The sequence below is a fragment of the Ammodytes marinus genome (assembly GCF_949987685.1).
Source record: "Ammodytes marinus genome assembly, chromosome: 18".
Classification (NCBI taxonomy): domain Eukaryota; kingdom Metazoa; phylum Chordata; class Actinopteri; order Uranoscopiformes; family Ammodytidae; genus Ammodytes; species Ammodytes marinus.
In genome coordinates, this window is record NC_137222.1 from 12291964 (window position 1) to 12430686 (window position 138723).

General features: G+C 41.0%; 16 protein-coding genes across 24 annotated transcripts in view; 11 read left to right on the plus strand and 5 right to left on the minus strand.

Moving 5' to 3' along the window:
• Positions 1–5322: 5322 nt before the first annotated feature.
• LOC307265467 (coronin-1C-A-like) lies at positions 5323–15084 on the plus strand. Of its 2 annotated transcripts, none has more exons than XM_080047213.1 (11): positions 5323–5576; positions 8946–9145; positions 10998–11120; positions 11448–11577; positions 11781–11962; positions 12085–12204; positions 12676–12780; positions 12874–13019; positions 13422–13479; positions 13599–13844; positions 14345–15084. In XM_080047213.1, the coding sequence occupies exons 2-11, from the start codon at positions 8948–8950 to the stop codon at positions 14465–14467; spliced, it is 1431 nt and encodes a 476-aa protein (XP_079903339.1). In that variant the 5' UTR covers positions 5323–5576; positions 8946–8947; the 3' UTR covers positions 14468–15084. The 2 variants fall into 2 exon arrangements, with proteins under 2 accessions (XP_079903339.1, XP_079903340.1); XM_080047214.1 differs by having other exon boundaries at positions 14348–15084.
• Positions 15085–21988: 6904 nt separating this feature from the next.
• tmem119b (transmembrane protein 119b) lies at positions 21989–24467 on the plus strand. 2 transcript variants are annotated; one of them, XM_080046216.1, is made up of 2 exons: positions 21989–22100; positions 23239–24467. In XM_080046216.1, the coding sequence occupies exon 2, from the start codon at positions 23256–23258 to the stop codon at positions 24120–24122; it is 867 nt and encodes a 288-aa protein (XP_079902342.1). In that variant the 5' UTR covers positions 21989–22100; positions 23239–23255; the 3' UTR covers positions 24123–24467. The 2 variants fall into 2 exon arrangements, with proteins under 2 accessions (XP_079902342.1, XP_079902343.1); XM_080046217.1 differs by lacking the exon at positions 21989–22100 and adding an exon at positions 22132–22324.
• A 133-nt stretch (positions 24468–24600) lies between these two features.
• Positions 24601–27531, minus strand: iscub (iron-sulfur cluster assembly enzyme b). Its single transcript, XM_080046218.1, has 5 exons — positions 27375–27531; positions 25869–25982; positions 25471–25581; positions 25255–25333; positions 24601–25170 (listed from the first exon to the last, which is right to left on the minus strand). The coding sequence occupies exons 1-5, from the start codon at positions 27486–27488 to the stop codon at positions 25079–25081; spliced, it is 510 nt and encodes a 169-aa protein (XP_079902344.1). The 5' UTR covers positions 27489–27531; the 3' UTR covers positions 24601–25078.
• Positions 27532–30331: 2800 nt separating this feature from the next.
• LOC307265267 (chemerin-like receptor 1) lies at positions 30332–31727 on the plus strand. Its single transcript, XM_080046924.1, has 2 exons — positions 30332–30344; positions 30454–31727. Exon 2 carries the CDS (start codon positions 30461–30463, stop codon positions 31472–31474), a length of 1014 nt encoding a protein of 337 aa, XP_079903050.1. The 5' UTR covers positions 30332–30344; positions 30454–30460; the 3' UTR covers positions 31475–31727.
• Positions 31728–32337: 610 nt separating this feature from the next.
• rnf185 (ring finger protein 185) lies at positions 32338–37093 on the plus strand. Its single transcript, XM_080046313.1, has 6 exons — positions 32338–32936; positions 33310–33328; positions 33464–33576; positions 33714–33768; positions 35711–35828; positions 35930–37093. The coding sequence occupies exons 1-6, from the start codon at positions 32755–32757 to the stop codon at positions 36025–36027; spliced, it is 585 nt and encodes a 194-aa protein (XP_079902439.1). The 5' UTR covers positions 32338–32754; the 3' UTR covers positions 36028–37093.
• A 22-nt stretch (positions 37094–37115) lies between these two features.
• On the minus strand, positions 37116–39579 carry LOC307264802 (uncharacterized protein). The gene is made up of 2 exons (XM_080046311.1): positions 39442–39579; positions 37116–37825 (listed from the first exon to the last, which is right to left on the minus strand). The coding sequence occupies exons 1-2, from the start codon at positions 39569–39571 to the stop codon at positions 37119–37121; spliced, it is 837 nt and encodes a 278-aa protein (XP_079902437.1). The 5' UTR covers positions 39572–39579; the 3' UTR covers positions 37116–37118.
• Positions 39580–41881: 2302 nt separating this feature from the next.
• On the plus strand, positions 41882–42884 carry LOC307265180 (uncharacterized protein; the record flags this gene model as incomplete). The annotated part of the gene is made up of 3 exons (XM_080046797.1): positions 41882–42125; positions 42238–42473; positions 42807–42884. The coding sequence occupies 3 exons, from the start codon at positions 41882–41884 to the stop codon at positions 42882–42884; spliced, it is 558 nt and encodes a 185-aa protein (XP_079902923.1).
• A 1065-nt stretch (positions 42885–43949) lies between these two features.
• Positions 43950–50609, plus strand: ess2 (ess-2 splicing factor homolog). The gene is made up of 10 exons (XM_080046796.1): positions 43950–44332; positions 44917–45085; positions 48074–48157; positions 48298–48464; positions 48685–48802; positions 48947–49077; positions 49331–49433; positions 49566–49675; positions 49784–49899; positions 50090–50609. The coding sequence occupies exons 1-10, from the start codon at positions 44180–44182 to the stop codon at positions 50370–50372; spliced, it is 1434 nt and encodes a 477-aa protein (XP_079902922.1). The 5' UTR covers positions 43950–44179; the 3' UTR covers positions 50373–50609.
• A 1100-nt stretch (positions 50610–51709) lies between these two features.
• Positions 51710–71120, plus strand: dgcr2 (DiGeorge syndrome critical region gene 2). 3 transcript variants are annotated; one of them, XM_080047165.1, is made up of 11 exons: positions 51710–52048; positions 57723–57755; positions 59174–59296; positions 65089–65175; positions 65279–65489; positions 66317–66393; positions 66485–66667; positions 66753–66956; positions 67560–67712; positions 68061–68297; positions 68751–71120. In XM_080047165.1, exons 1-11 carry the CDS (start codon positions 51967–51969, stop codon positions 68975–68977), a joined length of 1617 nt encoding a protein of 538 aa, XP_079903291.1. In that variant the 5' UTR covers positions 51710–51966; the 3' UTR covers positions 68978–71120. The 3 variants fall into 3 exon arrangements, with proteins under 3 accessions (XP_079903291.1, XP_079903292.1, XP_079903293.1); XM_080047166.1 differs by lacking the exon at positions 57723–57755; XM_080047167.1 differs by lacking the exon at positions 57723–57755 and having other exon boundaries at positions 51953–52048; positions 59179–59296.
• Positions 71121–72360: 1240 nt separating this feature from the next.
• car15 (carbonic anhydrase 15) lies at positions 72361–76042 on the plus strand (the record flags this gene model as incomplete). Its single annotated transcript, XM_080047037.1, has 8 exons — positions 72361–72412; positions 72522–72551; positions 73318–73497; positions 74138–74283; positions 74400–74492; positions 75003–75069; positions 75158–75318; positions 75818–76042. 8 exons carry the CDS (start codon positions 72361–72363, stop codon positions 76040–76042), a joined length of 954 nt encoding a protein of 317 aa, XP_079903163.1.
• A 1745-nt stretch (positions 76043–77787) lies between these two features.
• On the minus strand, positions 77788–96086 carry setd1ba (SET domain containing 1B, histone lysine methyltransferase a). 4 transcript variants are annotated; one of them, XM_080047043.1, is made up of 19 exons: positions 95932–96086; positions 95263–95379; positions 92732–92883; positions 92354–92452; positions 91768–92038; positions 90736–90857; positions 88988–90106; positions 86621–87370; positions 85809–85982; positions 85612–85699; positions 85285–85496; positions 85091–85163; positions 84616–84990; positions 82802–84088; positions 82069–82235; positions 81818–81943; positions 81540–81659; positions 80319–80456; positions 77788–80217 (listed from the first exon to the last, which is right to left on the minus strand). In XM_080047043.1, the coding sequence occupies exons 3-19, from the start codon at positions 92867–92869 to the stop codon at positions 80044–80046; spliced, it is 5433 nt and encodes a 1810-aa protein (XP_079903169.1). In that variant the 5' UTR covers positions 92870–92883; positions 95263–95379; positions 95932–96086; the 3' UTR covers positions 77788–80043. The 4 variants fall into 4 exon arrangements, with proteins under 4 accessions (XP_079903169.1, XP_079903168.1, XP_079903170.1 ...); XM_080047042.1 differs by having other exon boundaries at positions 95832–96086; XM_080047044.1 differs by lacking the exon at positions 95932–96086 and having other exon boundaries at positions 95263–95412.
• Positions 96087–99203: 3117 nt separating this feature from the next.
• On the plus strand, positions 99204–102869 carry rhof (ras homolog family member F). Its single transcript, XM_080047046.1, has 5 exons — positions 99204–99829; positions 100041–100128; positions 100885–100994; positions 101367–101501; positions 101723–102869. The coding sequence occupies exons 1-5, from the start codon at positions 99695–99697 to the stop codon at positions 101885–101887; spliced, it is 633 nt and encodes a 210-aa protein (XP_079903172.1). The 5' UTR covers positions 99204–99694; the 3' UTR covers positions 101888–102869.
• A 298-nt stretch (positions 102870–103167) lies between these two features.
• Positions 103168–110609, minus strand: tmem120b (transmembrane protein 120B). Its single transcript, XM_080047045.1, has 12 exons — positions 110454–110609; positions 109019–109137; positions 108773–108889; positions 108608–108667; positions 108391–108486; positions 108200–108289; positions 107969–108034; positions 107748–107809; positions 105491–105583; positions 105220–105284; positions 104867–104935; positions 103168–104547 (listed from the first exon to the last, which is right to left on the minus strand). Exons 1-12 carry the CDS (start codon positions 110514–110516, stop codon positions 104431–104433), a joined length of 1017 nt encoding a protein of 338 aa, XP_079903171.1. The 5' UTR covers positions 110517–110609; the 3' UTR covers positions 103168–104430.
• Positions 110610–112165: 1556 nt separating this feature from the next.
• Positions 112166–113344, plus strand: morn3 (MORN repeat containing 3; the record flags this gene model as incomplete). The annotated part of the gene is made up of 5 exons (XM_080046615.1): positions 112166–112322; positions 112440–112597; positions 112683–112842; positions 112947–113131; positions 113279–113344. Exons 1-5 carry the CDS (start codon positions 112178–112180, stop codon positions 113342–113344), a joined length of 714 nt encoding a protein of 237 aa, XP_079902741.1. The 5' UTR covers positions 112166–112177.
• Positions 113345–114616: 1272 nt separating this feature from the next.
• orai1b (ORAI calcium release-activated calcium modulator 1b) lies at positions 114617–115894 on the minus strand. The gene is made up of 2 exons (XM_080046668.1): positions 115689–115894; positions 114617–115553 (listed from the first exon to the last, which is right to left on the minus strand). Exons 1-2 carry the CDS (start codon positions 115800–115802, stop codon positions 114996–114998), a joined length of 672 nt encoding a protein of 223 aa, XP_079902794.1. The 5' UTR covers positions 115803–115894; the 3' UTR covers positions 114617–114995.
• A 604-nt stretch (positions 115895–116498) lies between these two features.
• The window catches only part of kdm2bb (lysine (K)-specific demethylase 2Bb), a 27564-nt gene continuing 5339 nt past the window's right edge, over positions 116499–138723 (plus strand). For both annotated transcript variants that reach the window (XM_080047260.1, XM_080047261.1), the window contains exons 1-18: positions 116499–116631; positions 117245–117389; positions 117518–117596; positions 117750–117796; positions 119866–120044; positions 121678–121784; positions 123609–123702; positions 124155–124308; positions 124469–124584; positions 125198–125324; positions 125818–126209; positions 126304–126390; positions 131640–131870; positions 134118–134261; positions 134371–134457; positions 134594–134920; positions 135577–136691; positions 137159–137322. In XM_080047260.1, the coding sequence (XP_079903386.1) occupies positions 116584–116631; positions 117245–117389; positions 117518–117596; positions 117750–117796; positions 119866–120044; positions 121678–121784; positions 123609–123702; positions 124155–124308; positions 124469–124584; positions 125198–125324; positions 125818–126209; positions 126304–126390; positions 131640–131870; positions 134118–134261; positions 134371–134457; positions 134594–134920; positions 135577–136691; positions 137159–137322 (3643 nt within the window). In that variant the 5' untranslated portion in view covers positions 116499–116583. The remainder of the gene's footprint in view (positions 116632–117244; positions 117390–117517; positions 117597–117749; positions 117797–119865; positions 120045–121677; positions 121785–123608; positions 123703–124154; positions 124309–124468; positions 124585–125197; positions 125325–125817; positions 126210–126303; positions 126391–131639; positions 131871–134117; positions 134262–134370; positions 134458–134593; positions 134921–135576; positions 136692–137158; positions 137323–138723) is intronic.

The window sequence follows — 138723 nt, forward strand, 5'->3', positions numbered from 1 at the left end:
GACAGGCAGCAGGTGTCGGCTAAAAGGAGCCAGTCGTGTTGGAGCTGCCCACACTGAGACAACTGGACGGGGAAAGGCAGAGAGGGAGCATAACATGAATGACCACAGCACTGCCGATTTGGAGCCATGCTTTGAAAAGGGAGAGCTTTGTTTAAGAGAATCAGAAAAGCAAGATAAGGAAAGCAACCACTCAGGATGTAGTGCACAAAGAGTGGGAGCAGATCAGTCGCGTCTGAGCCGGTTTGCTGGTGCTGTCTCCAAGAGGGCTAAAGCAGGTACTGTTAGTTTATTTACCAAGCAAGAGGACAAGGCCTTGTGCAGGGAGGCCAACTCTCAAGCCACAAAGTACCCTAGCTCTGAAATACCACTATTGCAAGACAATCCTTCATTTTCATTGGAACACTGCAATTTGATCCCTTGCCCTTCCCTTCCAAGCAATGAATGTGGTGATGGAAAGATACAGATTGCAGGCTTAAAGAGGGAGAGCGAGCTTGTTTGTTTCTCTGCTGTCATCACCCCTCCACCTGTAACTCATCTGTTGCCCAAGAGAGAACCATCAATGGAAACACAACTCAGTACAAGTTTGGTAAATTCACAGATGGCGCCAGACCCCACACCCGTCTCAAGTGATTCTGAAGAAAAGTCTCTGCCACAAGAAAAGCCCAAAGTTAAAGGTCCACCACCGCCTGTCCCCAAAAAACCTAAAAACGCACTTATAAGACTCAAAACTGCACAATTAATGTCTACCAATGTGCAAAGAAGAAGCAAAGATCGACTGCGTTCTGAGGAGAGGGTCAGGAGGAGACACACTTTTGACTTTAACAAATTTATTACAAGCAACACTCCATCTGATCAGGACATGTGCCTGCTGTGGGATGACAGTGGCACGTACACGGTGCCAGCCAACATACGACCGCTGTCGGTTGACCTCAGCCCTTGGGAACAGCTTTCTCCCGGACTCATGGATGAACAGTATGGGGATATGATCGACTTTGAATACTGTTCGCGCATGGAAAAACTGTCTCCAGAGGAAGAGATGCAAAACCTGGACATGTTACAGAGAAGAGAGTTCCTGGAGAGACGATCAAGATTTAAAAGTTCACCTCCTCCTGTTTTGCAAAAGTCTCAAAATCCTTTTGCGTCCACAGAAACTCTACACATACCTGAGGTCACACCAGACAATGAAATCCAAAGACCAAAACCTGCTTGTCGAGGGAAAAGAAAAGTCTACCCTGAGCTCCTTTCCGAAAGAGTCAGTACAGAGGTCCGCAATGACAACCGTGGTAACTATGGTAACCGTAAAGAAGAAACTGATTCCAACAGTTCCACGGATGCACGATATGGCAGCGAGGTGGGTTCATACAAGCCTGTGGCGGAAATGATCAAAGAAAAAAATCAAATGCAGAGACATCAGGGCCGGGTCAAACCTGAAGGCCCCAAAGCTCAGGTTCGAGTGGCAGAGCAGAGTCCAAGTGTGAAAGTATCCCAAATGAAGAACGCCTTTGATGTCCCAAAGAAATCCAGAGAAAGACCACCAGAACCTGAACCATCTCAAAAGAAAGGTAAGGACTCGGAACTGTTGATGGTTAGTACATCTGTTATGTCCTTTTTTTTAATCAACCCAATGTTTAATCAAGGCATTCATAATTTTTGTGGCATGCAGTGTAGAAATTAGGATGAGGGATACCCTCATCCTAATTCTCTACACTGCATACCACAAAAATGTCATGTGAACAACTCTTATGGTTTACTTAAAACACTTCTCTAGGTAATGATAAACGGTTGTATTAAGAAGTGAAAAATTTACATTTTTAAGAAACAAAGTTGTGGTTTTGATTTTAAGACTTCTGATTTTTTTAAATTTCTAACTCCTTATAATTTATTTTTATTATTTTGTATGTTATCATGATGTGTGGTGTGTCTAGGATGACTTGTTGTGACAAACCCATAAAGACTTTTCACCCAAAAGTTCAGTTACCCTCACCTTTCAGCAGCTTTTTAGCCTCTCAACTGCCCAGAACCAAACAACAGACAGACGAAGTCCGCCACTAGCTCCATAGTGAAACATTTATCAGCTGAAGAGACAGATATTTCCGTTGGGAGTAAGTCGGAGCAAATCACAGCTGAAAGGAGATGAATATTGGACTTAGATTCATCAAATGGCTTAAACACAACTCTAAATTAATGTTGATTGTGCTCTGTTATTTGCCAAAACAGAAGATGTTTGTCAAAGCCTCTGGTTCATTAAAAGCAGTTGATGTATTCATGCTCTGCCAGTAAAGCAACGGATGTAATTCTTGTTATGTTACGCAACATTTAAACCTAATTCGATCAAGAGTCTTGTGTTTCCTGTATGTTTGGTAGAATAATTCAATATGAAACAAAACAGGGTTTTCCCAAACAACTTTTTTCAACCTGTGATTCAGAAGCAATTACATGATCGTTGAAGACAAAAACTTTAATTTTTTTTTAAAGATCTCCTATTATAGGGGAGAGTGGCCTAAATTGTGCAACTTTTCACTCAAAGTGACTTTAAAGTAAGGCCTTGACAGTAAAGTCTCCAACTCAAATATTATATATTTCAGGGTGTTGTGCATCCCTGGCAATAAAAACTTTGGATCTGGAATAAACTGTTGAAGAAATATAGCTTTCGGAAAAAAAGTTGTCTTGAAGCACAACTTGCCCCCGGTGTGGTGTAAGTTGTGCGGTTGGAGAGAATACCATGGGGTGAATTGTGCCATTGATATATATCTCATAAACTGTAATGCAAGACAAATCCATTAGTCAATCACTTATTTAAGGTGTATTTAAAGTAAATAGTTGACAAAGATTGAAGGTCAATTTTATTAAACAAGGCCTAGCAGATCTATTGGTTTTACCTGCAAAGCTCACAATGACAAAGTCACCATCATCATCTTTCTGGCCATCTGAACTCTCATCAGTGGTGTCGTTAAGTGGAATTGAGATGTCACTCTCTTCTGAGCTACTGTAGACAATCACTTTCTTTTGGTGACCAGCGTATACAGCCATGCCACTGGCACAACTCTCAGAAATGTACTTTGCACTAGTTGCTCCGTGCTTGTGGAACCAACTGCCACCTGACAAATGTGATTCCCCTACATTTCTGCCTTTAAATCAAGGCTCAAAACCCATATGTACACCCTGGTGTTTCCTCCCCATTAACTATCTTACCTCTGCACTACTATCTGTGTTTATGTGGATGTATGGGCTTTACGTCTTTTATTTTGGTTATTGTTATCTTATCTTCATTGTTTACCTACTGAATGCACTATGTACAGCACTTTGGACAGTGCAAACTGTCATAAATGTGCTTTTATAAATACATTTTACTTACTTACTTACTTACTTACTTACTTACTTACTTACTTACTTATAACTCACCCAGGCCCTTTGGCACAAATCACCCCATATCCCAGAAATTTGGATAATAAGCATGATGCAGCAATTTAGGGCTGATATCGTGCTAACTGTATAGACTCAAAATGTAGCATACCAAAGCACTAAAACATGTGTCAAATGTGTTCAAACTTGTCTATAATTGTTCAGACACAATAATCAAAAAACCTTGATCATGGAAATTTTACTTTGGCAAAACACAGTTTTTTGAGCTTAAATGTGCTTATATCTTATTCCTTGTGTCTCCCTGCTTTACAGGATGAGTCAAATGGATGGCTCTTCTTAAATATGTGGTCACATTTCCAATTTCTTCCACGGTTTTCTAGAAACAAGGGGTGGCACAACTTCCAAAATGCACAACTAAGGCCACTCTCCCCTACTACTTTTCTGGTCTTAATTTCTTGTTAAAAACTGCTATAGAGCAACCTGACACGAATCACATCACAAAAAACCATGTAGATTTTCGGGAAACTCTTCCTCTCATCTGAGCGAGCACAGCAGTCTGCTCTACACTCGGCTTTGTGCTGCTCCGCCCCCTCCCCCCCGCCCCCCCTCCTGCAAACCCCACTCCGTTGTGATTGGTTACCTTCCTTCCGGAACACTTTCAGCAGCGCGCAGGGAGATTTGAGAGCAGGAAGGTGGGGGCATGGTCGAAGCTTGCCTGAGCAGCATTACCATACATGGAAACATCCGCTTTCGTGACGACAAGAATATCCGGAAATTCTGAACCGATTTGAACACGTGATTTCTCGACCGGCTGCCTAGTGTTTAGTGCTCTGCACAGCCACCCCAGACGGTCAGCAGGGAATACGTCTAAATACGTCATTATTTGATAAGATAGTATGGTTAAACATGACTATAAATCATTATAACAACGTTATAGGTCATAAAAGTCAAAAAGTATCATAGGTCCTCTTTAATCTCCCTGTCCTTCACGTGATCACTCTTACCAATAACATTGCAGGGTGTGTGTGTGTGTGTGTGTGTGTGTGTGTGTGTGTGTGTAAATGAGATTGATAATTCCTGTTTACCTCAAAACCCGTGGCAGACTTGAAACCTGGCCGTTGTGTTCCCTCGCCTTTTTTCGGTGCAAACCCCTTGACCTTTTAGAAATGAGCAGGTTCTCGTTCTACATCTCCCATCACCAGCATTTAGACAAATCTGCAATTAGGGAAGTGGTTTCAAGTTAGATTAGGAGATAACTCAATAATTAGGCCTACCTGTATTTCATAACTATGAATCAACGCATTTATTAAAAAAGTTCTCCACAAACTAGGAGTCTCAAATAAGCGACTAATAGTTTTACAAATAAATATTCCAACTGAAAGTCCATTTACAAGCCTGACTTTTATGTAGGCCTAGGCCTAGATAGGGAAAAAATATTTCAAATTTGAACAATGAACTGGTTTTCAAAGCCATTTTCAGATTCTGCAGATCTTGTTGATAGTCAAAATTCTTTTAACATTTTGCAGTTCATAAGGAGAGCTGCATGATCCGAATAATCTATAGGCTACAGTTGCGAGTTCAAAGCATAGGTTCAAAGACCAATTTTCTTTATGGGGGTGTTCTTTTTTGTTTGGAGATGGAGAGTAGCCTACATGCTGGGGTGGGTGGGACAGGGGGAGGGGACCATGATACAAAAAAATGCTGCTAGTGACTAAAATCCACATTTTTGCGTGGCTGGATAAAGATTCATTCATTCATTCAGCAGGTCCACTTCAAAATACACGAGGAGGATGAAGTGAGGAGCCCAGTTTTTATCTTGCAGGCAGCCCCAACCCCATTCATAGTCTTGGGAAATAAAATCTGACTTTTCATTTGCGCATGTGCCGTAGTCGGTCATGAACGGATCCTATTGAATATAATAACGGTGAGAGTAGACGACTTCTAGTCTTTTGCAGGTGAGAAGCGGACAGGAGATGCTCCAACTGGCATCCTGAAATAGCCTACCACTAATACAAAACACTCCCACCCGGCCACATATTCATAGTCAGGAGGGGAAATAAGAGAACAGCGGCTGAGCTTCTTTTTTTCCTTCTTTTTTTGGAGACAAGGGATAGCGTAACGTCCTGCAGGATAAGGGCGCGCCTAAACTACCAGATTCATGTGTTGTGATTGATTACCCCCGTGCTTACGAAAATCTTGCATAGATTTGAGAGGTAAGAAAGCCCAAAAAGTGTATTTTGCATGGTTCATTTTTGCATGCGATGTGTAGGTCAGGGATGAGCAGCATCCCTTTAGCTCGCTGGATGCTTTTGAGAAATGGGAGCAGCCAAAAAAAGCTGGGGTGGAAATATCTGCACTTGCGTCAGCTGGCGGCGGGGCGCCGCAGCTAACGGTTAGCAGCTAGGCTAGCTCAGGCGGTTTGATGTGAATCACACGGCCATGCTGGTGGAGCAGTTAATACAAAAATGACAATGCACTCAGTGGCCAGCTTTCGTATGGACATATTACGTGAATAATTATGCTACACGTTAAACTAAACTATACGGGACGTTTTAAGCAAAATGTGATAGAACAAAAACACGTCCCTGCTGGGTTGTCGTGTCCTTGTTTGTGGCGTTTCTGTGTCGGCGGCTGTAGAGACTTGAGCAGCCTCGGCACAGTGCAGCGGAACACAGACTACTAATAGCCATTTTTAGCATAATCATTACTTTTTCTTATCGTACCTTATTTTAATATGAAACATTAAAATATACCGCGTGCTTTGTGTGAATTTTTCGTTTCTTTCAAGTGATAGTCACATCTGCAGAGCAACGTTATCACCACAATATAAATCTGCATCCTCTGTCCTTCCCCTTGTTTAGCAACCACCGCTAGCTTACCTCTAGCCAAAGCTTGTCCCACACCGTAAACGACTCGGTTTGAAATCACCGACTACATAGTTTAAAAAACCACAGCCGAGTCTCGTATTCGTCTTGATATTTTGGTTTGTAGTTGGCTTCTCGTTTCAGTGGGGAGGATGGGGACACACTAAGCTAACGTTAGCCATTCACCATTGTTTAATGTTAGCATGGTGCAGCTGTTTCCACCTCCACTAATAGCAGTTGCTATTCAGCACTATGGTGTTATTCTCAGCTTAGACTAAGTTGAGGGTAAAGTGATTGCATGTTGTCGTGCCCACACATGTATTTGCGTTGTCCAGACACAAACAGTCAGTGAAATAACATGGGAGGCCAGACTCAGCTTCTGACCACATCTTTATTAACACAAGAGAGGCCATCTATTCCTCTTTCCAGCACTCTTGTACATTAATCTAATAGCATTTGTTTTGTACCTGCTGAAACGAGGCCTAACACTGAGTGGCCACCATCATGATGCCCATTATAAAAATGGCCCCCTGTGTGTTTTGTCACAGAGCAGCAAGCTGTGATGTATGGCATCAACTAAAAGCCTGCAGGCATGGAAGCAGTTCAGTTTGTCAGATGGATGTTTTGAGTGAGATGAGCTGTTCTTGAATGGAACCCTGACTATGGCTGAGGGAACATGTTGTTCTGGTCTGCTGTAAACTGTAGTCCTGTGCGGTCCAGGCATTATGCAGCCCTGCACCGACATGAGCACTGTTTGCTCTGTGGGCTTTGAATCAACAATAGCCAGAGCAAGTATTTGATTCATAAGAATGGTGCATCTGTTAATTTTTCTGCCTATTTCAGTCTCAGTTTTGAAAAAATAAAAGTCATTGTGCACACTGGTATGCTTTGTGTAATTCATGGGAACAGGATAGCCTACTATCATCACCTATGAGATTTTTAAGTGGCTTTATGTTTATCCAAAAAGATTATGTTGTAAAATGTCATATCATATTTATATATATATATATATATATATATATATATATATATATATATATATAGATATATAGATATCACATTGGAGTGTATGGGCAGTTTCGATTTTGGAGTTAAAGGTAGAGGTCAGTGTTTCTGGAGAAATCTTGTCAATTTAGTTTTTTGTAAAAAACTGAATTTCTTCTCACAATCTTCTATCTGTCCATACTGTGTGTACGCAAAAGGAAACAGTGTTAATACAAAGCATAGGCTCTGTAAACAGCATGTTATTGATATTCACTGATTTTTACATATTTTGACAACTAGCTTCCTCCAGAATTGCTGACTACATCTTTAAAGGGTTAGTGCCATTTGTTTTGTTGCATCAGACTCTTTAAAAAAATGAAAACACCATACATTTGTGTAAATACTTATTTATTTCCATAGTCTACACATTGGCCCTGTGAAAAGAATCTTGAAGTATGTACACTACATATTAGTGACAATCAATCACAATTTTTTTTTAGCCTCTACTAAACATCATTGTAATCACTGAAAATAAGGAAAAGCTAAGCATTTGCAAAGAAAACAATGTTCATCCAAAGGTTCAGCTATTAATTTTCATAATTCTGAGTGGACTCAATGTGAACAGGCAGGTGCTTTAGGGTGATGATGAAGGACTTCATCAAAAATCCTGCGGTGGCTCGGTGTGTCGCTTCAGACTGGCAGCTTAATTACTCCCCTGAGAAACTATTTTTCCCACATAATTACACAAGTGAAGCATGTCACCATCAGGATGAAAAATCTCCCTCAGGTAGGCTATTAAACAACAGAGTTCGGGTTTTTTTCTTTTTGAATATTCCCATTGTTTTGGGCTTTCATGTTTTGGCTGAAGATCAGCTCTAACTAAGCTTTGTGAGTACGATGTTTCCTCCTTGATGAATGTCTTCTCTTGTTTCTGGAGGCAGAATTTAGACTCGTACAAGAACCAGGAGTTGAACATGCTCGAGGCCGTGCTAGTGAGAATATGATCATTAAATGCGGATCAATAGAGATCATCACAGGCATTGCGGAGTGTGGTTAAAAATAAGATAACACTCTAGATATATTTTAATAACGTCATACTTTTTTGCTGCATCCATTTGAGCAACCCTAAAATATGCAGTCCACCCTGAAGCCTACCTGCACTAGTTAAACAAATGTACTGTATGTCTTCCCCAATTTCATGGAATGCAAACTCTCTTCCTACCTAAACTGATCATTTTAATGAATTAAACATTAATCCTTTGATTCAAAACGGAGTGTAACCAAACTTAACTTCTTGTTCTGCCTGTGATTTCATGATGTCCTTTTTAATTTCAGACATGTATAGTCCGCAGAAATTATTATGATATTTGGTAAGATTCTGATAAACAATATTTTACAGTTGCTTGAATTCTGCTAACTTATAATGACGAGGTAAACGTGTCTGGAAAAAGAATGTGGTTTATAGACAGATGATCTGAAATGTTTGCCAGCAGGTATAGCTGATTTATTTCCTCTTATGCATGCACAGGAACAAAGTCATACAGACTGTGCTGGCAGTTAACCAAACCGACCCCACGCTTTTGGCACGCTCTGTGATGGCTCAGTGTCTGCGGGGATACGGACGCCTTCTGTAGTCTTTATTCATGTTATTATGTTTTATGTCAGAATGAACCTTTAACTGACCCACCCCCCCCCCCCCCCTTCACTTTGCTGGGCTCTTGGTTCTCTCTGCAGATATGTTGCGGCGAGTGGTGCGACAGAGCAAGTTCCGCCATGTCTTCGGTCAGGCGGTGAGGAACGACCAGAGCTACGATGACATCCGCGTGTCCAGAGTCACATGGGACAGCTCCTTCTGTGCCGTCAACCCCAAATTTGTCGCCATCATCATAGACGCCAGCGGGGGAGGAGCCTTTCTCGTCCTCCCTCTACAAAGGGTAAGCAACGCGGGGGTTTTAAAACCCTCGTCTCCATCGAGGGTTTTAAAAGATCTTTCGACCGTCCGTTACAGATGAGCAGTGAGGTCGTTGTATGCACAACATATCAAAAAATTAAAGATGGAGTCAGCGATGCCTCTTGTCAAAATCACCTTTTGTCTATATCAGTGAATCTTCCCACGATCCGCTACCTGTCCGTACTCTGTGCGGACTGAACAAAAGAATCCAGTGTTCATACACAGCATAGGCTCTGTAAACTGGCATGTTGCTAGCTACAGTGGGCCGGCTTTGTACGCATACGTGTTTACAGAGCCTAGGCTGTGTATTAACACTGCATACACACAGTACAGACAGGTAACTGATGGTGAGGAAATATTAACAGATTTTGACAAAAGGGGATTTTGACAACAAGTGTTCTCCAGAATATTCACTTCACCGTTAAAAGGTAATATGAAATATCCCTTGTTTACATGTGATGTACTGTATATAACACACAGTTCAGCTGACAAGTATAAATCTTAGCAACATGATTTTAAGGCAGTAGTATTCAGAAATTTTGAAACGATGGTGGATATGTACATTTAAAATTACTATTTCTATTAATTGAAAATCCAAATGATGGTTTTTATACTGAAAATACATTTAAATCAAACTAAAATATATACCTACCACACCATAATTCAATTGGTCTGTCTCTTTACTATGTCTTTGGGCAAATATGGGCTATATAATGGCATTTATTTTGTGAATCTATAGGTTGTGCATTCTTGAATACAACTTGAATACTGTGTGTGTGTGTGTGTGTGTGTGTGTGTGTGTGTGTGTGTGTGTGTGTGTGTGTGTGTGTGTGTGTGTGTGTGTGTGTGTGTGTGTGTGTGTGTGTGTGTGTGTGTGTGTGTGTGTGTGCGCACACACACCTCTGAAAACTGCAGATATTTGTGTCCTCGCGGGCTCTGAACAGAGCGGACAATGTTTCTCCTCCTGTTGCTCCCGACATCAACTATCACCAGCGGCAGTTGATTTTATATACTATCTATGCCCCCGACACAGACGTGACCGTTAGCAGTTTAAAACATGGCATGGGCTAGCGTGCTGTTATGTTTGGCTGCGCGCAACTACAGATCCTGGGTCAGTCACAACGTTAGACTGACTGTAGTACAGAGCCGGTGGGATGCACGGTGCGGATCATTCTGCACATGCGTTAATTGCGATAAAAAAATGAACGCGTTAATTCCAGAAATTAATCACCCTGCGTTAACGCGATAATTTTAACAGCCCTAATTATAACATAGGAAATCAATCCTATAGGTTTGTTCTCAGTCAGCAGAGCTTTAAACTAGGCTGCTGTGACCCCATCCTAACACCCCTGGGGCTCATCATATCTATAGTACACACCATAGATAATCAATCTTTAAATCTGCCTGGTAGTAAAGGCATCCAATGTTTATCCTGTTAACTGAATACACATATGATACTCACAGAGGGAATGGTGGGCTGTGCCATTATTTAAAACCATTGGGTATGTTGACTTATATTAACTGTATAATGTCCTGCATTCAGGAGAAGCTGCTCAAATCCTTGGGATATTCAGGTAAAAAATCGTGAGCCCAGCATAAGGACAGATAATGTTGCAACGTGATGGTCATAGAAGAGCAAATAGCTGTGGTATAAGTCTTACAAAGGACTGAATATGACTTCACCAGAATACAGTAGAGATAAATCAGCCCAGTCCGTCACTCATTTTCATATCTCCCTGACAGATATGGGCTCACAGAACGTTATCATTGCTCCTGTGCAGCTCACGCTCTTTAAGCCCTACAGGTATGTAACAAAGTCTCCTTTTGTCTCACAGACCGGCCGAATCGACAAGACCTATCCTAGTGTATGCGGTCACACAGGCCCGGTGTTGGACGTGGACTGGTGTCCTCATAATGACCAAGTCATCGCCAGTGGCTCGGAGGACTGCACGGTCATGGTGAGGAGGACATGGTTCATCTCTAAAAGAAGGAGCTCATAAGCTTTGAGTTTGGAGAAGCAGTTATTGCTTAGTTCCATTCATGGCTGTAGTGTTTGCTAGGTAGTGTCTTTTAAGTAAGAGCTCTGCTGGGCTTTTCCTGAGCATTTGTAACACTGGCAAACATGCCATGTCTAGTTGGAGGAAGTAAAGCTGCCTTGTTGTAGTTGTACTGAATCTGAATATCATTGGTTACAATCTACTAGTATTTTAGTGGAGAGATTTTCTCTTTTCTTATTTTTCTGTATCTGGTATGTAAATGTTTTGTTTATTTATTTCCTAATTCAGGTTTGGCAGATCCCTGAGAACGGGCTGGAGAACCCCCTCTCAGAGCCCGTTGTGGTGTTGGAGGGCCACTCCAAGAGGGTTGGCATTGTGTCCTGGCATCCCACCGCTCGCAACATTCTCCTAAGTGCAGGTAAACCCTTTGACTGAGGCCTGCACCCCGGTCCCTTTTCAAACTGATACATATATTTAGGGTAATTGTCTCCCATTTGTCACACTGTGCACAGCTGAACTCCAAACGTGACCAGTTGTGTGATGTTAAAGTCCTTAAAATAAACTTGGGACACAGTCAGGCGGCGTGTGCGTGTGTGTAGTCAAAGCATATGTCCATTTTAGGGTGTGACAACCAGATCATCATTTGGAATGTGGGCACGGGAGAGGCCGTGATCTGCCTCGAGGACATGCACCCCGATGTGATCTTTAGTGTCAGCTGGAACCGCAATGGCAGCCTGCTGTGCACCGCCTGCAAGGACAAGAAGGTGCGCGTCATCGACCCCCGCAAAAACAAGGTTGTCATGGTAAGTGGAAAAGGGGGGGGGGGATTTGGAACGAGGATGCTTCTCTCGTGTGGATTAATCTTTATACCCAGATTTTACAAACATGGCTGCCTAGTCTGACAAGTGTGTGTCTGTGTTTTCAGGAGAAGGACAAAGCCCACGAGGGAGCTCGACCAATGAGAGCCATCTTCTTGTCGGACGGAAACATTTTCACCACTGGATTTAGCCGCATGAGCGAGCGCCAGCTAGCCCTGTGGAAAGCTGTACGTCACCGCAGTGAAGCTCAGTTAATCCTTTACACTCATCACATATAGACCGCCATCTGTGTGACACCTTTTACAAAGTGACGCTCCTGCCATTTTGTTAAGTCTAAATATTGTCAGGGGTTTACATCAGTTTCCTCCCTGATGCCTGAAAGAATTGTTGTTGTTTTTTTCCTCCCCAAAAATGTTTTTCATTACACTTCAGCTCCAGTTGGGGGCGTTAAACTCAAAGGGTAACATTAATGCAGTGATTTAATTTATCCCTCCCTATCTAAATAGCTGGAGTCTATTTTTATTTGTGGCCAGACTACTATTTTTTATTGTTCATTTTTGGCGATAGATGACACAGATGTGTTGTGAGTAGGAGTAACTAATGCAGACAATTATTGGAAATAATGGGCAGTTAATCAAACAATTTAAAGGACTTTCACGCTTAAGTTTCACTCCAAATACTGAACTCTGTGTTTCCAGGATAACATGGATGAGCCGATAAACGTTCAAGAGATGGACTCCAGTAACGGTGTTCTGCTGCCGTTCTATGACCCCGACACCAGCATAGTCTACCTGTGTGGAAAGGTGAGCAGCCTGGGAAAATAAATGTCTGTTAAGCCTCTACTATCCTAATATTTGGCTTCACAAAAGTTGTGACATGTGTCCGCGTGTTCCCAGGGTGACAGCAGCATTCGGTACTTTGAGATCACTGATGAAGCACCGTATGTTCACTACCTCAGCACCTTTTCCACCAAGGAGCCCCAGAGAGGCATGGGATACATGCCCAAAAGAGGCCTGGACGTCAACAAATGTGAAATCGCAAGGTATCACAGCGATGTCGTTTTTTTTGCTCTGTTGGTTTGTGCTCCTTACCTAGCTAACATCTAGATTATGGCTCATCAATTAGGATTATTATTGGATTTTCTGAAAAATACCCAGATTTCAAAGATCAAAGTTCTTCCTTCATCGAATTCATCTAAAACCCTTTTCCTTAATACATTCTTTAGTGTCTAAAATGTTATAAACTTTTAGCTCCATTTTTAAGAAAATTGAATGAACAGATATATCAAACAAATTTATAAGCTTCATCAGTTTATTAACTATTACTTTTACGTCTATTAACGTTGCTATGTCTGTTAATATTACTATTAATGTTGTTCACGTAGTGTCTGTTTTTAATTTAGATAATTATAATACCAATTATATTGTATTAATTCTTTCTGTAGGTTTTACAAATTACATGAGAGAAAATGTGAACCAATCATCATGACAGTGCCACGCAAGGTAAGTCTAATGTTTTATATCAAAAAGGAATATGCTCTCTTTCAATGCTAGACCTTTTCCTATCTACCATCTCCATCTCATTCTGACATTTAGTGTGTCCTCTTTCCCCCCCTGCCCAGTCGGATCTGTTCCAGGATGACCTGTATCCCAACACGGCCGGCCCAGACCCAGCCCTGGAGGCAGAGCAGTGGTTCGCTGGGAAGAACGGAGGCCCCATCCTGATCTCACTCAAAGATGGCTACGTCTCCACCAAGAGCCGCGACCTCAAGGTGGTCAAGACCAACGTCCTGGAGGGCAAGCCAGCCACCAAAGCAGAAAGCACCCCCATGACTGTCCAAAAGCACGCTCCTCCACAGCCCTCAGTAGTGAGTGTCGTGATCATATTGAAAAATACAGTGTTTTTATACTCAAATGAGTTTTCCTCTTACTGTAGATTATTTGTTTATTGTAACTAGGCTCTTTAAACAGATTATTATTATTGCTGTTTCTAAATTTTATATATAGAGTGTGGCACTTCAAACTCGCACACATCATTTTCGCTCACATTTGCACTCTCCCGTTCACAGTAATTATTATGGTTGGAACAATTCATCAAAGTTACAGATCAGCACATACTTGAGTATTTAGGTCAGTATTCAGTGGAACGGCAAAGGAAAATGTTAAGTGCTGGAGGGTTCCGTTGCCTGTAAAATCCCCGCTCATTGTGCCAGGATATAAAAAAAAACATAATTTGTTTTGAAGTAAATGAGATTTAGCAGTCATCGCCCACAAAAGTCTTCTTTAATCAGCTTTGGAAATCTTTAGCAGCCTCTTAAGGGTCAAGGAACTTGGTCGAGCTGATGTTATTTCTATTTTTTGTTTTAAGCAGAAAATGGAAGACAAACTGGAAGAGGTACTCCGAGAGTTCAAGTCACTCAGGGACCGCGTCATCCTCCAAGACCGTCGGATCGCCAGACTGGAAGATCAGGTTTCCAAGGTTGCCATGTGAGACGTGAACGACCCCCTTCCCCAGGACCGTTCGGTTTTGCTGTTTTTTGGAGAGAAACGAACGGACGGGGGGGTCAGGCACGCCCAAAATTCTCCAGATTCGGCTTCACTGCGCTTGGCGTCGCTTCCCCCCTCCCCGCGATGAGACCAAGCCTACATTCCAAGTTAAACTTTTATTTTTCCTCATCAGGTTCCACACTTGTTCCCCGCAACAAACACACCGAAAAAAGGAAAAACTGTCGCAGCTCATGTACACATTTGAAGAAAAGACATTTTTTTGTTGAAGGAAAAGTCTTACTTTTTTTTTTCTTGAATTTGTGGTAAAACATTCTCATGTGAAGTTTGTACTTACTACTCCAAACCTGTATGTAGCATCAGTATTTCCATTGTTATTTCCTTGTGTTGCCAAATATGAAGCGTGTGCGGTTTCATGCACTGCTTTTGCATTACTTTTCCCTCCTGTTGTACATTCCAGTCCCAACCGGGTAGATTGATTTAGTCAAGCTGGATTTTTTTTTTTTTTTTTAGCTGTTGAACTTCCACAAGTTTGCTCATTGATAACCATCAGATTTATGAATGTGGAAAGATTCCTCAATTGTTCTTTTAGTTCCTGTTCTTCTGGGCTTGAAATCTAAAATTTGGTTTTATTCGGGGAGGGAGGGAGGGGTCTCTCTGGTATAAATGTCGTGCAAAATGTTGTGGTGCCTCTTGTCACTGTTTAGGGTCAAACTGAAGTCGCTCTCTCCAGTGCATATTTGGTGTTGGGAAGGGACCACTCACCCAGCTTGTGTTTCACTGAACCCCTGACAAACAGTTCTGTGCACATAATAAAGATTTTACACATGAAAAGCTACTGACTTTCTTTACTTTTTTTATGTTCCTCAGTCCAAAACCTCCAACACAGCCTAGAAATCCTCCTCAATCAGCTGTTACCTCTTTTCTTGCCTGATGGTGGTGCTGCAGCCATGTTCAAAATGGTGATGGACAGCCTTCGCTCCTCTGCTGTTTTAATTTTAATGTATTTTTTCCAATTGAAATTAGACTTTTATTTTTTTTAATTCTTACTTTTTTACATTAATGTAATTTCCTCTTCACATTCTCAGATGAAAATATGTCTTAGCATTGGTTTCTGTTTGGGAAATATGCAGATAAAGTGAGAGTCAGTGGTGGAAAATCCAGAGTCCAGGTGTTTTTTTTTTCTTGGCCTGAAAACAGTCACATTTAGTGGCATTATGAGACCTACAGATTGTTACGTTTAAAGACACCCAGCACGTATCAATTTCAAAGATCAAACTGCACTTAGGGTCATATTCCTAGATATGAGGATGTGACAGTTTTTAAAGTATTCACTACCGTGTGTGTGTGTGTGAACAACATGGAAATGTTCCAAACACTCCAAATAATACCCAAACATTTTTATCTGTGTGATGCTTATTTTCTAAACCTCAAGATTGTAACCACATCTCAGTATGACAGGAAGTGACGGTTATGATTTCAACACAAGCAGAACATTTCTTGTTTCCTCTCAGATGTACACACAGTGCAGCTTTGTTTATTTAAAGCAAGGGTGACGAATCAGACATTTAACCGCCACACTTCAAATCAATCCCTAATTGATTTCAATGCTTTTCATATGGTGTTATTTTATGTCCACAATGTCCTGTAAGGAATCTTTCGTCCTTGTTGTCCACTATCAGTGCCTGGAAGTTGCTTAGTTACCGCTTCTTACCCACATGACACATTGATGACAATCTTAGTCAAAAGTACTTCCTCCTACTTCATTTGAAGCAGTCAAGCAGTCAGACCATCAGGACATGCAAAGTGAACGTGCTCTCCTACACTTTTCATCTGTGAGGTAGATTCACATTATTTACTAATGAGAATGAACAGATAGAAGATCTTAAAATATGTTGTGCTTTTGATCAATTTTACTTCCTCATTGATATGAACGGGTGTGTGCACTTTAGGGGAAGTGTCTGTCTGTAACTTGCTTTTCTGAAAATGTTACATAGTTTTTTTGTGTGTGTGAACATTTCCTGTTTTTTTCTATCAAGCAGCTCCACTGTCAGCATGGTAGTGCTCCGATAAGAGGCTGAAATGAGCTGAAACTTTTATCAGGTTCTTATCCTCAAGTCCATCCCATGCTTCACTAGCAGCAAGGTAAGAATCTGGACAAATGTCAATCTATTTTTCTTTTCTCTGTGTGAAGGATTTTTTCCCACAACAGTGGTTGAATTATCTACACTGTATACTTCCTTGTTGTATTTCTTGAATTTGAAAACATTTCGGAGAGTGATTTCAGGAAACTTTCAGAATTACTGTGAATATGTTGCAATGTCTGTGGTAAAAGGGCCATGACTGTCATCAAAAGGTGTCACTGGCAGACACTTTTAAATCTTTCCGTTTCATTTCAGAAAACAACGATGATGATGATGCAACTCGGCAGCATAAAGACGTATCTGTCTCTGCTGTGGGGGATATCTGTTTTGTTTTCTATGGAGTCTGTTAGTGATTCCATCCCAGAAACCAGCAGCATAAACTCAACTGCTAAACTCGATAAGACTACCCAGCAGCCGGGCATTGCACATGTAGATGGTGATGAAACGGTGACCTGGCAAACAGCTGTAGAGACCACTGTGCCGCCCACAGTCAAAACAGAAGTGCCAACCGTCACAGACAGAAGTGACATTTCTGCTGATTTGGTCGTACTAACCACTGTTGAAGCAACTACTAGAAGCTCGAGCCAACAGTGGCCTCATTCCTCCACAGCAGGGACCACAGCTACTGTGGGGGAAGCCCAACCTCTCAACAGCACAACTATCTCAGAAAAAGCCAAACCTACAGGGGACCAGCTACATCAGCAATCACCCACCACTTCTACTGGCATGACTGCTTTAGCAACACTTCCTTCAACAGCCTCTGCAGCATCTTCAGCCTCGGCGGCTGTGTCTACGCCCCAGCCTAAGTCCACATCCACCACTGAGACTAAAGTTACCTCCAAGTTATCTTCCTCTACATATCCTGCTGATTCTACTGTGGCTCTAGTCTCCACCCAGAATAACCTCAGCAGTCCCTCAGCTTCTACTACAACCACAATGGCAGCGATGTCCACCTCCCTGGCAACGCCTAAGTTTGAGCCCACCTCTTCTACTGTAACAGTGAGTGAGCCATCCACCATCACCAGCAGCACTGAGCTGTCACCCACCACACTTGATTCTTCGACAACAGCCCCTATCTCCACATCAGAGTTTACTAACACCACAGGGTCGCAATCAACTGCTGAGCCTCCCGCCAACTCAATAGATAAGGTTATCACCACCACCACCTTCTCCACCAGCCCTGCAGCGACCTCCATCCCTGGTGTGACCAAGAGGTCACTGATCCCGTCCAACAAATCAACCCCAGAACCTCAGCAGGTCTCAACAAGCCCGTCCAGCACCACAGAGGTCCAACCCTGCTCTACCCGGGGCGTTGTGAAGAACTGCCTCATCGCCATAGCCTCCCTGGCAGGGTTGTCCACCTTCTTCATGGTCTGTACCATAGTTCTTTGCACCAAGCTGTCAACGAGGAAGTACAATGTCAGGAGACCACAGCCGGCCACAGAGATGATGTGCATCTCTTCCCTGCTGCCCGAAAGGAGTCACAGCTACACTAGACAACGAAACCCAGTGACCAACGGAGTCCTGGTGATGCACGCCGCTGAAGACAGCGACGAGGACTTGGGAGATAACCTCACCCTCAGCAGCTTCCTTCCAGAAAATGACCGTTATGTTTAGATGGAATTATGAGTGTTGCACATGCGCACATGCTTTTTTTTCATACCTAGGGTTGGACTGATCCGTCTGATGTTGTTGTTGTTGTTGTGGAAACAGTTACTGGTTGGATACACTGGTGCTTCCCCTTTGATGTTGGTGGTTTTGGCTTCATTGCACGACCTATTCCTGTAGAGGAGACACAGAAACCGCTCACATGCAAACACACGCACGCAAACACACACACAAAAACGGTTACTGTTTCATGTTCATGTATCTTTCACGGTCTCCAGCATTTGGTCAGGTCATCAAATGTGTTTTTCAGGTAACAGTAAAATGTTCATCGTCCTCGAAACAGACTTTCAGACAGGATGAGGGATTTTTTTTTAAACGTCCTGAACTGAGCCCTGATGGTACTTCACTTAGCAACGGGAGACAGGAAGACTTGTATTGTCAAGGGGATTTACCGTTCTTCACAGAGACTGCTCAGTTTGCTATTCTGGTGGTGCTGAGGCTCAGTTGTATGAATGCTTTGATTTCATTAGTGGTCAACTTCATTTCGCTCTGTTTATGTGGGTGTCTGTTTGGAGATGTTGTTTCAGCACTGTGATAATTTATTGAAATAATGACTTATTTAACAGTTTGGTAACACTTTACAGGTCTGCTATCTCTTCATCATTTCTTGCAACTTCTCTCAAAAAGGGCTGTGTGATTTGGTATTCATTTTGGGGAAAATAGAGACTTATTTTAGACTCAGTTTAGTTAGTCAAAAAGTCTTAAAGAGCCTGAAGAAAGTCTTAGAGACAGAGAGTCTTTGTTGCACCGGCTTTGCATCAAATTTTAATTTATTATTTGGTACGCAACTAGTTGAAAACAATCTTTATTTTTCTCTATGATTATCCCAAAATTAATACAAATAACTCAATATTAAGATTAGTCAAATTGATCGGTAAAATAAGAGGTAACCAAAGTTTTTAATCCTTCAAACGGATAGCTGTTCATTGAAATGTTTTGAGTCATTCAGATAAACCTTTTGCTGTTCAACATAAAAGGCCAATGAAGACAGGACAGCTCTGTTTCTCCCATGTCAAAGGTGGTGTTTTTCTTTCTTGTCCTTGTGTGTCTCAAAATGGTTAATATTACTAATAAAACCGAGCGCTCTGTGGACTAAGACGGTTCGTTTATTTATGAAAGGCCTTAACAAAAGCCTCTTCTTCTACCCCAGACTGGATTTCATATTCACTTCCCTTCCTTTGCAAAGAAAACAGATCCCTGAATGCTTAGTAGGGCCATAGAGCCAGGGCTGACGGACTGGGGGGAAAAGTGATACAGTCGTGGGGGGGGGGGGCCCAAAAAAAAAAAAATCACAAGCTAAATGTGGGGCCCCGACCTTCGAAGGGCCTGAACAATGCCATTCTAAAAAAAGAAATAATTGACTGGCTCATGATAGGCCCTTGACCCTTGCAAGGAGATCAGGGGCCTGCGCATGACTAAGGCATGTATGCGGGAGAGTAAGCAGGAGCAAGCCGACATTGAATTGAATTGGTGGCGAAAATAAACGCAGCAATGTTTCTATGGGGATGTACAGAAATAAGTGCTGGCAAAGCTAGACTAGTTTAAGACTCCACATCACTGTGGCAACACAACCTATCTATCCGCTCAGACAGCGCAGAGAAAAGTCTGATGAATACATGAGAGTGATGGCCCCTGCAAGTTTCAGTAAGTTTAAAGAAGTGCCACTCTGTTACAGTCTTTGAAATGCATTTAGACATTTTAAGGGGAAAACACATTGTATTTATTATTTCAACTATTGATTTATTTGTAGAACAGCATGCTAGTGTAGGGCAACAAGATTTATTTTCTGAATTTTCAATGCTGCTTTATTTTTATGTTTTAAATCTGCAGTGTGTAGAATTTTGGGTTTTATTTCCTAGCAGATTTTGTAGAAAGTAATTATAATATCCATAAGTACATTTAATTTAGTGCGTAATAGCTGAAAAAAAATTGTTTTAATTATTTTTTTCCCTTAGAAAGGGTCTCATATATGTCCATATTTCTGCATATCTTGGACCAAGGCCTAGTGCCGCCATCTTGAAAGTGTCATAGTTGGAATGTCATCAGGTGCATTGTTTAAAATGTAGAATTGTTCTTGTCCTTGAAGGCCACTGTAGCTTCTGTTATTATTCAAAAGGGTTGGGGTTACCCAGGGAGTGTTGCATTCTAGAACTTTGAAGAACTTTCTTGATGATGTCATATTACACACTGCACCTTTAAATTGGGAAAGACATGTTCCAAAACGACCAATAACCTCTGTATTTAAAAAGAAATCAAGCAAGTAGGCTAATATAACCATTAATGAATTATAGGCTATCGCATCACAGTAGGCCTATTGTCCACAATAATCACAGCCCCCTTTCCATAAAGGAACTTTAAAAAGTTGAATTTGCACTTGATGTGCATACACAAGTATATGGTCTATTATTTGTATTTAGTGTGTCTGCATAGTATTGCACCAAAACAGTAGAAGTTTTCTTTAATTGTGTTTTGTACTGTCTGCATGTTTGCACAACATTTTTACCTGCACATAGCAAACAGAATTGCACAACTGTAAGGTCAGTGTCTGTTGTATTTTTGTATTCAAATAAATAGTTGTTTATTTCTATAGTGCGCATTGGCATCTTTGAGCAAAATACCCCCAACATTTGTGACCCTGGCCAGTGACCACTTTGACTAAGACATTTTCTGGGGAAAACACTGGTAAAAGTAATGATTTGTCTGGCTCAGAGAGCCATGTGTAATGTAAGACCGACTTTCAGGGGGCCCATCAGAACTTTTTGTATAGGGGCCCAGAATTTGTTGCTACGCCCCTGCATAGAGCCATGTTTTTCTTTCCTTTTTTTCATGCAATGCAATGTGCAACTGCAGAAGACTAGCAACAGAGCTGAGACAAATGGAAAACCTGGAGGATGCAGGACATCTCATCGCATGCTCCTGATGACCATATAAAGCTAGACTTGTCTTGACTGATCACAAACACAGCAGACTTGCCAAAAATGCATTCCCCCAGACACATATACAGATAGAAACACTAGTAGGCTGACTCATACACAGCCACACTCTCTCCCTAAAGTGGTCACACACAGCCTGTGAATTTAATTTCCCCTGGAGGGTTAAAAAAATGACCACATTGTTTCTAACAATCTCCATCATGCATGTGCCCCTCTCCATCCCCCTCCTCGCGGGTGTTTTTGGCCACACAGGAAACATTAACCTTTTCCTGCATTATGGTCACTCTTACAAGCTGCTCTCTTGACTCTCTTAGCGCACGGCAGGCTAGAGGCTGAGGCTACAGACAAGGTCAGACTGACAATCAGAAGGCTTCCTATGCAGAAATCCTGGAGAAATGTTTTAAAAGAGAACACACTAAGGCAGATTATGATGTTGAGGTTTCATGAGGTTTCATATGTCAAATCTTTTTTCTTTCTTTGTTTGCATCCTGGCTTCGTTGTCTTGGCGGTCCACATCCAGAAAGCCACACAGGAGAGTGGAGGAGAGATCCCTGCCCCCACACATCACTTTATAAACTCCCACCTAACAAGAACAATCTGTGTGTGCAGGCCGGAGAGCTCAGACACTCTCGGGGAGGAAAACTGAAGGGGGAGGAGAACAGTGGAGAAGCAGAAGGAGGGATTTGTAATCACGGTTAACAAACAACATCTTTTTTGCACTATCCAGACAGAAAGCTCCAGTCTGAAATCTGAAACTGCAGAGGTGGAGTGGCTCTCTCTCTCTCTCTCTCTGTTAACTTTTTTCCAGACTGTTTTAACTCATTCCCCATCACAGACGACTCCACCATAGACATTGCTTCTGCCACTGTAGATGGTGAGTAAAATGTGTCATGCAGTTTTTTAGCATGCAATCATTGAGGTTTTGATGAGATTTTCATTTGAGCTCATATGTCAGTTCAAAGTGAGAGATGGGAACAGCATCATGATGCCTTCAGAGCAGCATCCAACCTCAGGAAGTTAGAACGGCACTGCTAAAAAGTTAGATGGAATACTTAGTGTCAACTCAGGGGATTGAAGCTGACCAAAGACAACGTCAAGGTATTTTTTAAATTTGTAAGTGAACACTCTTTCTGTGTGTGTGTGTGTGTGTGTGTGTGTGTGTGTGTGTGTGTGTGTGTGTGTGTGTGTGTGTGTGTGTGTGTGTGTGTGTGTGTGTGTGTGTGTGTGTGTGTGTGTGTGTGTGTGTGTGTGTGTGTGTGTGTGTGTGTGTGTGTGTGTGTGTGTGTGTGTGTGTGTGTGTGTGTGTGTGCGGGTGTGCAAGCGTTCGTATGATTGCCGTGTGTGTGTGTGTTTATGTGTCTAGTTCCACAGGTATGTGTGGCCATGTATTGGGTCCGGGTTGAGTATGTGATTCATTCTGAAAGAAAGAGAAAAAACAACTTCTTCCAGATGAGAGCAGAGTTCCATGTGGCCCACAGATGGAGCATTAGCTGCTGCCAGTTGACACACAGACCAAGCAGAGCGCTGACTGTGATTAAAATGAGTAACTATCGGAAACCAATGTGTTGGAGTCCACCAATTTGGGCAAAACCAAAACAGTATTTTCCCTTGTATGATATTTAGCCATGCAGATCACTTTGGGTTTTAGTTGCCCTTTTCTTGAGACAAATGTCGCTGAGAGTTCTGCTGCCATCCCAATTACATACAGTACTGTTTATCATATTGCACTTTGCCAATTACTTTGAATGTGCAGAAACTCGGTTGCGATAGTGCAGAAATATGCACAGTGTTCAATATGGGAGGTTTGTTGCCGTTTACATGAGAATTGTTGCTGAAGACCTTGAGGGTAAGGGGATCTTAAAGATATTCCGGAATTTATTTTTCATTAACAATCAAAAAAACAGATGTTTGGCTCTGTGAATCAAATGTAAGCTCGAAACATGGGGAGGCACAAAGCATCTTCACATATGGTACCAACATTTTCAGCTACTGACGTCTACTGTTATTTACAGATCCTTGAGGGGAAACGATGCTCCCCATGGCCCTTCATCTGATTGGTCTGTGCGTGGTGTTTTGCACCATCAGCAGCAGCATGGCCACACCGCTACCTTTTAACGGCCTTCTCGAGGGAAGCGCGGACGAGGAAGAGATTAACTTCAACCTAACTTCCTCTCTGCCCACCAGGGACAGTTCCTCTGAGTACCAAACCACACCTGTGGCCCCCGTGCATGTGGAGACTGACTTTCTGAGTCAGACGGTGCACTTTTTGGAGGAGAACATGCTTCTTATCCTTGTGGCAGGCTCCTTCATCCTCCTGGTCTTACTCATTATCTGTGGGGCTGTTTTCATGAGCCGCAGGCGCAAAGTCAACTCCTACTACCCTTCCTCCTTCCCCTCCAAAATGTACGTGGATCACAGGGACAAAACTGGAGGGGCTAAACCCTTCCACGAAGTGCCAGAAAAAGTGGCTCCTGAGCAGGAGAGCGAGCCAGTGGACTCTCACAAGCAGCTCCAGGCAGACATCATGAGGGCAGCCAAGAGCCTGCGCACACCAAATAAATCTTCTGTGGATACTGCAGGGGCATGTGATCCCATTCAGGAAGTAGCAGACCACAGTCCTGAGGAGAGCTCCAAACCAGATGGCAGCGTGCTGGATGAGCAGCTACCAGTTCTCCCAGAGGAAAAGGAGCTGCTTTGTGAGCTTTCTGGCAGGGCACCGGCAGCAGGCGGCCCCGAGCCCAACCCTCCAGAAAAGTCACCTCCAGAAAACTCTCCTGCTGAGGGTGAGGATTCACTGGAGCCTCTGACCAACAGGAGTCTGCGGCCGACTTCTCTGCATATTCACAATGACTCTGCCACACTTCAGCTGATCGCAGGGGAAAAAACTGCCTTCTAACTTTTCCTCAACACAGTATTGTTTGAACACTTTGAAATCCATGCACAGCAGTTTGTCCTTTACATTTCTTTTTTAGCAATATCTTATTTTTATATTTGGTGAGAGAAGGATACATCCAGCTGCCTGTCTTAATCATGTCTCACGTCATTGACATCTGGTAAAAATCATATTCCTTCCTGTAGAGGGGGCCTTTCAGCAACATTGTGCATGCAGTACAGTGACTTTCCACTATAGTGCACAACATTGAGTACTGTAACAGCATTTATAGAGACTGTATTTCATTTTCGTTAGCCAGTTCCAACCATGACAGTGTGCGTGTAGATCACTGAAATGTTAACACACACTCTTATTAATCTGAGCAATCATTGACGAATAAGTTACACCTCTGTCTTTACCGTTTATGACAGGGAAAAATGTCGGACGTGAAAGCAGCCAAAGACTCATGCTGCTCAAAGTATTAATTGCACACAAAACAAAATACGATTCAGGATACTTTATTTATTGCAGACTGTTAAGGAAGAATTACTAAACAGTTATAAATTACACTTAAAACCAATGGACCATTTAGCTGTTTCAAGCCACTTTGCACAATTGCATAATACAAAAGGTCAGTTCTTGGGGTGCAGATGTGACACTTAAAAAACAGCTCTTAGCTTTAATCGTTATCTCCATCACATCACACCAGTCAAGTCATATTTTAAATTATTTCACAATTTCAAAAACAAAGTTCGACAATCCAAAACACGTTGTGCGTTTACGTGACAGGCTAAAAAAGTACACATAGTTAGAGGAAATAGCCTGGTGCAACACTGCTACGGAGGGTTGACGATGGTGTACTGGTCATCAACATATTTGTGCGCTTTAGCGATACTGCAGGAAAGTGGGACGGGAGGTGCAGCACTACTGCTACTTCAGGAAGAAAACAGTAGCTCCCAGCTCAGTGCCGACTGCTCTATTTAGTTGCTGGCCACCGCTGCCTCCTTCTGGTCGTCCTGTTGCTTGAGCCGATAATCAGCTAGGGCAGCTTTGATAGCATCCTCTGCCAGCACTGAAGAGAGACAAATAAGAGGTTAAATATTCAAACATGTCTGGCCCTTGATTAGATTTTTTTTTTTAAACACTAAAAACTTACTAGAGCAGTGAAGTTTGACCGGAGGAAGACTGAGTTCTTTGGCGATGTCAGTGTTCCTTATCTTCAAAGCTTCGTCCACCTTGAAAGAAAGGAAAAATGCTCCGGTTAAAACCTTTCACAGTCGATAATGAGACACAGGCAGAGCAGAGTAAACAGGTATATGAAAACATATCACACTCCCAGAGAAGCACAATGGCTGTAATGCGTTTCACTCACAGACATGCCCTTCACCCACTCGGTGGCCAACGAGCTGGAGGCAATGGCAGAGCCGCAGCCAAACGTTTTGAACCTGGCATCCACAATCTTCCCCTGGTCATCCACTTCAATCTGTCAAAATACAATGTTTAAAGTTTTACTCAAATGCCAAAGAGTGAAAAGTCTTACACAATTTTCTAAATTCTATGACAATGATAAACTACAAGAGAGCATTTCATTTTTCAAACAGTAGAATCAAAAAGAAGTATTATAGCAATCATACAAGAATTAACGCTATCCATCCACATGGTGAAAAATAAATTAAAGTATGTAATGTATCAGTTAATCTAAGTACTTTTAACTGAGGTAATATCATTTAAAAAAGGATGCAATCCTTCCACGCTGAGTGACAAACAGACCTGGAGCTTCATCACGTCTCCACAGGCTGGAGCGCCGACTAAGCCAGTCCCAACGTTCTTGGATTTTTTGTCCAGGGAGCCCACGTTTCTTGGGTTCTCATAATGATCCACCACCTTCAGACAGAAAAAAAAGGAAATGCTACTTTTTGCATATAAAATAAAATCAATAATAATAATCTCTCTGCAAAGTGTTTTTTTTCAGAAAACATTAGTAATAACAACACTGGCATCCTGGGATTCTGCATTTGTAACACAGTCAGAAGAATAATGTGTAGATGTTCCCATCACTGTTATACAACTGCGAGTTTCCACCATTACGTAAGGGACATCGAAATAAACAGATTAGGACCGGATTTCATTGTGGACTACACCAACTCCAGCATCCTGCCCCCCTCCCCGCAGGTTTCTGCTGAGTCATTCTGACAAAACAATATAAACTGGATGAGTTTATATCACAATAAATGTGCTAATTGAAAAAAAATTACTTTTTATTCCATACCCACATTTAAAATCATGGTAATTGTCTCTCTTTTTTTAATGTAAATATTATTTCAGATTTTGTTAATCATTTTATAAATTAAACTAATTTCATATAACAAATATGATCTTACAGCTTCCATAGGAATGTTTCGATGTAGAGAGCAGATGTATAACTGACTGTCTAGCTTTAAAGCCAGGCTCACTAGTTAATACCCCGTTGTTACAGTGCGTCACAGCCTTAAAAAGCCCATAAACACTTGAATATAGTTTAAAATAATTTAAACATTAAGAGAGCAAATGCAAATTTGTTTAACAGCGTAAACCAATTAAAACTTGGATCATTGATTTTGACTGTCTTCATGTTGCATCACATGAGCATAGCCTACTGAACCTTAAACTGAACATGTGCATAGGCCTGCAGTGTTAGATATCTGAAATATGCTGCATCCTCAAGAATATACATTTCTTCCATAGTTATAACATTATTATCCTTCCCCGAAATGGTAATCCTTGAAGTGTAGCCAATTAATCGGATGGGATTCAAGTTTTAAAGCTGTGGCATTGGCCAACTGGGGTGAAGATTAGTGATGCCATTATAGTCTTCAATTTAAAAACACATTACGGTCAAATAAATACTGGTAACTAATGGTTAGTTAACGTATCGTAACTGCCTGAACTCTATCTGCCACACTCCAAGTGTTATGCTGTAGTAGGCCTAGTAGGCTATGTAACCCACATGTAAGCAGACTGATGTAACCTAAAAGAAATTCTACAGTTTGTCATATAACTATCTTTTGGTTTACCCTAGCTAAGAACGGGGTTACCTGAGCCATGTAACCACTGTTACCTCCTCTTGACACATAATAGTCCGTAAATGTAGCCCTATTAATTAACTTAGCATATAACCTATATAACCTATGCTACTGAAGGCTGATGGTAGCCTATATTTGTAAACATTAGGCCTATCCAAAAAGCAGCCATCACACCGTGACATGTCAATATGCTACAACAGACGAATTGTTTTACCTTCTTGTGGTAGCAGCACTGGGTGATGAACTCCGGGGCAGAGAGCCTCCTGGTGAGGAAAGCCAAAGGAGTGACACACTTGTTCGCAACGGTGCTCGCCATATTGACAGACATGAAGGGGAATGGCGCAGTTGTGAGACGAGAGCAGTTTGTCAAGACCGGGTCCATACGTCACTGCCAGGGGCGGGGCTTATCTGATCTCACATCTGCGCATGTCCAGTGACAGGGTAAACAACAACAAGCCAAGCAAAAATTTTGCAGAAATGTTCACGTTCAAAATTATTTTATTTAAACTAGGGCTGATAATAACGCTTATTTTAACTTTCAATGTTAGGTAAAAGTATTTCTTCATCAATTAATAGGCAAATAACTTTGTTGTATTAATCGTTAGGATTGGGCCTATGTAGTTTTAAAAATATGCATCAATGTCCCATGCAGAGTTCAGACAGACGTCTATAGGCCTAAATGTTTTAAATTCGACCAAAAGCACACTAACCGTAACACATTTCAGTTTACAATGATAGATTCCACAACAAAGAAAAACACTTAATTCTCTCCTTTTAAAAAGTAAAACCAGAAAAATACTGGTCATTTTCGCTATTTTTCATTCTAACTATTATTATGAGTCCTACTATTATTACTATAATTATTATAAAAATAATTATTATTTTCATTAATATTATTTCAATCAACTTGTCGATTCAATTAACTAATAATTTTATCTCTCATATCAAAATAAGAATATGGCACTTAATGGTGCCGTTTAATTGAAATTAATTATCCATACTTATAAGCAGTAGTGAAAGTTACCGCATTTTTCATTCTAACTATTATTATGAGTCCTACTATTATTACTATAATTATTATAAAAATAATTATTATTTTCATTAATATTATTTCAATCAACTTGTCGATTCAATTAACTAATAATTTTATCTCTCATATCAAAATAAGAATATGGCACTTAATGGTGCCGTTTAATTGAAATTAATTATCCATACTTATAAGCAGTAGTGAAAGTTACCGCATTTACACAAGTACAATGTTGGGGTAAACTGTTTAGATTTCACCTTACTACCTCCACATCTTGCTTCTTTTCACTTCAACAACATTTCAGAGAAAAATAAGAAATATTTTTACACCACTGCATTTATTTGATATGGATACTTGGCAGAGTAAGATTTTACTAGCATAATATATAGCCTTTTAAATATGGTGCTTTGTTAGAGATGACACCACCAGTGGTATAATACACGCTGTGTACAGGCTACAGTGTGAAAATATTAAATTACTGATATACATCCTGAAGTTAAAAGTATAATTCAAAATACAAAAGAATAAGTCCTATATTCCACTCTCCTGTTAAAAATGTAATCTCACACCTTAATATATCCTATATGTTTGGTTATTGTTTATGAATTACCTCAACCTGGCTGCTATATTTAAAAACACAAGGGTTGGGGTAATAACACAAAAACAAATGTAACCATACAAACAAAAGAGCAATTCTGCATGAGTACTTGAGTGTATATAAGCACCAATCATTCTGACACTGCAGACTTTTATTTGCAATTTAGTTTATTATACACTGTGGTTTTTGTACTTTTGCCTGGGATCTGCATATACTTCTTCCACCACTGCTATAACATCAAATTAAAGAAAGGGAAGGAATCCAACAGATGCGTTGGTTGTTTGACTTGTGAGAATATTTTGAAAATAATGCTCATCAATTTTTCTGTTGCGTAACTGTGTCATATGATTTTTAAGGAACTGGACTAACCTACAAAAACATCAATAACATTGACAACGTAAATTGTGTCTTTTAAAGTTGAATTGCTCAATACACAATTTTATAAAAGGATTTTTGATAATGTGGGTGAGTGTTTGGTATATAACTAAAGCAGCCATTGCAAGGAATCCTGGATTGTTTTGATGTTCACTGTGTAAACAAAAAATACGCTTTCCAAATTGCAAAACTGTGTAATACAATACATTGCTCTAACATTCCTTGAAACCTAGTTTCACAGTTTCAAACAAGAGGACACGACCACATGTGACATGCAGCTGGACTTCTAAATCATTAACAAGACTCTCAGTACTGTTAAATAATAAATGAAAATTAGGTACTGTATAATTTTTTGTGATAAATACTGTAGACAATCATGTCTAAAGCCATTGCTAATTTAATTTCTAAGGTGAATTTTTATTTTGGACCGATCAGATCCTTCACAAATGATCAATATGGTTTTAAAAGCAAACGTGGCAAAGATGTGTGCTGTATTTTATTGAGCAGTGTGCAGTCACTGCTACAAACATTTGAAGTACATTTTCTTAAAAGATATGAGCATAACTCAGATATTTGTAATTATATAACAAGTTTTTATGTTACAAGGGTCGATGTTGACGTACGACTTACTGTCTTTTTTTACAACATACCTATAATCTAAAATAAACAAAAGATTGACAATTGCCTGGGAGTTACAACAAACAAGTAATAGGAAAGCAGCCTTTACAAACACTTCAATTCTTGTAAAAAGGTCTAAGGCACACCCTTTGTTAAGTAATGTGTGGTTGGGTGAAGGGGATCTCCTGTATGAGATTGCAACAGTTAACAGCAGTCTGTTGTGGAGTTTGAGAAATTCAAATAAAAGTGTTATAGTTACTACGTAGTATCTACGAGGACATTTTAAATATTTAAAATGTTTCTTCTGGTGATCAGAAATGACATGTAACAGCAAACAAGTCTATATCTGCAAAGAATGCTATATTTATTTATATAGTTTTTCTCCATGGTGGTACCTCTCCTATACTGCTTTAGTCAGATAGATTTTCTGTTCCATGACGAATCAAATCTGATGTTCTTGGTCACTTCCTCGGGAACACTTGCCAGGAAACAGAAGTGAGAAGTTGCAACCAGTATAGTGAGGGTGAAAGCACTTCTTTTTTATTCTGTCCACGGCAAGACATAAGGTGAGTACTTCAGCACATTTTTTGTAACAAACTAAAAAGAAAATCTGTAAAAAATTGTGAACCGTTATAATGATCTGTGTGTACATGAATGCTGTGCTTCATATTTCAGGTAAAGGATGGATGTGGATTATATTGAATATGGTGATGATTACACTCCGGACAATGACACTGAGAACACCACTGAGAAAGTGATTTTCAGTAGTTCCCGGTCGTCTCTGACTAATGTTCTGGTGGCAGCCAATATCATAATATCTGTTATTGGCCTTGGGGGAAATTCACTAGTGATATGGATATGTGGATGGAAAATGAAAAGAACCGTCATCACCACCTGGTACATCAGTCTGGCCATTTCAGACCTTCTGTTCTGTGCCTTTTTGCCCCTGGAGACATTCTACATGATCACCTCACACTGGCCTTTCGGACTGGTCTTGTGCAAGTTCACCTCCTCCGCCCTGTTTCTAAACATGTACAGCAGTGTGTTGCTGTTGGTTCTGATTAGTGCTGACCGCTGTATAATGATTTCGTTTCCCGTGTGGTCACATAATCACCGGACAGTGCGGAAAGCGGTTGGGGTTGTTTGCCTCATGTGGCTCCTTTCTGCACTCCTCACGATGCCCTCACTGATCTACAGACAAGTCACAGTCCACGGCTCAGTCACTCAGTGCTACACCGGGTACAATGACCATGCCAGACACAAGGCAGTGGTACTGACTCGGTTTATTTGCGGCTTCCTGATTCCTTTCCTTATGATCGTGTTCTGCTGCTCGGTGCTTGGTGTGAAGCTGAGAAGTTTGACCATCAAGTCAACCAAGCCCAAGTCAACAAAGCCTTACAAAGTCATGGCGGCGCTCATCTTGACGTTTTTCTGCTGCTGGGTCCCCTATCATAGCTTTGTTCTCCTTGAGTTAGACTTCCACAGCGTAGAAGTACTGAAAACTGGCCTGAAAGTCGGGGCCACTCTGGCTGCTGCAAACAGCTTCATATCCCCAATTCTCTATGTGTTCATTGGTAATGACTTTAAACAAACCCTTAGGCGCTCTTTGACATCGAAGATAGAGGAGGCAATGGCAGAGGATTTTCGTACAGGCGGTCTCAATCACTCAAGGTCTAAGTCAATGGAAATTATCTGAAATCAAGTTGACACCATTGTCGTCATAGTATTTCTCTCTCGAGGATAAATAAAAGTTAAATGAAATGAAATGAAAATTTCACAGTATGATTATAGAGCTGGGTGATATACAGTATATTGACAAAGAAGTGAAACATTTGTGTAGGCTTCATTCTAAATCTTGTAAACTATGTTTATTCAAATTTCAAAAAGAAGGTAAACAAGTAAATTAAGTTCTTACATTTTTGCCACTTTCTTATGCAAAGTTTTCTACATTAGTAAACATTCTTTCGATTGAATATAGCCCAGCTAGCAAGCGGCATCATTGTATTTGTTTTATAAGGGAATAAAACCTATTAAACATCTCATTAGCCCATTGTCTTGATTATGCTAATACTCACTGACATCTTCATCCCAGTTTTCTACAGCAACAAGCAGTTTCTTCTGATAAAAGCAGAAATAAGCCTCAAGGCCTGGACCTGAGAAGGCTGAGAAAGCATTTTTCATCGGGTAGCGGGCTGATTAACTAAAGATGCAAACCTGTTGCCTGTTTTTATTTGCACAGACTATAACATATTACTTTGTATTAGCCTACTATTATTATTATTATTATTATTATTATTATTATTATTGCACAATAATGTCTTTATAAAATATTTGTATTATTCGTGCAATCACGAGGAGATAAAAACCTCTTAACTCAATCACTCGCTTATTCTTGTATAATTGAGATGTAACAATATATAGTTTTGAATATTAAATCTTGATACTTTTTGATACTTCTTGTTGTGGGCGCCTGAAAGACCAAACTGAGGGAAACATGATTTATGGACGTATTACGCCCCGCCCCCTACTTCCCCCCTCGAGCTACTTCCGGTTATTGGTGCTGTGGCTGTGTGATGCAACCAGCTGTAAGGGTATTTTCCCCAACTTCTCGCAATAAGTTTTATTTCCCGTCAGAAAATTACACTCTGAACAAGAGTTTGGATTAACGCGTCAGTGTTTGCAGCTTGTTTGTTTCTATTCGGTGAAGCTGTCAGACATTTCAGATGTCAGTTTACACTGTTTTCCTCGCGTGCTAACGTTAGCAGCTCCATAACGACACCTTCTCCAGATGGGATCCAGCTAGCAACCGCTCGATTTAACTCCTTTTCTAAAAGCTCAGTCTCTCGTATTTTCCTCTCTGCTAGCTACGCTACAAACCTCCATCCTCTGGTACTCCTTATGTACTTATTTTGAAGCGCTGGGTGCCAGAGGAGTCACCCCACCTGTACTCTGTTGTTGAGTGGATCAGTCTTTGAAATGGCCACCGCCGCCCCCCCTCTTCCAGCCACAGGCTCAACTGCGACCACTGAAAGCCAGAGTACCGGATCCAATAGTTCGACTGGGGCCGATAACGGTAACCAGGACAGCACTTTCGAGTGTAATATATGTCTGGACACCGCCAAGGACGCGGTGATCAGCCTGTGTGGACACCTCTTCTGGTAAGGTCTAGGCTACTATCTGTGAATCTATTCAGGCCACAGGTTAATGATATTGAGCCATATATGGCTTATTGGCATATTATAACCTGGCGAATATCAGTTGTTTTTTAATCTAACATGTGTAGCCTACCAAAAACACACATCAATAATAATGCTGAATCTGGACAATTGTCAAAGTTGCATGTTATCAATACTCCACTAGTGAAGTGATTTCTTGTTTTCATTTGAGAACACAGGATATATAAATGCCATTTTTTAATTAGGCCTATATGCTGTGAAGTTCTGCACAGTCTGGTTGTTGTAAGACATGAATAGAGTGTAACTAATTGAACAGTCCTGACATCTCAACTCTCTTCTTCCTTTGCATCTCCAGTTGGCCTTGCTTGCACCAGGTAAGCTGAAATCATGTTTTATCCTTATTTGCTACTTTCAAACGCCAATGACATTTAAATATATGTTCATTGTTGTTTTTGGTATATAACCAATGCAGACAGCCAGGTCCTTAATATGTCTCTTTCTTTACGCAGTGGCTGGAGACAAGACCCAACAGACAAGTGTGCCCAGTGTGTAAAGCTGGCATCAGCCGAGACAAAGTGATCCCCTTATATGGGCGGGGAAGCACAGGTCAACAAGACCCCAGGTGGGTGCTTAAGGGTAGTATCACGGGTCAGACTGACTCTATAAACTGGCCGACAGCAATTAATTACTCTTTTTAAAAGGCACTTTAAGTGCAAATCAGTGTAATAATTGCTTCTTCAAATTGTTTTTGTTTTCTAGGGAAAGAACACCCCCTCGACCACAAGGGCAAAGGCCAGAGCCAGAAAACCGTGGTGTAAGTACTATTACTGATACTTCTAAGAATAGGATTTCATTATTTTATGTCAGTACATTCTCAATTCAAAACGTGTCAGGCAACTCTGTGTAGTTTTTCAGTGCGATGTTGAGTTACATGTGTTCATGATGAAACCATTACATAAGATTATAGGGCAAACCTGTGCTTTATTCATTAACAAAGAACACTTCCCACTGGGCTCTATTAGATGCTAAGCGCTGAGGTACAGAGACGTCTCCAGAGAATGATCGCAAATTGCACCGGCTGTTGCATCACATCTAACTTTACATAAAGTGATTGGGATGTGCAGGGATGTTAAACTGTACCTCAGATTTTGTGAATACATGTCATTGCTAAACAATAAAAGTATGCAATTACAGTGACTTGCAAAAGTATGCATACCCCTTGAAATGTTCCACATTTTGTCACATTACAACCACACACGTACATTTAGTTTATTGGAATTTTATGTGATACAACAACACAAAGTGGCGCAACATTGTGAAGTGGAATGAAAATGAAATGTGGTTTGAATTTTTTTTTATAAATAAAAAACTGAAAGTGTGGCGTGCATAAGTATTCAGCCCCCCTGAGTCAATCCTTTGTAGAACCACCTATCGCTGCCATTACAGCTGCAAATCTATTGTAGTATTTGTCTACCAGCTTTGTACATTTACAGACTGATATATTTTGTCCATTCTTCTTTGCAAAATAGCTCAAGGTTCAGATTCAGCATCAGATTGGATGGAGAGCGTCTGTCAACAGCAATTTTCAAGTCTTTCTCAATATTCTCAATTGTATTTAGGTCTGGACTTTGACTGGGCCATTCTAACACATGACAATGCTTTGATTTAAACCATTCCATAGTAGATCTGGCTGTATGTTTAGGGTAGTTTTCCTTCTGTAAGGTGAACCTCTGCCCCAGTCTCAAGTCTTTTGCAGACTAACAGGTTGTATGCCCTGTATTTGGCTCCATCCATCTTCCCATCAACTCTAAGCAGCTTCCCTGTCCCTGCTGAAGAAAAGCATCCCCATAGCATGATGCTGCCACCACCATGTTTCACAGTGGGGATGGTGTGTAAAGGGTGGTTTGTAGTGTTAGTTTCCGCCACACATTGCATTTTGCATTCAGGCCAAAAACTTCACGTTTGGTCTCATCTGACTATGCATGGATGTTGGCAAGGGTTGGAGGAAGGTGCTCTGTTCAGATGAGACCAAACTTGAAGTTTTTGCCTTTAATGCAAAATGCAATGTGTGGTGGAAAACTAACACTGCACATCACCCTATACAAGGGGAAGATGGATGGAGCCAAATACAGGGCATAAAACCTGTTAAGAGTCTGCAAAAGACTTGAGACAGGTTGGGAGGTTCACCTTCCAGAAAGACAACTACCCTAAACATACAGCCAGATTTACAATGGAATGGTTTAAATCAAAGCATATAGGCATGTGTTAGAATGGCCCAGTCAAAATCCACACCTAAAAACAATTGAGAATATTGAGAAAGACTTGAAAATTGCTGTTGACAGATGATCTCCATCCAATCTGATGCTGAATCTGTAGTTTGAGCTATTTTGCAAAGAAGAATGGGAAAAAATGTCAGTCTGTAGATGTGCAAAGCTGGTAGACAAATACTCCAATAGATTTGCAGCTGTAATTGCAGCAATAGGTGGTTCTACAAAGCATTGACTCAGGGGACTGAATACTTATGCACGCCACACTTTTCAGTTTTTTATTTATAAAAAATATTTAAAGCCACGTTTCATTTTCATTCCACCTCACAATGATGCGCCACTTTGTGTTGGTGTATCACATAAAATCCCAATAAAATAAATGTACGTATGTGGTTGTAACATGACAAAATGTAGAACATTTCAAGGGGTATGCATACTTTTGCAAACCACCGTATTTTCCAAATCATTGATGAAATGCATATTTTACAGGGCTTTCAAGGGTTCGGTTTTGGAGATGGGGGTTTTCAAATGTCGTTTGGAATCGGCGCCTTTCCATTTGGTATTTTTGCGACAGCGTTTAACATCAATGATGGAAGACCTCCTCCAGGTATTTTATGTTTTGCATAATACACCATGACCACTCGTCTCTATTTTATCCACAACGTGTGTACTATCCTTATAACCTCTGTAAAACTCTTTTTTAAACAGCAGCCCCTGGGACACCACAGCACATGGATGAACAGTTTCTGTCTCGACTCTTCCTGTTTGTTGCTCTAGTGATTATGTTTTGGCTGCTGATTGCATAAAAGAATGGAAGGACAGCATCTTAGAGAAGTGACATTATGGCACAACATCACGGTTGGCACGGTTGATTATTATTATTTTCTCTGCGTAACACAAAGATGTGAGATTTGAAATAGACAGGTTTTTCCAAATTAGAAATATCTGTTCTAAGCCAAGGATATCAACTCTCAGGATGCCACTCATATTGGTTGCCTGTTTTAATTAATTGACAGTTTCTTAGTGTGCTTGCATTGCAGCACAACAAAATAATATATATATATGACATACCAGAGGTTGTTCAGATGAGAAAGCAAAATAGGTGTCTTCTCTCATATTGCATTTTTAATTACATTTATTTTTATTCTTTTTCAGAGTATTGTTTTGCTACTATTGCTCTTTGCAAAAAAGGAAAAAACAATGTTCTGTACTGATTAACTTCCCATCTTATATCTTTTAATATGGTCAATCGTCTTTTGGCCCCGCTTACCTAACATATTCCCCATTACCTTTTGGGGTAACTTTAATTGAATACACCTTGTGCAATCATAACAATGTCAGACATTGTCTTTTTATTTTTGATGAGATTAAAAAGAGATGTGTTGATCCGTGTAAGCAGTTGAACATTTAATTTATAAAACAGTGCTCCTTTCATTTGCCCATTTCTGTATCTCACTGTAATTAAATGTAAAATACTGTAGATTATTTCAGAGTTAAAATGAAGATTGGTTGAACATGAAACCACTTTTCAAAAATGTGAATTCTCTATATTGACAGTAAAACTATGTAAATAAAGATGTTAATCATTATTTGTCTGTTTTCGTTTTAAGGTGTAAATCTAGTGAGGCTTCTTACACTCATAGGGCTTACTCGTCTAATAAATATACAAATCAAGACACACCAAACTGGTGTGGAAAACACATGGTCAATACTGAGATTACATGAACAGTTAAATAATTCTTCATTGTTAGTTATTTCACATGGAGAAAAAAAAAGGGATTTACTTCAAACCTGACCACTTTGTGCTGTAAAAATCAAAAAATAGATGTTGTCATTTTGTTGAAGACGTTTTTAGAAAACGGAATAAAGTACAAAAGAAAAGTCAGTTGGGTCCGGACTAGTCCTGCATTTCTGCGTCTGCCTTTTTCTCTTGAGATTGAGGCTGTACAACGTTGAACTCGGCTTCATACATAATCTGCTGGATCCTTATCTTTGTCTCGCACCTTTTCTGTGGCGCAAGTCGCTTCAGAGCGGGAACGAAGCTCAGCAGAAACAGTTCATCCTCATCCCGGGGCCTGTTGGGAAATGATGAGGTGCCATTGTCTTTCACCAGCCACTTTGTAGGGGAAGCTGCTCTCTGAGAAGAAGGCAGTGAGAGTGAGTTTTGCATCAGGCGCCGTTTCCTTCCAGTTTTGCTGATCAGTTGGCTCGATGGCATCTTAGCCAGAGCGGCCAGCTGGGCCAGCTGTTGGTCCTGAGACATTGAAGGGAGCTGTGTCACAAAGGTCACCTGGGGCTTGAGGTCGGGCTGACTTACGGGGACCTTGGTGATGGACTGCGGTGTCTTGAGCGCCTCGGACGATGCCGTTTCTCCCTCCACGCTGCCTGATTCGTTGTCAGGGTTGTCGTGGTCGTCGTCGTTGTTGCCGCAGATGTCTGCCACTCCGCTCCTTGATCCGGTGAAGGGTGCAATGAAATTCATGAGTTGTCTGTATTTCCATCGACTTTGCACGATCTCTCCCTGCTTCTTGCCTTTAATTTCCATTCGGACTTCCTTCAAGTACCTGTCCCTCATGTTCTTCCATTTTCTTTTACACTCGTCCGCTAAAAAAGAAAAATATCAAAGAGTGTGAGGAGCAAGAAATCCCAATAAGAGTCTTCTGTCTTCAAACAATGCACAGGAATGAGTGAGAGAAATATTGACAACAGAGATGAAGCGTCTGCAATCTGGATATCCACTAAAGCTAAAACTGACCATATACAATGACATTCACAAACATTCATGCAGATGTGCGGTCTCCTGCCCAGATGATAGACTATTGGGTACAGACAGAAACCTTAAAAGGTATGTGAGAGGTGTGTTCTTCTGCCCTCAGCTGAATAAAAGTGGTTATAAAATATACAGAAATGTGTTGAAGTTGTTTTAATTATAGTTAAATGGCAATGGCCTGAATTAGTGGCCTTCGGATTCTAGCTCCAGTTATTAAAACTGGTCCAGTCAAAGCATGCATCTCTGTGATCAATAAGAAAGTCAATGATGTTGGTATACTAACTACTTTGCTGAGGTCCTAGGTGACATTTTCCAATTGCTTGTTTTGATGACCCAAAATCGAATAATGCTTTGCTTTGAAAATGAGTTTTAATGATCAAGTGACAGGGGTCGGTTTGTGGTGTTATGGTCAGAGCACAACGTTTTTGTCAAATGATTAATCAACAAATTGCTTCTGCTCTAGTGTTGATTATCTGGTATGTGGAATCTGGTAAACGGTCAACAATACAATAACAAATTATTAACATTTTATATTTAAAAAATGAACATATTATCTTATCTTCCTATAGCCGTTTGTGGAATGTGTGGCATATTTCTATTTGATTGCATTTAGTTGTATGGTTGTTACAAATAAGTAGCCAAGGAGTTTAAAATGCATGTTCATTAGGCCTAGGCCTATATCATAAATATAGCAAAAGTAAACACTACTTGATCAATTTAAATAAACATTCAAGTGTATTGTTTATAGGCCTGTTTAATTTTAAGTAGGCTATTTATTAAGTTACACAAAGAAAAGGTTGAATGCAATTATCTTTATTTTGTCTATTAGTCTTGCTTAATTTCTAGAGGTCATCGTTAGTTCAGCTGTGTTACCTGCCACCCTATGATTGACTCTGTGCACATCATAAAATGTCAGGCTGGGGGCCTCCGTCTCCTGGCTCTGACATAGCCTACTTTACGCCACACACCTTGGTGCTGCCGCCGCCGCCGCTTCCACGAGAAGCTTTCAGAGCAGTGTGTTCGTTTCTCTCGGTTTTAACCTGTGGTGTTAAACAGCGAGGCGAAGAGCGCGCGGCACCGTAAAACAGCGAGTATCTCTGACGCTGAGCATGATGTTTTCTCCTGTGCCGTGCCTGTTGGACACGCGGCTGGCGGCGCAGAGGCAGATATCGTGCCGTCCGGTGCAGCGCGGCCTACGGCGTGCAAGCTGCGGCTGCTACCGCTAGCACGGTGCGCGCGGCTGCAGCCACACCACCGATCTGTAGCCTACATAAACCGGCGAATTCAATAGAAATCACAGAAAGGGATAAATTACCACCAATGGAAACGTGCAGCACCTATCACCATCTTATGTTTTCTCATTTCTGTCAGTTCATTCGTCCACGCCAACAGCAGCTAAGCAAAGAATAACTGGCGGTAAAGTTGTGATGAACAAAAAACAAACACTCACATGGGAGACCCAGTATGATACTGATGTTTCTCCAAGCATTTGCCCGACTTTCCGTGCAGCGGTAATTTGGCAAAGTGACATTGTACAGCTCTGGGTAATTAAATACAGCCAATATTAACTTATCGTCCATTTTGCCTGAGTGTTGTCAGTGCTGCGCTGACGCGGAAGCGGCAGTCTTCTCCCGCCTTTTCCGCCTAGTTGCTGCTCCAACGCGAGTTATCGCGAGTGGCGAGCTGCCTGCCGCGCTGTGTCGCTCCGCCGTTCAACCGTGGGCATTTTAGTCTTTTGTCACTGGGGGGCGCACGACTCCACATTGGCTTTTAATACTGCCCTATCCTCCTGTGGGGTTGAAATATAATCAAAACCTTTTTATAGGGGGACCCAGGGGTCACTTTATTTTGGATGCAAAAACCTGAGGCCCCAACATAGGCTTAATCTCTGGGGTCAACACAATTAGCCCATTAATAACATCTCATTGAATAATTTTTTTTTTTTGTCACACATTATCTCTTCTGAAAGCTAACTGTTTGTAGTTTAACCATTAGAATGTCAGAGCTCATGTCAGTCTTACTGAAACTAATTTACAGAGGAAAACATGCTAACAAAAATAGACAAAAAGAAAGTGCAAGGAACATAATATTTGTATTAACCAAGCAATTATGGAGTTGCTGCAACCAAAGTGTGGTTTACTTGATTCCTCTTAAGTCCCCATGGGTCTTTTTCTGAGCCTTTAACAGTTAGTGTGTTTCCTTACACAAGTGAGCCTGGAGGGAGGGGGGGGGGGGATTGCACAGGGAGGAAAGGTTGATCCTCTGCATTTCCTGATCACACAGCTGCAATCTCCCATTCCCCGAGAGGTTTTGGGCCCTGGTCCAGCAGTAAATAGGGACACTAAGCTTTTTCGCACATGAATAGTCTGATTCCACGTTGGGTTCATTCTCTATAAAGTCAGTGTGTGGGTGTAAGTCTCCTGTCTGAAATGCACTGATTTGCCGCCTTTATTGTTCATGGTTTAATTTATTTTCCTGCTGACCTGCTGTTCGAGGAGCCATTTGATATGTCTGATCCCAACACATAACCTAAAGGGCATTTTTTCAGCCAATGATAATCATGCTGAAATGACTTCAGTCAATTCAGATAATGCTTTTAAAGGGTATAGTAACGAGCCTAAAATCATGTCATCAAATTTCTGAAAAGTAAAAGTCACTTCAAGCTGAAGGGAGCAGTCCAAAGATTCTCCTTTTAAAAACTCTGGAAAAACTGTATCAGCCATGGGGTGGTGCCGGTTTTCCTTGAGTACCAGTTGCAGCAAAATATTGCTCTTACAACACAGACACAAACCTTTATCATTCTAATCCCCAGTAATGAATTTTGAAACGTTTGAACCAATGTGGATGTGGTACAATTCCTTCTATTGAGGACCACAATAAAGAGCAGATAGCAATCTCACATGCTCCGCAAACTATACATCAACAGTCTGGGCACTATTAAACCCAAGTGAAAAGGATGGGATGGTGTTTTATTGTTATCTGTTTTCAAAAGCCCTTATAAGAGGAGCTTAAGACAGATTGTGGAAATCCATTAATTCTCAGGGAAAAAAAGGTGTATTGCCTTGTATGAAATCACAGGATTTGTTGAGGGGGGGGACAAATTTACCCTGTAATAGCTTTACCTCAGCTGTGCACATTGTCAGAGAAGGGAGACTGAAAAGACTGCACCTCACAGATAAGACACATGATGCCTGCTGGTGAATACAAACCACTTCTCTTGCCATTTGTGTTTATCTGTTTTGAGTATTGCAGGCACCTTTTTAGTGTCTCCACGGACGTCACTGGCAAAATGAGTCATTCGATCATCTGCAATGCAACTGTGCGTGAATTATCAACTTGTGTCATTTACTGAACACAATCTTCACAAGATTGTTTCGTTGATAATTCTAAATAGGAAAGGGAGATTATAAAATAAATGTAAGAGCTAATCCACAAGCATACACAAGTCTGTGGCCATAACAACCAAAAAGAAAGAAAAAAACGTTCATCTTTAAATCCAGGTTTCTAATACCAAGCAATCCCCTTTCCTCTAAAACCTCAACAATAAGGATCTTAGGGAGCTCTCCACTTCTCATTTTATGCAGTGAAATCTGATTTCTTTTGGAGAAAGGAATGAGGCAAGATTAACTGAATCTGCTGTCCTCCCTAACCTCTTCACAAAACTGCCCAGATTAGCTAGGAATTAAGTTTCACCCGTTTTATGTGTCTGGTCCATAGGGGGGATTATAGTTCTACTATTTTTTTCTGCCTCCCGTTTCACTATAAGTGCCCTGGCACGCTCTCAAAGAGAGCAGAGAAGCAGAAGACCAGCCGAGCCTTAACTATATCGGTAAAGTGTCGATATACATGTGATCATTGCCGCTTGTGTTTTGCTTGGAATGTCTCTTGGGATGGATGGTCTGATCAGGATGGGGAGACAAAAGTTTCCTTTCACTATTGAGAACATACTAAGCAAATATCCACACAGTAATGGAGACGTACGGTCATGTGGAACAAGTGGCGCTGTTCTGAAAGAGAAGGTGGTAGTGAGTCCTGCTGGAGGCCAGACAGAGACTGTTCACCATGCCTGCATGTGCTGCTGCTGCTACTGCTCACACTGTGGAGACGTATTCCAGACTGATTTCATCCATGAAGGTAAGGCCTAGCCTTGCCCATTCTCAGTCTGCTCTGTTGATGCATGTCTTCAACTGGTTCTGACTTCTGTGACCTTTGCCCCCTGACCTAAAATCAGATCTCCCCCCGGCAGCCTGTCAGTACGGATGGCACCCAACGATGCTGGCAGACCCGTGCAGGCTAGGAGAAGCTCACAGAGGGGAGCAGTCACCCGGTCAGGTGCAGAGGCGAACCAGACGTCACCGCACTATTTTCACAGAGGAGCAGCTGGACGCACTGGAGAACCTTTTCCTGCAGAACCAGTATCCAGATGTGAACACCAGGGAGAAACTAGCACAGTGCACTCACTTAAGAGAAGAAAGAGTGGAGGTAAGATTGCTGTGTCTCATTCAGCCTTAACAGATAACAGTGATACAGAGTTAGATAAGTTGAACTGCTCCACCTCCGGCTGTATTGTGCTAGCTATGGCTGATGGAGCTGGTCAAAGTGAAAAACACTTACCATTACAAAAGATGATTATTGATAAAGGTGTATTTGACATATAGTGGTCATTTTGCCATGTTTTAATGTTATGGTGATAATATTGTCAAGTGCTGTTCCACTGGTTTGATTTAAATACTGCACTGGATAAACAATGTGCCACATTACAGTGATGGAAATATTAAATTGCAAATAATAACATTAACTTCTTTTTGCTAACAGGTTTGGTTTAAAAACCGAAGAGCAAAGTGGAGGCGTCAGAAAAGACTATCGTTTGGATTAGGAAATACAGAAAACTAAATGTTTTCCTTTATATATGGATCACAGCATTCAAAAACAAAAAAGCTGTGTGTGTGTGTGTGTGTGTGTGTGTGTGTGTGTGTGTGTGTCCTGAGGTTATTTGAATACAAGGACTTTTTCTGAATCAGAAACAGCCGCATTGGCCTACGTGAGCACTTACAAGGAATTTGATTCTTATCTAATATAATACACAGAAAAGCCTTTTTTCCTGATTCTGAACATATACACATTTTCTGTGTAAGTCAAATCATGTGGTTATGGACAATTTTGTAGCCTACTTGTGATCTTATTAATTGAGTGCATGATGGTGAACTAGTATATGCTAATACTAACACTGAAAGTGAAGTCTTGAATCTTAACTGGATCTTTATAGTTTTTTCACTGTTGTGAATAAAGTGTCCTTGAAAACAAATGAAAAAATTTGAGAGCGATGGAGGAACTTCTTTCTTTATGCATGCCATGACAAGTTCCAAACTGTGAATGTGTCTGATCAGAATTAATTAAAACATCTTGTCCTTTTAAAACAAAAAGTCCAACACAGTTTTTAGTAAAGGAACAAAGGTAAAATGTGTCATATTCGTATACGTCAATTAAAGGGATTGTCAGTTTAGTGGCTGATAGTTAGTGGTGTCATAAGAATATCTAGTTAGTAGGTGGGCATGCAAGAGGCATCAGAGTGAAAGCATTGGGTTTTGCTTGGAAGTCTAAATACATAAACTTAAATGATAAACTGAAATTATTAATATTATTATAAATACACCATTGCTATAAATAGGCTATACATATAAAACAGCTTTCGTTAAAATAATAAAACCTGAATGTAATCACAGATTTCTTTACAAAGAGTTTTGTCAGTAGATTTTCAGTAGAGTTATGTCAGTAGATAGGATCTATAACATTTGCTACAAACATAGTATAATAACACAGAAGTAGACACATTTTCTTTAGATAGGCCTAATTATAACCATAGATAGTAAATAATATTATTTATAACACGACAGATTTCTTTCTTATTTTATTTTGGAAATTTCCTGAGCGCCAGTAAACATCCGGTGACGTAACAATCTATACTACGCACGACGTTGTTTGTACGCTGACCTAAAGTTAGCAAACGTTAGGCCAGCTCACAGGTTAGAAACGATTACTCGGTCTTACACGCCTAGATATATACAACGTCATTGAATTACTTGACCTGTGTTTCTCTGACCGTCTTCTGTTTCGATTCGGTCGGGATTTTTGTCGCAGACTGATCGCCTTCAGCTTTTAGCCGTTAGCCTAAGCTAACTTGGTACACAATGGAGGGCAGCGCCAGCGTGAGGAGGTCGCTGTCAGGGACTCTCGTCCCTTTAGCAATCTCAACAGTGGCTTTGCTTCAACAACAGCAACCAGAGGAGAAGAACAAGGGGAAGCTAAACAGAAAGGTTCTAGATGAAGAGCATTACATTGAGGTAGATTAATTATGGTTTATGACACATGCAGGGGGCTGGGCTATCAGTCAACAACATATCATCAGACGCTGTGAAAGTTCGTTAAATGCTAGAAAATAAACATATACACAGGTTAATTATTTAGTGTAACAAACATTACTTTAGGTGTTTAACTCTTTGTTTAAAATATTCAATGTATTATTAGTATTTGATTATAACAAAATGTCAGTCTTTAAAATGCTAAGACATGGGGACCAAAATATTTGTATATTTTCATGTAAAATTGTCCCTAACCCAAAGTAATTGTAGTTTTTAGTTTTGCTTATTGTAAATTGTTCTTTGATTTGAAACCATACAATTGTAAATGGTATGTATTTCAGTTTGAACATATTCTTGTGCTTCTTGGAAATTGTGATTGTCATTTTGTCTCTTTTGTCTGACATTTCATAAACAATAAGATCAGTCGATCATTCACGAGAATTGGCAGATGAATTAGATATGCTTGAGAAATAAATGTTGTGTAATATTTTTTTTGTTTGCAATGAAACATCAACATGTCATCATCTTCTAATAAATACATCTACCTACCTTTGTACATCTATCAGAGTTTGGAGAAGATCATCCAGAGGGACTTCTTCCCAGATGTGACTAAACTGCAGGCACAGAAGGACTATCTTGATGCGGAGGAAACCGGTGACCTGGAGAGAATGAGAGAGATATCCATCCGATATGGATCATCTTTATCAAAATCTACACCACAGTCTTCTGCACCCTGTGAGTAAAACCCTCCTTATGTGTTCTACTTCTACAGTCAGGGTTTTTTACCTGGCTCAGAATGGGCCTTTGGGGGGTCAGTACGCGACCGACTTTTTTTGGAGTCGCGACTATGTGCAACAGTAAAGGCAAAACGTTTGTGTATTTTAAGAGGGTGTGGGGTTAAGGAGAGGGGAGTTTCTGTCCAGCTCAAGAGCATTTCAGTCAGCCTGTCAATCACTACGTAACCATGGAGCTCACTGACGCTTATGAAATCACAATAAACAACCTGTAGATATGAAGTCAAAATACTAATAATAACTAGGCCTACCTATGGGCCGGTTTCACAGACATGGATTAAGCGTAGTTCTGGACTAAATTGTACCTTCAATAGACAATCTCCATTCAAAATTCCATTTAGTCCAGGACTAAGCTTAATCCATGTCTGTGAAACTGGCCCTAATTGTTTCTAATTGATCTAAACCATGGCAATTGCAAGAAGAAAGAAACAATCATAATCATGATTATTTTGAGTAATCACATTGTGTTATCACAATTATTAAAGACAGTTAATCATTATGCATTTATTTTACTTTTAACAAGGTTTTTTTCTAATAACACCATGACTTTGGTCTTTAAACAAAGGCCTAATTGAACTGAAAACAGGGAGAATAGAAATAGGCTAAATAAGTGAAACATATTTTTAATAATTGAATAAAAAAATATGTCAAAATAAAAATAACCAGTTGTAAATGGTGTTGATAGGGCACGTCTTTTGATAGCATTAAATGTAAGGGCATGATTTATTTATGTCATGGAGCTGGCTGGATAGGCAGTTGCATTGTAGTGTTGACAGTTGTGGTGGCAGCATGGACCTATAAAGAAAGGTGGCAGGAGTCAAGGAGCTTTATAATATAGCTTTTTAAACTTCCTGTGTTTTTTTATTCAGTGATTGCTTGGTCATAGACCACTATGACTCGACTTAAAGTGAATAAACAAATTGGTCGGGATGTTTAGAGGTGCAGATCTGGGGCCTCATTTATAAAGCTTTGCGTGGGATTCACGTGGAAGCTGGCGTACGGAAGAAATGTAGGATGTACGTGCGAACAAAAATATTCGGATTTATAAAACAGTGCGCACTCACGTCCTACGCCTGTTTCCCTTTATAAATCACAATCAACTCTAAATGTGGCGCAGCCTTTGCGGGCTTCACGTACCGCCCATATTTACCCATACATAGTCATCGACACGCCCGAATTAATATCATTTACTGAGTGCATGAAGGCGGTAGTGGCAATCGCCGACTGAAAGGGAAATGGAAAAATAGACTCCACACGGTGTGGATCACTGCGGTCACCCCGAAGTACCCGTTGGAGAAGTGGCGACCAGGGAAAATATAGTTTGGTGGCAGTGTGAGCGTAAAGGCGTCAGAGTGCAGCCTGTGGCGATCTCTGTGAACGCTGTGGCCGAAATAAAAAGAAGTGATCCGACATAAAAGTGGACGCAAAAAAGTGCATATCCTCACACAACAGTGTTTGTGCCACGAGCGGGGGGCACTGAGACCCCCCATGAGATACAGATTCGGAGAATTCATCCCGGGGCAGTGGCAGGCGGCGGAGGGTTAATAATAAACTTCACAGTCCCTTTCAAAACACAATTGCGACGTGCTTAAACACAAAGAAATACACATAAAACGGACTAAAAGCCGTGAAAAAAATCACAGTAGCCTATGTGATGTACAGTAGGCTTATCATTAGTGTATGAAAAGGTGCACTCCTGTCTGCCTGACTCAGGCATCGAGAACAGCGTCAGTGTAAAAGTAATAGGCTGTATTTCCACCTCAATATTATCAGAATTAATTCCACAACATGCAGATAGGTTATTCTTTAATAACTGCAGAGCTTATTCGAACGTTGCTGTTTTGTTTTTATTTGCACTCATATATCTCCGTTTGTAGGCTATTTAAGATCCTAATTCGTTTTGTTTTTGTTGGTATCACTCCATGGAAAAATCCGTGGAGGCATTTGTTCATTAGTTGTAAGAATGGCTTCATCCGTTTTGCAAAGGAACTCCCTATATGATAGACCTACATGGCTTATAATAGGCCTATATCTGGATTAATTTTACACAAACACATTCGTTCTCGCACTTCATACATGTGCCGACGGAGTCGCCGTTTCTCCTTTCTCCACTTTCTGTGCGTACGCATGGGTCAGAGCTTGCGTGGAGGACCGCACATCTCCCGTCAAGTTTGCTTTTTATAAATCCCAATATTTGCTTAGAAATTGGCGTGCGCCCTCTTCTGGGCGTACGCAAGCTTTATAAATGAGGCCCCAGGTCGTAGGCTATACCTTTTTCTCTCTCTCTGTCTCGCGGTCGCGTATGTAACGTTACTCGCGTGTCCGCGCGTGACAAATCTTGCACATTATTTTAGTTTGTTGTGAGTCTGAAGTGTTTTCAGACTACACAATTAGTTTTACCTTTTATTCTCATCATCTAGAAGTTTTTCACCCCGGCAATGCGCAACATTTCCCTCCTACTCTCTGGACCAGCCGATAGCAAAATTATCAGGTGAGGGAGGGGCCGAGCAAGCGCACCGCTCGGCTGAAAGGGTTCGCTGCATTTACAAGCCTGCATGCCCCGGCGTGCGGAACAATGATAGTTTAATAACGATTATTTTGTTTTCATGATTGAGGGAAGCCGTAATAGTAATCGAAAATGAAATTCAAGTTATTGTCCAACCCCTCAAGAAGGATGACTTAAATTGGGCTGAATTTGGAGAGGTTTTAAATAGCTATATTTATTCTCAATCTTTATCATTTTGGCGCTCCTGATTTTCCTTTGGCGCTGGATAAATCCGCTTTGGCGGGCGCCAAAATGTTCTCTATGCAGGAAAAACCCTGTTCTACAGTCAATACACAATGAGAAAGTAAAATAGCATACACCTGATATTCCGTCTGAATGCACTTTGCACTCATTTCACTTACTTCTGTTCTTTTTGTATGCAAGATGTGACACCAGCTAGCTTTGAGACGCCAGTGGGTCACTCGGGTTCTCCTTCCTCCACCATTGGCCACAAAGGTTTAGATGGCGGTAAGAATCTAATTTTACATGTTTATGTGGACTTACAGATCTGTGTCCCACTTTGATACTTGATACCTTTTGTTGACCACTTTGTGTCAGAAATGTAAACAGTAATTTAACCCCTATTTCTATTGATATTGTATTTATAGAGAGCAATGAAGGCAAAAAGGAGAAGGAGCTGCCCTGTCTGGATCGTTTCCTTGCTAAAAATACCAGTGAGGACAATGCATCATTTGAGCAGATAATGGATTTGGCTGAAGACAAAGAGAAAGTGAGGCATTCCTGGTTATATGAGGCTGAGGCTGAATACAAACAGGTATGTTTGGTAAAAGCAATTAATTAAATGTTTAATTGTTGTAATTATATGTTATGTGTTATATAAATTGTTGCTTGGTGGTTTTGTCAGCTTTCCTGTTTGTAGATAGTTACAGAGGTTGCATGATTTTGCTTGCAGTAGCAGTTGATCACTGTCAGTCAGATGATTAACAAAGACATTTGACTACATTGAAAACATTTGTAAATACTGATACTTTCAGCGTCATGAGGAGAACCTTGCCTTACCATCAATTGAGAGAGCAGCGCTTGAATGTGTCAAAGCTGGACTTGAGACATGGGAGTACAAAGCCAAGAATGCATTGATGTATTATCCAGAGGGTAAGAAAGTTGGATTGCTTTTTATTATTTTTTATTATTGATGTATGTATTCCTATTGAAGGCATGTGATTGATAACATTTAGCTGTGAGAAACTTAAAATAATGTTTTCACATTATGATATGTGTTTGTTTCTCTTAAACCAGGTGTTGATGACAATACTTTATTTAAGAAGCCAAGGGAGGTGGTTCATAACAACACACGCTTTGCAGGAGACCCGTTCAGCAAAGCTCTAAACAAAAGCCAGATTCAGCAAGCGGCCGCCCTCAATGCACAGGTACAGTTTAGGAGTAGGCTATATGAAAACTAAAATCAAAGCAGGTATTGGGATGATTTTTTTGTGGTTTAAATTTCATTTAATTTAACCTGTATTAATCCTCGAGAGATCAATTGAGGGGTGACCCTCATTTACAATGACGTCGAGTCGAATGTGTTAATAAATGTGCTTGTACTAAGTCTATTTTTAAGTTGAATAAAAGGGTTATTTCATGGATGATGTAGCTGATGTGTCACTGTTTTTTTCTGTCCAGTTCAAGCAGGGTAAAGTAGGCCCCGATGGCAAAGATCTCATGCCACATGAATCCCCAACAGTGAATGGATATGGTTTCGAAACGATGCCTTCCCCTGCACCTGGTACTTAAAATTTTCCTTAAAATAGTAACAGTCTTGAGGCAGAAAAAACTAAATGTTGCCTAAAATTTGCTGATTCAACAACTCTACTTGCATTGAGACCAGAGTTCTTAAAGTTGTTTATTTTCCCCTCAGGTGTAGCTGAGTCCCCTCTGATGACCTGGGGTGAGATCGAGAGCACCCCATTTCGTCTGGATGGATCAGACAGCCCGTATGTTGAGAGGAATCATGGACCATCATTTAAGGTATTGAATCTTCACTGGTAGTAGCTGTAACAATGTGTTAATTGTTAATGTTTGATCACTTGTTCAGTTGTAAAGTCTTAAAATGTAATATATGTTGTTTGTAAACAGATTCCAGAACCAGGAAGACGAGAACGGCTGGGCTTAAAGATGGCCAACGAAGCTGCCGCTAAAAACCGTGCAAAGAAACAGGAGGCATTTCGAAAGGCCACAGAGAACCTTGCAAGGTAAAGACATTTGACTTGTGTACAATTGATCACATGTTCTTCTACAAGTTACAACAGCTTACTCAATCTGTAAACTCCCATCTTTAAAAAGTGGAAAGTTGGGCTAAAATGACTACTTAAAGTTCTCTTGCAGTTGTAAATAATTACTACTTTTATGAACTCACTCACCTCATCAATTTTTGTGTTGCAGTCTTACACCTAAAGGTCTGAGCCCAGCCCTTACCCCCGCCCTGCAGAGACTCGTAAATCGATCATCTAGCAAATACACGGACAAAGCACTACGAGCCAGTTACACCCCGTCTCCCTCACACAGTGTCCCTGGCTGCAAGTCTCCCTTCGGTGACCTGTCCACTCCCACAGGAACGCCAACATCAACCAAACTCAAGACGCCGGGCTCTCAGGACTTTACATCGCTCACAGACAATCTGCTGCAACTCCCCAAGAGACGGAAAGCCGCCTCTGACTTTTTCTAAGTCAGAGAAGAAAGGATGTTCTCTTGTCGGGATTGTACAAAACAAGACTTATTATAATGTGGACAACTTGATTATAGATTCTCCAGACCCAGTTTTTTTTAAATTAAGGAGCACATTTTTCAGCAGGATGATTGGATCAAGACATGTATAGAGGAATGAAGAACTTTTTGTGGATTTATTTGTTACAGGTCGGTTACTGTAAACCTCTGTGAAATAAATCTTGGCGTCCAAATTCTATATATTAACAATAATCAATCATTCTTTGTTTAAATCAATACAAGGGTATCATTGATTTTTGTTTTAGTCACACATACAAATGGGTTGTCACCGAACAGCAACCAGTAGCTATTGCACAGCTCTCCATTCATTCTCCAATTCAATTCTAGTGTTTGTGTCTGCACATTTATTAACATCAATAATTATTTACTACAGGTTTCCCAAACATCACACTTTAGCAACATCGCAAAGCTGGACAATCTTTTTCATAAAATCTATCATTTAATTTGACATTTTTGGCAAATCCTCATGTATTACCTCAGATGACACCCTTTGCATTAGGTCTGTTCTGCTAAAATTGACTAAATTAACTTTTTCCCTTCTTTTTGAGCAAGCTTCAAATGTACATACCATCCTGTGTTTAAACTACAGCCAGCAATACTCGAACATTACCTTATTCTGTTTTCTGGAGCATTAGATGATGTTCCTAAGGCAACATTTATTATCAATGACTGGGTCAACACAAGTCAACAGCTGAACTGGGGCAGCCTGATTTACAAATTCACCTTTTCAGGGGTTATGGTTCAAAGGTCAGTGTTTACTTAATGGGATGCCATCCAGGAGTGAGTCAACCATCAGTCTGACATAACTCAGTCACATACCTCCATGTTTAGTTCATTACATTTTAGTACAGTGAGTATTAATTTGCATAGTTATTTATTTTAAGACACTGTGCCGCTGCCACATGGAACATTTAAAACAATACTCACCTGTCCATATGACTTTTGCTGCTATGATGCTTCTTGACATTAAACATCATGCGGGTATATTACAATATGATAAAATAAAATAAATACATGCCAAGACAGACATGGGGTTTGTCCTCAATTGCACAAGCCAGTCCCAGTCAACTGGTTTTTAGTCTAGTTGGCGTCCCCGAAAGAGACTTAATTCAGAAATACAGACGTACACACTGGTCATCGTGTGTCACGGTGGGTGTAATCTGCTAAACTCCGCCCCCGCAGCTCTTCCAGCTGATAGCCTGTTCCATGTTTGGGATTGTTATGATGAGAAGCCGCAGCCATCTTGGATCCTAGCCGCTCCACATCGAGCAGTGGGAGAGGACGGCAGACGTTAACGGAGGAGCCTGTTAGCTAACATTTAGAGGCTCGGCCAGATTAACATCAATCTATCTCGCCGTGCAGTGTGAATATGCTTTATTGCAGACGCTATTTTAATTCGTCTGTAAACGCATACAAATGAGTATAAAGTGGGCTGGGCGCGTGGCGTTATAAACCCGGAGAGGGCGGTGGTGCAGACCCTCGCTATATTTTTTAAACATTTCTTGAATAGAGGAGTTACTATGAATGGAGGATAAATGTTGCCGAAGGCTGACAGCGGCAGTTTCGTCCTATTCTCTCTTCTCTTCGTCCTGACGTTAACGGACCCACCACGGACAGGTAAATTATCCTTGAATAGTGTTTTGTTTTCCTTTTTGCATGCTGAGATTACAGCCGTGGGCAGAGAGCGGTGGGTCAGTCGGAAAGGCCTGCTGCATGAACCGGGGACTCCGGTGGTCTTCAAACCGCCGCCGTGCTACTGCTGGACGGCGTGGAGGACCGCTTTGCTGTTTGCACCGTAGCAATATTCAAATATCTTATTTAATGTGGGCAAACTATTAATAAAACAGTCCATTATATTTAAAAGACCAAGAATTAAAGACTAATACAGCCAACATAGCCACATTATTGTCGATTTAAAAAAATCGGTGAATGGCCGATATTTGTATTTTTCCCCAAATATAAACCGTAGCCTATCCTCTCTTTTTCATAGTTAGCTAGTTTTGTATTGATACAGCTCAATTGGTAAAGTATACAGCTTTACATTATCACCATCGTATAGCCTAATGAAAGGTAGATAGCTCAACTCGTCCAAAAAGGTGTGTACACAATTTATTCTAGGTGTGTTTACCCTCCACGAACAATCCCTTAGTTTGTGTCTGTCTGCTCCGTGAAGCTGACATTTGAAATGCATGTCAGAGATTCATGCTCCAATTCAATCTTACTTTAATTAGGCTATAGAGTGATAAACAGCACGAAGTAATTGTTATTATTGTAGCCTAACCGTATTTTTGACCAAAGCCCAAGCTTATGAAAAAAAAAAATTGTAACTCAGGCTGTAAATCGTACAGAACATACTGCAGACAATCCTCGACTCACTTATTAAAACCATAAAAAAAAACACTGAAAGGATATATATAGTGCCCCCATTTGTTTTAAATAGCACTGCACTAGCACAGTAAAGGAAGTTAATGTTTGCCACAAAATAACAGTGTTTTTATTTTTAAGAACCAAACAGGGATATGAATTGACGTCATTCATACCAATTGAAATGCTTGTACTGGGGTTTGAAAGCAAACACTTAGTTTTTTCTGGATACCTTTTTTCTCTCTCCAACAGGCAAGAACACAAATAGTTTCTGACAATTGTGAGGATTGGAGAAATCTTCAACAGTTCAAGCCATGGATAAATAAACACAGTACAGTTTGGCTTGATTTAAATGGATCAACCTCTGCCAAGATATCTACTTCCTCCTTATTGTTCATTTTCGTAAAGGTTTTGGGCAAATATCAAGTTCATATTAGGAGGCCTTTGTGGTTCATTTGCACTCGGAAGTTAAATCAACTGAAATGATTCATTATTGGTTAATTCATAATTTATGCTAATGTGAAAGTGAAAAAACACCTTTCTATAATTTCATTGAGTAATCTGAAAAGAGAAGTGAATCTGTTGTCCATATTTAAGCGTTTTGTACTGCTGCTTTTAAATAAAGCATTTCCGTGTTTTCTCGTTGTTTGTGTGTGGTCACGACAGCTAGTTGTTTGGGGGATACTGTCAGCTTTCATGCTAGGGCCGTTTCAGGGCACTAGTATGCTTCATCGTTTTATGCACAGGCAGCGTCACAGAAATTGTGTTGAGAGTGTGGCAGTGCACGACATTACGTAATTCAATTAAAATAGTTTGAGTGGTTGTTGTGAACAGGAAACACTTTCCCCGTCACAGGGCTTGTTTTACAGTTTAGTTCTGCTGCAGATTATCTAAGGTGGTTCATGCATCAAGAAAATATTACCTCAGACCATCTCTTTAAATCTTTAGGAGTCTTTATCTGGACATTGCTGTGAATTTCTCGCAATACAATATATGGCAAAGGTAAAATTAGAGATTGAAATAATCATGTATACACATGCCCATTGTAACATTTGCGTTTGCTAAAGCTGAACACATCCAGTGTCACAAATCCTGGGTTAGACTGAACAACTTCAAAGTGCACTCCAAATAATTGTAAAGAACTGGCCTTCAACCTGAACAACGAGTCTGTTGAACACTTTACCACACACGGCTGTGTTCCACTGGCAGCTGCTTTATCATTATTAGTTTGGCATAAGTGGGCTATGGTTTAACTTTTGACAAACCTCATCCATTAACTGACAGTCAAATTATTTTGTTCACCTGACCCCCCACTGGCGTGACTTGCCTTTGACGGATACCTTTCAGTGAGGCAAATGGAGACGACTTGAAATGTCTTTTGTACTTGGATGCGGGTGGTTATGTTATTTTGTAAAGGCCTTTTGAAGTATAAATATTTGAAATATGACTTATGAAAATACTATTTAGTTGATGAGATTAGGCCCAAATATCAAGATAGCTAATGGCTCATGTTTTAAACCCATGACTTTTAGACCCGTTTTCCTTTCTAAAGGCACAAATTCAGTTGTTTTCGGTGATAACTTCAAACTGGAGGACAAGCTAGTAAGCAGATGAATGCAGATAATTAACGTTGTGATTTAAAACAGCTCGGAGGCGATAATTGGAAGAAACCTGCCAAGAATTTCAATAAATATTTTGTCTTTGATGATGAAATTAATTGCAATTGGTAAAACAATACTGCTGTACCAATAGAGAATTGTATTACTTGTGACTTAATGTTTTATTAGCAATAAGAAGTTACAGGGACATTTTATTTTTTATTTTTTTTGGAGGAACATCTGTAACGCTTTCATCCACACAGTTAAGAAGATGTATTGGTTTAAATTATGAGTTGAAGTAAAGGAAATAAATGTCCATATACCCACCCACTCACTGCCTTTAAACAGTTGGTCCCAGTGTTTATGTGAATCACCGGAGGCTGGAGTTGATGCAGTTTGTTCACAAGGCTGGTACACTAGACTTTGGTGGGACTGACTGAGCTGGGGCGATAACTTGTGTCTTTATTTTTCCTGTTGGTTATGTACGAGATGCAGAAGCTTACCTTTCTCAGGGTTGCAGCCAGCATTCACTCTCATTTGCAGACTTGACATCACAAAACCCAACGCTTGATACAGAACCTGTACAGTACACACATGTCAATCAAATGCACTACCTTGGGCAATACATGGGTCATGTTGTAGTTGATTATGAGCCAGTGATCGTCTTCTAGCTTGTCGGAACAAAAAACATTTAAAAACTTGAACCTACTTATCAGATGTGTGCAGTAAAACCTCTAGAGGACAAGGAAGAGGAAGCTGAGCTTTTAGGCAGCTGTTAACCACAGCTGATACAGACATTTCATCCCAATCAACAGGAAGTTCAGATAATAAAAAAGGAAGTGCACTTTAACTTACAGCTGTTTATAGATAGAGGCTTTTTAAAACCTGGAGGTGTCTGAGCTCAACATGAAATATCTGATAAGCTACCAGTATCTTTCTGAATACAGTCTCCTCTAGAGCGATTTTTGCAGCAGCAGCAGCACCAACCAGAAAAGCACTGAGAGAGAGAACGAATACTGATCTGTGCAGGCAGCAAGTCTTGATTTCAAAGCACAGGCATCATAAAGGACAAACCCAGCGTGTGTTTTCTAGGTCCTAGTGCATACAGCTATAGCATTAAAAAAGTCAGATTCTTCACCAGATGGATTTGGGTTTTGGATTTGTTTGATTGCAGGTCGCAGCCGTGTACTGACAAGGGAAATGCCTTGTGTCTACTTCTGTTGATGGTGTTCGAAGTGTAGAGAGATCGATTAATTGGTTGATATCTACGCTCATGAAACAAAATGTTTGTAGACTGTACTGCAGTCAGCCTCATCAGTGTGGCGTGGCTGTATTCTTTATTATTATTATTTTTTTTTTAAATTTAATTTTTTGGCATTTTCAAGCTTTGTTAGACAGTACAGAGTTGATATGGGGAAACAGAGAGAGAGAGAGAGGGGGGGGGGGGGGTGTGACCTGCAGCAAAGGTCCACGGGTCGAATTTGAACCCGTGACCACTACAGCTAAGGCCAGAGCCAATATTGTATCCACTACGCCACCGGAGCGGCCCGTATTTTTTTCTATTTAAATAATTACAGTCAACTAGACAGAAATCCACAAGTCCCTTGTGACGCTTTTTTACAGAGCCAATACCATAAAGGCAAAGTGCAATAGTCGATGCATATTTTTATTTTCCAATATTTTCTGTTAATTAAGTTACATTTTGTTTCTCATTTGTTGTAAATATCAAATTGTTGTATTTTATCAAATGCAAAAAAACAAACAACGTGATATCGGCATTATATATCGGACATCGGCCAACCTGCTCTCTAGATATCGATAATGACATCGGCCATTGAAAACCCGATATTTCATAGATCATCAAAAATGTGTTATTGCCTGTAGGATATTGGCAAAAGTGCAAAAGACACATAATAGCATACCATGATGAATATGTCGGCAGGCATTTAAAACAAGATTGACTGATCTTTGAAAGCTATAACAATTTTGTTTACCTACTCTATTCTCAAGGTTGTTCTGTATACATATTTGTATAATTGATTAACATAACACATCCTTTCTAATGTGTCTGGGATACATGGTCTGTCCAATGTATTTTGTTAATCAGTTTGACACACATTTCCAGCTTGATCGGATCAATGAAAAAGGACCCAGTCCTAAGAGACTCAATCCACTTAGCCTTAACTAACACATGGTGACGTCTGCTGTGTTACACGGCTTTTAGAACACCTTTTGGAAGAGTGAAGGTGATCTGCATTAAGTTCAGCCTTTATAGGATATGTTTAATTTTTTCGAACCAGACTTTAATTATGTGTTTTCTCCAATAACAATAGCACAGATTTATGTATAGTTATCTTCCAGCTTAAATTTACCATTCTGCTGGAGCTTTCTAAATGGTTTAAGCCTTCAACCACCACTGTATTATATAGATTTTTGGAAAAACAGGAAGCTCACAAAAGAAATGGACTGGTTTATTTAGTATACATCTGAAAACATGGTTGCAAGCAATACTTTTTAAAAACACATTTTGTCAACCTTTTTTCATTTGGCTTTACCTGGGCCATCCAGTTAACAGGATGCTGTGCTAAATAAAGTCAATACGACCTGATAAAGCCAGGGTTGTGACCTTTTTTGCAGTAGAACATAATAAGGTTACATCTGGCGTAATCGGAGATTCCTGTTTTTGAAAATATGATTCATCATGTTTTTTGAAGGTCTGAACAATCTTCTAGTTGGATTGTATTTACACTAAAGGGAGAAGCAGCCACTGAATGGCTAGCGTCTGAAAACAAAGCTATTAGTTAGGCTGCACGAGGGTAAATCATTTGGAAACTTTGAAAAACATCTGGTTGGATACAAACGTAAATCTTTCCTCAGTGAATTTTCAAGCCAAAGTCCACATTTGTTTCTTGTTTTTATTTCAGGCATTCATTTGTACTTTGGTACAAATAAACACTTGTTTTAATTACTTTATTAGAGCTCAGTGTGTGGTGGGATCATAATGTGGGGGGATAGAGTAACCTGGGGTGGTCTGTGTACACAGATGAAACAATACTTCACTTGAAATAGCACAGAGCTAAGTAAATATAGCATTGCCATATTTGTCAGGTGGTTGGGTGGTCCAGCTCCATTGTAGGTAAACATAACCACCTCTATCCAAGAACAGAAGGTGTGATGTACTTACTACTGGACAAGCAACTGGGAAATCACTGAGCACAGTATAAAGTATAAATACTTTTTTTACTAGCACAAGTGCAAGTTATTTTTTTCAAATCCTAAAAGACACCACTGACGTACAGGATAGTCACTATTGTTTTTATTTGTTTCAGGTCCGCGGCTAGCGCTGGCAAGATTATTGTCAGGTAAGCAAGCAGTATATCTTTTAGTGAAGTGACTGTCTGATCGTTTTGTTAAAATACAACAGCAGCTCCTTCAGTTTGTACTCCTTGCTAGTGCAGTGTCTGTGCTAGTGCAGCTGCTTGGATCTTGTTGCATGTATGTCTATTACGGTACTGGCTGCACACTCTAGTCCTTTTTGGGCTGTTTCAAGTACTGGTACCGTAACAGCACAGATAGACGTGCACCAAAAGTCCAGCTGGCTTGACCGAAATCGGAGAAATTATTTATTTTAATAGAGTAGCGCACCGTTTCACTCACCCCCTTATTCTTGCTGAAAATTCCAGCGAAACCATTGGACAATGGAACATGTGGAGAAAAGCAAAGGGAAAAGTATAAGCTTCATAGCATTGTATTGTTCTTTGTTGTATTGAATTGTTTTGTTTTGTTTGCACAATCGTGATGGGCCACAATTATGCCTTGCCCTCTGCTGTGTATTATTTCGCCAAAGCTGCTCCCAATATCCCATGCAACATGGTGACGTCATCAAACTCAGTCTTTGGTTATTGTTATTGATCGTGAGTCCCCCAGCGGTGGAGTATTACATATGGTGCATTTATGAACAAGCGCATAATGACCAATGGTTGAACTTTCCCTTCCATGATCAATAACATTGTTGTGCCCTGTTTGTGTTTGCTTCTAAACCTTCATCACATGGAGGAGAGAGGACATGGAGCGCTCTGTTTCAGAGGCGTCTTTATGTTAATCACAAGATCCACTCGGCACAGAGTGCTGGAGGATATAAACAGACAAAAAGCTTATAGAGGTTCAGCTTGTGTCTAGAACTACTTTTCAATTGCCCTTATTAGCAAAGTGTTTCTCAACACACTGACAAGAGTAAAACTGTTGTTTTTATTTTGGGTGGCTGATTTAGGTGGATACGCATTTTTAGGTTTCTATGAACTAATCTACTCATTCAACCAACTGCTGTGACATTTCTTTTGACCCTTTTTTAAGCAATTCTAACAATATAGTTTTGTCCTCCTTTGCCATCTCTATATTGAATTGATGAGTGAGCTAACTGCCTGACAGAAGGTGTGTATATATTTCACTGTAATATCGTATCTGCTGATTAAGTTCTGGTGCAATGGGGGTAGTGTCTATGTCTATTTGACTGTGGTTTTCTCAGTTTGCACCCAGCTGACAACAGGAATATCGTTAAAAGTATGTTCATGTATATCATACATTAATTTTAATTTTTTCATACATTAACATTTTCACCATCTAAGACCTGTCATCTTTATCAACGACCATGAAAGCTCAAGTGGGCTCCCTCATTCAGTCCTCTGACTGGCTTCAGAATGCTTTTCTCTTGTTAGGCAAAAAGGGAGTATGTGTCGTGCAGGTTTGAATGACCACGCAAACTGTCTTGTTGTATTTTCAGAGCAGCGCTGCAGCCCCGGGCAGTTTGCCTGCCGCAGTGGGAAGATGCAGTGTATCCCAATGTCCTGGCAGTGTGATGGCTGGACAGCATGTGAGGACAAGAGCGACGAGAAGGACTGTCCCCGTGAGTAGAGCTCACTTAAGCCCCTCTTTACAGCCACTCTGTTACCTAACACCCATAACATGATCGATCTCTGGAAACAGACGCAGCAACACCCAGGACCTTTTTCACACTTGGCCGAACAGACCACAGCTGGGGCGGTTCATAATACAGGGTGTGAATGTCCCCAGGATGCTTTAACCCATTGATGACTATGGCAGTCTAGGATGCATGTCCTTAATGCCTGAAGGTTTTCTGAAAAAATAGTACGAATTGTCAACGTCTACCAACACCTTAATATCTAAGCCTGTGTAGCACATAGAAACATGAAATAAAATACATTTAAAAGGTAAGGTTCACAGGTTTTATTTAAACATGCTCCCTTAGCGCTTACAAACCAATAAATTTTTCTAAAAATCGGCATTAGATGGGGGAGAAAAAGAAAAGAATAAATAATATAAAATATTTAAAAATAATGTGCTAAATGAGGTTACAATCCTGCTTCCTTTTAGCATGGATAGTGACTGAGTGTGTAGTGGAGGGATAAAGATAGACAGATATAGGAAAGAGGAGATAGCTTTATTTTATTATATAGTTCAATTATCACTGGCACCATAAATCCGACTTCCCAGTACAGCTGGAACGCAGACTGACTCCCGCTGTCGGAAACCGGTCAGCTGGTCCAAACGGCTGTATACCACGGAGATGAAAATGAAACTGAAACTGAACTATCGCCTGGCTGGCTGAATTTGAGTTGGAGCAGCAAAATATAGCCTAAATTCATAAATATTGTTAATAAATAGATGCAATGTGTTGTGTGATTTTCGTCAGTAGCCTATAGTAGACCTAGATTCTGCGCTCCGAACGCCACTAACTGTTCTGTAATACACTATCGCGGACACAGCCAGCGTATTTTTATTATTATTATAATTTATATTTTTGATTGACGTGATTTTCGGCAAACCACACAACTTATGGGTGGTCACGTGGTCTTAAAAAATCAACAAAACCCACCTCATGTGTATTTGAACCAATGATGGTGCATTCTATGCTGCGCACACCATGAAAATTAGATAAAGTAACAATGCTGCAGCATCAGGCAGGAGATACAATGTGGCAGAGTGCAGGACTCGACAGCGACTTTCTGAATGGCTACACATGATGACATGTGTCTCTCTGTGTTATTGTTTACTGCTTTGTTGATCTCTTCAACACTGCATAGATTTTTGCAGAGTTAATCCGTTTGACTAGAATCCTTTTGTTTTCCTGTCTTAAATCCAGCGAGACCTTATACCCAGATCTCTGACCGCATAATAGGAATTATTGAAAGGATTGAGTACACAGCATGTGACCTCCATAGAGCAGTGGTTAGCGCTGTAGGCCTGCAATCAACACTGTATTGCTGGTAAAGCTTTTAAACTCCATTCAGCGAGTAGGATAAAAAGGCAGGAATTGTTTATTACATCACCAAAGCTGAAGTACAAAGTTACTTTTTCCTTTCTTTTTATTTGTCAATAAAAAGGTACTTGCTATATATATTCCGTATTTTCAGAGGCTGATTGTTATCAATTTAAAAAACCTTCTAGCTGAACATCATGTTCTTGTTTTTGGTATCCCTATGTGCTGAGGAGCTGTGATTTCATAGAGAAATACAGGAACAGCCCAAACAATGCTCCCACACACCTCAGTGAGGGCTTATTGTCGGCTACATCAACAGCACACATGGAAATCAATGTTCTGTTGAATAACATGGCAAGGTGCAGCATTCTCTTTCACTAATTCCAGCTAGACAAATACCGGAAACAATATGTTCCACCTTATAACTTCAATGCAGGTTAAAGAGGGGAACGTTTTCTTTAAATAAACAGATGGTTACAGATACGAAACGGACAAAAACATCACCTGATTTATATTATAAGTCTTGAAATAAGGTAAAATATAAATTACATTTGTGTTAGTTCATTTTATGTTTTGGTTTGGGAGCTAAGTTGCTTTTTCTTCCTCATTAATTCAAAGCAGAGGAAACTCCTATTGCACAGCATGCAATATATTGGTTTTTATAACTTGTTATTTCCGCTAAATTCATTGTATCAAGGGAACACTGAGTTTATTACTTAGTCCATCTACCCACAAAGACATGAAAACACATCACGTGATTAATAATTTAAGAAAAATTGTTCTTGCCTAAGAAATTCAATAGATGTAAGTAGAGCTGCAACGATTAATCGACGAATCGATTATTATTCGATTATTAAAATAATCGCCAACAATTTTGATAATCGATTAATCGTTTTGAGTAATTTTTTAATAAAAAAATTCCAAATTCTCTGATTTCAGCTTCTCAAATGTGAATATCTTATGGTTTCTTTAATCCTATTATGACAGTAAACTGAAATATCTGTGTGTTTTGGACATAACAATACATTTGAGGACGTCAACATGGGCTTTGGAAAACTGATCAAAATTTTTCACCATTTTCTGACATTTGACGGACCAAAACACTAATCGATTAATAATCGATTAATCAAGAAAATAATCGACAGACTAATCGATTATCAAAATAATCGTTAGTTGCAGCCCTAGATGTAAGATTTGAATCCCTGATACTGATACTGCTAATAATGTTAATAAAGAAACACAGTTCTGCTTTTATGTTCCTCAACTTTGTATTGACTTCCTTTTAATATTTTCGGAGTCTTGTATAGAGTTCTATACAAACACTTCATGTTTCTAATTGCCTGTATGAAGAACTGTATATTGACCCTGGAAGGAATGTCACAAAGTTAATAGTAAGCGATAAATAGAGAAGTGTACCTAGAGGGATGCCAGAATTGGTCCATGGTTTAGACGATTGATTATGTGTGGTGGGGAATTAGCACAAGTAAGCAGCGCTGGTGGTTTATCGGTTTATCTGTTTCATCTATCAGGCCATCAGACAAATGAAAACGGGTTCATTACATCACCTGCTTTTTACCAGTTGCACAACATTAAAGGTGGAGTCAGCCATTCTGGAGAACGCTTGTTGTCAAAATCACATTAGTCAAAATCAGTGAAAATTCAGTGTCAGTTGTAGTACGCAGCTTAGGATCTGTAAACAGGCATGTTGTTAGCTATGCTGGGCCCCTTGGTTTACATACCCTTTGTTGACATACAGTTACAGAGCCTAGGATGTGTATTAACAGACTATTTCAGCACAAAGACAGTATGGACAGGTAGTGGATCATGAGGAGATATTCACAGCATTCTCCAGAATCGCTGACTGCACCCACAGTGTAGGAAATAAGTATTTGATCCCTCACCGATTTTGTAAATTTGCCCACTTACAAAGAAATGAGTGGTCTATCATTTTAAAGCTAGGTTTATTTTAACAGTGATAGGCAGAATATCAAAAAGAAAATCCAGAAAATCACATTAAAAAAAGATATAAATTATTTTGCATTTCATTGAGTGAAATAAGTATTTGATCCCCTACCAAATGTAAATAATTCTGGCTACTACAGATTAGTCCTCGTGCTTTAAAAAAGTACTCCTAATCTCAACTAGTTTCCTGTATAAAGCACACCTGTCTCAACTTGTTACCTGTATAAAAGACACCTGTCCACAGAGTCAATAAATCAAACTCCAACCTCTCCATCATGGGCAAGACCAAAGAGCTGTCTAAGGACATCAGGGACAAGATTGACTACAAGACCATTGGCGAGAAGCTGGGTGAGAAGGAGACAACTGTTGGTGCGATTATTCGAAAATGAAAGAAACACAAAATGACCATCAATCTCCCTCGGTCTGGGGCTCCATGCAAGATCTCACCTCGTGGCGTATCAATGATCACCAAGAAAACCATTGGTAACACACTATGCCGTAATGGATTGAAATCCTGTAGTGCCCGTAAGGTCCCTCTGCTCAAGAAGGTATATGTACAGAACCGACTGAAGTTTGCCAATGAACACCTGAACGACTCAGAGAATGCTTGGGAGAAGGTGATGTGGTCAGATTAGAACAAAATCAAGTTCTTTGGTATCATAGTGACTCGCCATGCTTGGAGGAAGAGGAATTCTGACTATGACTCCAAGAACACCATCCCCACAGTCAAGGGTGGAGGTTGAAGCATTATGCTTTGGGGGTGTTTCTCTGCTATGGGGACAGGTGGACTTCACTGCATCGAGGGAACTATGGCTGGGGCCATGTACCATGAAATGCTAGATGACAACATCTTTCTCTCAGCCAGGTCCGTAAAAATGGGTCGTGGATGGGTCTTCCAGCACGTCAATGACCCTAAAAATACAGCAAAGGCAAAAAAGGAGTGGCTCAAGAAGAAGCACATTAAGGTCATGGAGTGGCCTGGCCAGTCTCCGGACCTTAATCCAATAGATCTGTGGAGGGAGCTGAAGCTCAAGCGACAGCGTCGAAACCTTAAAGATTAGGAGAGGTTCTGCAAAGAGGAGTGGTCCAAATATCCTCCTGAGATGTGTGCAAACCTGGTCATCAACTACAAGACACGTCTGACCTCTGTACTTGCCAACAAGGGCTTCAACACCAAGTACTAAGCAATGTTTTGATAGGGGATCTGATACTTATTTCACTCAATGAAATGCAAAATGATTTCTATCTTTTTTTTTTGTGATTTTCTGGATTTTATTTTTGATATTCTGTCTATCACTGTTAAAATAAACCTAGCATTAAAATTATAGACCGTTCATTTCATTGTAAGTGGGCAAACTTACAAAATCAGTGAGGGATCAAATAGGGGAGAACGGGGTAAGTAGGCACACTTTTTACTCTAGTGAGAATTGCTCATCACCAAAACATCTGTCAATAGCCATTCCTACATTAAATTGAAGCTTAAGGTGTTGGCTAGAAATGTGTCTCTCTTTTTTTCCAACTTATTGTAATGAAGAAGTAATTTACCATCAAAGACACTCTGACACATTGTGACAACCAACCCCATCAAGGGGTCGGTTGTCACACACTATGGGGTTGTTTGTCACAATGTTATCTTAATGGGAAAAATCTTAAAAAGAAGGCAAGGAGGCAGAACCAAATTTGAATGTTTAATTGCATTGTCAAGTTGACAAATAGGCCTACATAACGTTCTGTAGCCTTGGCAGCTGGTCTAGTTTGGGATGCACTGGGTTGTTTTGATTTTGTTGCCCTTTTTTCTTTTGCTTGCTAGCTGCCTTTTCCTGCTCTATTCTTTCCTTCTCTGGGGTGTCAGTGAGGATACAGCTTGACAATTTATTTCGTTATTGGGTTCCTTTTCTGGCTGCAGCCTTGAGATAACATGTGACAACCAACCCCCCAAAAAATTTGACGACCAACCCCAACTTGAATTTCTTGCTAGCATCAAGGCCAACAACCATCTGACAACTAATTAGCTTGCTAACCACAATCTAAACTATAGTTTACCCTTCACACTTTCTGAGGGTAACAAGTGTTTTGTTATAAACCCATTGTGTAAAAGCCTAGAAGAGAAATACTGAGAAGCAAAATATTTTGAATTTGACATGAAAAACACAAAACATCCTCTCACCTGAAATGCAGCTGTCTTCCTCCAAGGAAGTCTATGTATGTGACCTCTGATCCCTTTTTTATATCAACATTTCAGAGCTAGCGCACTCTGGTGGCGAGATATAACGAATGTGACATGCAACCCATGTGACAAATTACCCCGTTCTCCCCTACTTATTTCCTCCACTGTATAAGCCAATACCCTGAATTCTTGCTAACTTTTTATAACAAGAAAGCAATAGAGGACAAAGACAAAACTCACCCACAACTGTTGAGTTTATTTCTTTTTTCTTTCCCTTTTTTCTTTTCAGCAATAAAGGAGGAGAGGTTTCGTTTTGGCAACGGATATGACCAGGTGGAAGACGTCATTGGTGTGGCTCAGCCCGTGCGCTTCAACAGTATGCGTCTCCCTGCATTACAGCTGAATTTATATAGTTGCTGAATCTGCATTATGACCCAGCATTGATCAGCCACAATGTTAAAGATGCTTTCATTCCACAGAGAAATGCCCCAGTGGATGGCACCACTATGAGAAGACGGCAAGCTGTTACAAAGTCTACCTGAGGAGCGAGGACTACTGGCAGGCCGTGGATACTTGTCAGAAAGTCAACGGCTCATTGGCTACTTTTGTCACCAATGAGGAGCTGCAGTTCATCCTGAAGATCGAGGTTGACTTTGACGACAAAGTCTGCGAGCGCAGAGACCAGTGCAAGTGAGTTGTCACTTGAAAAATCTAAACCTCTGAATCTTGAAGAAAGGGAATCGTAAGTAGTTAATAAAAATTGCTAATTAGCATTGGTCATTATTGAAGCCACTTTTTCAAAGCTCTTCATCCAGGCTGCATTACCAACATGCATATTGGTCCAAGCAGTTGATCTCATGTCCCAAAATCACTCAAACCTTAAAGCCCTTCATCCATGTTCCAAAGCGAGCTAAAAAAAAAATTCACCTGCTTTGACTTTTAAAAGAGGATTATATGGTGCCAAAAGATATTAAAGAAAGACCAAAAGTGACATTGACGAGCAATGCGACAGCCATTTCAATGACTGTGTGACACCTATGACTGTGCCTATGTGTAGGCTACATCTGTTTCTGTGTCCCAGTTTCATATACGGGTTACATTTAAGCATGCATAAGAGAATACCTGCTTCCTACGGACACTGCACTAGTAGGGTTAAAGCAAAGATCTGAGAGAAGGTCTGACAAAGACGAACCTTTTTAAAATAGATTGACGGAAACTCACTCAATTTTTAGAGGCCAAAACCTTTAAGCTTAAAGGTCTACCCTTCCAACTTATTAAACCTAAACTTCGCCCTTGTTGACCATTTTTATGAAGCACAATATTCAGTCAAATGTATCAGCAGATTCCAGCTGAGGTGAGGGGGGTGACGACAGTACTGTCATTGGTTGCAGGCCATCTAGTGGGCAATAGTGGCAGTTTAAAGTGCTCAATATTGGCTCCTGCTTATACCATTATAAAGAGCATTTGACACAGTCAATTTTAATGTGATAATCATTTACTTTTTGTTTGTTTTTAAGGTTTTGGGTGGGCTACCAGTATGTGATCACCAATCAGAACCATTCACTGGAGGGCCGCTGGGAGGTAGCATACAAAGGTATTGAACTTCACCTGCTCTTTTAAAGAAAATCTAGAGCTAACTCCTGTTCTGTAAATACTTGAAAAAATATATATTTTGTCCTCAACAGGGTCGATGCAGGTGTTTCTGCCACCTGAGGGTCTGACCAATTTTGGGGATGCGTCTCCCACCCAGGACAACGTCTTTTGTGCCCAGCTGCAACGCTTTCAGATTAAAAGCATGAATGAGCGCGGTCTGCACAGCTGGCACGCTGAGAACTGCTACAAGAAGTTTCCCTTTCTCTGCAAGAGGAGTACGAGTTCATTTTATAGTTCTCTTTCCTATCGTCCTATAATGTTTATGTTGGACTGTGTCTTGACGGTCTATTTTCCCAACAGAGCAAACGTGTGTGGATATAAAAGACAACGTTGTAAACGAGGGCTACTACTTCACCCCTAAGGGGGACGACCCGTGTCTGAGCTGCACGTGTCACGACGGGGAGCCTGAGATGTGTGTGGCTGCGTTGTGCGAGCGTCCGCAGGGCTGCCAGCACTTCCGCAAGGATCCCAAAGAGTGCTGCAAGTTCACATGCCTGGACCCAGGTACTGCCACATGTTGCTGGTTCAAGTTCTGTTGGTCCACAAGAGGGAGCTCCTCACAAATCATATCCAACATATGTGACTTTTAAATGATCTGGATTCAAATTTGCCTGTTTTTAAATGAAGATTTGGTCTTTTACTCTAAAAAAATTGCACTTAAGAGGAAATTAGCGATTCTGGAGATTGCTTGTTGTAAAAAACAAATTCAAAGTAAGTGAATATCTCCTCATGATCTGCTACCTGTGTTGTGTGTGTGCCCTGAAAAAAAATCACATGTTAATTCACAGCCTACACTCTGTAAGCGGACATGGAGCCATCTACGGTGGGCCCCCTTTGTTTAAATACTTGTTTACAGAGCCTTGGCTGTGTATTAACATGTATTTTTTCCAGCGCACACACACATTACGGACAGGTAGCGAATCATGAGGAATATTCACGGATTTTCACAAAGTAATTTTGACAACAACAATCTCTAGAATCGCTGACTCCACCTTTTAACTCAGTTGAGGCACATGAGGTATCATGTATGATTTTGAACCAAAAGCAGAATTCCTGTAAGAGCTAGTCTTGCAGCAGGTAATGTTCCTGATTTGTTGTTTTCCTCAGATGGAAACAGTCTGTTTGACTCGATGGCGAGTGGCATGAGGCTGATCGTCAGCTGTATCTCCTCCTTCCTCATCCTCTCTCTGCTGCTCTTCATGGTGCACAGACTCCGCCAGCGCAGACGTGAACGCATCGAAACTCTGATTGGAGGAAACTGTGAGCATTAACTCACACTCATTTACTTTGCTCTAATAAGGAGGCTTTCTCAGTTAAATTAAGTAATTCATAGTCATTTTATTTTATATACAAGTGCTGCGATACACAAAGTTTAAGTTTTAATATGGGTATTTATCACAGAAGCTTAAAAGAGGTTTACACATTAGTGACCAACACTCACTTCACCTGTGAACAGTCATTGCTTATTTGAGAAACAATTCAGACTCCCTTGTTGCTTAGTACCATTGAGAAACACATCTATTCAGACACATACAAAAAGAAAATCTTGTTTAGTTTTTTTGTGGCACTAATTTGACATCCTCCTCTCCGTTGGTGTGTTTTGCTCAGTGCACCACTTTAACCTTGGAAGACGAGTCCCAGGCTTTGATTACGGCCCAGATGCCTTTGGAACCGGGCTCACCCCGCTGCATCTGTCTGACGATGGAGAGGGAGGCGCCTTCCATTTCCAAGAGCCTCCACCGCCGTACGCAGCCTACAAATACCCCGACATCCAGCACCCTGACGACCCTCCTCCTCCCTACGAAGCCTCCATCAACCCTGACAGCTTTCTCTACGTGGACCTTGGTAGGCACAGATCCTGTTATTCATGTACCTCATCATATACAGAGTTTAAAGCCCATGTTAACCCAAATCCGTAAGAAATCCTTCGCAATATGTAATTTGGGGGGTATTTGCATGATAGTAAGAATCTGAAAAGAGTTAGGCATATTTTAAAACCAAATTAAAGATATTGTCATTTAAGTTTATAAACTTTACAGAAATTTGGTTTAGTTAAGGCTATGCTCTGGTTCTTATAACACAATAAGTACTTTGTAGGTCTAGACTCTAGACAGTAAAAAAAATCCAAAGTTTTATAATATAAAATTAACATTTATTTTCAATCCGATTTTTGTAAAAGCTTACTGAGACACCTACATTTTGATATCAAATATTGATTTTCACTATTTTAGAGCAGGTTACCAAAGGCTTTAACCCCTACCAGCAGAATACATTTCCTCTCTTTGTTGTCATGGGCAGGACACAGCGGGGTTTCCATGGTGCCCAGCCAGATGAATACCATGGGAGACGTGCTGCCAACTGATATTCCCAACACCCCTGGTCCTGCGCCGGTCTCTGGGCCGTCCTGTGCGCAGAGGGAAGACTCCATAGACAGCAGCACGCTCCTAGTGGGGCCAGACACGCCCACAGACGCCCCCGCCTCCCTGCCCGCAGACTGTGCCTCCACCATCAGCACCGTAGTATAGGAGCTGCATCGGGACAGTACCTGCTGCTTGGGCAAGGTCATGTGTGCAGTGTGCACCGGGAGAGGACACGGCAGACCTGCTGTGTCATCTATCAAAATGCTGACTGCAGGGAGGAGAATTAGAGTTTGTACAGACACATCAGAAGCAGCCTGTTTCTATGAGGTGTTACAGTGACGGGAGCAATCCTTCTTTCTGAACACGCTTCAGAGATGGCCCTCTGAGTGATGTTTTTATGAGACACTGGCATCTGATGGAGCAGAGATGGACTGTTTCTGTACAGTGAAAAAAAAAAAGACTATTGAGACCAAGAAGGCCGCACCTTTTAGCTTTGACTGAGCAAAGCTTTTCAAACATCTCAGAGTTGGCCTGATTGGCTGGAGAATCCCTGATGTAAATACCCCCTCAGGTCTGTGCCAGACAAATTTGTTATACGTGTGTCAAAGTCCAGCACAAGGCAGAGAATGACAGTGAAGCCAGCTATTGTTCCTCGTGCATTTTTTTTTCTTCGCATCATGCTATCGTTCAAACAGACGTATCTGTGTTATTCTCCAGGCTACAGTAACTTTCCCATCAACCCCTGTCTGTCGCGGCATGTTCCAGATCTCGATTTCTTCTCGCTCATAAAAATCTACTGTCCTCTCACTTTTCTTATTGGTCGGACACATGGAGCTTTCTTCCAGGTTTATAGTGAATATTTGCAGCAAAAGATGTTTTGTAATCAAGAAGGTACGGTTAGATTCCTGCTATAGGGTTTTTATTAGGGCAATGCTGACAAGGCATTAAGTATCGAGGATTGGTGTGGTACTGATAAATATTTGGTAATGTGTTCTTTTTGATGATAATTTATGACTGCAGGCTGTGAATGTTGTATTGTTGGAGAGACACACAGACTGAAGTCCCCACTGATCAGCAGGCGAAAGCAATGAAGCCTTTTGGGTTCATGTGTGAAGATTAGGGCTGATATCTCAGCAATGAATTTGAGAAAAATCAATTTATTTAAAAACCTGAAAAAAATCATGAAATTGTTTAATCATTGTTGTTACTTTATCATCTTGGCAGTATAGCGGTGTATTTGCAGACTGAAACCATGTTTAGTTTAGTGAACGCTCAGTGTTTTGCACGCTCATCTCAATTGAAATCAGGTGAATTTGTCAGTTGTCACATTTTGGATGCTGCCCCCTCCATTCCCGATGTGTCTGTTTGTGCAATTCCTCAGGCGAAACATTTGTTATCAAGGTTGTTTCCAGCTACTGATGAAGGTGATACTGACTGTAGCTGCAAGTCTTTTTCTGTTTGGTGTAGATTGGTCTGTTACTCTTGTTTTCTCAGTGGGATCGCAGTAAAGAAAAGAAACAATAAACTTGTTCAGACCCCTTTTATGATGACAATCGTTTGATTCACTCAAGGATGAATTTTACATAACCTGAAGAAAGTTAGACGAGTCGACCCGCAACCACCAGCATTCAAACCGCTTTCAGTCTGCCTCAAGTAAACCAGCTGTAAACATGTCCGAACGTCAGTGTATCTCATGTTTTGAATGTACTGTATGTATAAAACGTAATGGTTTTTGTGCTGAAAGCTTTTATTTTATTTTTATTTTTGGCATTGACAATCCACAGTGGATTATCCAACAAGCAAAATCTCATAAATTGTGGAGAAAAGTAATGTTGTGCATGTGTGTATAGGAGTGTTTTGGTTTGGATTTAATTTTTTATTTTTCCTCAAGTTTGTTGTTTTTAATTTTCAACCTGCTTTTTATTTTGCGTGCATGTTTTACTTTGATTTTACTTCGGCATGGCGACAGTTTTCTTTTAATGGAAGCAATTTTAAGCTCAAATATCTGTCCTGTACAGTAAGTTCAAAGACTCCTGCGTTTTAGTTTAATACATCCGCCCATGACTCCGAACAGCTGCATTTACACTGTTTCTGTTGATAGCCTATGGTGGTGCGACAGCTAATTTTACTGGATTTGAAATGTTTTATGTATAATGCAACAAATTATAACATTTCATTGTCTTTTATTTCAATTAAAAAAAATAAGAAATGCTTCATTTGCAGGAAAGATGGAGAGGATTGGATTGTGTTTTTCTGAGGTCGATGTACATCTAATCAAATGCCAAATAAATTGCACCATGAAGGACGACTCGTGCGTCAGTGGGTATGAACACAGTGTCAAGTTGAACCTCATCAAGGATGACATTTAGCTGCTGCGTGAGGAAATCCCTCCGTCTGCACTGAAGAAATGTCAAAGAGGATTAAGGTTGGATACAGGGGAATCCCCGTCCCAATGTTGAGATGGAGGTCGTTGGGTAAATCCAATCCACGCCAGTGAAAATAAATAATATAAAGAAAGCGGATATAGTGCAGTGACTCATGAGGCAGTGTGTGGGTAGAGCAGAGATAGTGATACCCTGCTGGAAAGCATTGTCGCTCAAGAAAAGAGGCTTTGTTCACACGGGCCACGTAGTGGCAGAACCACATGATCTATTCCTGGATGAGAGAGACAACACTTATCACTGAGCTGCTAAGTCAAGACCAATGAGTGGGGGGAAGCCTGACTGCTGAAAAACTCATTACACAAACAATTATATGTCAAGTTGAGGATATTAACGGATAATTATATGTGCTAAATTATTTGTTAAATTTGTATTAACATTTTTGGAAAGCGCTATAACAGTCAGGTGGAATCTATGTTCAGGACATTTATGTAAATACATAAAATTTACATTATATCCGTTATATTACCCTGAGGGCATATATATATATATATATAATATGAATATATATGAATATTTATAAAAAATGTATATGCTGCATCTATGTAGTTTATTACAATGCATATAATGAGATATGCATATATATATATTTTTTTTTAGCATAGAAATAAACTACACAGATGCAGTATAATCATATTTGAAATAAAGATTGGCCTTTCAGTGCTTTAATATCACTGTGGTGGACAATATTAAGAATAAAAAGAGAATTATGGGGGGATAATATTCTTTTATTGATAATTTTTTTTACACAATTTTGTTTCAACTCCGGAGGTTAAATGCCTTTACCACATGCATACATATGTATTCTGTTCCCTTCTAGTGCACCATTCTAAACATCCTCTTTACTTTCCAATGAGATGAATGGGTCTTGTTACTGGTCACTGGGTATCTTCTATGCTGGCAGCAGTGGGGGCGAGGCGGGGGGGAAGCTGGCTGGCATCAATGAGCCTGTTGATCAGAAAAGACCACTAGACTGGTAATGACACGGTTCACTGATCAGACCTTAAAGTCAGCTCGCACCTCTGTTCCTATTTAAAGCGGCGTCACATTTGTGCCTAGTATCTTCAGTCTACCTCAGAGTCTGACACCTGTCTGCGGGATCCTACCATGATTTGGACTGCTGCTTTTCTGACCATTGTTGTCTCACACGTTCATTCTGGTAAGGGTCCTCCTCGAGACTCACAAGACAAGAAATCGTTTTTATTTATTATTAAATGTAAGGGAAGAAAAATCTATTGGTAAACATTTTGCTCTTTTTTTTATTCCAGAGGACTATTGTTACAATGAGCCACATTGCGGTAAGACACCTATTTATTGTTCATTCTTTATTAGAAGTATATGTTCTGTTTTTAAAATGGTTCTTATAACTGATTTATAACTATTTGCATCATGTTCCCACTTTTTGGTTAATAATTCACATGTTAGGGGGACATTATTTTACTGAGCACATTATAATTCTGTTTCTATCATTATCTAAAAATGTTGCGGCTTTTTTTGGTTAAAATGAAGCAGTGTGCAACTCCTCGTCAAAGGTACAATACGTCTTCAAGCTGTGTTGCAAATTCTCTCCGTAACTCCTCAGATTGTTTGAGGCCATTAGAGGACAAAATAAACTGTCAAATATTTATGTATTATAATAAATATAATATTAAGCCAAGCAATCGAAGAAAACGCTTTTACATTGTATTATGCACTCTTTCCTAGTATATGATTTGAGCAAGGTTGCCCACTCTTCACTTTGGAAACAAAAGTAGAAAGATAAAGTTGAAAAAAAAAATAACATTTGACCATGTGTACAATGATATGGCAAGGTGAAGATGGCTTGTAATGATGGAAAGCTCTGAACCAACTACTAAATGCACCTTATTATGAGATTGTTTCATCGACTCCTTGACCCTGTGAATTTTTCGATTTTAAAATGTTTCTTATTCCTTGTCAAAATAATCCTCCATCTATTTTGCATGGTGAGCTCTAGGTCGAGAACCACTCATTTAGATAATGGGTCTCCTGTTATGTCTTTTGCTGTATATGTTTTTTTTTATTTATTCTCACCACCATCCTCAGATCCTTATGCATGGGGAGACATCTTCCCGTCTTGTCACCCTTTACTTGAAGAGCACCACTCCCCCATCAACCTGGACCAGCACCAGGTGACCAGGAACCAGTCTCTGGGACCTCTACATCTGGAGGGCTTTGATGAGGTCCAAACAGGCCACTGGACGCTTAAAAACGACGGGCACACTGGTGAATATACGACAAGACACTTTACTGTTTGTTCATTTTGTTATCTATCAATTGTACTGTCTGTTGACTGACTTTATGAGCTACTGGATATCTGAATTTACCCAAGGGGATGAATAAAGTATGTACGTATGTATGTACGTATGTATGTATGTATGTATGTATGTATGTATGTATGTATGTATGTATGTATGTATGTATGTATGTATGTATGTATGTATGTATGTATGTATGTATGTATGTATGTATGTATGTATGTATGTATGTATGTATGTATGTATGTATGTATGTATGTATGTATGTATGTATCTATCTATCTATCTATCTATCTATCTATCTATCTATCTATCTATCTATCTATCTATCTATCTATCTATCTATCTATCTATCTATCTATCTATCTATCTATCTATCTATCTATCTATCTATCTATCTATCTATCTATCTATCTATCTATCTATCTATCTATCTATCTATCTATCTATCTATCTATCTATCTATCTATCTATCTATCTATCTATCTATCTATCTATCTATCTATCTATCTATCTATCTATCTATCTATCTATCTATCTATCTATCTAAAGGTTTATATCATTGCCTTTATTGGGAGATCATCACCCCTTCTTCTGGTTGCTCTCAGTTGTACTGCAGGTGGGCAGTGGCATGTCAGTGAGCGGTGGAGGTCTTCCAGATGTGTACCATACCATCCAGCTGCATTTCCACTGGGGAGGCCCGGCCACCAACGGCTCTGAGCACACTGTGGACAGACGCAGATACCCCATGGAGGTACAGTAGGGTCAGTAGACAGCACTGCACTGTCACAACTCACCAACCAAATGTTGCAGCCGGCCGGCCGGAGCAGTACGGCCGTCACCCTAATGTCTTTTTGATTCATTTCCTAGATGCACATTGTCAACATGAAGGCCATCCATCCCAATCTGACGGTGGCCCTGGATGACCCGACAGGACTTGCTGTTCTTGGATTCTTCATTGATGTCAGTTTGAACCTCCTACTACTGAGGCACTTTCAAATGTTTAGGAATCAGTCTTATTTGGCCTCGGATGATCATTAATGACCTGTAACAGCAAAATAGACCATCAGTGAAAAGAAGGCTGTTCTTATATAGTTATTTAGTTTTCCCAGGAACTTACAAAATGATTTACCACAGGCAGACCGGAACATCCTGTGTTTCCCAAACGGTACTAAATCAAAGTTGTATCTGCTATACCATCGTCATATTACCATTATTAATCTTATATATTATGAACACATTATTTCATCTCGGTACATCCTGCGGTCTCTCACTCACTCACTTCCTAAACAAATTCGAAGGCCTGGGCGCTAGTGTCGTAAAAACACCAACACTTTTTTCCAAAGGTGCCGCTAGAATCAAAAGAAACGGAAAGTTCCTCGTAGCTACTTTAAATAAATGTTTTACGTATAAATGAAGACATTAGTGGTTATTTTTACACAAACACATCCTGATTTTTGTATTTTCTTGCAGGTCGTTTACGCAGACAATGTGCACTTTGGACTCATATCACAAAAGTTGTCCTCCGTTGCTTACAAAGGTAAGAGGACACTCATAGAATATGTAATCCTGCCTGTTGTCGGTTTTTTAACTCTGTTCTCATTGCGGTTTTACATCCTTCCACCAAGGTCAAACTGCTAAAGTCAAGCCATTTCCGCTGGAGAGCCTTCTGCCCAAGCACAACATGAGTCAGTATTACCGATATGAAGGCAGCCTCACCACCCCTCCATGTTCCCAAGTGGTTCTATGGACGCTGTTTGAGGTCCCCATCTACATCTCGTGGTCTCAAGTATGTTTATTCCGTAATTTCTCTAATACAAGTGCATATAAAACATTTGAATATCATGCCAAAGTTCTTTAAAAAATGAAACGTTCATATATTCTAGATTCATAATAACACATAATGTGAAATATACGTCAAGCCTTTTTATTTTTTATTTTAATGGTTACGGCTTACAGCTCGAGAATTCAAAAACCCAGCATCTCAAAATATTAGAATACTAATAGGCCTAGATAGGCTAAGGTCAATCAAAAAACGATTTATAATGAAAAGAAATGTCAACACTGTCAAAAGTGTCTTTATTGTAGATTAATTTCACTTTGTGTACAATGAATCTAGAATTTGTTATAGTTTCACTTTAGGAATAAATTCCAGGGGGAAAAATATATATATATAAATTAGATAGATACTGAAATTTTTTGAGATGCAACTGTAATCTCTCTAAATATAACATTGGTTTTCTGGGTGCTGTAAATAAATACGATTTTTTTTCATGTTTTCTTCTCAGCTGGCTCAGTTTAGCTCACAGATCTTCTCCACAGAGGAGGATGCAGAGCAGGTGACCCCTCTGCAGAACAACTTCAGACACACCCACCCCACATTCAGCCGCACCGTCTCCCTGTCCAGAGACGCCAAACTCCTCACGGGCACGGCCACTCGTCCTTACAGGTCAGCTGTGTCTGCACTTCTGCTTCAAATCATTTTGCTGGGAGGCTTCATCTCTGGACTTTAGAAACAACTGCAACGCAAAAACAAAGCCACTAAGCTCACCCCCATCACTAGAGTTTTCACAACTGTAAAAATATTACAGCAATGAAAATATATATAGGCTACATGACAAACTGTGAAATAGAAAAAAAGTACTGTAAAACGTTAAATTGTTACTTAAATGTTTTATGATTGTGCTCTGCTGTTTAGGACAGATTAACTCCATAAGCATTCAAACGTGTTATAAATAAAAATGTCTCGTTCAGTGGTGGAATGTAAATAAGTATATTTACTTATGTCCTGTTTAGTACAGATTTAAGGTAGCTACTTTTATGTTGAGTTATTCCTTTTCATGCCACTTGATACTTCGGCTACACTACATTTCACATTTCTCTGACAGCTGTAGTTACCAGTTAACCTATACTTTTCGAGTACACATTTTTCAAATCCTCCCTGTCCAGCGAAAACCACCCACATTTATTGATTTGACTGAATACCACTTCCTACACTGTTTCATTTACAGTTTAAAAGTGTGTGTGTACAGAGCAATGGGCATCACTAAAATGGCCTTTTCCACCAGAAAACCTTTTTCTCTATAAACTCTTACAAAATATGCCTAAAGGACCAGTTATCTGGTGTTCAAATATATGTTGTTACCCATGTACTTTTGTCCATGTCTTATTTGTTTCTCTCATAGTGACATGTATCATACTAATAATATTATTAGTTTACCATCAATGTAATGTTGTCATATTACTTTGTTTGTTTTGTGATCTCTATAACATTGTGACATTTAAAATGATTTAGGCGGAGGCTTCAAATAAGTCCATGGGGGTTTTGCCTCTCCCTGCACTGTATTTATTTGTTATCCTTGTCTTGACTGTACATTTGTAATTGTTTAAAATAAATAAATTTAAATGAAAAGTCACAAGTTTAATTATTAATAATAAATGCTTAAATTCAATCAGCTTCACGGTTATGCTAACACACAGCTCTCTTATAGCAATTCTTCCATAAAAACATGACATCATTAGAGTACTGTATCTCTGTGGTCATCCAAAGAGTTGTTCCTCGCTCTCCCATCCCATGCTCTCCCCATCCTCCGTCCGTCACAAACACACACACACACCACTGTAAGCCTCCCTCACTCTGGGTGACGTCAGGCTGCTTAATTCAATCAGCGGAGTTGTGGACTTAACACTTGGGTTCGAGTCAGACTTGACTTCAAGTTTTGATCTGGTAAAATTATAATTGAGACAGGCAGGTCTCCCATGGCTTCCCTTTCTACATCGTGGATTACATTACTTGTGAGTTATCGCCATTAACACAATAATCTGTTCCTTTAAATGGACCTTGAGGATCTTGAATAAAGCGGATTGATTTATCTGTTATCATGATTTGTTTTATCAAATATGTCCTGCTTAACTATTTTGCACTAATGAACATTTTCTTCGGCTGGCTACTGGCTGTGTGTGTGTGTGTTTGTGTGTGTGTGTTGGAGGGCAGTGGATCACATGGCCAAGTCGTCCATCAAATCAGCCTGACACAGGGTCATTGTTCGGTCAGCTGCTGCCTCCTGATTCCATTCATGAAAACCCAGCATCTTTGGGACTGTGTGGTCTTTATTTTAGATAAGCTTCCATCAATTATTTTTTTAATTTTTTATCAATTCTTCTCCCATATTGTTTCATTGATTAAAACCAAACACCATTTATGGATGTATGCAAAATTGCTTTATTTCCATTTCCTTTTTCATACATTTTGTTGTGAAATAAATAGACATGAGAAACAGGCTGATGCTTCAATCCTCTTCCCATGCCGATTCTGCATCTTTTTGATTTTTTTCTCCACACCGCAAACAACTTTTTTTCATAGAATTTACAACAGAAAATAAAAAAAACAAAGCTTGACACAAGCTGAATTTCCTGCTACCGGCTCACCGCTCACCTCATATGTTACATAGATCTGAGCTGTGACCGTGTAGCAAATCCCAGGGAACAAAAATATACATATATATACATATGCATACATATATATACATACATATATATGCATACATATATATACATACATATATATGCATACATATATATATTTATATAGTATTCACAGTTACAGTATTTACATATTCTAGGATTACAAAGCAAAATGGGCAGAAAATGAAGACGTTTCCACAAGAAACAATCTTTCAAAAAGGGAAGGTGGAGACTTTTCCTGTACACAGTGGACCTTTTTTCTTTAAATAAACAACTTTTTAAACCCCTCAGATTCCTTTTACAGATCCCTGAAAAGATTTTTAAATACTCAGTCTTTTGTTTAAAAAAAAAGAGAAAGAGAGAGAGATGCATCTTAAAAGTGTTACCTCTGTGAAGATAAAAAAAAAAGCTTCAGATCTTCTGTACATGTAATCATATACAATATAAACATCACTGGTGAAAAAACTCCTTTACTTATCTGAATGAAAAGCAAAACTCACTTGGTATTGATGGGAGGGGGTTGGTGGGGGGTGGGGGGGGTGGCGGCAGCTGATTTGCTGAGAGAGGGACTAAAGCAGAAGTGCAAGCCTCATTCTTTTTCTTTTAGCTTAATGAGTTTATAAAGAAAGAACCCTCTTGGACAGAGATGAGGAGGTCTCGGTTAGGTTGTCAAAACACTGCTGTCTTGCGGGGAAACACTGGTGGAGTAATGACTGTGGCGGGCAAAGAGGAATCTACAAGCACACAAACATGACATGGCCCTCCCAGGCACAGTAGGGAGGCCAGCAGAATAAACGCATCGTCATCATAAACCCACAGCGGTGAAAAAAGGTTAGGCAGCAACTCTTTGCGCATGCACGTGAAGTGAACATAGCTCAAATTGACAGCTCCATAACACCACCCTAACCCGCCTGCTAAACAGTCCAAGCAAGACAGTTACACATTCATATGGCACTTAAAAAAAATAATGCTTTTCGTTTCCAGAGCTGAAAAAAAAACTTAGATCAACAAGTCTTTTCACACGCTGCCCGCAGTGGGTTTTCGGACAGGAAATGATTACATTTTCAGTTTCTTGCTCTGCATGATTGGTCGGCCTTCTGTGCTGCGGCCTACAGGGGGTAGCACACACACACACCGACCCACCCACACACACACACACGATAAACTCAAGTGGAAGCCAGACGAACACATTCACACAGCTGCCTATAGTGTCTTTGAAGAAACAAGCAAAAAGAGAACTGCCTAAACAAACTGGAAAACTCTGGAATATCATTAATACAAATTTTTGCACGTTACATTTTTTTTCTACTTTTTGCATAAACTAATAGGAAGCAGCATGATCAGTTATTGGCTGGTGAAAGCAGATGTGATATCCAAATGTTCCAGGTTTTGTGGATGGATTTAACCATTTCTGTTGCTTGAATTTTTTTATTCCCTGTTTTCAATTCCAGGATAAACTGGTGCAGAAGAGGTAGGAGAGAGAGAGCGGGGGTCACAGTCTGAGAGAGAGAGAGAGAGAGAGAGAGAGAGAGAGAGAGAGAGAGAAGGAGAGAGAGAGAGATCTTTTCCTGGTGGGCTTGTGCATCCCACTAGTGTTAATACGCAGTGGAACATCATCTTCTTTTGTTTTTCATTGTACCCCATGTGGCACACGTAAAGCTTATGAGACAAATGAGAAACCAGGACTGGATGTGGAAGGAACCATGCTGAAATACTGTGTCAGACGATGAGAGGAGGAGGGGAGGTAATTCTGCACCAGCAAGTCAAGTGTTTAGTAAATTCGGGGGTCACTGGCAGGCAGACATAAAAAATAAAAAAAAATTCAAGAGCACCATAAATCGTAAACAATCTAGAGTTTTAATATGTGAAGAGAGCCGTTCAGGAAGGAACTTGCTGGCGTTTTTTTCTTGTACCTGCTTCCAACCTTCAAACCTTCCCTTCCTCGTACATGTGCGTGTCTGGGGAAACTTGAAACAAGTTTTTTTAATTTTTTTATCGATACAGCACCTTAACAGCGCGGGAGAGAAGCTGACTTAGCTCGGACGGACGTTTAATTCAGCGTCCCCCTGCAGTTCTCCGCCCCACACAAACAGGGGATCTTCTCGTCCTCGATGGGGAACTTATAATCGTAGGTGATCTCCTCGTTGACGTTGATGGGCTGCCTGGAGTAGATCACAATCTTCTTCTGAGCCTCCACCGTGATGACCTTAGCATAGCAATTGGGCTAAAATAGAAAAAGAAAATACAAATAAAATATGTCATTGGAATAAGTTTTCTTTTAGGCTTGAGTGTTTACAAAAGGAACAGCAATACAGACAGTCTTACATTGCAGCTGTGGTTGATGAAGCGGGCGAAGTTGCCACACTTGGTAGCGTCAATTATGGTGTCGTGGTCCACACGGAACATGTAGCTGCTGCCGATGCCCTCCTCCTCGTAGCGCTTCTCCCGCATGTCCGCAATCACCTGGCGATGGAAGGTTGTCATTGGTCAAGAGGTTTGACAGCTTTATAATGTAACCAATAGCTTGATGCTTGGTTGTAACCCTGTGTGAGATTTCACTATACAAGTGCCTTTGCTATTTATTGGCAATGATGCCTCCGTAAAATAGTCACATTCAGACCCTCGACACCTAAAACTAACTAAATGAAGGAAAGCCTGTGTAGATGTTTTATTTATAGGTTGTGAGCCCACATTTACGCCAAAACCTCACAGATGTTAGTGTTGTAACTTTGCTGTAATGAGCTTAAATGCATTTTGAAAACAGACATTTTCAATTTAACCCATTGATGACGGCTGCTGCGCGATGCCACATTGGCTCTCCTGCCTGATGCTGCATCGCGCAGCATTATTACTTTATCTAATTTTCATGGCATTCCCAGCATAGAATGCACTGTCATTGGTTCAAATACACATGAGGTGGGTTTTGTTGATTTTTTTAAGACCACGTGACCACCCAAAAGTTGTGTGGTTTGCCGAAAATCATGTCAATCAAAAAAATAAAAAATAAAAAAATAAAACAAAATGATAAAAAAAATACGCCAGTTATGTCGGCAACAGAACAGTTAGTGGCGTTTGGTGCGCAGAATCAAGGTCTACTATAGACTACTGACGAAAATCACACAACACATTGCATCTATTTATTAACAATATTTAATAATTTTCTAATTCATCTCATTTTGACGATTTTTAGAAATATTTGTTGGTTCGTAAGCGCTGAGGGAGCATGTTTAAATAAAACCTGTGAACCTTAACTTTTAAATGTATTTTATTTCATGTTTCTATGTGCTACACAGGCTTAGATATTAAGGTTTTGGTAGACTTGACAATTCGTACTATTTTTTCAGAAAACCCTCAGGCATTAAGGACATGCATCCTAGATTGCCATAGTCATCAATGGGTTAAACCTCATTATCAAATATCTGGTCAAGAAAATGTCAAACATGTCTATCTTTATTTTTGGCGAATACCAAAACCGAGCCAAATGGATGCCAGTACATTCATTGATTTGGGAAATGTAATGATATTATACAATAGGCTGCCTCTCACCTGTCTGATGTTCTGACCCACGTACTCGATCACCATTTCATCAGCAGCAATGGGCTCCTGCGCAAACAGACCCCAGTCGTGGATGCCCGACCTGCAGAATCGGATCTTTTTCTTACGGAACTGAATGAGAGAAAAAGAGTTCAAAAAATTACAAAGGAAACTTGTATTTGTTTGTCTTGCCTGTCCTTGTTTACTGTTCTCTTTCAACATTTTATTTAAAGAAAAAAAACTGCTAACTAGAGCAAAGTTCTGTTGGATGCATGCGTGTGTTTGTTTACCTTCAACTGGTTGAACTTCAGCAGGTCACTGTCACATGCAAAGGAGGACAGCAAGCGCCGCTGCTCTGAGCGCCGCTCCGAGCCGGATCTGGTAGAGGCGTGGACCTGTGCGGGAATACTCATACCCTGCAGGGAGAAGATGGGAAGTTAGACCAATTTGCCCGCAGCAGCAGCAGCTTGACATATATTACGTTACACACTTTCACTATAGGCGACAGTCCAGTAACACAATCTGTTCACTGAGGCTTCACCTGTGTGTCGACTGGCACCTCCTCAGACTGCAGCTTGGTGCTCTGCAGGTACTTGATCTTGTCCTTCTTGTCGATCTTGTAGTATCCCTCGCTTCTGGAGCAGCCCGTCACGTGATCCCTCATGCCGTCGTCTCTCCTCTTCTTCTTCACTCCGGGGATGTTGGTAGGTGCAGGGGAGTCAAGGAACAAACTTTTTTTTTTTAAATGCCACAAGATTCCCTCAAGCACAACAGATACCTAACACTAGATAAAAAAAAGTTCCCAACTTTCACCACCAGAGGGGGCTGCTATTTGATACACATATTATATTAGAAGGGAGGGGGATTTGTTTACATTCAATGAGCCTGCATTTGGTTTACAAAAGACTGTAACTCTACATGTAATTCTTTGTATTGAATAATTATATCATCATAAATCAAAACTTTATTATTTTGAGGCACCTTGAACCAAATGTAAGACTAGAATGTGTTTGTAAAAAAAACTGTGGGCCCTGCTGCTGTAAACAGAGACAGTGAAACAGTAACTTTTCAAGTAGCTTTCTAACTTCATACAGTGTTCCGGGGATCCAATTTGACTGGTAATAAAGAGAATATACATTAGAAATGTTTCACGTCTCTGACTTCTCTGTTATTTAGCCGTCAAATGATTTGTGGAGCACTTTGGTAACTTAGTTTTGAAAACATTATTGATAGCAACATCCGTTGTGTAAACCTTGTTAAGCAGTAAAGGATATGAGGATGGTTGACCCAGAGCGTGTCGTTGAGCCAGTCGTTGCCGTTGTCCTGCTGCAGCATCTTGTCGTAGGTGATCTGCAGCAGCCTCATGTCCTCCTCGTCGATGCCTTCGTTCCAGATGTCGTACAGGATGGTCATCTCCTCGAAGTCTGAGCGCGGCTTGAAGTAAGGCCGGGGGGGAGAGGTGACGGGGGACAGGCTGTCCAGCAGCAGCTCCTCCCAGCCTCGCCGGGCCCTCCGCGCAGGCTTCATCACCACTACAGGGGCCTCGTCTTCATAGGACAGGAAGCCGTCTTCGGTCTTAGGCTCCAGCTTCACCTTCACCTCCCTGAAGTCCAGGCTGGCGTGGTCGGGGGACATTTTGACAGACATGTTTTGCGTGGATGGATCAGAGAGATGTGCGTTGAAAGGCGGAAGGGTGGAATCGGACGAGAGCAGCTCCAAAGACCCGTCGCCCGCAGATAAGGCGGGCATCTTTTTGCCTTTGGGTCGTCCGGGTTTCCTCTTGGACTGGGCAGAATCTGGCACAGGGACATCTACAGTGAGAGCGGAGGGCAGGTCTTCGGGGACACTGGCCGAGTGCTCTGCTCCACCCGACAGAGCTGCCTGGTTAGGCAGGGTGCTGACGGGCGGCTCCTTAAACACGGGCCTATCGTCTAGGCTCTCAGAGGATATCTTTCTATGGAGGGTCATGGCGGTGGGGTCGGGGAACACCGGGGTGAAGGACAGGTCTCTGCCGGGGGTGCGGGGGACTCCGGCGCTAAGGACTGGGGACTGTGCGGGGTAGGAGAAGGGGCTGCCGGGGATGTGAGGGGAGCTGAGCGACAGGCCGCTGCCCGTCAGAGGGGCGTCACTGCCGGGCGTGTTGGGCACCGTCTCCGTGCTCTGGGACTTACCCAGACTGCGTGCGCGCTCCATCAGGTCCCTGCCCGGCGTGCGGGGGATGTCCTCGTCTGTGGGCAGCCTGGCCCGCTGAGGGAGGTTAGGGGGGAGATGAAGGAGGGAGCGGCCTTCTAATGCCGGGTGTGGAGGGAGAGGGAGGTGCATTGCAGATGCGGAGAGAGATTTTTTCGGGAGAGGCGTGTTTGCATCTAAGGGGGGATGTGTTAGTCGACCAGGGGTGCAGGGGATTTCCTCTGGCTCTGCTTTACCTTTGGCTTTGGTCTCCTGATCACTGTCGGGCAGGGCTCCGGTAGGAGTGGCCGGTCGAAGGATTGCCAAGTGCTCCTGGGGTTCAGACTTCACTGAGGGAATGTTGCCGTCCGACTCCACACAGATGCTTTTCCCTACAAAGACAATAAAACAGATTGATTTAATTTAGCGTTTGAGATCATTACTTTAAAATGATAAATCGATTCCTTGAGTAGTCCTTGCTTCAAATGGACTCGATTAGTGAACAAGGGCACTCAAACAATTTTTTGTTGAGTGTGAGTGTAGGCCCTGTATGTATTTTTACAGATATAACACAACACAGAATGGACAAACTTAGGTTGATCAAAATAAAAAAAAATACACCTATTGAACTGGCGAAAAAAAAATCCTTAATATCATATGTTAACTGAAACTTTTTTGATTGAAAATAAGCATTACCCATTGGGTAGACAATATTGCTGTGTGGTGTTATTCCTGCAGAAAGTTGCGTTCCATAAATAGAAAACAGATATATTGAATAGAATAGAACAGGTACTTGATTGATCCTTGAAGAATGAATGACATCCCCCGATCTTGGAATACACTATCCTTGCCCATCCCTAATAAAAAACGTATACAAGTGTGACCTGGACAAGGCGGGTTTTAGGAGGAAGACACTCACCTGGGATGTGTTTGGGCGATGGCGGCTTCAGGTCCTCCATTATGTCCTCCTCCGGGGGTGGACTAGGAGGTCTGCTGCGTTTGGGTTTACTGCTCAGCTCTTCCCTGCTAATCTGCTCCTGCTTCAGCTCTGGGAGCGCTGCTGAAGGAGAGCTGGCTGCCTTGGTCTCTGCCTCTGCAGCTTCTTCATCAGAAGACGTGGTAGTGGAGGACGCAGAGGAAGAGGACGTCCTGGCCTTTTTGTCTTCATCGTCCACACCCTGAGACACCAGGTCATCTTCTTCATCATCTTCCTCCTCCGAACTCATCTCGTACTCCGAGGTGCTGTCTCCCGACGAGTCGGAGCTGGCTTTGGAGGAGGCCGAACTCTCGGCTTCTGAAAGAAATGGGGATAAAGAATTGATAAATTGCTAAGAAAACAGCAGGGGGAAAAATAAAACCACAAGCAACTGTTGCCGTATGATATTTAAAAGTACCGTCATCGGACGAATCCGAGGAAGCGCTGTCACTGGATGACGCGTCTTCGCCGTCCCCCTCGTCCTCAGTCTCCTAGGGAAATGATTACAAATCATGAAAAATGCATATAAAATCATAACAGATTTAATGCAAACTATTTGAAAGATAATCCAACAGATAAAACAATTGATGGTTAATTGTCGAGGTGGCTTACTTTGCCCGACAACAGCCTGTTGGTGGCCTTGGTTGCATCAGGCCCCTCCTCCCTGTCGGACAGTGACTCCTCCTCCTTCCCCGAGTCGTCCACCTCCTCCTCTCCCTCACTGTCCAGCTCGAGTGGCCGCGCGTGTCGTCGCTTTGCTGCCGCAGCCTCGGCGTCCATTTTGGATTCGTTCGAGGGGAGCTCAGCTGGGTCTCGATCCCGGTCTGACAGAAATTAAACCAAAAGAAAAATTCGATATGGGAGATCATCTGAGAATTTCAACAGTAAATGTGTAAAGCAAAGAGCATTTGGTCTGCTGCACTGGCTGTAGAGGGTTACCTTCATCCTCCAGCTCGTCATCCACTGGCGTGGAGGGTCGCGCTCGTTTGTTGTCCCCCGCTGCTGCAGCCTCAGGCTTCCTTTTCACCTGAACACAACAAGCCACCAATAAACAACGACAGGCAGTGCAGCTGGATTGAGGGGAAGAAATAAAAACACTCTTACATGACCTGTCTTTACTGAAACACAAGGCTTACCTTGAAGGAGGGCAAGCGGATGGCTCCTCGCAAACCTATGCCCAGACCCATCCCCTCGTAGCCCAGGCCCTCGCCTTTGTTCCAGTTCTCCAGCAGACTTGAACCCATGGTCTCCTTGGGTTTGGGTTTTTCTTCTTCCTTCCCCTCCACTCCTTTCACTGGAGTCAGAGATGCCTGGGGGAACAAGAGAAAAAGAATATGTTTTTTTATTGCTTTGTAGTTATTGTATTAAACACATGCTGCTTCAGATGTAAATGACAACTAACTAATACCAATGAATCCATTATGTGTTTTGGAGGGCCAGATTAGATGACAACTTCTCTTGTCTGATCAACAGCCACATTCAATTCAATTCAATTTAACATGATATGAAAGTGAGAAAAGCAACAAATCCTGCCATTTTCAAATCCGGAACCAGTGAACGTTTTGGATTTATTTTTCTCATTGATGAATTACACAATTAAGTAACTGACCATCAATACATTTAATTTACCTAACGGATTCATCTTTCAGCCCTGATGCATCATCACAGCAACAAAACCACAATCAAAATGTTTTAATCTGTCAAAATAAGATTTACTAAACACTCCTGTTCATAATAACACTCAGCAAAAACCATCCTGTTTTTTATGGATGTTTATCATGAACATTTGTGCTTCATTGCAAACTGATACACGCCTTCAATTACATATAATTAAGATTATTAGACCATGTATCCAATTTATTATGTCAGACATACATTTTTCCCCACACAGACACACGCTCTCTCTTTGTAGGCATCTGTATCTTAAGCAGTGAAATGATTAACTCACCTTTGCCGAGCGTTCCTTCTTATCCCACCAGTCGTCAAAGGCTCTGAACGCCACCACCTCCACCATTTTACGGTTGAGGTCCCTCTTCATGATGGCCTTCAGCTCCTTGACGATGACCAGCAGCACGCCTTCCACAGTGGCCTTATGGGGATCCTCCTTTTTACTCTCGTACCCAGGAGGAGGAACAGTGGGGTTGAACTTTGGTATGCTATTGGGTTGCTGCCACTGTTGTCCGGGTAGTTCTGTGGTGTTGCTAGCGGCGGGCGTCACACCCATAGACGGCGTAGGAGTGTAGGGTCCCCCGCCGCTGCTGAAGGGCCCGGACTGCCCCCCACTGTCCATAAAGTGTGGATACTGATAGGGCCCTCGAGTCTGTGCCATGCGACTTAGCATCTGCTGCTGCATCTGGAAGGACATGGGCACGGTGCTCCACTGTTCCCAGCGCAGACAGTTCATTAGCTCCATTTGCACCAGCGGCATCATGCTCGGGCCGTAGTGAGCCATGTGTGGCAGCAAGTGGTGAGGCACTCCGTGGTGGCCGGCCAGGTGAGCGGCTGCCAGGTGGTGGTGTGTGAGCTGGAAGCCGGCCTGGTGTGCGAGGTGGGGGAAGCCGGGGTGAGACATTTGAAGGGTCTGCATGGGGGACACCGCCGAGTTCACAACAATGCCCTTCCCACAGTCTCCGCTGAGTGGAGTCCCAGGCATCTCGTCGTCAGAGATTTCCATGTCTTCCCCCGACGACTGTTGACCCTGTGTGATAAAACAGGGGGAGGAACAACCTGTCAGAGCTAATATATGCAAGAACAACGTCTATGTTTCCACATGTTACACACACAAGTACAATTGTTTTCGTCTTCGTGACAACAGAGCATTACCAGAGCATCGACCATGACGTCTTAAAGCTATAGTGCAGAACTTCTGTCGCCCCCATGAGGAATTCAAATGAGCAATTAAAACAACACCACCGCAGCATCTAAGAGAGGTATAAGCCCCTCGATGATCGCGTATGGATTTTATACCTTCTGCTGTACCATCTAGGTTTTTTCTTAGCAGTAACTGAACAACTGTTCAGCAACAACTGAAACATTTCTTGAGATTGTCCTGCTCTAGTGTCAGGGGGGAAACCAGTTTGTAAATGCTACCATACTGAGAAATACAGAGAGAGTTTTGTTGCGCTGATTGGCTTACTCAACTTTGTTTTAACTCGTTTGGCAGTGGCTTGAAAGTAACAAACATTCATTCAAAAGAAAAGGTTACGCAATAGCTTTAAGATTTTTTGTCAATCTGCCCCTTTGGCTCTAATATTTACCGTGGCTACATTATGACTTTTTTCAGTGACAGAAATTATACAATTCCTCTCGGTAACGATACCAAAACAATTTATTTGGGATACCTTACTAAAAATAAATATAAACATGTGTTTTTTTTATTTTTTTTTATGGAATAAGAAAACCACAACAGAGTAGTGCTGAGGTTTGGCACTATGGGAGCAAAATTTAAGTAAACTACGAGTAAACTCAGCATGGGAGGGGCGTTGTTAAACAAATGACCTGTTTGCGGTGCAAGCTTTGTGATGTGAACTTGAAATGTGAGACTGGAGACACTGCAGCCAATCCTGACTGTCAGGCTCAGCCAAAACCAGGAAGTGTGCTACTGAATGGGGCCAACAGCCAAACTGTGTTTTCCTCTGTGTGTGTGTAAGCATGTGTGTGAGCATTAGAAAGAGGAAACAAGCGCATTCGAGTCCCCCAACAGCGGAACGACTCTAATTTCTCCCTTCAAAGTACAGTGCAAAGTGTTGCAACACGGCACAGGCACAACGGCGTTACTGAAATGTCAAACTAGAAGACCAACTTCATGTGAATGTGAAGTTATTAGTGAGGCTGCGTGCATAAGTTATGCATCTCAAACCACCTTTTCATTCACAACTTCTCATTTGAACCGTTTTACCTGCTCTTACAAGGGATTTCACATCTTTTACTGGATTATTCAGAGATTTCAATTTGTTGGACATACACAACTTATTAAACGTTTTTAAATGACATTTGTTCTTTGCACAAAACAGCAGTTATTGAAAACGGCAAACACCTGTCTTTGTGGTACCTTTACATGTTGATTTTTGTGAAACCTGAACTTCCTTTATACGAGGCAGAACAATTAAGAGTGAAACAAAAGGGAGAGTTTACTACTAGCAACTTGCACTGAAACTAGACCTCACTTCCTGCGTCCTCCGTGTAACTGTCATTCACAGCTGTGAGTAAACATCAGCACCATGCTACTATCAACTCATCAAAATCATCAATACAAGCCATGGTAGTACGCATGCAATTATTTTTCATGTAAAAAGTAAACAAATCTGTGTCCTACCGTGTCCATTTTGTCTGTGGGAGTGTGGCATCGGAAATGTCCATCTTTGAGGTCACTGTTGCTCATCTTGTCCTGCACAGGGGAGCTGATCCTCTTGATCAGGTGGGCAGTTCCAGAAATCGGATCTTCATCTTCCGAGTCTGGCAGTGGGGTCGGGCTGATGTCCTCCAGGCCCGTGCTGGAGGGACGGGAGTTTAACTGGCCACCTTGGGAGCCGCCGGAGTAAGGGGGAATGGGGGAGAGCTGAGAGGAGGAAGAGGAAATGGGACTTCCCTCCATTCGCACCTCAGTGTCCGAGTCTCGCTCCGCCAGGAACGGCAGTTTTGTCCTTTTCTCCTTGAGGAGCATTTCGATACGAGAATCCAGGCTATTGCGCTCTAGGTCCAGTGTGGGGGAGCCACCGGGCGAGGGTGGGCAGCGCTCCGGTGTTTGTGGAGGAGGGGTGCTCGGATGATGGCCCGTGGGCTCCGGAGGGGGCTCGGGGATGGGAGGGGTTTCTGGTCTCCCCTTGACGGGCATAAAGTCTGTGGCCGCTGCCACAGGCGGCTGCGGGGGTCGGAGGTATTCACCCTCCCTTTGGGCCGGGTGATGGAAAGCTGGCTCCGACGGGGGGAAGGCAGGGGGTAAAGGAGCCTGGCAGGGCGAGAAAGCCGACTTGAAGTTGGGCGTGGCGGGCAGTGGTGCTGTGTAGGTGTAGGAGGAAGGGGTGGAGGGCGGGGGTTCAGGTGGGGTGTGTTGGTTCTGTTTGAATTGAGCCTGTTCGGAAGACGTCGTACTGCGGTTCATGTTGCTGCGGTACTGAGGCCTCTCCGGTCTGCGGTTGTACGCATCCTGGAACTTGCTCTCGTGTCTGCGAGATTTGTAAGCTCCGGAGCTCTCGGCCCGGCTGGACTGGTACGCTGGGGTGGACGTCCGACTGGAGTAGTTGGAGTCTTGGGAGAAGGGTGTACCCGTCTGGCCCCGCGGGGTATGGGGGGTTCCCTGGGACTGGGGGGTGTCCTGCCTTAGGCTGGAGAAGCCCGCATCCAGGGACAGAGGAGTGGAGGAGCTGCTGGGCGGCAATGTTCTCTCCACAGCAGACACGCTGCTTTCCGACAACCTGCGGATGGGCTCGCAGGCCTTAGAGGAGACAAAAAAGGATCAGGGTGAATGCGGGTCTCAAATGCTAAGGGTCACACAGACAACATTTCTACCATCACTCACAAATAAAGAAATTAAATATCATCTGACATTTTATTGACATGTTTTTGGGTTGTAACTTAAAAGCTGAATGCATTCATAAATGAATAGTCTGATGATTTGACCCGCATATGACTCGTATAGTTACATTTTACAGAATACACCCGTAAAAAGATCTTCAGGAAAGCAACTGGTGGATAATGACTGAGTGAACTCATGCTGCAAGGCCAAAATACATGTTTCAAAGGCTTTGTGTTTTCAGAACACACGGGACCAAATTTCCTTTACTAAACCACCTGCTGCACTGATAACATAAATTACAGATAAGGATGTCAGCTTAGATTACTAGCTGGTGGTTATTTCTACAAAAGGAACACTAAAATTCAATCATAACATAGAAGCAACACAATAACACTACTCTCTACTCAACCTTGCACAAAACAGTAGTACCAACTTGAAGTACCAAACTATATTATTATTCAACTCCCACAGTCACAGTTGAGCCGAGTGATTTCACATAAACAACAACAAACAAATGATTTTAGCGTATTGTTGAAGGCAGGTCTTACCAGTAAGGCTTCGGCCAGGCTACGAGGGGAAACCTCTCTGGCCTCCTCTCCGCCCACAGGCAGGGTCCGTGGAGTGAAGCTGCCATTCATCAGGAGCTGGAAGTACCTGAGGCGATTCTCACCTGCAGAACGGTACACATAGGTGGGTCTGATGCCAAGTCCATAAAGTCGGCTTAATGCCAGCAGGCGTTTTGTAAAACTAATCCGACAGTGATTATTCATAGCAGCTGAACGTGAACATTTGTACACCTATGAAGTTTCCCTCTCAAAGAAAAACAGTCACTACCCAATTGTTTTTAGTACAGTAGGAGCGGTACATCCTTATATTCTATATTTGTTTATGATTTGCAAACTGTGAAACTCAATGATATGTTTTAGTAAATATGTTTAATGTGAATACATGGTAATCAGACACATTATATGTGATAAACTATTGCAATAATTAATTAGTTAGTAGATTTATTTATTTTAAATATATCCTACACAAAATGCACTGCTTGCTCAACACAATTCTAATTGAGACTGTTTGTAAGAAGACAAATACATCTGTTGGATTAGTTTAGGAGAACATAACTAACAAAACTGCACACATTATAATTAAAAACATCAGTCATGATTTTGATGGATAAACGAGAAAAAAATAGGCACAACTGTTGCCTGTAAAATAATGATTACTATGCATTGTCTCAAGAGACGTACGAGTTGTTGTTCAACGATTGGAAAGGACCCTTGACAGATTGCATAGTGTTTGTTCACAGGTTCTTAAAATTAGGCACAGTGGGAGTACACAGCACCCTCAGCTCTGGGCTTGTGGGAGCCAGCTAACATTCAATGAAATTCAATTATCCCACATTACCAGGCAACGTGTACATTTACACACGTGACTGCTGCCCTCCTAATAATTCAAAACAAAGCAACATTTCATTTTGAGTAATTTTTTTTTTTTTTTGCTCCTGCAGCAGATTACACACTTGATCGTGCAGGAATGTAGGTTACACATCTCTTCCCTTGAAAGGCTGCACTACTGTTTACCTTTCGGGTCCAGCTCCACGTGGATGATGTTCCCCATAACAGAAGTGTTATGGAGCGTCTGCACGGCCAGCTTGGCGGCTTTCACGTTCTCAAAAACAACTTTGGCAACTCCAAGGTGCTTTTTGTTCTTCGGATTGTACAAGATCTCCACCTGCTCGACATCGCCAAATTTTTTGCACATGTCGTTAAGAAATCCTTCCCTGATGTTGTCGTTGAGTCGGGCAAACGTCACCTCCTTTGGAGGCACGGGGCCGATATAGCACTCATCGATCTGGAGGGAGAAAGAGAGGTGTTGCTGTTATAAGTGCTTTCGGGGCTTACGTTGCACCATGTGTGCGGCGGTCGTCTCTGACAGCTGAGATGAGAAAACCCGTGTCAGAGTCGCTACAATGAAGATGCAAATCCAATCGGTCCTCTGCACGGATCAAAACAGTGCGTGTTATTTTAAAGAGCCCTCCGACAATCATTTGACTCGACATCCCAAAGATGAGTGAAGGGGGTGTGTCTGCAACTTTTGACAGCCCCCCTTTTCCAAAAGGAAAAAACGCACATCCTACTTTCTTTTAGATGATAAGCTATAGGCTACCTTAAATTTCGGCACCGGTAGGTCCATCTCTTTGTACTTTGTCCAGAGACGGCCGATCCTCGGGTCTCTGACCATGTCCACTGGTGGGATCCCGGGATTCTGTAGGAGAGGGGAGAGAAGGGGGGGTTGAATGGGGGTACAATACTGTTCTCCATCCCATCCACAACTTCACGCAGCGATAACTTGTTGCAAAAGTAGTTTTAAGCAAAACCGGACGCGGTGTTTTATTAAAATGTGCACCTCCGATAAACTGCTCAAGATGCTGGAGCATGCCCGTGGCCGGGGCCAAGGCAACACAGCCACATTGTTACCTATCATGGAGGTCGGCTACTCCGTTACTATTGTAGCCGTTTCGCCGCGTCAAGGCGGTCCACTTACGGGCATGTTGAAAGTCAGTCCATCGTAGCGATACAATTTGTGTGGTCCCTTCTTCAGCGCCGGGTCGATTATCAACTTGTAACTTCTCCAGTGGTGGCTCCGCTTCTCCGCCGAGCCGCAGACGGGATGACTGTCCATGCCGTTCGCCAGACCTGAAACGACGGGCAGCGACAAGGAGAGAAGAGCTACCGTGAGGCAACGCTGAGCACGGTCCCGTTACAGCCCCCCTCCAAACACTTTACAACAGCCAAACGTTACAGATGCATGACTTTGGTGGTAAGGGTAACCCCACACAGAGAGAAAACGGGATCTATCGTATATCCCAGTTACGGAAAACAGGCATTAGGAGGGCTGGAGAAAGAGGAAAAAACGAACGAGCTTACTTGAACTCTGCTTTCTGCCATGGTCCTCGTTCAATCTGTTTCTCTCCGCTGGCTTGGACATGGTTCGTCCGATCGAGTGATTTTTGTCTAACTGATGAAAAGACGAAATCGCTTTCCTTTCGCCGCTTACATTACATGTTTTAGCTTGAAGAATACTGCCTCCTTTTCGGCGAGAGCCAACACATATTGTGTGCCTCTGGTCTGTAGCTCCTGTCTCTCCCACAATACACCGCTAGGCTTGCCCACCGCCGATGCTAGTCGCACTTTCGCTACAAACTTATTTTTATTTTCACTGGCCATTCGAAGCTGCTGTTGCCATGTTTAAAACTGTAATGTTTCCAAACGATTCGCATTGTAACGTTCATACTCACACACGACGTTATTAAAGTCTGGGAACAGCTCGGTGTCGCTAAACCCCTGGACCATTTTGTGTGGAATCTGCCGGCTGCATTTACTCAAATGGCAAACACAGGATAGACACAGGGGGCAATATCTTCTAAACTGCCACTAAAGGCTAATACAAAAAAATTATTCGCTCTCAGTTTTTTTCCTGTGTGTAAGGAACTGAGTGGGGACATATTTGAAAACGAAGAGGAACTCGCTGCTGTTGAGCTATAGGCTAGTTGTTTGGCTAGGTCTACTTGTTGTGAGGTGAAATGCTAAAAGTGGAAATGGGATTTAACACAAAACTACGGTTGCCACGGAGCTGAACACATGTATCTAACGTCTGAAACCGTTGGAACGCGGCGGTTTGCTACGTTGTAGCCTTTCTCTTTCGCTGTCACTTTGTCTATTCCACTTTTAAAAATAGCCTGAAAACAGCATTTTATTTCGTTACTGATTTCTCGTTTTTATTTATTTATTTTTGTTTGTGAGGTGTATGTTGTCGAACAAACCGGATTTTCTTTGCATGACATTGCCTGGTATTTCGCAGTGCTCGGGCAATTGGCTGGTTAACAGCGGCAGCTCGGTGGGCCAATCAGAGAGCAGCAGCAGAGGAGCCGTCTGCTATTAGAAGCACGGCTCAGGAGTCCTTCAACAGAGAGCAGAGAGAGGGGGCCGAGCGCTCTCGGCAGCCATTTTCCTGAAACAGGACTCAATGGCCTATATGGGTTTCCTTTGTTCCAAAAAGGGATCTTACACTTGATTTCCTCATCTCTCACGGACTATGATAAAACTATGATTGCTCCTTTTAAAGGATTGAGAAGAAGGAAGAGAATGTGCTGGATGTAATGTGACATTTTGAGCCTTTTTTCCTCTGCCTGGAATCCATCTTTGTCTTATCTAGGCCATGGCACACCCATATAATAGTATTTATGTTTGTGAAAAGAGACCAAATGTTGTGAATAAACAGCTTTATGGTTTTGAAGATGTTAAACTAGAAAGAAAAAAGCAATACAGATTAAGTGAAATTGTGATGGCTGATTGTTGGCATTGCACTTATGGCCTTATAGGATATGAGTAGCAATGAGTAAGTTCAACTTTTCTATAATATATTTTTTAAAGTTTTTATAATTTAGCAATGTGTAATGTGAGGCATGCAGTTATTAAAAATATTTTCTGTAAACATATCTATTGAGCATTCACCACTTTTTTAAATCATATAAATGTTGGTATGGTTATCTGTATATCCAACTTTATTCTAGCCAATATCCCTGGCATGCTTACTTAAATGAATATACAGCCTACTGTCCTTACTACCACTGCTGCTCAAATGACAGAAAGCAGGCCATGGATAACGAGTGGCCTTTGCTAAATAGTTTACTGTGCTGTCTGCAATTGTTGACTGCTGATTGATAACTCATTTGCTTTGATTAATGACTTTAAACACTTTCCTCTCACAACAGCAACGCTACACACCCTGATGGCTATTTGTACCCTATACCAACAAACCATGGAGACAACTTCATGCACGATTAGGTCTGTGCTGACCATTTGCAATTTAAGATCCTAATGCGTCCTAAGTGTTAACGTCTGTCTGACCTTGCTACAAGGGCATATTTAAATTTGCAAAGAATGCCATTCTGGTAGGTTTTTTCCTTTCTTTTTCAGTTTTTACAACGGTTCAGATAAACATACAAAAAGATTGACAGTCAAACCTAAGAGGAAACAGATGAAGGGAAAGCTCTTTATGGTGAAAATATTTACCTCAGCACTTTGGTGAAATGCAGTAAACAGGCCTAAACGCAGGGGCAGGAGGAACGTTTTCAGCTCCATCTTCGGATCCTCTAATAATGGCATTAATAAGGGGTGGGAATGCGTCTCCTGTAAAAGGAAGGAATCCATTAGCACGAAAGATAGACCTCTTTTGAAAACTTTTTTTTTTGGATCAGTGGTAGCCTAGTCATTGCCTCTCAGCCAGCGAGACATGCATCTTCAAGCATCATCTGTGTGGGCAATATGCAAACCATCTCCTCTCTCCTTGAAGACAGGATTTGCAGTCAAGTCAAAACCGCTTCTATTTCGACATTTCTAACTGAGCCACATCACATAGAACCACAAGGAAGTGTTGTTTTGAAAGGTAATGGATTTTGAGCTATTTCATGTTAATTTGACAAGTTGTTAAGGCTATTTCTACGTGTAAGTAGGCTAGAGGAAAGGCAACATGAACAATAATTAAATGTGGTTAAGACGTTATCAGCAAAACTATTTTGAATGTTTTCCCAAAAAAAAATGTATTCTTACTAATTTTTCTTTGATTGATAGTGAAAACTTACAGTTGGTATTCAAAACATGTAATCCAAGTCTTAAACGAGCAAAGGAATCATATGGGGAAAAATCTTGTATATTTCACTGCTTCCTTGTGTCCAAAGATACCTTTTTGTTGATGTGTAGGGCTATACTTGTGCAATGGTTTCTATGCTGTTCTCTCAAAATGGCTTCTTTACAGACAAAGGAGAGCACTGTGCTGTGAAATGTTGCTGCGCCATAACTGGGTGAGGCTCGCTCTCTGGGGGAGTTCTCTCTCTCTCTTTTAAACCCGAGGACGTTTCTCTTCGACTCAACAAGATGTTTTCAGACCAACCGAACCGAGACGGGGGTGATTTTATTTGAATGGGCATAAATTAAACGAGGTGTAGGCTATACGGAGAAAAAAGTCGACATTTCGTGTAAAGGAAGGAAACGTTAATAAGGTAGTTTATTCAGGCTGTCGTGTACTGCTCCGACTCGCCCTGGCAACGGCAGTAATCTGAGACTTTTGGACGCTTGCCACGATAGCTCGAGCGTGTTGCTGCGCCCCCACACTGCCATATAAGGTCATCAGGAATCCTCCGCACTGACCCTGTTTTGTATCTGGGTGAACACTGAAAATAACACTGGGGGTGCTTGAGGCTTCAGCGAGCGCTCTCTCTGGCTCGAGATAAAGACCAGCGGATCACAATTGAGTGCTAGATACAGCTACAAACTATCTTTTCTATTTAGGAGGGGGGATCTTTATTTGCCTTGAGGAGTGCCACACCTGTGTCTGCGACACTCTCTTTTTTATGTCTGCGTGAACCATAGATATTATTTAAAACGTGTGCAAAAATCCTAGTCGTGTCAGAGGCCTGTTTTTCTTGTTATGTACTCCCTAGTTCTGGCTACCAAGTGCGCGCGGTCCTCCATTTGCAGGTCACGAAGCTGTAAACGCCATGCAATTACTCTCAACCTTGCTTTTTTGGACCCCCAATGCAACGGGGACTAAATTGTGAAGGATATTTTATGTGTGTGACAAAGGTGAACATTAAGAGTTTAAATCCGCCAATGAGATTATTTATAGGCCTTTGTTTATTGGAGAGAGAGAAAAAACCCTCTTGGTGGGTTGCGCCATTTTGCACTGCGAGCCGCTGACAGACTGGAATATTCCACACACAAGATTGTCCTCTCTTCTGCTGGACAGCTGTCTCTCTGCACGGCGAAAAACAATTTTTGACAACTGTTCTTTGTTCATTAACTGATGAAAATGGTCTGTACACGGGTGGATATTTTGTACAACTACAGGACAATTTTACTATCCTTTTTATAGCCTACGTTATTCATTCACCAGTTTCACCTTGTAAGTCAAACAAGCACTTTATTTTATTTTAAAATATAGCCTAGTATTTTTCCTAGCCAGTGCTACACTGTAGAAGCTTATTGGGCAAATTACAACACTATAGTTGTTTTGTTGTGTGCGTGTGGAGATAACCAGGAAGCCAGGCATAGCCTACTGTTTTTTCTATCCTTTTCTTTGTATGTGCAGCCTTTTATTCTGACTGATTGTTCACTAGATCATTGTGAATCAATCTAGTTACCTCGTTTTGTGCCTTTTTTTCCTAGGCTATTTATGACCACACTGACATATTCAATGATTTTTCTTGCATATTGGTGGTACTGTACATTCTATTAATCTTTTTAGGTCTTAAATATGTGCATGCATAATCTCTGTGTTACATTCCACAGCATGATTTTTGATTGGCAATATTATCACATGTAAGTATTTCTGAGATCTTTAAATAAATAGATTATAAACTAATTTTATGTTTTGTTGTTGTGAAAACGTTTGGTGGCATTTTTATTATGGACCTGTGTTTAAATGTTTAACTTCAAAATATGTTAAGGCCTCTACTTAAAACTATTTTACTGCACTGAAACACACAATGAACACAATTCATGCTACAGAGTGACATGGGTGTAGGAGTAATTTCAAATGTGTTTCTAGATGAAATGGCCCTTTAGGTAGCATATTGCATTGGATGTGTGCATGTTTAGGCAAAAAGCTTAAAAGATTATATGTTTCTTAAAATAGGCAAAGGCATGTCAGCTTGTCCTCTTAAAGGAACAGCTTGCGTACATTTTCAGCAGTCCTGCATATTTTCCCACCACTAAACATTTAACCGTTGAATTTGACTTTGTAGTCTAGCTCAGTTTGAATATGACTGCTTTTATGCCAGATAACATTTTCCAGAGCGGATAACAAATCAAAAATAATCTCAAATACAACATGTCTGTGTATAGTGGCTTATTCTCCATATGATCTGCTCTCTCCTGACACCCAATGTAACCTCCTTACATCAGATGTCTGTAATTATTAGCAATCGTTGACATGACTCAATCATATCCCCAAACCTAATGCTAAAATATCATTGTAGTACTGCATATACTTTAGTGTCCATGAACATTCTAAGTCATCCAGGTCATTTGTCACCCAGTAACTAAAAGGCAACTGGACGATATTTATAAAACTGCAGATGGTTATGATCATAACTACACACACAACTATACACTGATGAGATATTTATATTGCCCTAAAGCTGTCCGTCAGTCTGAAACACCCATAGCTTCTTGTGTTTAAAAACAGCTGCTAAATGTCTTTCTAGTAATATAACACTCTATACACACTATACCTCCGCATGTTATTTACAAAACATTTTATTTTTGTGCCCAGTTAATTAGTATACTGCTTTATTAGATGTCTTTACATTGCACTGGGGTACGAGAGAGAGAGAGAGAGAGAGAAAGAAAGAGAGGGAATACTTTGTCCTGACGCCCAATCTGTGATGTCACTGCTGTGTTCGGGTAACACCCTAACCCATATGACAAGCATGTAAAAAAAAAAAAAAAAAATCCCATGTGATTCAAAATAATCATATTAAAAGGAAAATATAGGAATAAACAAATTATTTGTATTTTGTCTGAAAAACAATCATGGGCACACACACACACACACACACACACACACACACACACACACACACACACACACACACACACACACACACACACACACACACACACACACACAGTAATATAGCTATAACATGTCTATTCCTGTTTTTTGGTTATATTAGACTGCCATGAAATTAATTGCCATTAAAGAAATAATCACATCCATGCCTGACAATGAAATTGGTTGACAACCAAAAATGAACAGACATGGCATATTTGAAGTATCTGAGAGAAGTGAAGCAGCTTGTCAACCACTTCTTATAATATAATTTGTGTTTTATCTCAGAAGAAAGGGGGCTGGCCTTTACCAGCATATTTTTTCTGAGAAAGCAAGTTCACACAAAAAAAAGGTTAGTTTAGCAGCACACTCTGGGCAATCACCAGCACATTCATATTTTTACTAATAAGAATTAAGGAAGCTCACTGTAGTAGTGATACATCGTGACAAAAAGGTTGCTGGGCATTTCCATCGTTATCTCACAATCACTTGTCTGTGGATGGAGGCAGTGCTTCAAATGGAGCACTCCACCTAGCAAATGAAATACAGTGTAGGCCTGCACATGCCATAGAGGAAGTAGGAGTGCACTGGGCTAGACTCAGCTGCTGCACGCTTCTTACTCAGCGATGCTTTCAGCAACTGGAGAGAAGTGTAGGGGAGTCAATTGGAAACAGCTTCGATGTGACAGGAACAGGAAGCGGTGAACATGGTGAGCTACAGTACCTGCTGAAACATGAGGCTTGTCTGTTCCACTGTCCTGACGCCGCCTGGAAATCAACTCTGCTTCTCAAAAATACAGATTCATCAAGCTTTGCCATGTATTTAACTTAAATCTTGAGGGATTATCTTCAACACTGTCCCACCTGACAGCTGTTTGACTGTTTTGGAGGCAAGATGACACAAAAGGGTGCTGGGACCGGTAATGGCACTGCCAAAAAAGAAGAGGAACTTAAAATTGTGATTGTGGGAGATGGAGGCTGTGGGAAAACATCACTTCTGATGGTGTATGCTAAAGGAGACTTTCCAGAGGTAAGAAGAGCTTCCATGTCATGTAGCCTAATTTACCTCTTTTCTTGATACTGTTTATTCACTTTATTTAGGTTGTTATAGCGTTATTGTAAGTGTTAATGTTAAAACGTTAACTCATCTCTTTTCTCATCCCACTAATAGAAATGTTATATTAGGCTATAGTAAACGTACAGTATTGCTGTATCATCTTTCCCTTGTGTGTCAAAAACAGAAATATGCGCCGTCAGTGTTTGAAAAATATGTCACCACCATCTCTCTGGGAGGAAAAGAGATCAAGCTCAACCTTTACGACACAGCTGGTAAGACTCCTATCAAAAGAATCACTTCCTAATTGAACTTCCTTTAGTCATTTTTAATTGCCAGCACAGGGCATTTCACATGATGTGTAAAGACAGCAGGTTCTGGAGTATACTGAGTTCAGTGGCAACACACTGCCCGCTGTCTCAGAGGTCATTGTTGATACAATACGTTTTATTGTATTTATCTTTTCAGATATAAAAGTTTGGATGTTCCACCAGTGTGTATTCACTCTCTTATCTGGTCATTCTGACATGGACATTTCCAGAGGAAGTGGTTGAGGTCGATGCTAACGTCAGAGCATGATTAGAAACTAATAACAAGCTGTTAAGGAATCAACCTCTGAGTAGTAAAACCCTGAAATGGAGTAAAATGTGATTGTTCGCCCTGCACTAATATTGTGCCAAATGTGCTTATTTCATGTCCACCATGACTTTCTTCAGCAATGGACCAATATTAGAGTAAAAAAAAGTTTTCGTGTGAACTGGAAAGTCTCTAAAGTCATTTTCAGGAAAACCTATGACAGACTTTGTGGGCAGCTTATCTTCTGTGTAACTGCAGCAGGGCGCCTTACACCAGCGGAAAGGGAAGCTGATGCCAGGATGTGGGTTTTCATACATCGAACCCACATACATATCTTTATGTTCACAGTGTTGCATCCAGCACAGACCAGCTTTTTTGTTTGGACCTGCTGTGAATTGTTTGCACACATTCATAAGCTAACTTTCTATTGTGTGTGTGCCTTTCATTCTCCCCAGGACAGGATGACTATGATCGACTGCGGCCGCTCTCGTACCAAGAGGCCAATTTGATATTAGTCTGCTTTGATGTGACCAACCCCACCAGCTTTGAGAATGTCATGATAAAGGTAATAATTTCTACCACACATTTGGCAACGTGCCAAGTTAACACATTAAGGTTTCAAAAACAAAGAAATCCAATAATGTCCCCATTTCAACTGGAGTTTCAGGTTTGCTGTTCTCATGCACAGGTTTGTAAATGATTGCCAGAGTCTGATATGTTTGTATTGGCTGCATTCCTTTGGCTATGATTAACTCACGCAGAGGAGCCTTGGATGTGGACGTTGACCCCTCATGTGTGCAGGGTTGTGCTGGTACTTTCTCTTCTCAGTGCTGCTGTAAAAACACTGTGATCCTAAAGTGACAACACAAGTCTAACGTTAAAAAAAGCATCAGGACTTGATTCAGGTCATTGACACCTTATTTTCTTCATCACCCAGTGGTACCCAGAGGTGAGGCACTTCTGTCGGGAGATTCCGGTCATCCTGATTGGTTGCAAGACTGACCTCCGGAAGGACAAAGAGTGTTCGAGGAAGCTCAAGGCCATGAATCAGGCTCCCATCACTTACATGCAGGTACGGCAGGAAGAAGCGTGCAGACATACAGTATAGTGGCACAGAAAAACCAGGCCCATACAAGAGGAAGCACCCTCACACGAGCCTGCTGCCTCCTCATTTGCAGCTTAAGTTTCAATGCAACAACAGATATCTTCCAAGTGTGCATGTGTCTTTAGTTATTTAGTCTTACAGCGTAATTCCTTGGTGTTCATGTTGGTTTGGTTTTGGTGTGTGTATAGGGCGAAGAGACACGGCAGCAGATGAACGCAGATCTCTACCTGGAGTGTTCAGCAAAGTATCAGGAAAATGTGGAAGAACTTTTCAAAGAAGCCACCAAAAGAACTTTGGCCTTCAATCGAAAACAAAGAAACTATAAGAGGAAGAAGAAATGTGTTGTTTTGTGAAAAGTCCAAAAGGAAGATTCCTCTCTCTTGGAGGTGATGGCTGCTCACTTTTGAGAGTGGACTGACATTCAGGGACCAGAAGAAGACTAGTGTCCAAGACAGATGTAGAAATAGCTATACGGTTAAGGAGTCACTGTAAGTTTGTTTGGGCCCATTGAGTCACTGGCAGCACATCTCCCTTTATCGTCACAGGAAACTGAATAATGACGCAACAGGAAAGACCATTGAGCAATTTCAGTTTTCTAAGGGTGACACTCAACTTGAAGTGCCTTCTGTCAATGTATTGTATTTTGTTACTTTTGTATGATAAATGTTATTTTTAGTATTTCTGACTATATTCTAATGAAATAGAAAGCTTTGTAGGCCAATGTGTGTGTTTAACTGAAATGTATGTCGGTTAGAGGCATTTTAACTATTAGTTCTTGAAATGTCAACTTGGATTGACAACCACAGGTTTTCGTTATTCAATTCAAATGATAACTCAAGCCCTTGTTTAAAAACTGCTGGTAAGTAACACATTCCCTGAAACAATGGTTGGTGAAACTTCATATATTTAACAGCCTTAATTAAAACAAAAACATTGATAAACATCGAACAGAGTTAGTTCATTTCGAGGGAAACAAAATGCTGAACTACAAGCTTTGTCAAACTAAAGCAGAGCCCTTATCTTTACCAACAGCGCCCACTAGTGTTGGAAAAACTGCACTATCATTAGGTACTTGGGCCACAGCTACCTCACAGTAAATTAGAGGTACAACACTGAAATAAACCAACAGTTTTTAATTTAATGTTTAATTATTAATATATTTGCTTTTTGACAACAAAGTATACAGATTGATAAATTGTCAACTGTCTCGTTACTGATCACACTCAGGCATCACACTCAATTAGGCATCATTTAGTCTTGAAATGAACGACGCAAACATGTTGACAAATTAGGATAGTTGTTGTGCATCCTGGCAGTTGGAGCATCAAAATGTAAGTCAACATTGTTCAATCTCAATAAAAAAAGTGATACATAAATACTGTGATTTTTTTTCAGTACGATTTCTTTGTGGGAATTACACAAATGTAACACTATCTTTTTTTAATCGTTAAAAATAAAAAGGAAATGTCTTTTGGGGGGGGGGGGGGGGCTGTGAGGCGGCTGAAGGGAGAATAAGGCATTAATAGACCTGACAGTCTGCTACAGCTGTTCTTTTGAACCCATTTGACCCTCGGCTAAATAAACAAATAGATCCGTGTGTCATACTTCAAACAAGCTTGAGACGTTGTGGGCAAGACAACGCTACAGTGAACTAGAGCAAAAGCTCCAGATTTGACTCATAAGTTAAATTCATACACATATTTTATTTAACATGTTAATTGGAATTAGAAAAACAAGTCAAGCACATTTCATCATCACTTTTTACTTGGTCATTTAGTGGCAACCCCACTAGCAGCAATTGATACATTTCAGCATCACACAAGATGAGAACTATCAATAGGTTTTGTTTCCCAGGCACAGTAATGACAAATCAAAACTGCATGGAATTTGAAAAAAATCGTGACTGGGCTTTTAGGCAAGAAATATTAAACATGATAAACCAATGTACGAGTAACAATTTGTAGGCATGATCTTAATGACAACATAAAAGTGTAACTGCTAGGGAGGAGTTCACATGAAAAACCTACTTTAATCCTCACCGATAACAATGGTATCTGTAGAGACAGTGCAAGATTTTTAACTCTATTGTGACGGGAGATAGATAACGAAGTTCAGGGTTGGTTCGATCATACAATAAACTGTTATGGCTTATGTAACCGCTGCATGAAGGTAGAAACAGGTTGTCCCCTTATAGTCCACACTCTTTCAAGCAACTATAAAAAAAAAAGCAGAGCAGCCACTGAATCCAGTAAGACAAAATACACCAGAAGAGATTTTCTTGAAATTTAGGACAGTCTAGTCTAAATTTTTTTTGGACCTACATTTGACATTTATAATAGCGAGGAAAAAAAAAGTTAGCAGTGAAATCTCACAACATGGAATTGAAAACTACACAAAAACTAATTCAAGACATCAGGTGCGGTGCAAAGTTGAAACAGTTTTGCCCAAAACCAGGATCAGTTTGACCGTCACTACTTCACAGAAGTTTGAAGTATGTAAATGACAGACGTCAGGTCTTTAAAGGCAAACTATATTCTGTTCTTGCGACAGTATCTGCCCTCTTTCTAGTTGCATATGATTTGAACAAAGGCTGTCTGACATATAGTCAAGCACCCAAATAAAACCTCTTCTTCCCACTCACATTCTTTTTTTTATGTACAGGATTAAGCAACATGACTGTTGATCTATTAGGCGAACACAGATTTGTATGTTGTAAACCAACATCGAAGACGAATCACTGTGAATCATTTGGTCAGACACCTTTAGCTGGAGAAGCAGTGGAGTTCAGCTTGATCCTCTCCGGCACCGCCGTCAGCCCATTGATCGATTTGTGCGCGTTTGCTTCATGATTACTGGCCGTTTGAAGAATGTGAGGTGTCTCGCTCCACTTCCTGTCTCAGTCATTTTTTTGCACCTTTTCCTGGTTTTCCTGAACCTTTTGATGGACAACTTTTAACGTGGTGAGGGAATTTCCCAGGAACAGGACTAGAAATGTCAGTGCCAGCATAAATACCTGAAAGAAAGGAAAACAAAAATAGTTTAAATTCAAGACAAGTCATGACATAAACTGTTGCCTTATCTGTTTTTTTTTTTATTGTTGAAGGGCTTGGATTTGTTGCAGAGGTGGGGATAAAATTCTTTCAAAAACTACACAAGCCTTCACAGGTTATGTCAACAGATGAGGCACACGTGCTGAACCTCCCTTGACTTCACTTCGTAGGGAAAACTCTTATCACAAACTTAAATGTGCTTGTACTGACACCACGCTTAAATGATTTTTAATTTCACTCTCGTCTTGACACGTTTAATGGATCCGCTGACACGACCCTTACCTGCCACTCCTTACAGTCTGCATGTCCTGCCAGGCCAAACAGGGTCACTGAGTTGTACAGCTGCCAAAACTGTGAAGAAAAAGGACGCATTATGTTTAATAATGTCGCCGAACAAACAAAATGCAGCAACTGGGTCTCTCAAACATGCAACATTTGAGCAATTGTGTGCCCTTAAAAATCTCTTTGTAATCACTTAAAAATAGATCAATTGGAACAATACATGGTGGTGTAAAAAGGGGTTGTGGCACAGCTCCAATGACTAACTTATGTGATTTTCGCACCGTTCTCCTGATTTTTTTTTTAATTGACCAAATAAGGCGATAAAAAAAGTATAGAGACCAGTTTTGACTTACATGGCCAAAAAAGAGGAATGGCAAAAGAAAAGTGAGGCCTCTCCACATCCAGGACTGAAATCCCTCTGCAGAGACACAGAAATGTCAAGTCATCCCAGCACAACAGTCTGACATTAGAGATGGTTTTAGAAGCAACTTCAAACAGGGCTACCCTCATAAAACTACTCCAACATCTGCGCAGCAACTCTATCACCTTTACCCTATTTGTCAAAGACATTGCGGTGTACATGGTTCAAACGATTCGCAACGGCTTCCACCAAAAATAGCTTACCCACTGTGAGGTCCAGCTGATTTCTCTCTCCTAAAGCACGAAGCCTGTATAAGCAGCCACTCTGATAGTAATACTGGAGGTACTGGACAAAGCCTGCGGGACAAATGGAAAAGAAATTGTAAAAAAAACAACAATAAAAAACAGATTACAGCACAGTAAATACTATAAGATGACAATCAAGTTCAGATGTTCCATTGACTTGATGTTGGAAAGGAAAGGGATTTTTTAGGACAAGCATCAGCTTATCAGGAGAGACAAAACCCATTACATAGAGTAAAGTCAATAGCGGCGTGTGTTGTGAAGCTTTACACAATGAAATGAGGTCAGTCTGTCCTCAAAACAAATGCAGCACCACATCATCTCCGTTTAAGCTTAAATTGTTAGGTGAGGCTGTAAAATAAAATAGGACATCTGTGTGTATAAAACATTAAGGGTGTATTCACACATGGAAAGTCCGTTAGTTCACTTGCTTTGGTCCAGACCAAATAGAGTTTAGATTTTTTTTGTTTGGTGTGGTCCACTTTCATATTGCCCCTTTTGCAAGTGAACCAGCATTACGAAGCAAAACCACACGTGATCTGAGGTCATTCATTCATTGGACAGACATTCTGGTGTGGAGAGAAGCAGGAAGAACGAAGTAAAAACTGCGAAATATATCATTGATATATAATACGGGGTTAAAAATAATAAAAAGGCCTACATCTAGCCTATAAATAAAGAAGAAAATCTAATTATTGTTGTTTCATATGGTTATAATATGTAGCCCTATGTCAATGCCACGTTATGTGGCTTGTAGCCTACGATGTGAAACAATGTATAGCCTACTGTATTTTTGCTGTTGGACGCGCGGCTCGAGAGAAGAATAGGCTCAAGCTGACACTCGGTTGATTAAGCAGTGTATCAGCTGGGTGTCAGTTCGGCGCAGTTCAGTTCCAAACTGACACAGGGACAGTATTGACGGTCACGTTGGGAAGAAAAATAAAAACACACACTTCATGCAAAGCGCAGCGTGAACCTCTTGGCACTGTGCGGGAGACGCTCCCCTCTCCTTCATCTGATCGCTGAACATATCAGCATGTGTACGCGTCATTATCAACTGTAATATTTTCGCTCGGGGCTCCCGGTCAAACCACAACTAATCTTCCTAACAACGGCGACAACAACACTTTCCCATAATGTGAAGCTGATGGCGATTAAAGAAAAAAAAGAAAAATCAAAGGCGCAGTACTTCCTGCAATTGGGTCGGATCGAGTCCGGCCAAATTCACACCACAAACGAACTGCAGCAGAGTTCGTTTTGAAGCGCATCGAGACCACCTCTTCAGCTGGGTCTCGGTCCGCTTGTTTGGTCCGCCCCCGAGTGCGATTGCTGTATTCACACCTGCCTGAAAGATGCGCACCGAAGGCAGAAGTGCACCTGAGTTCGTTTCAACCGAACTAAACACGGCATGTGTGAATACACCCTAAGACTTAAGACTCAAAAGCCCAATCCAAAAAAGCACCATCACCATACTTGTCACACCATTAAACTACATGTCATATACTAGCTGATCACTGCAACCACCAATGTGGGAAATGACTGCACTTCTCTATTCCAGCGAGAAGAATTGTTCACAGGAGAACAGTTTTATTTTAATGCCACTTTTATAAGCAGGCAAGCAGCAAGGTGTCTACAGTCAAACATTTTTGATTGACACAAGTCATTCAGTCTAAAATTCAACTTAAGTTGGGAAACTGATTCATGACCTATAATAAAACCATCTTCATTCATTGAGATCCTTATGTCTAAGTCTGGTATTGTCAGCTATTAGTGGTATGACAAAGCTGGTGTCACCTTCCATGGTGTCCCCTTCCTCTAAACATGTGAACATGTGTTTATGCATGCTGAATGTCACGCACGCAAGTGCTGATTTCAATGAATGAATCGAAGCAATTGACAATTACATTTCACCGTTGCGTAATTAACATGGCACTGTGGTCTACTATCAAACCATGATGTAAGCAGAACGGCAGTATCAGCTAATTTTGGGTCTAAGTAGAGTTTGGAATTCACATAAACATGATATGTTGATATGGACCTGTTACACAATTTTCTGACATTTTATAGACTGATATTTATTGATTAATCAAGATAATAACTCAAGCGCTAACCACTACTTCACGAGTGCGCCCGAATGCAACTGTTTGTTACCAATAATCTACAAGATGTACAAAATAAAATCTTGTTTTATGTCTAGAAAAACTAAATAAATTCTTACTCTGATATATGGAGAAAGCAAGGAACTGGCTTCTGAACATCTGGTACATGTGTCCCTCCGGCCTGTGAAGAAATACAAGGTGCAACAAAAATTCAAAATGAAACAACTGTAGCATTTGTTGCATCAGCAGCCACCACTAACCTGCGTGTGTTAGAACAAAAGTTTTTAAGTGACGGCTGAAACATGTGACATGATAAAAAAATAAAAATAAAACCACTTACCAGGTGAGCATCACGCCCGACAGAAAGGTGGTGACATAATGGTGAGACACCCACCAACCTTTGATCCTGAAGAGCAGAGGAGATGAAGACTGTATGAACCAGTAATTAAACAAGCACATCTTCATATATCACAGAGAAGAGCATGAATCTTATTTTCAAATTAAATTAAAGCAATAAGAAAAGAAAAGAAGAACAAGAGCTCAAGTGGTTTCACTTGAGGTCACAACAAACCTGGAGCCGTTGCACATGAGGATGCTTTCCCTTATGGTCAACGTGCAGTAGTACCACACCAGCAAAAAGTTGAAGATTTCATCAGTTACTCTAAACACAAATAGAGAAATAAAAAGAGTGATCCACTCTTTAGATAGCAATAGGTCAACTACAAAAACGATCGAAAGGGGAAAGAAAGGTTCTCCTCTCACCGACAGTTCAGGAAGAAGAGGCAGGTTATTGCTCCAAACATCAGGATTATGGTCATATAAAGCTTGAACTTCTCGTACTCATCTTTGTAGGCAAATCTACACAGATAAAAACGGAAGACAAACGCGAAGGTGAGGAGCAGACAATAAAACACACACAAATCCACAGTCTAAAACCTGTATTGTTACGCCGTCCTCGGGGCTGAAATGCTTCACATACTTTGCCGTGTTGCTGAGAAGCGTTACGTTCACGTTGCCCAGGACCAGACTCAGGTAAAGTCTAAAAACACACATACAACAAAAAAACAAAAACAATTTGAGAGACAAAACTCACCGTCAGTAATATCGAGTGAGTTGTTAGCATCAAAAAAAAAAAAGTACAGACCCGTTTTTCTTTGGCAAATACGATTCCATATCAAAGAACACATTTTCTTTTTCTTTCATTTGTGTTTTGATGTCCGTTATTAGTTCCAGTTCTTTCTCATCACATGTTTTCGCACACCTGAAGAAAAGACAAAATGGTATTGAGATGAAATGTACGGAAGAGGAGGAGAAGATTTACCATTCTCTTGAGTGCTGACAAAATATCAACATTAATTCACACGTTCTGTCCCAATCTGAGAATACTTACTTGGTGAAGTTGCGCCTGAGGTCTTTCAGACATTTTCTCTGTTTACTTATGGCGCGGCTGCACGTCGTCTGAAGATTGGTCAACTCCTCAAGTTTTTGTCTGTATATTTTATGGCTTTCCTACACATCAAACAAACACAGAGTGAGCGTGGAGAAACCAACTGATTCACTATTGTTGGCAGTAAGGCGTGCAAATGTGCCTTTTTGCAAATTAAGAAGACAGTCACAAATGTGTTGAAATTAATAAAAACGACAATTCACTGATGATGGGGTATTACAAGCAATAAGGGAAAGGAAAATTGGTCATATTTCACTTTAAAAAATAGAAGACTTGTTAAAATGTGTCAACATGTATCTATCTGTATCTAAATTCTCAATGGACGACATTGTAAATTGGAACAGAAACCCTATTCAGCAGAGATTGAACCCTGTGAAATGTAATTTTACCCTTCCGTGTGAACATCACATGCACATTACATTTGTATTATCACTAGATATATCCATCTAATATGCTGCTAGACCAGAACACAGCATGTCCCCACTTTTATCACCAGCACTGGGCTGTGTGTGCAGAGGTAAGAGATGCACAGTTAGCAGAGATAATCCCACGGTCAGGGACTCATTCCCATCCACCAACGAATATGATCCATAAGTCATTACCTCTTACATTTGTTTTTTAATTCCCATATGTAGAATTTACAGGATCATGTAGTACGATGAAGCATGTTCAACAACGAACACGTGACAGTCACCTTCATAATCTTTCCCTTGGAGAAGCTCTAGATTTTAATTTTTTTGAAGGCTTCACTGGCCCACGTCAGCTTTGTGATACCGGGAGCCGGGACACAACACCACATACCCAAGCTGGTGCTATAATATATTCACCTCGAGGTCAACTGTAATCTTCCTTATTAGCAATAGGCTACTTATATTGTTGTTTCAAGTTCGCCAGCTAGCAAACGTGAGCTAGCGGGGTAGGCTACTGATGCATGATGATGCATTCAATGACCACGAAATAATTTACTCAGTTACAAACAGCTACATTTAAAGTAACTTAGCAATTTTGGTAGCAATTATTTACCATTAATCAATCGCACACTTGTACAGTTGCCTAGTAGCCTACTGTGTGGGCCAGCTAAGTTATTGTAGCTAACTCATTAGCCTAATAATAACAAGCAGCAAGCCAAACAACCTGCTGCTAATGCTAACACTTGGATGCTACGTTAAAGTCCAAGATGAAGTCACTTCCAGTTAAACATATTCTATCGCTCGGGTATTGTTACCAACAGCGCAGTTATGGCCAAATTGTGCTTTTACGACTGAACTGAGAATGAATGGGGAACAGGACGGAGCCGTCAAAACTAATGCAGCCATCTGCTGTCATTCAGCTGGAAAACTACCGCAGAAAATATCCTAGTTTTAGTGTGTCCTGTCACCTGCAGTTGTTGATATTCCTCGTCAATCTCCTCCCAGTCCGTCTGAAACTTCGGTTTGGACATTGTGGTCCAGTGGGCTGCTGTGGCGAAGAGAGGACGGCTCCACAAGGTTTCACACAGAGCCTTCCTCCGTCTCTCCTCCTCGCACCGACTCGACTGTCCACTCAGATGCTCCTTTAACGGACAGCTCGGAGCATGCGCACAACGTCAAATATTATTCGGCTCTGTTGTTATGCCTAGTTCCGCCTACCCTACCGATTAATGCACACCTGTATCGGATAGGCTACATAAGGGGGTGAAAGGATGATTTTAATGGCCTATGACTGACAGGGGCCCTTTTTTTTAAAGTTAACCTATCATCATTAGTGAAACATTTAATTTGACAAATAGAACTTTACGTTTCTCTTTTTTTCTGGCAAAACCATCCAAAGTCTCTGAACACCCCTCTCTATTTACATCACAAATCACAAGTTGAATAAATATAGGCTATGGTATATTGAATTTAATGTGGCCTATGTAGGCCATATTTAAGTTGCAGGCTATTTTGAAAATGTTCAATTCAAACATGAAGGCTACCACCATAAAATACCATCTTTTTATGGTGGTAATAGTAGCCTTAATAGAATTCTATTAAGGCTACTATTACCACCATAAAAAGATGGACTTTAGCACATTTCTTATCAAGAATAGTAATCTTGTGAGTTGTGCCACATCTATCTATCTATCTATCTATCTATCTATCTATCTATCTATCTATCTATCTATCTATCTATCTATCTATCGCCATCTAGGGTGACGGAGACACGTAACAGGCTGTATAATATGGGCCTACTAAAGTTACAGTAGCGTATATATTTACCACACATAACAAAAAAGACATTGGCAATAGCTGGGGGCTTGCAGACTTCAATTTTAAATGTAGGACTAGGGTCTAGGCATGGACCTACACTGACCTACTAGACTTTCTTTATAGGTCCATGACACCACACTGCATCAACTGCAGTAGGCCTACACAATTCCGTTGCTAGGATACGAATGTTCGTTTTTCTCTCGGTTGCTGACACCAGCTAGTCAACTTTACAGTGCTAGCTGTTTTAACATGTTTTCGAAGTTGAAATTGTAGCTGCATGACCTGAGTTCACAAGCGCATTGAGTTTAAGTAAGTCATCCGCTTGGACACGTCACTAAGGTACAAGTACTTTGCTTTGAAATGAGTGTTTGATATTCTGATTTGGCCGGTGTAGTAACTAGCTGAACTAGGTAGAAAAGCTAACGTTGAATGGCTTTCTAGCGTGCTAATTTAAACAAATTGTACCTTTATTTTGAATGTGAGCTGACGTGTATTGTTTTGTATCTTTTTAATGATATATTTTTTCTTTACATTTTTTTAAAAATAACAACTGCCTTTATGGAGTTAATTAAATTACATCACATAGCCTAATGCTAGGCCTTATAACACATGATGGAGAAAAGGTAATTTCAAGGTCAGGTGATGCTTTTTTATCCACTCTAACAGTAGCCTATATTTTGTGTTTTGTTAAACTTTTCTCATAGGCACACATTGTTATCTGTCACTGTCCATGAGTGTGATCTCCTGCTGTTAAAGGGCAATATAAGGATTGTTAAGGAGAAAAATAGACTATAACCTGTAGGCTAATAGCTCCATGGAGTACAATGTAAGATGTTATTTCTGTTACAGGGTTTGCATCAAGCTCCCTCCAGCGATGCCATATTTTAAAACAGGTCAAAAGAATCCACCTATCTCCACTCTGTTGGACATCAAGTCACAGAAATGTGGACTTCGGTGCTCAGTTTTCTCAGTCAACGGTCATGAATACACTGGAGAGTGGCAGGACAACAAGAAACATGGTGAGTTGTTGTTTAGTGTTAGGTTCCATTAAAACTTCTGAGGCATTTGGGAATGTCCGGTAACGAAGCACAACGTATTCTTGGCTCAAATGTGTTCTTCTATTTTTTTTTTTCAAGGGAAAGGAACTCAGGTTTGGAAGAAGTCTGGCGCCATTTATAATGGAGACTGGAAATGTGGAAAACGTGATGGATATGGTACCTACAGCGTGCTACTCCCAGAAACAAAAGAGTATGCAAAGAAGTACTGTGGTGGATGGAAAAATGGAAAGAAACATGTATGTAATTGATTTTCTATTATAGATACACACAGTGGGACCTATGTATGAATTCTGTGATACATTTCCCTGTTCATCTCTTTAGGGGTACGGCATGTACATCTACAATAGCTCGGCAGTGTATGAGGGGGAGTGGAGTGAGGACCTTCGGAGCGGCTGGGGAAGGATGTACTATGAGAGTGGAGATATCTATGAGGGAGAGTGGCTGATGGATAAGAATCATGGACAAGGAATCATTCGATTTGGTAAGAGCATTTTGCTTTACATACAGTTTATTTTAATATAAAAAAGATCATAGTTTAGCGTGGAAAACAATTAAAACATTGAATTTTTCCAACTTGTATCTAAGAAAATGGGAATTGGCACGAAGGCACGTGGCAAGATGGCAAGAAGAACGGTAGTGGAAAGTTCTACTATTCTGACAAAGGCCAACTTTATGAAGGCTTTTGGGTGGATGGGATAGCAAAATGTGGGACCCTGTCTGACTTTGGGAGGGATGAAGCACCAACACCGACGAAGTATCCAATTCCACAGGTACGTCAATTTGACTGTTGATGGTTTTACATCCAAACATTTAAAGTTTGCAAGTGGTCCGCCAAATACTCATGGACAACAATGCACTTTTCTAATGCATTATGGTGCATTTAAATAAGAAAATATTTTATTTTTATTTTTATGAAGGTACACCTTGTGGATATGCAGTCGGTTTTAAGTGAAGGACAATCAGCCTACCGTGATCGGTGTTAAAGAACAACAACAAGAGGACCAACAGCAAGTGTCCACTACACCCCGCACTCACAAAAAATAAAGAAAGCATTCTGCATGTTCAGTTGTGTTGGAATATTTATGCCCCAAATAATTTGTTCTTGTCTGTGGAATAAACTAAAGACATCCATCTGTAATACAGATAATGAAAACAGTAGTGATATGATATAATTTATCACATAAATCCAGTTTACTAAGACACAGAGGATAAAACACTAACTTTCCTGATAGTAAAAGGTTTACTTTGCGGCTAGCTTTGATTAGCACAGAATCAAACAGTTTTACGCTAGAGTTTGTCAAACATACAACTACATACATGAGGTAAAGTCCACCATGGACAGTTCACTTGGAGTGTGGCTAGAGATGTGCTTGTTCACACCCTGGACATTTCAGAGGGGCCCTTGAGCAAGACACTGAACCTGCTCAGGGGCGCCTTCTCAAATGGGACAGTCCCCTTTTCTCTGACCTCTCTCCATTAACGCATGTGTATAGGTCCTATTCTTGCATGTGTGTGTATTTCATGCCTGTGTGTGTTTGTAAAATAATATCAACAGCGTGATAATATTGAATTTCACCTACTGGGTGTAATAAAAGCTTCTTAAAAAAAAACCTACCCCACTTAAATTAATTAATAAATAAACATCACTTTGATTGAAAAGCACTCCATTGGGTAAATTTTAAGTGTGAATGATGAAAGCAAACATGCAAATAGGATAAGTGACACAAGTGGATCTCTGGGGCCTTACTAAAGAGACAAAGAGGGCACTAGCATCTAATATTAAACAGCACTCCTCAGAGGTCAAAATGTGATTATGCAGTAGTTTTGAAGAGTCAGCATTCCTTAAAAAGGGTGTCAAGAGTAGAAATGTAAACTCACCATCAGACAGGGAAGGCTCATTTGGTTCTCCGGCATAAAAAGACAACACTTGGTGAAAACAGATTGTTAAATTTACTAATTTTCAGATGTGACTTGCTTAACCTGTGTCAGTGGTTGCAAGTGGGGTTACTAAGAGAACATTAGTTTCCATATGCCCCATATCATTTATAAAATTCAGAAACTTCAAAATGCCACCTGGTAAAAAAATTGTGTATTTTAAAACCCCAGCCTGTGCTACAGATGTCAGCAAATATTCATTAGAATACTGTAGTTTATGTAGCAGCTGTTCAGTGTTTCTACGCAAAAATCAGTCATTACAAAGGCAAATAGCGAACATTATGATAAAAATCATTAACACATTTAATACGGAGGGTTAAATACTTCTGCATTACAAAACACGACAAAGTAAAATATAAATTAACAGTGCTCACTGACCAACGGGTTAGTAAATGCAGCAGGCAACTGACAGGATTCCAAGTTATTGTTGACAGGTGTCTGCAATAATGTCAGATATAAATTCACTATCAAATTCAAGTCACTATCACAGTTAAGACTTTTCAAATTACATGCGTTATGGCAGATTTGTGAGTTCACAGTTGATTAAACGTGTTCTAAAATAACATTTCTTTCCACAAAAGTAAATCTCACAACACAAACAAAAGGGTGAGATATCCTTATTCCTGTAAAAAAAAAAACATAGGAAGCCAATGATGTGGCTTCTGGCTCGGAGATTTCTCAAAGTTCAACCATAGACGTCTATGGGAAATGTGAGCTTGGAGACTGCAACATGGAGGATTCCCCTCTGTTGTCCAGCTCGTTTTGTAGCCTGGTGAGATTAGATAGCTCCTCCAGCTCCTGGAACTGTCTGTCGGTCTTGTGGCTGACCAAGGAGCGGTAGAAATGCACAGCAAAGACTATGAAGACCAGACCAAAGGGTACCATAATGGAGGTGGAGGTTATAGCAGCAGCCACCCCGGACGACATTGTGCTATTGCTGGACTTCTGGAGCTTTATTGGCAAAAACTTGACCCAGCAGAGCAGAACCACCTCGGCCAGGAAGAGCAAAGTGCCAATGACCGTGGAGAAAGCCCACGCCAGTTCAATGTACTTGTGCATGCGCTCGTGCGGGGACTCATTCACTGAGTTGAGGTTGTGGACGTTGCTCACAGCTTCTATGTTGGGCAAAATGCAGGTGCTGACCATCAGAGCGAACAGGTGGACGGCCACAAGCACTGTGGTGCAGGCACTGAAAGCAATGAGGAGAGCAGGGGGGTAAGGGTAGCTGTTGTCCAGCTGCACTTCTACCATAGCAACCTAGACACCGAGGGGGTGGGGACAGAGAGAGAATAAGGAAACAACTTTACAGACATGTGAACACAGCGTGACACGACAGATCAATCTACAAAATAAGGAGGAGTGAGAGGGCGACGTGAGGACAGTGTTAGTTACCATAGCGAATCCAGAAAGCAGAGCTGATGTGCGGCTGGAAGCCTTGAGTTTAGCTCGGCTCAGGTACAGCTTTCTCCAGGAGAGGGCTTGCAGTGAATGCTCATTCAGGCTCATGTCGCCGCAGACTAAGACACGTCGTTACTGTGACAGGACACAACAGAAACACGAGTGTAGACAATGAACACTCACCAAACATTTAACCACGACAGCTGACGGATACTGCGGAAGCTATTTTTCTCCCCACCACTAGTCTCTCAGGCGTGGTGTGCCGCCTGCACCTTACCCACATTACCCAGAAGCCCGCGCGCTCAGTGAGGAACATCCGCTCACTATCAGTTCCATCCATGAGTTCCATTTGCTCAGATATGATCGAGTTTACAAAATCTTTCGATATGTTCTAGTTAATTCCATTATTAAAAAGTATATAAATAAGACAAGTGTTTTTAAACTTAAAATGTTGGTCGCGCTGTAACGCCGATGCACGTGATGCACGTCACGTCCAGCGTATTGACATAAACTGGAATTATGAGAATGAATGAAAGTGGATAGAACTGCTTTATATACGGACAAGATATTTTATCGCTTTTTTTCTGTCACGCTATGGAATGCAATACTAAACAATATCGGTTAAACCCGTGATGTCTTTGCTTCCGGTCACAACAATCAGTCTCCTCTGCTCTGATGGGGTTGATGTTTCGCTGTAATAAGCAGGGAACAAACACGCTGTGACGTCGTCCAACAATGTTTTGGTTCCTGGCGGTGACGTAATACACAAAAACATGGTTCCCTTGTTTTGAAACCTGAAAAGCGTGCTAAGTGTTTTCTTTGCCACTCTCACTCTGCGCGAAGATGCCACTGCGACACTGAATGCCCGATAAACGTGGATAAAGAAACGATGGCTCAGGCCGGGGAGACGTGTGCTGCTGAATCGGGACGCAGGCTGGTGTGTAGGCTGTACCGTCCGCCGTGTTATCGTTAGCTTTATGAGGCGAGATTTGGAGGCGAGCTAATTAGTGAAGCTAAAGCTAATGTCCACAGCTGCAAACGTCGGGGTTATTTGTCAAGTCACAGAATCTGCTCAAGTTACAGTCCACGATGGGAAAAGCGATGCACAAAGCATTTGAGATTTTACAACTTCTCTTCTAGTAGTCTATTTCAGGTTGCGTTAACGCAAAAATAAAACCAACAACTATATGAGTGAAAAATACATGCACATGTTGTATCGACATGGAGTAGCTTACCAAAAGCTGCCCTCACCCAGGACAAGTGTCGTTTGATTGTTATTGTACTTGACGTCACATTTAAGGAAACCTATGGTACTATAGCAACGTACTATATATGCTATAACAACCTGAATTGGAACCCTTTGTCCAGTTTAAAAGTTAGTAATAAAATACATTTTGTTTATTGTATATTTGTTGTTTGACACAAGTCCTCCTGGATGTTCGTGGAGAGAGAGAGAGAGAGAGAGAGGGGTCGTTTTGACCGAGAGTTTGCTTTCCACGCATGATGCAGTTACTGTCTTGTAAACCAAGGCCTTTTTTACTTGATGGCAGCGCTCCATCTGCCGGATGATGTACGACGAGAACGATGACTTGTCCGATGTGGAGGAAATTGCAAACATCAGAGGTTTCAGTGTGGAGGAGAAGCTGGCCAGTGACGGCTACAGCGCACAGTTTGTCCACCTGATGGACGGCAAAGGTAAATCATAGTCCCATGTTGATTAGCTGTTACTGATTTTTTTATAGGCTTAATTTAGATTTTGTTTGGCAATATACACTTTCATCTCTGCAAAATGCTTCACATGACACACACCTACTGTCTTGCAGACTTCTCCTATGAATATGTGCAGAGGGAGGCTCTCAGGATCCCACTTATATTTGAAGAGAAAGATGGACTGGGAATCAGGTGAGGAGCCGGTCTACACTTACTAAGGTTGATTGAACCCACTTGGTACTTTTATATGTGTTGAATATTTATTACATGTTTAACCCTTTTGGCAGCACATACCTTATAATACATTTACTGATTGACATTCATTTCTCTCTTAAATGTACCCAGAATGCCTGATCCAGAGTTTACTGTGAGTGAAATTAAAAGCTTAGTTGGTAAGTACAATGCTACACACAGATAATGTTATAGTGTAAATGATTAAATGTTTTGGCTCTTTTTATCTGCTTGTTGTGTATTTGATGTCTTTGCACTTTACATTGTGTTTGTGTTGTTGTTTTTGCTTTGCATTGTTTTGTCCGAATCAGCGTCATTGGAAATGACTGTCAATCCTCAATGATCTCTTTAGTATAAATAAAGTTTGAATGAATGTGAGTGGTTGCACCAAAAGCATGTGTGCATCCATAATTACAGCAGGTGGAGTCAAAATTAGGGATGTCAGTAATATCCATGACCATATTTGCTTCAATATTACAGTTTTTGGAAGGTAAATGTTACAAATAATGGATTGATTCTGTATAGTTTGGTTTAGGAAAGAGAGTTAAGAAACGTGTATCTTCAGCTAATATACAAAGTCCTGTAAAGTGCTACTCATTTGCACTGTGTATTTTTCTTTGTAAATGGGAAAAAGGGATTGATATCATTTACAAAGAAACAAAAAGTTGTTGTTGCAGTGTGTTAATTTTGCATAAATAATTTATCTATTTGTAATAAGGTTATTAGTCCCTTTTTATCGGTATGTTTTTGTGTCTGTCATCCGACTTTTATGTGTGTTTATTTGATGATGTTGGTGTGTGTGTGTTTGTTTGTGTGTGTGTGTGTGTGTGTGTGTGTGTGTGTGTGTGTGTCCGTGGTTACTTTCTGATAGTGTGGGGTGTCTAAATGAATTCCATTAAACACTTAATATGTCTCTATCTATTTTATTGCTTATTATCTTGTAGAATAAAAATATGATTCAACAATGTTCCAATAGAAATGATGTGACACATTAAAATACAACTGTGTCAAGTGAAGCATGCAAGAAATGAAGTCAAAGCAGGATTAGGGTCGGGTGTAGTTGCGCCATCTAATGGGGAAGATGGCGTATTACATAAACTATCTCTAGGCTTTTCATAGTTTTTTCACACAAAACAGTAGGGGAGAACGGGGTAAGTAGGCACACTTTTTACTCTACTGAGAATTGCTCATCACCTAAAAATCTTTCGATAGTCATTCCTACATTACATTGAAGCTTAAAGTGTTGGCTTGAAATGTGTACCCCTCACTTTTTCTACCTTATTGTAATAAAGAAGAAATTAATCATCAAAGACACCCTTACACATTGTGACAATCAACCCCATCAAGGGGTCGGTTGTCATACACTATGGGGTTGTTTGTCACAATGTTATCTTAATGGGAATAATCTTGAAACGAAGGAAAGAAAGTAGAACTAAATTTGAAAATGCAATTGCATTGTCAAGTTGACAAATAGGCCTATATAACTTTATGTAGCCTTGGCAGCTTCTCTAGTTTGGGATGCAGTGGGTTGTTTTGATTTTGTTGCCCTTTTTTCCTTTGCATGCTAGCTGCCTTTTCCTGCTCTATTCTTTCCTTATCTGGGGTGTCAGTGAGGATACAGCTTGACAATTTATTTCGTTATTGGGTTCCTTTTCTGGCTGTAGCCTTTGGATAACTTGTGACAACCAACCCCACCAAAAATGTGACGACCAACCCCAACTTGAATTTTTTGCTAGCATCAAGGCCAACAACCATCTGACAACTAATTAGCTTGCTAACCACAATCTAAACTATAGTTTACCCTTCACACTTTTTATGGGTAACAAGTGTTTTGTTATAAACCCATTCTGTAAAAGCCTAGAAGAAAAATACTGAGGAGCTAAATATTTTCAATTTGACATGAAAAACACAAACAGTCCTCTCACCTCAAATTCAGCAGGCTAACTCCAAGGAAGACTATGTAGGTGACCTCTTATCCCAATTCTGGATATTTACATACCAAAATTTCACAGACAGCGCCTTCTGGTTCCGAGATATAACGATTGTGACAACCAACCCGTGTGACAAATTACCCCGTTCTCCCCTACACATTTTCTCCGTGTGAATCTCATAACAGGATGCTAGATTTTTTAAGACACAGTAACAGACAGATTATATTGCTTTCTAAAGACAGTGGAAGCACTCCTAGGTTCATTTCAACTTGTGTCCTGTCCTGGGTTTTGTCTCGCAGGCAGTCGTCGGTCTGTGGATGTGATGGACGTGAGCACTCAGAAAGGCTCTGAAATGAGCATGGCTCAGTTTGTGCGTTATTACGAGACACCAGAGGAAGAGCGTGACAAACTCTTCAACGTCATCAGCTTAGAGTTCAGCCACACAAAGCTGGAGAACCTCATCAAGCGGCCCATAGTGGTAATATAACACCACACTCAGGCCTTAAAAGTATTGAATTTCACCAACAAAGTATTGAACTTCCTTTACAAAGGTCTTACATTTTTTGATTGCCTTTTTGTAGGATAAAATGAATACATAGGGAGGGCTGGTTATGTGACAAATAAGCACTTTTTGATTTTGTCAGTAAGAGTATACACACTTCACAAGGCTATTGCTACAGTATATCAATGTGAGTATATTAATGTGACTTTATAACAAAGGTTCTTTATTAAAAGTAGGCTACCTTAATATGCGCCAGAATTTACCATTATATCCTCACTACTTTTGCCAGTATGGCCTTTATGCTGACATTACATTTATTTGAAGTGGTATTACAGTTTTTTTCGATTGCTAAACCACAGTGGGCACAACTGTAGCTCAATGTGCAAAACTCTAACTACAGTCTGCACTACCAACAGTCACTGGAGCTGAACAGTTCACTTCACCTGCAAAATAGGCTCAATGTAGCAAACACTATGAACCAGCCTCATTGAGATAACACACACTGTCACTCAGAACATGCTCCGAGTGCAAACACTAGCATCAAACCCCAATACACAAATTACAAACTTTTAATCTTTACAGTTTAAGTGATTTGAGTTATTTCACACAAATTACGTAATACTTTCTTTGATGAAAGGGTTAAATTCTTTCACATGAAATTGTATATTTTATAACATACCAGTTATTTTAGGAAAACACAAATAAATAAAAATCTGAATTTTGCTTCAATAGATACACATTTTGTATATTTTATTGAAAACATTTCCAAATGTAGTATTTATCTGTGTAAATATTCTATAATACAGAAATCCATTCCTGTAATGTTGTCATTTACTGTAAGGATGCAACTCTAAGCTGTTTGTTTGCTGGAAACTTCGTATTGCAGATGCAACTTTAGATTTTTGCAGATTGGGTTGCACTCTCAACCCTGCCTCTTTCAATGAGAGACCATGATTCACAACATGGTCTATCAGTTTAGCCCTTACTGTATTTCATCAGACATTACAGCTCTATGTCTTCTAGGTTTTCCTCCACACATCCACACTCTCACTGCCACTCTTCTCCCTCCAACAACCTGTCTTCATTGGTCCATTTCCAAAAACATATATATTTTTGAGCTTTCCCTTTATAATGTGTATATGTTCACTAACAAGTCTAAAACAAGACATCTTAGTGTTTCAGTTGAAATTGCAATCCGCAGTCTTTGAAATGCACTAGGCATTCATTCTGTTTTGAATGTGTGGTTTACAGTTGTGGCAGCAGTGTGTTAGCATTTGAAAAAAGTGCTGGAAATCCACAGTGTTGTGCAGGCTATGGTTAAGCCATGAGATAGGTGTGTAGAGTTTTAAAATTTGTATTTAAGCAATGAAAAACGAGCTACAGTTTGGTCCGAATGAACCGCTGCTCTGCATACTGTTGTTAGAGTTTTGCACATGTCGCTCCAGTTGTGCCCACTGTGGTTTATCAATCGAAAAAAAATGTAAAAAGGTTAAAAAAAGTCTTAAATTGAACTTGTATGAAGGTTTTCATGCTGGCAACAAATCCTCTCTACCGTTTTTAAAAGAAAGTATGATGTAATGACACTGAGATTTGATGGCTCACCTCACAGGTGGATCAGGTGGACTGGGTGGACAACATGTGGCCTCCTGATCTGAAACACAGCCAAACAGAATCCACCAACGTAATCTCAGAGATGAAGTATCCTAAAGTGCAAAGGTAGGATTCTCCTGGATTGTGTGTCTGTTCACAAACATCTCTTTTGAACCCGATTTGTCCATGTAAAAAAAAAGAAATTGAAATGTGTAAATGAAGATGTTGATAACACTTGGGAGAAAATTGCTGCTTCCTTTTTGCTGTTAATACAATTTCTCTAAAAAAGCTCCGCACACTCTCAGCGATATCTATCTCCCTCAATGTGCTCTTGATTGTTGCTAGGCAGCAGAGCTTTTTTTTTTTTTTTTGCTCCCATCCGTGGATGATGGTTTTATAACAACTGTAGTCTGAGAGCACAGACACCTCTCGGCCAATCAGCTGTCAGCATATGACATAGAATAGGAGTCAAAGCCAATTGTGCCTCTTATTTTAACCCCAGCTGCTCTTACTTCCCCTCCATCCACATCTTTAGATTTTAATTATATTAGAGTGAATAATGCTCATTGCTAGGTCGGTGGTTGGAGGGATTAGGTTTTATACAATGGCATAAATAAATATATTTTTTTCTGTAAAGATATTCAGTAACAAATTTCCAGTGTATTTTCATTAAGTAACAAGAATTTTCCTTTCAGTGTCATGGCTTGTGGTTAGTTAAGCCGTTTGGTGTTGGTGCAGACATAATGCAGAACGTAGTTCTATAAGTGTCTGCTCTGTTTTATTGCATAATAATACTTGTTTTCCCCCAAAGTGTCTGCATTCACTAAAGGAGTTGTTCACAAATCCCGCCTTCTTTTTGGAATTTTTTTCAAAATGTACTCCATAGCAGTAGGTTGATCTGTTACAGCTTTATTATATATTGCTACATAGACATGTAGTGGCAGTGTTGCCAGAAACACTTCCATGCTGTCTGTCAATCAATGTCTGCATTATAGACCTATGCTAAGTATTATTCATTTTGCAAAGATGGAAGTTAAGTTATGCACATTTGTTATTATCATAGAGCTGCATTTTATTATAATGAATTGATTGAAGGAAACTTATTATTAGCTGCTGATTATCAATCAGTCCGTCAATAATTTAAAAAAATCTGTTAATCAGTTAATCATGTTTTTATCCGACAAGCAAAATTACACTACTGGACTTCAGCGTTTTAATATGCTCATTTTTCATCAGCGCCTCAGTCAAAGTCATTTGTTGCCCGAGCTGGAGCTTCATTTGTAGGTCAGCCGAATATTAACTCAAATGGCCTTGGAAGTGATGATATTAAAGATGTTTTAAATTAGGAAACTCATTCCACTTAGCAGCCAGAAGCTGCCAGTGATTTAAGAAAAAAAAAAAGTCTGGGCTAGGGGTTGGCTTTGCATGTTTGACTGACAGTTCAGCAGGACTCTCTGACATAATGTTAGCACATCCTAACTCAATTATTTTGACAAATGCTGGCAGACTGTTTGCTGCAGCTGACTAGCTCTCTATTTGTTTCAAGAAGCTGTCACATCATCTCTCTGTGGGTCAATGACATGATACTGTGTGTATAGATTTCCATGGTGATGTGTCTTTTTTTTTCCCGGATAAATTGGGCTGCTAAATCTAGTGACAATTACTGAATCATTTATGTCTTGGAGTGCTAATTATTCCTCAATTAATTTCCAGAGGAGAGGTGTCCCATTGCGAACAAATGTCTCTACACTGCAGTGCTCTTGTGAGTGATCTCTAGTGGAAGCTGTTGTTTTCAGCAAAACACAACTGAGATTGCTGCTGCTTCCTAATTCTTTTCTTCCTATTTTTCCTTTTTAATTTTTTTCAATGGATGTCATTCTGGTCTACTGTCCACTCGTCTACAGTGTGATTCATTTGCGACATTTTGTTATCTCTCTGTTTCCGCTATAGGTACTGTTTGATGAGTGTGAAGGGCTGCTACACAGACTTCCACATCGATTTCGGGGGAACTTCTGTTTGGTATCATGTATTCAAGGGACAGAAAGTAAGTTAGTAATATAACTGATTTGTTTTGCCATTATTCATAATTTATTGCTTTCATTAAAGAAATAATGTTTCCTTTGTAAAAAATAACATTTATTCAAAGAGGGAAGCTGGACTTTGTTGAGAACTTTTGGAGAACATTTAATTTGTTTGTGAAAGTTTGATAATTGAGTATTACCAACCTTTTTATGTGGCCAACGCAAGTTCAAACTACAAAACGATGAAATTACCACAAATTGAATTGATTTGTCGGAAAAAGTGATATTATTTTAAGAATATACGTATGAAAGGTCTCTGTCTGAGAAGGTGTTTTTTACATAAAAAAATAAAATAAAAATTAAGCACCCTTCTGTATCTGTGGAATTGTACATTATGTAACCATGTGTTTCATTGTGTAAAATGTAAATAAACATAATAGAGTTTTGCCTCTTTCAATCCCTGCTCCTTCTCTAGGTGTTCTGGCTGGTGCCTCCCACCCCTCATAACCTGTCCCTGTACGAGGACTGGGTGCTGTCGGGCAAGCAGAGCGATGTCTTCCTGGGAGACCGAGCCGACGCATGCCAGAGAGTGGAGCTGAAGCAAGGCTACACCTTCTTCATCCCATCTGGTGTGTTGACGTGCTCTGTTTTAAAGTAAAGCCAGCAAAAAAAGATTAGCTGCCACTTCAATGAGCAGTAATGCTAAGATTTACCCGACTACTACACAGTATCTTTAGCTATGGTAGGTTGCGTCATCTCCTTATGTTTTTCCTTTTGTGTCGTTCAAAGGCTGGATTCATGCTGTGTACACTCCTGAGGACACGCTGGTGTTCGGAGGCAACATTCTGCACAGCTTCAACATTCCTATGCAGCTTACCATCCATGAGATAGAGAGTAGGACCAAGGTGGGAGTCTTGCTTAAAAGAAATTTCTGTGTGTGGTTGAACTTTGACCTTCTCAGCAATACAGTGTTACAGGCAGGAGGACACATGGGAGCCCAAAATTATACTACATTTCAGTACTGCCTTCATAGGAAGCATTTATGCATAGACTCCGGATATGATTTTCTTCTTCTTTTCAGATGTTATTGCACCAAAGTCCATATTACAAAACGTCCCCCTTTTCCGAGTAATATATTTTGGATTAAGTTAAGTTAGTTTTGTTTGTGCTGTAAATTTTTTTTATTTATTTTATTTATTTTTTGGCATTTTTATGCTTTATTGTTAGTGTAGAGACAGAGTTGAAATGGGGCACAGAGGTGAGTGACATGCAGAGGACGGCCGCGGGCTGGAATCGAACCCGGGTCCGCTGCTGGCCGAGGCCCATGGGGGGGACGCCCTATCAACTGAGCTAATGGCGCCCTGTGCTGTACATTTAAAGCTATACAGAAATCCCGCTGCGTTAACTACCCTATATTTAAGAAAAAACGGTTACTGCAAAAAGCCAGGTGCATGTGAAGATAGGGTGTTTTGTGCAATGTTGTTGCACTGATGCCCAGTTTTTTGGCGTGTTGTTCAGGTTCATTCCAAGTTCCGTTTCCCCTTCTACTGTGAGATCTGCTGGTACGTCCTGGAGAGATACCTGCACTGCCTGACCAAGCGCTCCTACTACTCTCAGGAGAGCCGCAAAGACTCTGCACTAACGGGTGAGGGAAATTAAGTAACATTGCTGCCTTGTAATATCTCTTGTGTGTCCCTAGATACTCTTAAAAACACTGTTCTTGTGCTGCAGTTGTAATTAGCTCCCAAGTAATTAAATATCCCATTAAATGTAATATCGAATGCTCTCCCTCTGTCCTGCTGTATTCCGACAAGCTTTACAGAAACATTTTAGACACATGGAATTTAATTATTTTAAGACCAGGATAGTACATGTTTGTGACCATTGTGAAATAATAATTTTTTTAATAATCATTTTTACTGTTTCTGCTGGAGGATGAATTAAAAAATCCTGTTTTACAGCCTAACTAACGCCATTTACTCACACCTTCTGGAGGCATTTTGGGTAACCTGATGTGTGAATCAAACATGAATCTGACGGCACTGATTGGCTCTTCCAAAACAAATACAAATTGGACAAATATGAAAGCTCATTCAACTATGTTTCTCTCACCCCCCCACCCCTCTCCCCCCCTTCAGACAATGAGACAAAGGCAAACCCAGGGAGCCCTGACTGCTCTGACTCAAGGAGCCAGGGAATGAATGAGGACTCATGTGAGACTCCGACCAGGGACGACCAGGGCTACAAACCTGAGAGAGTGTCCCAGGATGGCCCCTGCTCTCCAGACCAACGCAGGGGCCAACACCTCAAAGCCGTTCTGTCGGTGGATTCCGAAGACACTTCCCTAGAGTTCCCACAAACCCCCTCTGGCTCTCCGGCCTCAGAGCTGCAGAACAAGTGGACGCATTTGACCGAGTTCGAACTGAGCGGCCTCAGGAAGCTGGTGGACAAGCTGGAGTCGCTCCCCGAAAATAAAAAATGCGTCCCAGAGGGAATAGAGAACCCACAAGCCCTGCTGGACGACATGAAGGTAAAGAAGCGGAAGGCGAAACAGTAATACGTTTGCACATGCTTAGAAAAAGACATGACAGAGTACTATTTTATTTTCTATTGTGGCTGTCTAGGTTGTCTTGAAAGAACATGCTGATGATGACCCCATATTAGCAATCACTGGAGTTCCTGTAGTGTACTGGCCCAAGATGATCGTAAAGGTAAGAATATTTAAGCTGCAGCGTGAAATCTCTTTACGAAATAGAAAAGTCCTCCTAATTATATAAAGTCAGCACCAGTGACGGACCGTGGAATTATTTATCCCATGATGCACCTGTTGCTTGAATTTGTTGGCCAAAAGCATTTCATGAACTTTGTGTATTGTTCTTTGCATTGTCGACAACCCAAAAGTAACCATTATCAGTGTTTATACTTTTATTGATTAAAATTGCGAATAAGGCATTTTCTAGTTCCTTGTGAGTGTAGTGTATTTTGTAAAAGAGTTAAAGTGAGTGAGTGGTGAGAGAAAAAACACTGCAACTAGTATGTACATCCAATGGTTGCACCTCCACTTTTGCCATCATTCCTCCACTTAGATTTAATGGGAAGAGCCTTTTTTCTCCTCTTTTTAAGTCTCCACTCTCGTGCTCTTATTCATTGCACTCCTTCCCTTCAGCTGCAGATGTACTCATTCTTAAAAACGACATTTTTCTTCTCCTCCATAGTCATACTTCTATGTACTGTATTTTGCTGTCATAGACACACTTTAAAATGCGCTGCGGTTCGCAAAACAAGATCTTAATGGAAACGTTACCCATTATTTTCTCGCTCTGCTGATGACATTAGGCACTGTTTACCATTTAACTGAAACCGTTTGACACGTTTCAGACCAAATGCACACTGTTTCACATTGGTATCAAACGTTGTACTAACTGGTGTGAATATGCACAGAAAAGACGAGTCATTATGTTTTGCACCTTTTCCCCTTTAAATAGATTTTAATTAGAAAAGGAAATGTTAGGTCATCCTATTCATTTTCCACTGCCCATTACTTAATTACTACCTACTGTATGTGCCTTTTGGGCATCAGTTAACTATGCGCTACAAAATACCCCCGCAGACAAAGTCCATGTTAAGACTGGTTTAAATAGCTGTGACAAGTTGAGCTGAGGAGGAAATAATAAATACCTCTTACATTTTTTTCTTCTAATACCGTGTGTGAAGAAGTCAAAATAAGTATTAATGATATAATGTGCAGTGCTCCTTTAAGTTATTTTTACTTACTTGCATTGCATAATAACAAACGAATGTGTAGAATTTGATATACAGTATAATGGTGGTGAAAAAAAATACAGTTTGTGCCAGCCAGTGTAGATTTTGATTAGGACATTATTAGTAAAGAATGTTTGCATATTCCACATTAATGACTTTATTTCAGTTAATGGAATATTATATTTTATATAATGTACATGCTTTCGAATTTTTCTATTAATAATGAATAGTCAAGAAGACTAGTGTGGCGGAGAAGCGTCAACAGGAGATGGGAGGATGGGGTGTGTTTTACAGATGAATGTATGGAAGTGATTTCTGTTGGTTTTTATGGACCCCCTGCGTCACCCCCACCCGTCCCTCCAGTGGCCAGCTGCTGGCTGTGGGGGCCTCTTTGTGTGTGCCTTTTGTAATGAGATGCCATCTGGCTCCATTGGCTCGTAGTGGAGCCGGTTCTCCTCTGCCTATGAATCTCATCATGAATATGACAGCGACCTCTTTTGCATGTGCTCCCCTCATTGGATAGAGGCACACTCCCACCCCAAGTAAATATTCAGATGAATGGCAGGCTCCCATTGGCCCATGTGCCTCCCAAAGCCCCTCCTCTTTTTTCTGGGGAGTCAATCCATATTAATGAGGCAGGCTTGTCTGTGTTTCCTACATTTGCTTGTGGTATTGTGGAGCTTTTAGAGTAGGAGGGAGGGCTGTAGGCCAGACAGCGGTAGCAGGAGCAGAAGAAGGAGGAGGAGGAGGAGAGGGAGAGCGCAGCCATGTCAGTTTGCTGTGAGCTGGACAGCGTGTGAGAAACCAGCCATGGCCATGTCTCTGAGCGCTGATGATGAGGACTACGACTCGGACTCGGAGCAGGTTAGCGACACCAAATCCCCCTGCAGGCACGGGCATAGTGAGGGCAGACCACAGGAATGCTTGTGTCAGTGTGCAGCATCCGAGGGGCTATAGTGAGGAAATGGAGCTACCTGGAGAGAAATACATTAGTTCAGTTAAACCTTCTATGCTTGGTGCTTGATTTTTTGTTTTTTTGATAGGTTTGCTGTTTTTCTGTGAGTGTGTGTTTGTGTGTGTGCATCCTCATGTGTTGTCTTCAGGTAACACCAGCAATAGGAGAAGGCTGTGTTTATATTGCTCAGACCCTCGAGGCTGCTTATTGGTTGTTTCAAAGCAGAGAGGCAGAGGAATGAAAATTCACACAGATGCAGAAGATGAATCTTTCATGGCTTAATTGTAAATATGTGCATGCTAGAACACATTTATCAGTAACACCTAAAGGTTATGTTGCCAGTATGTGTTTGTCATAAGATTTTTTTTTTTAAATGCTGCTCAGTGTAAATGACTTTGGAGATCTAAGAGACTTGCTTACACAGCAAGAAACGTGTTTTGTCAATTAAAACGTTTCTTCTACTTAACTCTGAACCGTACCCCCTTACATTTGGATTGGAAACAACACAACAGGCTGCAGATGACTGGGTCCATTTAGCCTTTTTTTATTTTTATTTTTTTTACAAATGTCATAAGACATTTTTCAGTCCCTTTTCCTCTAGTCATGTAAATGCACCTGCTTTCTGTGTCACAGTTGAACTATGTGAACATCAGTGAAATGTGCAGCTATCAGGGCAAATATGCAGCACATTTGGAAGTGCCTGTTATTTTTTCACTGCAGGCTGAGAAACTGTTATTATTTAAGGTAGTGTAATAGTTCTAAGACAGTTGAACATCCAGCACTAGTCTGAACCACCTGTGAATGTATTTACCTGCTTGGAGTGTGCTCTGCATCCTATCTCAGTAGTGACACTGCTGTTGAGTCTTTACCTTCTGAGCAACTGTTCACGCCAAAGGTTTTATTTGGGTTGGCGTCTAACACTTGCTCCACAAAAACAGCAACCACATCCCTCCAGGAACACTTGAAACCAATGTTTAATCATTTTCAATCGTCAAAAGAAATATCATAACAATTGGACAGTGTTTACTGTTTGTGCTGGTATGGACACCACAGTGTTATTTGTATTTCTAATTGAAACCGGCTATCCTTGTTTTTTTTCTACTGCTTTGGTAAAACAATACGTCCTTCTTATGTTTGTGCAGTCTGTGCTCAGTGTGAACTGTGTTTAAGTTGATGTTAAGTATACCCACAGCAATTGATTCCCACTGTTCTTCACAGTAGCCGTGTCAGTGAAGATTAGAATCTGCTTCTCATAATGTTTGCGCTGATGCGTTTAAGTGCCAAACAAATTGGCTAAGTTGGTTACTAACACCGCTCCTTATTCCTACACAAAGAGAATACACACGCTGTGAAAAGATACTAATGTTAAGCACTTGAACGTGAGATGGAGGGTAGTAACTAAAGTGAGAAGTCAACCTCTCAGTTCTGAGCGTCAGAGGGCCGTATGCTACATAGACCACTCACTTAGCAGGCAGGCGGGGGGTTTAGAGGGGATTTAGGGGACAATATGGACAGCTATCTGAACTATCTTTCCATGTGCCTCGTGCAGTGTCAGTTGATGTGAAAAGTGTCTTGCTACCTGTTATTGAATGACACTGACGGATTGATCAGAGCTCGACTTGGGACCTGGTAAAAAAATGTGTTACAGATCACGGTGATAAAGCCACAGCATTGTGTTTTTATTTGGGATATTTTGTGTCATACCAGTACTAAGGGAGCAGACCTGTTGTTGTCTGTAATCCCAACGAAAACCCCACAATGCAGAAGTCCTACCCCACACCCCCTTCCTCCCCCCCCAAAAAAATAATCCTGTCTGGCAACCACATATCCGACTGACTATGCCAGTGTGTTTCATGGCTATTAGTGGAATAAATGATTGTAATATGACTACAAGATTGAGCCTGCTTTTTCTTTTTCTGTTGAAGAGCCTCATTACAGTTCTTATTGGTTACAAGTCTGTGTGTCATAGACTGTTCTGTTAGGGAATGGGACGAGGCTGTTGCTATGCTGACGCTAGGAAAAATCTGCACTGCCGATGTAACTAAAGAAATCTTCATTTCCAAGAGCTGCAGTCTTCTTCTTTTTTTCTTTTTATTTAACCCCCCCGTCGCACTCGCTGTTCTGGTGTATTTCATCTCGCATATTTCCTCACGTGGCAAGGTCGCGCATTTTGAAGCGTGGTGTTTTTTTTTCCTGTTAAAAACACATTGCTATGGTTGGGTTTTCTGATGCCTTGAGGAGAAGCAGAATATATACATGATGGAGCAAGAGTGCTGGAGATCAAAGACACCTTATCTCCATTACCTGGTGCTATTAAATAGAGCCCATTTAATGTGTACTGTTATAAATCAGTCTGTGTGCCCCCACTCACAACACAGAAAAAGAATGGCTCCGAGTGATCCATGTGTGAAATGTAGCAATGAGTGCCGTTTTCTCTTTGAAGTAGAAACATGCGAGCTGAAGTGAAGTGCTAAATTTGGAAGGATGCCTCCAGGGACACTCTTGATGTGTTTGTTTTCTCCCAGAGCCTGCGCTTTAACTGCCGTGAAAACTGTGTGTTGATACAGACTTCAGAGAGCACGTTTTGATGTGTGATGGTGTTTGTGGATAGGTGGTGGATACGTGTGTGTGCATACAGTACATGGATGCAGGTGCTACTTATTCTTAGCATGTCTGACTGGGTCAATAGCTCCATACACACAGAGCAAAGACAGGATTTTACAAGACCTGCATCCAAGACAAAAACATTGTCCTCTCATGAATGTTGAATAATTTGTCTTTATTTTTATTACATAACATGATTGTCAGTGCTTGTTGTTAGAGCACTGTTATTTCATGAAGTGACTGTAATTTAAAAACATCAGATTGAGGGTTTAATGCCTAACCTTCTACTCAAGTCTTAGAAAACACTGTATTGTTTAATTGATAATAAACAATAGGTTTTTGCCCATTTTGTATCTAGTGAGAAAATTATTCTAAAGCATGTGTAGGATTATGTGTAGATAATAATGCAGGCTTGACACTAAACGTACTATTTGAATCACATTATTACTATAAGAATGCATTTGGCTACATTCAACTACTATCTTATATTGAATATTGTTGGATATTTAAAAAAGAAAACCTACTCATCCTTATTAACAAACTCATTTCCCAGACCTTAAGATTCCTGTTTGTGCAAAATGTTGTTGGCCATTGCATTTTAGCTACTTGACACTTTATCGTCCTCTTTATCCCTTTTAGCCCCGGCCTCCCAACCGGCCGAAACCTAAGATGGCAGCTTCTCCTGCATCAGCAGTCAAGCTGTCAGCCAGTCGGGGAACATCTGGTGCCAGGAGGAGGAGGACACGCTGTCGCAAGTGTGAGGCCTGTCTGCGGACAGAGTGCGGCGAGTGTCACTTCTGCAAAGACATGAAGAAGTTTGGCGGGCCGGGTCGCATGAAACAGTCCTGCATCATGAGACAGTGCATCGCAGTGAGTCCATAACCTCATGATGTGAATACAAACCCCTTTAACACACCATGTTAAAGGGTTTGTTTGACATTTTTTTTTAGAGATGGGCTTATTTACCTTCTGTGCCGAGAGTTAGATTACAGGATCAATGCCATTGTTTATGCCTGGGAGCTAGGGTTGCAAAGGGGTGGAAAGTTTCCGGTAAATTACCGGAAAGTTTCCGGAAACTTTCCACGGGAACTTTCGCTCGGGAATTTTGGGAATATTCAAAATTGGAAATTATAGGAATTAACTAAATGTCGGCAATTTAAATGATTTTTTTTTCATATCCAAACATAAATCTAAACATATAAACACTATGTTTGGTCATAGGCAGACAGACATGCAAAATAATACAATTAAAAAACATTACATTTGAACAGATTTATTTGTAAAAAGAATTTTCAAGTTTTGATTATTTTATGAACAATCAATAATTTCACTGAACAACAAAAAGATGAATGTTGAGTTAAATATTACTCATCTGTCTGACCCCACCCATTCAATGAATAAAGTCAAATGCCCCCCATGTGATGGAGGAATGCACAGAGCATGTAGGGGGCGTGGCCTCAGTACCCCTGCAGTAGGATGTGTGCTATGTGCAATTTGCCAAGTGTACTTGCATAAAATCTGGTTGTTTTAGTCAAGATTATGCTAAAATATATTGTCCCCAACTATATTTAAAATCACTGTTTAAGCCTCTGTAAGCCTGGTCTAGTAAAAATCAATAAATTATATCAAGTTAAGTGTCTCAAACTTTTTTTAAAAATCTGATTTGAAATTAAATGTTCATAAATATATTAAAACTTAGTTGAAAAAACTGCTTTTTACAGTCTAGAACGTTTGCCAGGACTGACATAACATAGTTAGGAGAATGTAATGCATTTGGGTAGCTTTAAATTTAGTAAATTCCCGTTTATTCCCAAAATTCCCGTTAATTCCCATAAATTCCCGTTAATTCCCATGGAAAGTTTCCAACTTTGAAAATTCCCGGAATTTTGCAACCCTACTGGGAGCTGAATATAAATGCTACTGCCAAGCAGGCCATTAGCTTAGCTTAGCATGAAGACTGAAAACAGGGGGAAACAGCTAGCATGGCTTTGTTCAAATGATAGCAAGGAATCTCTAAATCTCACAAACGAACACAGATCTGGTTTGTTTAATTTACACAAATCATAATTTCCTGAAGTGTTGTCATCACCATAAGGATGCCAGGCAACCAGACTTCAGGAAGTCACTGCACCTTGCCAAGCAATGGTTCCACCACAACTTCAGTCCATTTTAAAGTTTATGTTGTTGTACTGATTAAACAAATAACATATGAAGCAGTCAGTGAGCCTAAGCTAATTTTTTTAACCTTAAAACAGAGCCAGGGTCTTTGTTTCTTCCCTGCTTCCAGAATTAATGCAAAGCTAAGCTTACCACTAGCTTGCTCTAGCCCTATATCAAAATATTCAATTCATGAATGCTTAATGGTTAATTTGGCCTGTGTCCATGTGGTTTTGAAGTTGTTGCTACGGTGTTCAACACAGTTGCTAGGGCAGTGCAGGGTGATTGGTAGGGTGCTCCAGGTGTTTGCTATGGTAGTGACACAAGTCATACTAATGAAGCAGCTGAAGCACAGAGGGCCCGAAGGAGAGAGACTGTGTTTTGAATTTTTCAGCACCTTGGACAGTGGTAGGTAGACAGACTGGGTTTGATTTATTCTGAAAAGCATATGAAAACGACTACATCTGAATGATTGACCACTATAAACAAGAGAGTGAGAGCAACTTGGCATCCGTCCCAATATCCCACACATCTTATAATAATCAACAAACAATGGAAGTTGTTGTCAAGTCAAATAAATGCTAGCAGACATACATGGGATTTTGAAAGAGCAACGGTGATTAAAGCAATAGAAGAAAACATTTCCAGCAAAACGTATCTTATTCTACTGGCTCTTTCAATGATGTCCACACTCTTTGCTGGAGCTTATCATTACACCACTCAGCTCAGAGTTTTCATCTTTTGCTTTCTTAGTTGACTCATGTGAGTGGTCTGTTACAAGCTGAAAATCAGTTTAGTTTCAGTAGGGTAAATGTGCTGTTTAATCACAGTGAGATTGTACACAAAACATCACATAGCTAAGTCACTTCTGTGCAGCAGTGTGATTGAACCGTGAAATGAAGAGAAAACAGTATGGATGACTGAAAGCGTTATGTTCAAGCCTCTGTCTTCTTCCTCCAGCCTGTCCTGCCCCACACAGCCGTGTGTCTGGTCTGTGGAGAGGCAGGCAAAGAGGACACAGTGGAGGATGAGGAAGAGAAGTTTAACCTCATGCTCATGGAGTGCTCCATCTGCAATGAGATTGTTCATCCTAATTGTCTTAAGGTAAATAATTTAATATCAGAATGTATTGCGTATTACCACCATGAAATATGTTCTTTGTTTGTTTTAAAAGTCTTTAGACTACATTTACTAAATTCACCTTTTTTTGCAGGTAAAAGATTCAAACGGAGTAGTCAATGACGAGTTGCCAAACTGCTGGGAGTGTCCAAAGTGCAACCACGCTGGGAAAACAGGGAAAGTAAGCATCTGTATGGACTTGATTGGCAATGTGTCTGAATAATGAAAAAGCTTTACACAGTTGAACGTGTCCCAGAATCTCTCAACAAGAGAAATAAAGTTGTGCTCTGTTTTTTTCTAACCTTTTGGCCTCAAAGCAAAAAAGGGGGCCAGGATTCAAGTACGCGTCCAACCTCCCCGGCTCGCTACTGAAAGAGCCCCGGTTGACCCGGGATTCGAAAGAGGATCCCGACCTGCCAATGGTGGCCACGGCGACCGTTACCACTCTGACTACCACATCGGCTGTGAAGAGAAAGGCAGAGCGGGAAGAATGCCCCAAGAGGAAAGAGGAGGAGCCTCCAAAGAAACGCCCCCCCTTACTGTCTCTAGACGGGACGCCCCGACCCAGGCTGGAGGACAACCCCCTGAGGAAGAAGAGGAAACTCTTTGACACCAACGATGAACCTGTCATTGTGAAAAAGAAGGTAGGACCAGAATCTATCTGTGATCTTATTAGTTTTACTGAATGAAGTGCTGTTATAAATGGATTTCTTCCAAAACTCAAATAAAAAACAGTGACTATGGTAAGATTGCACAATTAATACCATATCATCATTGACTAAATATTGTAGTAGATGTGTTACAGTTACATGTTTGGAGGTGAAACAACCATAGCACATCCAGGAGGTTACATTGCAGTAACGGAAATCAAGGTGCACCCGAAAAAGCTGTTGCAGTTCAAATCGAGATACCAGTTTTCAGTGGGAAAGAGTGTCCTTTACACGCATTTGCCTTTTAATTCAGCAAATTATAAACGGTGAGCCTGCAGTCTTTGTGCGTTCAGTTTGCCGAGGTTTACGAGATTATTCAAACTCTGATACAGTTGTAAAAGTTGATTTAGGACAAGTTTAAAAAAGCTGCTTGGATCAAAACTAAAAGTGGGATTTTCTATTATTTTTAGTTTTTTGAAAAGGCATTATAATGAATCATCTTCTTCTTGGCTACTTCTTGGGCATTATGCTAGAACTTCAGGTTTGGCTGCATCAATTAGATTACTGAAATTCGTATTAAGTTAAAGATTTTTTGGGGGGCTTTCGATAATTAAAAAAAAAACAATACATTTCTTTTGTTCTTATTATAGAAGAAGCTTTCAAAACTGGAGGAACCCTTGACTCCGAAGCTGCTGAGGCCAATCAAGACAGAGAATGACCACGGCCATGAAGAGGACGAGCAGGAGGATCGTGAGGAAGATGGATTCTCCTCGGACAGGATTCACTTCAAAGGGAAAAAGGAGTTTGTTGATGACGAGGTCCGGGAGGAAGAGGAGGAGGACGTAGAGGAAGTGAAAGAGGAGAAGGTGAAGAAAGAGAGGGACAGTAGTGCAGAGGACAAGGCCAAGGTGCTGTTGAGTCCACTGCTGAGAACGGACCAATCCACTTCCCACTCTCCCCGAGCGGGAACCAGTGGTGGAGAAACGGGAGACGGTGCTCAGGAGAGAAGCCCTGCTCAGCTGAAGGCTCGCCATCAACGCCGACGCCTTCCAAACAAAGAGCTGAGCAAAGAGTTCAAACAGGAGACCCCCAAGGCAGAAGACCAACGTCTGTCCACCAACCACAACCACGGCCCGGTGAAGAAGGAGGACAGCCCGGCCAATCACAATCGACGTCAGCCAAAGACTGAGGACACGGTGACCAATCAGAACCGTAAACCGCTAAAAACAGAGGACTCGCCCACCACTAACCAGAGCCGCAGGGCCCTTAAAACAGAGGAGGGCCTGGCCAATCCAATCAGGCGGCCGCTTAAAACAGAGGACAACGGCCTGGCCAATCAGAACCACCACAGGCCACAGGTCAAAGCAGAGCCCGAGAACGAAGTGGACGACCAGAAGCCGCGGTGGCCTCTGAAAAACGGCAGCAGCGGCGACCTGGGAGACTGGCTGCGACACAGTGGGGGGCGAGACAGAGAGGCCAACGAGACGCATCAACGGGGCTACTCGCCACTCGGCTGGAACAGAAACAGCACGCCCATTACACCCGTGTGCCCGCGTCCTCTGCCCTGCCGCTCCCCGCCCAAATGCATCCAGATGGAGCGCCACGTCATCCGCCCGCCTCCCATCAGCCCCCCACCAGACAGACTGCCGCTCAACGACGGCGAGCCCCACCTGATGAGAAGAGAGACCTGGATGAGTGTGTTCAGTCACCTCACTCACAGGGATCTCTGTGTCTGCATGCGCGTCTGCAGGACATGGAACAGGTGGTGAGTGTGAAGGAAGTTATTTCGAGGTTAGAGGTCAACTCAGGTGGAAGAATGTTTCAGGAGACATGGGATGAATGATGAAGCAATATTTATCACAAGCTTGGCCGAAGAGACCCAGAACCAGACTGCAACTCGGATGAGTTGCGATTCAGTTCTGATGGACACTTCTTTAGAGCAGTGTATTAATGTGGTCCTATCTCTAACGGTGAACCATAGCGATCTTAGAGTCTAGGGAGATGAGACTTTATCTATACAGCTGGCCTAAGTGTCTCTTAACTGGCTACAAGGCTGACCCAGTGTCTGAAAGATAGACGGACACATAAGACAGGCATAAAACTACTAATCTTTAACATTATTATTAAGGCCGAACATTCCCTCACAGTGAGTAACAGGAAAAAGCACTTTGTCTTCCTCACTTGGTTACACAGCGGCCTCGTGGGTAAATATTCTGCTGCGTGTCTCACCAGGTGCTGCGACAAGAGGCTTTGGAAACACATCAACCTGAACCGCTGTAAATCCATCACGCCTCTGATGCTGAGCGGCATCATCCGCAGACAGCCGGCAGCCCTGGACCTCAGCTGGACCAACATCTCCAAGAAACAGCTGGGCTGGCTCATCAACAGACTGCCAGGTAAATACTGTACATCCAAATCAGAGATAACATATATTATTTAGGGCTGTCAAGCGATTACATTTTTTTATCTAATTAATTACAGGCTCTGTGATTAATTAATCTAAATTAATCACATACTTTTATGACACTTTTATACCTGTTTATAAACAGCTGTATAGCCTGCTACAGTTTGTTTCTCTCTCTCTCTCTCTCTCTCTCTGGCTCTCTCTCTCTCTCCGTCTCTCGTAACTTCTGTCTCCACAACAGACAGCGCTGCACTGCCACAGATGCCTATGCCGATTCATTCCCCATCGTCGTACTCATAGGCAAAAATATTGACACACACACGGGGCGGGTGTCCGTTTACGCGGGAGACGAGACAGCTAGCAAACAAAATTGTACACACGGAGGAAGATTGAGAGATACTTTTGAACCTACATTGTTGCACCCACTAAATCAATAATGCACAGACACTGTGGAGAATAAAGTAAGATGTCTTCCTACCTTCATGCTTATTTACCCGAAGCATCCCATAAACCGTCCATAGAGCCCTCGGCCCCGCCCTTTCCCCCAGCTTCTCTCTTTACTTTTCTCCCTTTCACCTTTGCGGGCCGTGTATGCAAGCTACAGGTTCAGCTCGGTGCAGCTGCGCACCACTTTTGCACCGGGTCAAAGGGCATTATAGAAGTGCGATTAATCTGCGTTAATTTTTTAAATCGCGTTAATTTTTCTGTGATTTATTAATCGAAATTAACCCGTTAATTTGACAGCCCTAATATTATTATAACCTTTCTTTAATGATACAATGATAAAAACTGAGGCTTTTATTTAAAAAAACCACTGTGGATTATTGAGGTTGGGCTGTTATTTTTAGCAGTTCTGAAAGGAATTAGCTCAATGTTAATTGTAGATACATTGCGACACGATCACTCACCTTGACACAATCTTACAATGGATATTAATTTGCAGAAGAAGTAATTTAACCATAAACCACATATTCAACCATATAATGTGTGATGTTTAAAGTTATATAAACTGAGTATGTTATATTCGCCTCCATAAAGACTGCATGTCCTGAAGGCAGCGGGTATTGGGGGAATAAAAGTGTGTTTATGTAGCATGTGCAGTTTTTAATAAGTCAATATTCCCATGTGTTCCCATACGGCTCTCCTCCATCTGGATAATTGTGTCCCCGGTGGCTCCTGGATTGAGTTGGTTTACTTAGACTCTTTGTTACTTATAAATGTCTCTGCTGGTTCAATTGCCTAATAGTGTAAGAATACCCACTGCTTCTGCGTTGCTTTATTTGTGTGACCTCAGATAAACTAAAACTCTGGAGACTGATACACTGGAAAATAGGGCACATTTCTTTGACAGGCCGAATATGAGTCTACATTATATTCACTTTGCTTTTTAAAA

Bases quoted from the DNA above. Each gene is read 5' to 3' on its own strand.
- LOC307265467 (XM_080047213.1), top strand. From the start codon at position 8,948: ATGTTGCGGCGAGTGGTGCGACAGAGCAAGTTCCGCCATGTCTTCGGT. The intron at 11,963-12,084 runs GTAAGTGGAAAA...CTGTGTTTTCAG, and splicing joins GCAAAAACAAGGTTGTCATG to GAGAAGGACAAAGCCCACGA. The intron at 13,480-13,598 runs GTAAGTCTAATG...CCCCCTGCCCAG, and splicing joins TCATGACAGTGCCACGCAAG to TCGGATCTGTTCCAGGATGA.
- iscub (XM_080046218.1), bottom strand. From the start codon at position 27,488: ATGTCTGTCAATATGGCGAGCACCGTTGCGAACAAGTGTGTCACTCCT. The intron at 25,983-27,374 runs GTAAAACAATTC...TTCTGTCTGAAG, and splicing joins AGTGCTGCTACCACAAGAAG to GTGGTGGATCATTATGAGAA. The intron at 25,334-25,470 runs GTGAGTGAAACG...CTTTCTTTCAAG, and splicing joins AGTGGGTGAAGGGCATGTCT to GTGGACGAAGCTTTGAAGAT.
- tmem120b (XM_080047045.1), bottom strand. From the start codon at position 110,516: ATGTCCAAACCGAAGTTTCAGACGGACTGGGAGGAGATTGACGAGGAA. The intron at 107,810-107,968 runs GTAAGTGGTTTT...ATTTCTTCACAG, and splicing joins TCGGGCGTGATGCTCACCTG to GCCGGAGGGACACATGTACC. The intron at 104,548-104,866 runs GTAAGGGTCGTG...CCTTTCTTTCAG, and splicing joins CAGACTGTAAGGAGTGGCAG to GTATTTATGCTGGCACTGAC.
- dgcr2 (XM_080047165.1), top strand. From the start codon at position 51,967: ATGTTGCCGAAGGCTGACAGCGGCAGTTTCGTCCTATTCTCTCTTCTC. The intron at 65,490-66,316 runs GTGAGTTGTCAC...TTTGTTTTTAAG, and splicing joins GAGCGCAGAGACCAGTGCAA to GTTTTGGGTGGGCTACCAGT. The intron at 66,957-67,559 runs GTACTGCCACAT...TGTTTTCCTCAG, and splicing joins GTTCACATGCCTGGACCCAG to ATGGAAACAGTCTGTTTGAC.
- rnf185 (XM_080046313.1), top strand. From the start codon at position 32,755: ATGGCCACCGCCGCCCCCCCTCTTCCAGCCACAGGCTCAACTGCGACC. The intron at 33,769-35,710 runs GTAAGTACTATT...CATATTTTACAG, and splicing joins CAGAGCCAGAAAACCGTGGT to GGCTTTCAAGGGTTCGGTTT. The intron at 35,829-35,929 runs GTATTTTATGTT...TTTTTTAAACAG, and splicing joins TGATGGAAGACCTCCTCCAG to CAGCCCCTGGGACACCACAG.
- setd1ba (XM_080047041.1), bottom strand. From the start codon at position 93,175: ATGTCCAAGCCAGCGGAGAGAAACAGATTGAACGAGGACCATGGCAGA. The intron at 90,858-91,767 runs GTAAACAGTAGT...ACCGTTCTGCAG, and splicing joins CGTGGAGCTGGACCCGAAAG to GTGAGAATCGCCTCAGGTAC. The intron at 84,991-85,090 runs GTACTTTTAAAT...CATTTCTTTCAG, and splicing joins CTCGGATTCGTCCGATGACG to AAGCCGAGAGTTCGGCCTCC.
- rhof (XM_080047046.1), top strand. From the start codon at position 99,695: ATGACACAAAAGGGTGCTGGGACCGGTAATGGCACTGCCAAAAAAGAA. The intron at 99,830-100,040 runs GTAAGAAGAGCT...TGTCAAAAACAG, and splicing joins CTAAAGGAGACTTTCCAGAG to AAATATGCGCCGTCAGTGTT. The intron at 100,995-101,366 runs GTAATAATTTCT...TTCATCACCCAG, and splicing joins TTGAGAATGTCATGATAAAG to TGGTACCCAGAGGTGAGGCA.
- ess2 (XM_080046796.1), top strand. From the start codon at position 44,180: ATGGAGGGCAGCGCCAGCGTGAGGAGGTCGCTGTCAGGGACTCTCGTC. The intron at 48,158-48,297 runs GTAAGAATCTAA...TTGTATTTATAG, and splicing joins CCACAAAGGTTTAGATGGCG to AGAGCAATGAAGGCAAAAAG. The intron at 49,676-49,783 runs GTATTGAATCTT...GTTTGTAAACAG, and splicing joins ATCATGGACCATCATTTAAG to ATTCCAGAACCAGGAAGACG.
- orai1b (XM_080046668.1), bottom strand. From the start codon at position 115,802: ATGAGCCTGAATGAGCATTCACTGCAAGCCCTCTCCTGGAGAAAGCTG. The intron at 115,554-115,688 runs GTAACTAACACT...CTCGGTGTCTAG, and splicing joins TGCTTTCTGGATTCGCTATG to GTTGCTATGGTAGAAGTGCA.
- tmem119b (XM_080046216.1), top strand. From the start codon at position 23,256: ATGCTCCCCATGGCCCTTCATCTGATTGGTCTGTGCGTGGTGTTTTGC.
- LOC307264802 (XM_080046311.1), bottom strand. From the start codon at position 39,571: ATGGACGATAAGTTAATATTGGCTGTATTTAATTACCCAGAGCTGTAC. The intron at 37,826-39,441 runs GTGAGTGTTTGT...TTTCTTTTTTAG, and splicing joins TATCATACTGGGTCTCCCAT to CGGACGAGTGTAAAAGAAAA.
- LOC307265267 (XM_080046924.1), top strand. From the start codon at position 30,461: ATGGATGTGGATTATATTGAATATGGTGATGATTACACTCCGGACAAT.